The sequence below is a fragment of the Dermacentor variabilis genome, chromosome 8, assembly GCF_050947875.1.
Source record: "Dermacentor variabilis isolate Ectoservices chromosome 8, ASM5094787v1, whole genome shotgun sequence".
NCBI lineage: Eukaryota > Metazoa > Arthropoda > Arachnida > Ixodida > Ixodidae > Dermacentor > Dermacentor variabilis.
Window position 1 is genome coordinate 117,526,701 of NC_134575.1, and position 144,179 is coordinate 117,670,879.

A 144,179-nucleotide genomic window follows, 5' to 3' on the forward strand; every position below is an offset into this window, starting at 1 on the left:
GCTGTCCCGTAAAGGCCGAGCTGTCCGGCCTCCTGTGTCCCTCAGGTTGGAAGCACTCTCAGAAAAATCAGGGTTCCCTTTTTTGGAGAATGTCCTAATGGCTCCTACTCGGCTCCCACCGCCTTGGGAGTGGCAAACCATCCAATGTGACATCTCTTTCTTAGAAAAATTGAAACGAGCACCTGAGGCTCACATACAATTACATTATCTTGAATTTAAAAAGAAGTATTCCTTTGGAGAAATGTACACAGATGCTTCGATGTCTCCCACTGGTGTTGCTTATGCAGCTCTAGGACCCTCATTTGCAACATCTGGGGCTCTAATACCACACACCAGTACCTTTACAGCAGATGCATACGGTATACCCTCGGCTATTTAAAACATATGGCTCACAGATGTCGCTAAGGATATTGTCTTCACAAGTTCGTTAAGTGTCGCGAGAGCCCTAATTAATTTACGAAAACATAAGAATTTCGTTCTGAATGAGCTATATAGGTTATTGCGCTCCGCATATATGTGCAATCAAGCGATAATCTTAGGCTGGGTACCTGGCCATAAGAGTATAAAAGGCGACGTAGCTGCTGACAAAAAGGCTACGTTAGTGAGTTTTAGCGACACAGATGGTAATCTCCCCATCCTTGCCATAGACATAAAGTCTTTCCTACGCCGTAAACTGAGAAGTCATTGGCAAGGAGTGTGGGATACACAAGCATTGAATAAGCTATTCACATGATAAAACCAAAACTAGGGAATTGGGTAAGTGAGAAAAAAGCATGGTACAAGGAAGCACTTCTTTGCCGAATAACAATATAACACACTTACGCTACTCTTACCTCTTGACTGAGCGCGATCATCCGACTTGTAGTAAGTGCGGCAATAGTTTGACAGTCCTCCTTGTTCTTATTCATTGCCCTGTAATAGAAACAGAGGAAAAAGCATTTCCATCCTGCATATTGCAAAAATGTACCTCTTCAACCTGCATTTTTTTTCTTAGCGATGAACCGGTTTTAATCTGCAAATAGTCTTAGACTTCTTAGCCTTAATCGACACCCTGAACATAAGTTGGCCAGGTAATTTTAACACATGATTACCCGTCCTTGTATCCGAAGGTCCTCTTGAAGCTCTAGTGTCACTGTTGTTTCGATGTCGTACGTTTTTACCAAAACACAATTGCCATCGCTCACGTTTCTAACTAATCAGTGTCATTATTTTAATACATCTATATTGTCACGTTGTGGTGATGTTGAAGAACACAGTAGCAATACTGTGAAAGACAAAACTAACCTTTATTGGGCGAACCTGTGCCCACAACAACAGGCTACACTTATAGCACAACAATAGCGGCGAACACGGTAGGCGATCGTCGAAAATCTGATCAGCGGGTCAGGCGCGTCGGCTTTTATAGATCAGTCATCGAATGTTCCAGATTAACCACTGGGACGCGCGTCTCTTCCACAAAGTTCTACAGTATTTGCGTCGCGCATATATGCAATCAGATTACGCAAGTTGCAGTGAAAGACAGTGGACGGAACCATAGATAACATTCGAGAAACTTCTTTTACATGCAGGCACGTCCTGCGCTGTCCAATCACATTTGTTAGGCGGCGAAACGTGGTCGCCCGATAAAGCTAAGTACAGCTGGCATTACCGCCCCCCCCATCTTAAGAAGCATCGACCCGACGCTGCAAACAAACGAAAGTAATAAACAAAAGCACTCGTAGCAACGAAAACAACAAAAATAAGGAAGTTCGTCAGCGTCCGTAAAAGGGTTTAAGCGCACCACGTGGACCACTTCAGATCGTACGCGGCACCACTGTGAATGCGAAATGCCGTCTGCCACGACCTCATAGTCCAGAGCCCCAATACGTCGGATGACCTTGTGAGGTCCGAAATAGCGTCGGAGTACTTTCTCACTGAGCCCTCGTCGGCGTATCGGTGTTCATACCCAAACACAGTCGCTCGGCTGGTAATCGACGAAGCGTCGTCGGAGGTTGTAGTGTCGGCTGTCTGTCCTCTGCTGGTTCTTGATCCGCAGGCGGGCGAGCTGTCGAGCTTCTTCGGCGCGCTTGAGATAGTTAGCGACGTCAAGATTTTCCTCGCCAGTGACGTGCGGCAGCATGGCGTCGAGCATCGTCGTCGAGTTCCTGCCGTAAACCAGATTAATTTGCGTGATCTGTGTTGTTTCTTGCACCGCCGTGTTGTAAGCGAAGGTTACATACGGCAGGACCGCGTCCCACGTCTTGTGCTCAACGTCGACGTACATCGCTAGCATGTCGGCGAGGGTCTTGGTCAGGTGCTCCGTGAGATCATTCGTTTACGGATGGTAGGAAGTTGTGCTCCTTTGGCTTGTCTGGCTATATTTCAGAATGGCTTGGGTGAGGTCTGCTGTAAAAGCCGTTCCTCCGTAGGTGATGAGGACTTCTGGGGCACCATGTCGCAGCAGGATGTTTTCGACGAAAAATTTCGCCACTTCGGCTTCGCTGCCTTTTGGTAGAGCTTTAGTTGCAGCGAAGCGCGTGAGATAGTCCGTCGCCATGACGATCCACTTATTCCCGGATGTTGACGTCGGAAACGGCCCCTACAAATCTATCCCAATCTGCTGGAATGGTTGACGAGGAGGTTCGATCGGCTGTTGTAACCCTGCTGGCCTTGTCGGTGGTGTCTTGCGTCGTTGACAGTCTCGGCATGTCTTGACGTAACGGGCGACGTCGGTGGTCAGACGCGGCCAGTAATACCTTTCCTTTATTCTCGACAGCGTTCGGGAGAATCCGAGATGCCCAGCGATTAGATCGTCGTGTAAGGCATGCAGTACTTCTGCACGCAGCGCCGACGGAACAACAAGAAGGTAGTTGGCGCGGACTGGTGATAAGTTCTTCTTCATGAGTAGGTAGTTTTGAAGCGTGAACGAAGATAATCCATGCCTAAATGCCCTAGGGACAACGTCGGTGTGCCCTTCCAACAACGTCGGTGTGACCTTCCAAATACTCGGCTAGGGCTTTCAGCTCCGGGTCCCCTCGTTGTTGTTCGGCGAAGTCTTCCGCGCTTATTATGGAAGGAAGGCGTCGTCATCCTCGTCATCTTGCGGCGGCGGGTCAATGGGTGCGCGTGATAGGCAATCGGCAACTGAGTGTTTTCATCCGGACTTGTATGTTAAAGTGATGTCGTGTTCTTGTAATCTGAGGCTCCACCGTGCCAGCCGTCCTGAAGGGTCCTTTAAGTTATCTAGCCAACACAACGCGTGATGGTCGCTGACCACGTTGAATGGCCTGCCGTAGAGGTAAGGGCGAAATTTCGCTGTAGCCCAAACGATGGCTAGGCATTCCATTTCGATCGTAGAATAGTTGCCTTCCGCTTTTAACAGCGACCGGCTAGCGTAAGCTATCACCTGTTCGACTCCGTTTCTCCTCTGGACTAGGACGGCACCGAGGCCCAGGCTACTGGCGTCAGTGTGTATTTCGGTATTGGCGTGCTCGTCGAAGTGCGCAAGTACGGGAGGCCACTGCATGCCTCGTTTGAGTTCTTCAAATGCGTCAGCCTGCGGCGTTTCCCACTTGAACTCGACGTCACATTTAGTTAGCTTGGTCAGCGGCTCAGCGATGCGTGAAAAGTCCTTGACAAATCGCCTGTAGTAGGCACACATGCCAAGAAATCTACGCACTGCCTTCTTGTCGATGGGCTGCGGGAAAAATGCAATGGCAGCTGTCTTCTGCAGGTCGGGGCAGACTCCAGACTTGCTGATGGCGTGGCCTAGGAACAGAAGCTCATCGTAAGCGAAGCGGCACTTTTCTGGTTTCAGAGTGAGCCCTGATGACTTGATGGCCTCTAGTACTGTTTCAAGCCGCCTAAGGTTATCGTCGAAATTTCCAGCGAAGACAACGACGTCATCCAAGTAAACGAGACAGGTCTGCCACTTTAATCCTGCTAAAACCGCATCCATCTCGCGTTGGAACGTTGCAGGCGCCGAGCATAGTCCAAATGGCATCACCTTGAACTCGTAGACGCCGTCTGGGGTGATGGCGGTCTTTTCGCGATCTCTTTCGCCAGACTTGAGGTCCATCGACGAGAAGTATTTAGCGTTGCAGAGCCGATCCAATGCGTCGTCTATGCGTGGGAGGGGGTATACGTCCTTCTTCGCGATCTTGTTCAGACGACGATAATCGACGCAGAAACGTAGGGTTCCATCCTTTTTCTTCCCCAGGACAACAGGAGATGCCATTGGGCTTTTCAACAGCTGGATGATGCCCTCGCGCAGCATTTCGTCGACTTGTTCTCTTTTAACTTCACGTTCTCGCGACGAAATTCGGTAAGGGCTCTGGCGGAGTGGTCGAGCGCACTCCTCGGTGATGATGCGATGCTTGGCGACTGGTGTTACTCGAATCCTCGATGACGTCGAAAAGCAGCCTTTGTATCATCGGGGCAGACTTCTGAGCTACTGTTGCTTAATCACGGGGAGACTTGGATTAATGTCGTAGTCTCATGGTCGTCGGGGTAGATGCGGCGGAATCCGATAGGACAAACGCGTTACTGGTTTCCAGAATTTCCTCGATGTACGCTATCGTCGTGCCCTTGTTGATGTGCTTGAACTCCCGGCTGAAGTTTGTCAGCAACACTTCAGTTTTCCCTCCATGCAGTCGAGCGATCCCTCTTGCGACGCAAATTTCACGGTCTAGCAGTAGACGTTGGTCGCCTTCGATGATGACTTCTACGTCAGCGGGTGTTTCGGTGCCGACCGAAATAACAATGCTGGAGCGAGGCGGGATGCTCACTTGATCTTTGAGCACATTCAAGGCGTGGTGACTACGAGGGCTCTCCGGCGGCATCGCTTTATCTTCCGACAGCGTAATTGACTTCGACTTCATGTCGATGATTGCGCTGTGTTGGTCCAGGAAGTCCATACCGAGAATGATGTCTCGTGAACACTGTTGGAGAATAACGAAGGTGGCAGGGTAAGTCCGGTCATGAATGGTTATTCTTGCTGTGCAGATTCGAGTAGGCGGGATGAGGTGTCCTCCAGCGATCCGAATTTGAGGGCCTTTCCATGTAGTCATAACTATCTTCAACTGGGCGGCGATGTGTCCACCCATGACGGAGTAATCAGCCCCTGTGTCCACTAAGGCGGTAACTGCGTGGCCGTCCAGAAGCACCTCGAGGTTGGTGGTTCTTTGTCTGGCGTTGCATTTAGGTCTTGGCGTCGGATCACGGCTGCGTCGTGTTGAACTGAAGTTGGAACGTCGCGTCGTCAAGTCGTCTTTCGTCGGTGTAGTCTTGGCTTCCTGATTTCGTCGGGACGACGGCGTGTCGTTATTATGTCGTCTAGATGGTCTCTTCGTCGTCTTCGTCGGCGGCGGATGATCTTCGTCAGTTCGACGAACAGCAAGCGCACCTCCATCGGTTGCTGCTTTTAGTTTTCCGGATATGGGCTCGCAGAGCGGCTCCGTGCTGGGCCAGTGTATGGTCGGCGCTGCGGCGACAGGTAGCGGCCTGGTGACGGCGAAAGGGACGGTCGTGGAGCGCTCCACTGAATGGTCGCGAGGTAGTCGGCGATATTGCGAGGTCGTTCGCCAATCTGTGGTCGTGGCTCGTTAAGGGCGAACCCTCGGAGACCCATCTCCCGGTATGGGCATCGGCGGTAGATGTGCCCGGCTTCTCTGACGGTGGTCGGACGGACGGTGGTCGTGGGCGTGCCAAACGTCGGTCTTCCTTGGAATGCCGCGTGGAGTGACGGGTTGGCGTGCTGGCGGTGGGGGTGGTGGTGGACGACGGGACTGTGCCGTCACTGGGCCCTGCCGTCGGCGCGGAGGGGGAACGTGACGGCGGGCTACAGCGGCGTGTGTTATCGCTTGCGGCCGAGGCGATTCAGGGGCTACGCCGAGTTGTTGTTCGAGGCCACTTGAGGCTGTGATGACGGGAACAGCTTATGTAGCTCCCCCCACACGACCGCTCGGATAGTCTCGCACAGGTCGTCAGTGGCCACTGACTGAACTCCGGCGTACCTTGTCGAATTTGTGCACCGGTTGAATTGCCGGTTCCGCATTTCCAGTGTCTTCTGTATGCTAGTGGCCTCGCGAAGAAACTCATCGACAGTCTTCGGTGGGCTTCGCACCATACCGGCGAAAAGCTCCTCCTTTACACCACGCATCAGTAGCCGGACTTTCTTTTCCTCGGACATTTCCGGGTCGGCGTGGCAGAATGGGCGGCTCATTTCTTCTGTAAAGATCGCGGTGGTCTCATTAGGCAGCTGCACTCGGGTTTCTAGTAGTGCTTGGGCTCGTTTTCGGCGTACGACCCTTCTGAATGTCTGCAGGAAGCCGCTGCAGACATTCAGACGCCATTTACAGCGAGAGTTTGTAGGCCCTTTTGCAGCCATGCCACATATACCGTGATGAATTCCCTGTCCACGCCATTCTCCATACATCGTTAAAATGACCATTTGTCATGACGCTATTTGGCCATACCTGGCCCTTGCGCCATTAAACACCACATATCACATGAATATGCTCCAACTTTCCGTGTGGGGATGTGGAATAGAATAACTTTCTCCTTTTATACTGAACGTGTTCAGCCGAAAAAAAAATTGACAGCTACCCCGTTTTGTATGTTTGCCTTCGAGTCTTGTAAATAATGGTGTGAGCAGCGTGGGGTGTGTCTGAATTCTAGTTTGTGCATAATCAACGCCTGATAAATGCTATGTTGTGTTGGATACGGACCCTTTACCTGGCATCACTCAAGTTCCCAGACCACGTCCAATCGCCATCGCATTCCAATTATGGCGTGCTGGGGCACACCTACCACGTTACCGGAACCATCAGACAGGTTGGCAACCCCCACCTCATGCGCCGCAAGTCGACCTATTGTCTCCGCCCCCCCCCCCCCCCTGCTTGACTCTTCCAGAAAGTGCAACGGGAGGCTGGCAAGGTTCCAGGTAGTTGATATTGGTCCCTAGCAAAGGTGTTTTGCGGCTCTGGAAGGTCGTTCGAGAACAATCTGTCTCCTCCAGCTGAGCGCTTCCAGGCGAGGAGGCGACGCCGGAGGCAAGTCAACCGTCGGATAATGGGGCCCCTGGAAGGTCCCCATTGGCCGAATGTAACGACACTTGCACGGGCGCCTACTATTGGAGGAAAATGACGACACCTGAGCTGGCTCGAACATTGGCCGAAAATAGCGTGACCCCAATAGAACGACGGGGTTCAAAGCGAGAGAAAGGGGAACATTGCAGTGTTAACCAATGTGTTCGTGTATATCGAGTGATTGCAGGTGTGACACAAGATTTTGTGAGGAGAGTACGAATGCAAAGGTATGGTTGTAATATCAAGGTTCCTTTGCCTCTTCCCTCATACCTTTTCGGCAGCTGCTTAGCCGAATGGAAAATCTGCCTTATGCGGTATGCACAAATGGGCATGTGCCCATTCTTGGCTAATCTCCTAGCATGGGTATGTGTCACTGCTACACAAGTATACAAGCCTTATATGTAGTATTAAGAGAAGTGTCGTACATCTCTCTGCATACACCTCGTCTCAACATTCTCAGCTCAACAAGCACAGATTACCTTCATCCTCACTGCACATACAACAGCTTCAGGCGGCGGGATGGCTTCCTTACATAACATGCCTACAACATCTGCTACTGCTAGCTCGCCAAGGCAAACACGCTTTGCTTCTATTGGATTGCAAGAATACATTAGTTATGCGTGTTTAATAGATTCTGATAAACCGCTTTACATAGATTCTGTCATGTTTGTTGGATCTGCATTTATTTCTATTTGTACTCCAGTGAAGAAACATTACAGCCTAAAGGTAGTAGAATGTTGCGTAGTGTCCATGTATTAGGTTTTACTATGAGGAGGCTTGGAAATGTGAGGGAATCCCGAAGGTGGTTCAGTGTAACAAAGCACCTCAAAGTCCTGCCACAAAGAAAGAATGGGAGAGACTGGCATTCTCTCATTTTGACTAGAAACTTGTATACGCGCACATACTCCGACAGACATTATGCACCGTAATACATGGGCCCCTATTCCATAGATCCGGCTACGCATTGGCGAGCGAGAAGTATGTCAACGACAGTGGTCAAATGGTTAGAGCTTTGGGTTCTTATGCTGGGAGACAGGTTCGGACTCACTGTAACACATATATTTGTTTTCAATGCATAAGACTGAAACGAGTCGGGACATAAAATCGCCTACTAGAAAGTGCTTGCTGCGAAGACCGAATTATTTGCATTAAAAATGCCCAAATCTAGCCCATACAAGATTTACTAAGTATGTGAATTGCCTTGTGGTGCAGCACATTCCAACTGCGGCGTCTTTGACACATGGTTCACATGTATAACAGTAAAGAGCACCGCAACAACGGCGGCTTTTCCACATAGCCAAGGTGCAATTTGGTGCAGCAGATGGCAGCAGCTGTGGCTTCCACACAAAGCGAATATGCATAATGCTGCAGCACGATGGACCAATGTTCTGACCGACACAACGTAGGGGCTGATTGAATGCACTTCAGTGATATTATGAGCAGTTAAAGTGGTTGTGCAGGTTCCGAGCAGGATGTTTTTACTTTTCAGACTGCAGGATTTGAGAAGGAAAAAACCACTTACTTGCCCTAGTAGATTGTAGAAATGGGCAATTTCTACAATCTACTAGGGCAAATAAGTGGTTTTTTTCCTTCTCAAATCCTTTTAAGCAGTGCGGTGTAGTTGTGACCACAGTGTATTAGAGAAAATATGAAAAAATAGTGTAATGTAACTCAATAACTGCACTCAATTAGTGTTTTTTCTAGGATCACTAACATTCGTGTCAAGAAGCTTGAAGAACTGTCGCCTACTGAGTGCACATAAAAATAATTTCCAAATGGTGGGCACAAAATGCTGAAACTTCAGTCACAGGATGCATTCTTAGTGTTGACTAAAACAGGGGTCATGAACCTGAGACAGCCTGTATCAGATTCAGCTTGTAGTTGTGAAGTTACTTGGGAAGTTCACAATTAGACGTGAAATTATTTTAAAGTACAGGCTGCAGTTTGTACCCGCAGTTGCGCCTGATCATAGCACAACTGGCGCTGTATAGCATACTTGTGATAAAAACAGTTCCCAAAGAGAAATGCACTCCTTTCTGTGCAACTTCCGTGACTGTCTATTAGGTATAATACACAGTCACGAGATCACGAAAACGATCGGAGTCTCTTAAGGCCAATTTCCTTGAGACAAGGACCTCAAGTGTAGCATTGAGTCAGTTTGGTCACCAGGTAGAGTTATACCTATTTACACATGCTTATTTGTATTTTGCATTTAGCTTCAGGTAAATTATTGCCGTCATGAAAGCCGTCACGTAATATGGTAGCATCAGTTTTTGTATCAATCATACGAATATTGAAATCAAAAAGCTTGCAGCAGAGTGAAAGATCAAAAGACAAGGAGAAAGGACAGAGGCATCGCGTTTTAATATTTTATATTTTTACTGGGTTGCAGTGTAACGGAAATTGGCAAGCATTAATTGAGCGACGAGGCCACTAAACACAGTAAAAGCAGATTTAGTTGAAACATAGCAGCTTGTAAGAAAGAGAGGGGACAATAGTTCTTTGCGATGTTTAGTCTGCATAACTGTTTTATATAGCATCGGTGATCCCAAGCATGCCGGAGTTGAAGCATATGCTACACCTCATTTTGCATTGCCTGTGCAATTATGTTACTAAAAACATTTGTAAAAAAAGGATGCCTACAATAATTCAGAATTGAGCGCCATCTGTGTCCAAACGCATCGCACATCACAGCGACAAGAATATTTACTCACCACAAGACGTAACCTCAACAATGAAGACACATCCATAGCGGCTTAACTTTGGAAGGAAGATATACTGAGCTGTCACATTGAAGGCAACTCAACCAGAAATTCGCGCACCCTCAAAAGAACAAGCGAAAGGCACTCACTGTACCCATTACAGTATTGCAATGCCCAAGGCATAATTAATGCTATGCTTTGTTTGATACTTCAAAATTGTGTTTTAAACTTGAGAAACACATGTGCCTATAGTCATGTCTTTTCTATGACCGAGCGAGTTCTCTGTTGTGGATAGCTTAGTAAACTAATGACTATGTAGCCACATTGACAGGGAAGAACAAAGGATCTGAATGAAGTCAATTGTTGGTACTCGTGTTCACTCTGCTTGGCCTGTGACGAAGGCCCTTTTGTAAATCTTTATTCTTGGCATAAATCACGCTTACAGCTAAATTAGTACTCACATTTGGTGGGGGTACTGGTTGTTCTTTTCAACTTGGAACTCTGTATGCTGTCTCTAACTCCAGCCTGAGCTATGCCTGATGATAAGAGATAGCAAGATGCTGCCTCACTCTCAGATGTCAGCTATTATGGCGTGTCAAAGCAGCGACACTGCATTGTTTTAGCAGCACTGAAACCATCATGTAGAGGAATGGCTTTGCCCCAATGTACAACACATGTCACATCAGCAGAACAATAATAAGGAAATGCGCCACCCAAGTGCACGGTACTAAATTAGACGCAAGACCGACTGACTGCAAAAGAGAGAATGAGGGAGAATGAATAAGCTTCACTGTCATTCTTGAGCATGTGCTTACAACTGGTTTTATGAACAGATCATAGAAGCTGTGATTGAGGTAATGCCTAGCACCACATGAAATGCCAAGCACAATATGTCAACATATAGAAACCATGATTACTGCATGCACAATGCCTCTCGGAACCATATACAACACTTGCTTTATGTTGCATATCAGCTGAAACACGCGAATCTCAAACTCTGTGTCACATAAGATCTGAAAGCATTAGCTGCTACGAGAGAATCAGTGACATTAATCTGGCGCGCTGTGCATGCATCTGTATCCTAATGTGTAAAGAATTGGGCTGCTGCACTAGGGACCCAGATTCAAGGCCCACCATCAGTCACGACACTGGTTATTATTGAGGGTACCTAGACACATGTACGAAAAAACTAGTGGATGCATCTTGATAATTCTTTAAATTAAGAGACAACGGAGCGGAACGCACATTTTCTGCCTTGCGCTTGCGATGCTCTACCAAGTAAGCTAAAGTGGCAGCTGTCCCAGTGTCCATTTTCTTGGATAGCTGAACATGTGTACTGAACATGATCCTAAGAGTGCTAGGAAGCATCACTGACAGTCACGATGGCAGATGTGAAGTATCCTTCAAAATATCTAAGTTACATAGCACATGATCTCACAGCAGACAACTGGCCACTAAACGTTCGTTCTCTACCATGAGGCACCAAGGCTGCCAAAGTCGAGACATTTGTGTTTGATGAGCGAGCAAAATGAGGGGAATCACGGGGCTCTCTTTTTTGTTCATAACAAGCACGTGGTGGCAACAGACAAGAAAGCAACAGTAGCTGTGTATAAAAATGGGCTAGAGCTGACGACAATCATTGGCAGCTCACAATCATTTCTCTAGAATTTATTGTCTCAAGACATCTGAAAGCAAATTTTCTGCATTCTTCGTCTTTTATGTCTTTTTGCGACTGCAAATTTAGATGTGTGTAACACTTTGTGGCAACTTAGAACATTTATATATTAGACATTCAAATGGTTAATCATCTTCATGCAAATGCTCCTCATGCACAGACAGCAATTAATGCAGACATGGTATTTGCTGTTTTTACTATGTCGAAAACAGATGCAAAGCTGCGCACAAGATCTTTGCATCATTGCAACCGATGATCGGTGAGCCGATTTATATACTCGTAAATTTATGTTTTATTTTGAAAGTTACCTTAAAAGGACTCCACGGCTCACAAAAGAGCTGCTAAGCAGCTTCAGGTCAGGGAAATATGCTTTCGTTATCGGTCGGTAACGAATGAAAGCACCTGGCGCCCCTACCGCGGTCAGTGCAAGCAGTGAGAAAGGTAATTAAACACATGTGTTGTATAGGTAAAAAAGAGGCGCATAGCGTAATCATTCTATAGAGATGGAGAAAAAAAGACCTACGCACGAGATAAATATCACGGTACGACATCCACATTAGTTCAGTGCATATACTCCTGCCGCGTGAAAGCTGCCGCCGTCCCTTTTACATCGGTGCAACTAGTACGAACTGCAGCAGTAATTGTTGAAGACAGCAAGGAATAAATTGTCCTGCGATCACTGCGACACTTGCGACAACCGTTTCGTGTTCCTTCGAATTTCGAGATCACACCTGCCACAGCTCGAATGCGCAGCCGGTTTTACAAGTGTCGGCAAGAGAACGGGTAATCGCACGACACTAACCTTTGCTCCAAGTTTGTCCTGTTAGCACCAGGCATCTGGGCAAGAAATGTCATCAAGCCCTGTCCCCCCACCGCAGTATCCGCCACTTTAATCTTTGAAACGTGCGCAAAAAACAAAAAAACAAAAGGAAAGCCACACGATCATTCATAGCGTGCGCACGCGAACGAGACGCGAGCTATGTCCCCTTAGTTCGAGAGTAGTTATTTGAAAAAAAAAACGAACAACGATGTGACGTCACATTTGGTGAAGCGAAATTGTTCTCCTTTCTCCCTTTCTCTCAGCTGACTCGTGCGGAGCAACCAAGGAGCCCTCGGAGGTGATGTTCAGGTCCCGCTAAATTATGGGGTTTTAGGTGCCAAAACCACTTTCTGATTATGAGGTACGCCGTAGTGGAGGACTCCGGAAATTTCGGCCGCCTGGGGTTCTTCAACGTGAACCTGCTCAAGTCCTGCTACCATGGGCGTCGTTCTTCGCTTCAAAAGCGTTGCCTGAAACATGGAGAAAGACTGGAGAGCCAAACCCACGGCGACATATTTTTCAAAGCATCATTTGCGCTTATCACCGCAGTTAGTCGGCGCTCTCACCTCGAAAACCGTGCAGAGCATGCCGGCCCGACCGTGGTCTATTCCTTCGTCAAATCAGCTGTTGTGTACCTGAAACTTCGGTGCGTATTTTCTTGCAAATTTTTGTTCCGCTCCCTAGCACCTATATAGGATGAGACAAGATCTAGCGCCGGATGGTTATTTGTCGCGTGCTTGCTGAGGAAAAGGCTCTGATGTGCGTCTGCCGTTGTAAAAGAAATAAATAGCATTACCCTGCACTCCAAACGCCGAAGTTGTTACTTTTCCTTGGGGTTTACGTGCACTATTTTGTAAGATTGTCTGGTGTGACGTCCTTGCACTGTGGGAGGGGGGGGGGGTGACATGCCTATTGAGTCCTCGCCCATCCGCTGAGAGGCAGAAAGCATTGAGGAGAACGGCAGCTTTGTCTGGGACCATGTGCCATAACAGTGGGCCAGCACGTCCTCAAATATGGTCGCTGTCTGGGCTCGCCCGTCCATCGCTAGGCACAAGATGGGACAAATTTTTTTCGCACGGGAAAGCAGTCGCTGTAGACCCTGGACGCTCGCTTGATCAGCTGCTGATGTTTGCAGGGGCGACAGACATAATATTGTTCCTCATAAAATGCCCCCAAACGCGGCGAATCACCGTCGGAAGGGCGGCTTGGTTGCCTTCACACGTTTGCAGGACGAGAGGCTTCCACGTTTCTATGAAACCACTCCAAAATGTGACCAGTCTTTCCTGAGGTGATCATGCCGATGCCTTTGTTCGCTACTGCATTGGCGCCTATCTACGGCTTGCTTAACCCATTAAAGACCAGCGTGACCATATGGTCACGTTAGTCTACAAAGTGGATTTCAATTAATTAAGATTAACAAAACGGCACCAAAATTGCATTTGACGTGCCGTTTGACAGATTAGTGTTCCCTTTAGGGATACCAGTTGGAGCAGCTGTCAGTCGTTTTGTGAGAGCCCCTCGCAAAGGCGGGAATAAGTGTTGCTCTGTGAGTAGCGTTGCCATGCATTGCTCCAAGGGGTGAGTGTGTTTTTTTTTCACTATTTGTTTAAGCAATAGTAAGATATATTTACCTCCGTATTGCTCTTCGAATATGTGACCTCCGATGAGCATTTGTGAAAGATTAATGTTTGATTTATGCATGAACGAACGTGTTATTGTACGCGTTGCCATATGGTCACGCTGGGCCTATAGGCTACCTAACTTTATATTGTTTTAACTGCATTTTCATCTCTGGCGCGTCTGCTGGCGCGATCTCGCAATGGTTATTCCTTATTTTATTTTCTGAATAGGTTGAAGTTGGATGAAATAGCGAAGATAGTCGTAGAGGAAGTTGACGACGTTTAAGGGATTTATATCGATCCGCCAGAGGCTAGCACCTATTCGGATGAAGACTCGGCCAATGAAGGCTCAGGTGGGCTCATTGACAATCTAAGCAGGTGGCAGCTATGAGCCGGCGCTGAAATGCGGAAAGCCTATCCGCTTCGGGTATAAAGTATGGTGCCTAACTGCCAAGAACAGATACCTTGTAAACGCTAAAGTGTATCAAGGCAAGCAGGAGATCCCGGAACATCTGAAGAATATGAAAAGTATTTCAGAAAAGCAGCGGTGCCACTTCTTCAAATGGTGGAAGAAGTCGCAGCAAAGACGCACGACCTTCCTTTCTTTTTCTATTTCGATAATTTATTCACAAGCATGCAGCTACTCAGGTATCTCAAGGCACAGGGCTACGAAGGCACGGGCACAGTGAAGCAGAACCGTGTTCCCAAAGAGTGCCATATCGCTCGACCAGAATTCGTCAAGCGCCAACCTCGCGGGCACGAAGATACCGTGCTGAGCGACAATGGTATAATTCCTGTCCGCTGGATGGACAATTCTGTACTAACGATTGTAAGCACCATTCACGGCGTAGAGCAAATGTCATCTGCAGACAGGTACTCTCGTGTTGAGAAGAAGCGAATCAAGCTGACCCGTACAAACACTGTTGCTCAGTATAAGTTTTGTAGGAGGTGCGAACCAGACGGATGCAAATGTAGGCTCCTATAAGATTGCAATCTGTTGCAAAAAGTGTTGGTGGCCGATTTTCACTTGACTTTGTGATGTATCTATCAGCAACGCTTGGGCGCTAATGCGTAGCGCAGGGTTCAACGTCACACAGGTGGAATTCCGCAGGCAAATTGCACTAAGCTACCTGATGCGATGGGACAATAAGCCTAGATGGCCTGGTCAACGCAGAATCCCAGAGACTGGTGATGTCCTGAATGGTACACGGTATGACCAAGTAGCCCACTTTGTTGCACCAATACCTAATGGCAAGAGGTGCAGGTGTGCGTGAGATAATTGTAACAGCGCGGTGCACGCACAATGTACAAAGTATGACGTCGGCATGTGTATTCCACGATTTAAACTATATCACACTAAATAAGTGCTCGACTATTCGCTATGTATGTTTTCTGTGGTGTTTCATGGCTTGAAATAAATGTTTTTAAGTTCGCGTATTTTGCTGTAGCGTAAGGGCCCAGTGTGACCATATGGTCACGAGCTATATTTCAAAAACTAATTAGGCAACAGTAATAAATTCTTGCATGTGAATTATTAGTATAAAAGTAAGCTAATAAATTAGATTTATTTCAAGATAGCAAGAAAAAAATGAAACCGGTCCCTAATTGGTTAAGCGTCGAGCCGCGCGGTGGTTTGGTGATTTAATTGACTGGCATAACACAGACTCGACTGTCTCCCCCCCCCCCCACACACTTGAATTTCTTCACTGAACATCGGCTTGCGTTTGCCACGTCGACTATGCGCACATATTTCAAAACCCCCGCAACAGACGTAACCAAAGCGAGCCGACTAAAACTACTGCTTGCCTATCACGTGAGGGCCTATTTCCCATCATCCCATTCCTCTAAACTTTTTATGACTATCTTTAAAGATTGTCATGCGACGCTCTCGCCTAGTATTTCCCTTCCCCCATGGCTACAGCGCTAAAGGGCGCCGCTCTAGCTTTGGTGCGAGTACACTTCACCAAACGCAGACCACCGAGGTCGCTTCGCAGGAAAGCGTGCTTCACTCACTGAAGCATTTTCCGGCTGGTCTTGTTTACGGCTTCCGAACAGCCTGCTTAGGCAATATGCTTGAACAGAAGCAAGCTTCTCAGCCCATAAACGACTTCGCATTTCTTTTCTTCTAAGTGATGAGGGTAAATGAACAAAGATATTTTTGGCGCGCTCTTTATTTCGCAGGGGCCATTTTATTTTACTTCCGCAGCTCTTCGTGCAGTGCATCACCCAGCAGGCTCGGCTTTCATGATTCGGGTTATCACGTCTTGACTTCAGCGCGCCCTTTAGTGCATCTCCTGATACTATAAGGAAATTTGTGAATTGACTTAAGGAAATGGCCGACGCCTGACATAAATTATACAGAAGAATAGAGACGCATTGTTCAATCGTGCAAAAACACTTGATCATGTTTGTCGTCGATTATACCATTAAGGAGGGCAAAAGAGAGTACTTCAGCACTAACAAAAGAGTGACCTTCCGCTGTTCCATGGCTCTCTTATTGCCGTGTTAAGGTATACGTCCTCACTTGCGGAAATAAGCACGCGCATATCGGCGCACTTAAAAACAAGCGCCTTGAAAGGCGCTTTCGCGGCAAGAATCCTCTAGAATAACCGCTTGGACTTCTTGGTTTTGCATCCTGGTGTTAACAGTGCAAAACCTAGACGGACATGAGACGAGAAGACGACACCAGAAGCGCTGCCGAAATAACACGCCGCCTTGCGCACGCGTATTTCCGCAAGTATGGACGTACCTTTATTGTCGCTCGTAACTGCACGTGGATCTATTTAAGTGATGAAGGAAACTGCTCCATCTGGCATAGCAACTCATTTGGGAGTATTTTTACGCGCCATTTTGGTCTTTCTAGGTCCTATAAAAACATACAACTCTTTTTTTGTCAGATTTTATGTAATATCGCCGAAGCTGTGCCGGCAATTTTCGCATACGCGCGAAGTCACATTCTGATTTAGAGTAATCGTTGATCAATCCTTTGATAACATCGATAAACTGATATAACATAGGTGGCGCGGACGTTTTTACTTTATTTTTTTTATCCCTGCAGTCAATCCACGCAAAATGAGAATGGTATTTCTGTCCATTTTGATTCGGTGTCGAAAGTTGACAATCAATAATTGGCGTGTCTATTTTCTCGCCTACATTACCACTTGCCGGCTTATTAAGTGTTTTCTTTTTTTGGTTCCAGTTCAATTCGCCATTTCCTTTGAAAAGGTCGCATGGATATTTTCAGTAAAATTTAATAATTTGTGAATTGTGGGGTATACGTCCGGAAGCGACCCATAGTTTGGGGCTTTATGCCATAAATATAGGCAGCAAATAAATTTGGTCTGAAAAACTGATTTATACTATTTTTCTCTTCGTTTCCTTTTTTTAGCGGAAGGGGGAGGCTTGGGCTGTGTGAGTAAAGGCACTTCCTCACTTGCGGAAATAAGTGCACGCAAGGCGGCGTGCTTTAAAACGCGCGCCGCGAAAGGCCCCTTCGCGTCAAGAAATCTCTGCCGCGCGAGGATGGGTCCCGAACCCATTTCTTCTGCGGCGCCAAGTTTCCGCAAACCCGCGCGAGACAATCACAGGCGCCGAAGTCGTCACGTGGGCAGTGAGGTCAAGCTCTCGCCGGCGAGCCCGACTGGCGCGCGCGCCATGTCGCATCAGCCAGGGAGGAACAACGACAGAATTATCGTGGGCTCCCGAGGCATCTCGAGAGAGGGCGAGAACTCTCGCCTGCCCGCCGGTCTCCGCGACCGCGCAATGGTGAGGCCTTCCGAACGCGTCCCCAAGTGAGGACGTAACTTAGGACCTAAATAAGAATACCGGCGAGGGAACGCTGGCCACGGACAAGACATGCTGTTTCCATTACGTCGTGCCTCGGGAAGGTCGCAGAACATGCCATCCACAATAGGATTGGAGAGCAAGAAAACGGCCTATTCCGCCACAATCTCATAGGCTTCAGAAAATCACTATCCACACAAGATGCCATGCTACTCATCAGGAACGCCGTCATAGACCACAAATCCAGGGATGTAAAAGGCATCCTGGCGCTAGACCTAACGAAGGCCTTCGACACAGTCAGGCACGAGCACATCCTCAACGAAATCTCCACATTAGAACTCGGAGTAAATTTCAACAATTTCGTAAGATCGTTTTTGGATAACCGAACGGCCACCATAAACGTCGGACAAATCAGAAGCAGAAAGCACATGCTAAGTAACATCGGTACCCCGCAAGGGTCAGTGCTTGCGCCGCTTTGTTTCAACATCGCAATGCAAGATCTCGCAAACAACTCTCGAAAGTCCCGGGGTAGGGCACGCGATTTACGCCGACGACATCCCCAATTGGTCCACGAGCGGCCCGATAGGCACTCTGGAGCAGAACCTACAGCAAGCGCTGTACACCACGGAAGCTTTTCTTGCAAACACGGGACTGAAGCTGTCCCCCAGCAAATCGGAGCTCCTTCTGTGCAAACAAGGCCCCAGGCTGAGACAGCCCCTTAGCTCCCTCCCCGTTCACCTACACACCAGGGACGGAGGAAACATCCCCAGGTGTAACAAAATCAAGGTACAGGGCATGGTCATTGGGGCTTACAGCAATGACAACGCGGAGGCACTAAAACGCATCACAAAGAGCACCCTCAACTTCACCAGGGTGTTATCACGGGTCGCCAGCAAAAAGGACGGACTGAAAGAGGACAACCTCATGAAAGCATTTCACGCCTTCCTCATCAGCCACGTAACCTACGCCGCCCCCTTCCTCAACTGGAAGAAGACGGAGCTGAATAAAATTGATACAATAATCAGAACGGGATTGAAAAAGGTCCTAAGCCACCCTAGAAACACTAGCACGGAACGACTCCTCCAATTGGGGCTACACAACACGGCAACCGAACTCTTTGAGGCACAGCGAAACTCCCAAATTAGTCGGCCCTCACTCACAAAGGCGGGCAACGAGATCTTACTAGAAGCAGGCATACAGCCCCTCTTCATGCCACCAGAGAAGTCGCAACTACGCAAAAACGCCAAGAGATCAATAACCGTTGATCCCATCCCACGAAACATACACCCGAGAGCGAACGCAATCCTTCACAACATCATACGTAACGAAACGCAAGTCCTCTTTGTTGACGAGGGCAAATATTGGAATCGAGGCGCCTACGCGGTCACTGTGGTGGACGCCCATGGCTCATTCGTCAAAGCAGCCACGGTAGTTACCAACTTCACCCACGAAGTAGAAGAAATGGCCATTGCGGTGGCCCTTCGAAGCTGCAAAGGATCGTCAGTCATTTACTCGGACTCAAGAACAGCTATCAGAAGCATCTCGTCAGCCCTCGTCTCTGGGAAAGCAGCTACGGTTATCAGCACCATCTTCTTCCAAGAAACGGGAGGAGACAACCTCACGTCCCCACACATCACATGGTTCCCGTCTCACATGGGCAACATTTCGGGACCTCCTGACTGTAATCCGAACGAGCGGGCACACCAACTGGCGCGAGAGCTTACTTTCCGCGTCTGCGGTCCGCCCTCTCGCTTCAACCTAGCCTGGAGGGACCTAGACAACAAATATCCGCTCGTATCATACCACGAAATCACTTCAAATTATAGGTTATCACGAAGAATTTTTCCTCCTCCTCACCCAAAGCTCGAAAAAGCACAGGCCGTCACTTACAGGCAGTTGCAGACCAGGACATACATCACACCAACAACTCTAAGCATGATCAATCCTGACCTTCCTACAGAATGCCCACACTACGGCCACGAATACAACTTCGAACACATGCTCTGGCTGTGCCCTGCCAACGCGAGCACGGACTTTCCCGACCAGTCTACCTGGGACTCAGCGCTAAGAAGCACAGATCTCATCGCTCAGCTCAAGGCTATCCAGAGGGCCCGGGCCGTCGCCGAAGGACTCTGTCTACCAGCCGCGACCTGGCTTGAGCCGCCGGATTGATTTGCCCTCAGGACCTAAATAAAGTACTAACTCACTCACTCACTTCCATCGTGGGGAAGTCGCCGGTATGCGTGTCCGTGGGATGCGGCCACGCTGATTTAACAGGCGATCGTGACGCATGTCCGGCATCATCTGCCGAGCACGTGCCGTTGGTCTGCAAACGGGCTGGTTATTTGCGAAATGCCATCCCAGTCCAACGGAATGGCTGATGTTGGGCCGTCTATCTTTCTACAGGCCATGGGCGTCGGTCCGGTCTACCGCCGAACTCATTTTTTTTTGCTTAAGTCATGCTACCTTCGGTTAGCTTACAATGCTGATACACTTCTGCCAACTTAGCCACGTCTTTTAGTCAACGCAGAAATGTTTAACGCGACCGCGTTAAATGTTGCAGAAAATCCACGACCGTCCCTCAATGTCGGCGTCGCTGTGCGTATGAGAAAAATGACTCCGAACCACGCAAGTCTTCCGCCTGTAGCATAGGCGTTACTCAACTAATTGAACTTGAAATTCAATTGGAAACTAATTCAAAATTTGTCATGTTCGACCTACACACAGGCTTTGCACATGATAGCGTCGGATTGTAATTTGAATATATGAGAAAATATTTGTTGCGCCGAAACTCGAACACAAACCCCTTTCCTGGCTGTCGTTTGATGTCTTATGGCGAATTCGACAAATCGCACCAGTGCGCAACGGGTTGCCCTGCGGCGACGATGGTTGGATGAAACGACGGATTGGGGCGTCCCGGTGTGCAGCGGTGTGGTTTGATGAATTTGCCATTAGTGGCAACGGTGCGCTTGATTCCTTGCAGCACCGACCGAATGGCGCTCGCAACCGTGGCTGCGGCGGCGCCCGCCATGCGGCGGAAAGAAAAAAAATCGTCTTCGTGCATAGCGTTAGCCGCCAGCGTTCGGAGGTGCACATAAGCTACAGTTGCCGGGTAGCGTGAGAAGCGGACAGGGATTTTTGAATGCTATCGGGTTTCATTCTTAAAGGCGAGGCGTCCTCCCACTTTTTTTTTCGTGCTTACATTGGAGATTCATGAGATTCATTTCGGTAGGTTTGCCCTCTGCAGCGATTCGCTGGAACTTCAGTGTCCGGGGCCAAACAAAAAGGGTTCTGTGTGCAAGCTTAATGTCTCACGGACGTTTTGTTACGACGGGTTGCGCAAAAAGGGATTAGCGTGGCCGAATGCGAAAATGTACGTACAAATAAAACTGCAAATTAAAGTGGCTATATTTGGCCACAGATCTTTTTTGCTCTTTTTTGTCTTTGGCTACATTTGGGCTACAATTTCTACAGCTTTGGGCTACGCCACCTTGTCCGACCTGGCAACACTGGCGCTCGCCACCATGGCAGTTGGCCGTCGAGTTTCCCTGACGACGCTTTCGCAAGGGATTTCGTAGGTTTCGGCTGTTTCGTGGCTAACCGCGCCATTGAAGAACTCAGTTTTTTTGTTTTGTGTCATGTCAGGAATTGATTTGAAGAGTACTGGAGGTGCAAACGCGTACGAACGGAGCTTTTGCCTTTGTTGACGGCATACGGAGCCCAGACATGGGTAAGCTTACGCAAAGGTGCTATGCTCGGCGCTCATTCAGATTTGTTTTCCTGATGGCGGCATCGTCAACAGGTGTATGAAGCTGTGGAGTGTGTAGGCTGTCTTCTGTCATATATCGTGCTAGAAACGTAACACGTGTTATAGTTATAGTACTGAGAGTGCGTAGCTTTGTCAGTCCATGCTTCTGTTAGGCGCTGCAAATATATTTTGCAAGGACAAGCGTTTCACTAACAGTGCAAATGATATTGCCTCTTGTGGGTAGGCTTTCTCCGCATCATAAAGTGGTGCACCAGATTTTTGGCTCACATTGACTTAGAACTGCGTAAAGAAAAGGGGAAATTTAGTGCTCATTGCTGGAAAACATTTCTATGTGCAACTTTCGTCCTTGCATACGCTTTGCTCCCAAATGAGGTACAGGTTCCACTGGGATGTTTGCGCTTGAGAGCCAACGGACCAGTTTCACTGCATAAAAAGTTGCCAGCGTTATGACGAAACGACGAGAATAGCTGAGATGCTCCGCGTTGATCGCGCACGTTTCGACATGACGCTCTCGTTCGGTCATCATGGTACTAAGTTGGTTAAATTATGCGGCTGGTGCAAGCGGGACACACGGACATCGATTGGGTGCGCGCAAGTACGCACCTACCCACTTAGAGCACCTCAAACGCATCCGTGTTGTTGAATCGGCAGCTACATAGTGTTGCACACACGCAAGCGCATCGCCGTTGGCGTCCACCAGCGAAACGTTCATCACAGTCCATTCACGCCGGGCAAGTGTCTTCAGAAAGCCAGATAAAGAATCTGATCAATGGATGGATAGATGAAAAACTTTATTAGGGTCCTTTAGGGCGCGCCCTAGCGCGCACCGGGCCGCTCTCACGTCGGGACAGAGAGGCCGAGCCACTCCGCTGCGTCGCAGGCCCGTTGGACAGCCCAGACCTGTTCTTCGAAGTTGATGCTGTGTTGGACAGCATCCCAGCGTGAAGAAGTGTTACTTTCATCGCGCGTAACGCGGGGCATCGCCAGAGCATGTGAGGTAAGTTCGCTAAGTCATTGCATAGTGCACATGCATTTGTCGTCTGAATTTCGGGGTACATGTTGTGAAGAAGTAGGGGGTTTGGGTATGCCCCCGTCTGTAGAAGCCTTAGTGTGAAAGCCTGAGGTCTATTGAGTTTGCAATGTGGGAGGGAGTAGATCGTCCGAGCCACGTAAAAGTGCTTAGTAATTTCGGTGTACGAGGAAGGAGAGTCCCGATTGTCAGTACCCCCGGCATCACGCTGCCCGGTAGCTGCGCGGTTCATGATCCCTCGCGCACCTCCGTGTGCCGACTCATTGAGGTTGGGCGGGGCACCCTCGATCTGTCCCATGTGGACTGGAAACCAGATTAATGTGTGTGGCTTGATCTTTTTGCTTCCTAATATCCCTAGGGCACGCTCGGATATGGTTCCTTTGGCAAATGCCCTAACAGCTGCTATCGAGTCACTGTAGGTTGATGTCCTCTTGTCGTCCAATAAGGCCATCGCTATTGCAGCCTGCTCTGCGATTTTAGAGGACGTCGTCCGAATCGAGATTGCGTCCGTTATTTGCCTTTCATGATTTACGATAACTACAACCAAGGCCTGTCCGTCGGCGTAGCGCGCTGCGTCTACGAAACTGTTCTCCGAAGCCCGTTCACGAGCCTTTTCCAGGAGAGCCTTCGCGCGCGCCCGACGTCTTCCCACGTTTTGTTCTGGATGGACGTTTCATGGGATCGGGGCGACAGTGATGCGGTCCAACTGCTCTCGAGGGATGCTGCAGAACTTTGTTTTGATTACTCTGGAAGGAACGCCCAGCTCCTGTAAGATGCGTCTTCCTGCTTGTGTGGTCGATAGCCTGCTGATCTGGACCCTCTCCTGTGCTTGCTCTATTTCCTCTAGCATGTTATGCGTGCCAAGTTGAAGTAAGCGTTCCGTGGGAGTGTATATGGGGAGGCCGAGAGCTCTCTTGATTGCCTTCGTGATTAATGCATTGAGCTTATCCCTCTCCGATCTTTGCCAGTTGTGCGTGGCCGCGACGTAAGTGAAATGACACATTACGAACGCATGTACCAACACACGAGGTTGAGTCCTTGCTGCCGGTTGGCCACTCTTCTGATTAGTCTGATGGCATTGTCCGTCTTCTTAGTGAGTCGCAGCACTAACTGGTTGTTTGAACCACTCGACTCTACCATCATGCCGAGAATCCGGATAGCATCCACCCTCGGAATATAGCCTCCGTCTCTTGTGCGCAGTTTTATGTCGCATTCGGCGAGTGGCTTCCATCCCTTTGGTTTCGGGCCTCTGTGCTTGGCTCGATAAATAGCAGTTCCGACTTGTGCGATGAGCACCGAAGGCCCGTGGACTCAAGGTATCTCTCGGTAGCATCAATCGCCTCTTGCAGGACCGTCTCTACCTGTCCGTCGCTACCTCCCGTACACCAGATGGTAACGTCGTTTGCGTATATGGTATGACTGATACCGTCAATAGCAGAGAGTTTCCGGGATAGACCAATCATGACGACGTTAAAGAGGGTTGGGGATATTACTGACCCTTGTGGCGTCCCCTTAGACCCCAGCTTGATCATGTCTGAAGTCAGGTCCCCGATCTTAAGGGTGGCTTCTCTGTCTGACAGGAAAGATCTCGTGTAAGAATGAAAGTGCTTCCCCAGGTTGTGTTTCAATCCTCTAGATTGTGTTTAGAACGCACGAGTGAAGAGTGTTATCAAATGCCTTTTCCAGATCTGGACCTAGTATGGCTCTCGTGTCCCGCGTATTACAGTCAATATAGTGATGCTTGATTAGCTTCATCGCGTCCTGCGTCGAGAGTCCGACCCTGAAGCCGATCATGTTGTGTGGGTAAATGTCGTGGTCCTCCAGGTAGCGTGAAAGCCTGTTTAGGATTACGTGCTCAGCAACTTTCCCCACGCACGGTGTGAGCGAAATTGGGCGGAGGTTATCGAGGCTGGGTGGCTTGCCTGGCTTGAGGATGAGAATGGTGTTGGCCGATTTCCACATTTCCGGGACTTTACCACTGCTCCATGCTTGGCTAATGATGTGCGTTAGGTATTCTATGGACTTCTCGTCCAGATTCCGTAGCAAAAACAAAAATAAATGGTGGGGAAAAACCTGTACCTGCAGAAATGCATACCAGGTTTACAGCCAATTAAAAATAAATGAAAAGGGGTGTGAATTAGAACCCAAAGCGCATGTTTTTGTGACGAAAAGCCAATTGGAAAAATAAAATTGTGGGCTAATGGTAACGCGTTTGTGTCCTGAGGCGTCTCAGCGAGCTCAGAAGCCCTCGCGTCGGGCTTTTAATGATGATGAAAGAAAGAGGCAGAGACGAGGTGGCATTGACATGCCGTAAAAGAAGGTGAGAAGATCCCCCCCTTTCCCAGCAGAGTAAGAGTGAAATGGTCGAAGGGAAAAGAAAAGAAGAAAGGGGGAGGAAAGTACAGACAATATGGAAAAATACAGTCATGAAAGGAAAAGAAAGAGGCAAGAAAGAAGAAGGAAAAGAGAACGGAACACATAAGCGGCAGGCGTCCCTAAGGACAAGTGTCGTAACCAGTCTCGCTCGGTGCCACGGGTCGGCGCTCATGGCCAACAGCAGCCACAGTCCTCACAGCCGTCAATATCTACTGAAAGACATGACGCGTACACGGCTCTCCCGTAGGCACCCGACAGGCGTACGCGAGCGAACGGGAAGTGAGAGGAAATAAAATAAAAGAAAGAGAAGCGGAAGGGGAGATTAAAATAAATATCGCAGGCGACACTGTGTCCTTCGGAAATCAAGCGCTTCGGGGAGATTAACGCCATCGCAATGTGATGGACGGCCGCAGGATGCACGACCGGGCCAGGAGCCGCGTACATCTGCTGGTGAGACAGTCCGTATGGCTCTACTGGTCGGCTAGGTCAAGTCTCGCATCCATGAGGCCGAGGGGAGGCAGACACGTAATGGGTGGAACAGAAAAACAGAAGTAAACAGGAAAGCGTTAAAGAAAACACAGGGAGTACAAAACACCGACAAGAAAGAAAATGAAAAGAAATCGAAATAAGAAGAAATAAAGATAAAAATAAAAGGAAACACAGGTGCACGAGACGCATTGTGCGTGCAGAGCGTTCAAAATAGGAAGAAAGAAAGAGAAAAAATAAAAGGAAACACAGTTGCACGAGACGCATCGTGCGTGCAGAGCGTTCTCGCCTAAGGCGCACATATGTCTATGAGGCGTGTGGAATGTTCGGCGACACGCACCGCACACACGTCACAGCTTTATTTGTGACCTAGTCCGGACCCGGAGCCGACGTGCCGTTGAGGGCTTGGAGCACCTGCCTGATCTCCTCAATCCCGAATTCTGCGTCGAGCTCAGGGTTCTCGGAGCCCTCGTAGTCAGGGGAAGGTGGTGTAGGGCACGATGCGACTGATAGGTACTTCTGTAAGAGTTTCGATCAAATTTCCTTGCTCGCATATTCTCCCTTGGCTGTGTGTAGAGTGCACGCCAGTGTGTTGCGTTGCTTGGTTTTAGTGTTCGTCTCGTCGAGGAGATGCTTTAGGAGGTTCCAGGTGCCGCCGTGGCGCATCTGCCCGTCGATCGAGTTGCACCCCTCATCCCATTGCTGTTTACAGAGGGCTCGGCAGTGTTCCTCTATAGTTCTGTTGATTTCCGATATCTTTTTTCTGAGCCTGCGGTTGAGCCGTTGTCCTTTCCACCTGGCGAAGAGGGATTGCTTGGCCTCCAACAGGTGAGCGAGACGGCTGTCCATCTTTTCCACCGGGAGGTTGGTACAAACCTCTTTGGTGGTAGCTTTGATGTCGTGTCCAACCTGTGCAACCCATTGTTCGAGGCTAGGCTTGTCCTCACTCTCCGTTCGCTCTTCCCTAATTTTGCGAAATTTGTCCCAGTCTGTGTACTGGAACATGCGCTGTCTCTTCTGGTCGACTTGGAGGTGCGTGGCTAAGATATAATGATCGCTACCAAAGTCTACCCCGAGGTTCGTCCACTTGACCACTCCAATGTTCCTGACAAAGGTGAGATCCGGTGTCGTGTCACGACTCGACGATGTTCCGCATCTGGTGGGGAACGCTGGGTCCGTGACTAGCATCAAGTTTACGTTTAGAGCCTCACGCCAGAGGTCCTCCCCTTTTTAGTGATATGGGTAGCCCCAGCTGTGGTACGGCGCGTTGAAGTCACCAGCTATGATCAAAGTGGAGTCGCGCGCTAGTTGCGTGGCCTTGTTGATTAGGGCTTTGGAGCGTTGTCTGAGCTTTCGGACTACTGTAGGCATTCAGGATGAATATACTTTCGCGGTTCGTTGGGCTAGGGATGATCTCTATCATCATGTATTCGACTTTATTTGCGGTCATCTTAAGGTCGTGTGTGATGTGGGTCAGCTTGTTGCTAACCAGCACGGCGATCCCCCGTCCTTCTTCGTGCTTTGCTACGGGTCTGTAGCCAGACAGCGTGACGTTAGATGTTAATGTTTCTTGTAAAATGATAACATTTGGCTGCTCTGCGATCGAGCGAATATATTGTTGCAGGGGAGCCCTCTTGGGAAGGAAATTCTGCAATTCCATTGCCACATCTTGAATGAGCTAGTTTGAATGGCCATCGTATTGCTCTTGAGTTGCTGTGCTAACCATCGGAGAGCCGATCGCCCCCGGGCTGTTACTAGTCGATGCTGTTGGTGGGGGTGTAGGAGCTTTAGGTACCAGCACAGGTGCTACAACATTTTCTAAGAAGGATTCAATTTTGCTGATCCGCTGATTAGTGCGCTCCTCCATGGAAGCCATGTTGCTTTGCAAGAGTGAGAACTTTTCATTTATCTGCTTAATGCTGTCACTAAGAGCGGAGAGCAACTCGCGAATCTCCGATTTGGCCCTGCCTGGTGCTCTTTCTTGCTCGTTAGCGATTGCCCTCTTTTTAGTGGGTCTCTCTGTATCGATCTTCTCAACCATGGGGACTTCCATTGGCTGGGGAGCGGCCGGTTGCTTATCCGTATCGCTCTTCTCAACCATGGGGATTTCCATTAGCTGGGGAGTGGCTGGCTGCTTGCCAGCCGTGACGGGTTGACCGCCCTTCTTAATCTCGGCAATTTCTGTCATCAGTCGAGCTATTGTGTTCTTCATCATCTCGTTTTCGCGCTCAAGTTGTGCTAGTCTGTTGTTACCTCTATCATGCTCTGGCGGTGAGCCCCGCTTTACCTTTTCTGGCGTTCCTCGAACTCGGTCGGCCAAGGTCGGGTAGCACTCGGGTCTGCGACCCCTGGAGCAGGTCCTCGAGCAGGACTTGAACCGGACTTGACTGCCTCGGCGCCGGGATCCGGAGCGACCCTTGGAGCGTGATCTGGTCCTGGTTCTGGAACAAGAGCGCCCTCTGGATTGAGAGCTAGTCCGGGGGCTCCCTTTGGAGCGAGAGCGTCCCCTGGATCGGGAGCGCCCCCTAGGCTCTTGCGGTGGAGGTTGCTGGAAGTGTTTCTTGCTGTCGCTGCTATGTGGTGTTGACGAAGCCCCATTTGTCGAAGCTTCCACCGTCGCACTCTCCCATCGTCTCCTTCTGACGACGTACGGGATCTGGAATCTCTCCTTGCACGTTTTGTCCGCCGTAGGGTGTGGGCCCCCGCACAACCCACACTTTGGCGTGCACTGGTGTTGATCATCCGGCTTGACTGCCCTACATCCTCTGCAGGTGGACTCTTCGGGAGTCGGGCAAACGTCGGCACGATGGGCGAGTTTGCCGCACGCGTAGCAAATATCGACTTGTTTGCGATAAAGGAAGCATTTCACAAAGACTGGGCCATAGCGTACGAAGTTCGGAACCTTGAGTCCGTCGAAAGCAATGATGATTGTGCCTTTGTTCTTAATTCTCTTGAGCGCCAACGCCAGCGGGTTTCTCTCGTTGACGATGTCACGTTCCAGGTCCGATGGACTGTCGTTGAGGTCGATGTGTCTCATTAACCCTTTACACGTGGTGTGGGGGGCGGCCTCGTATGCACTGACTTCAGACATCCTTCCATCCACATGAATTGCTCTGATTCTTGTGTATTTTGAAGCGTTGTCTCGGTTAGGCGTGCTGGCCACCAGAATGTTTTGTTGTATGTTAGGACAAATGATGTCCGAGCTTATCTGTGTAGGGGTAAGACCCGCTGCTTCCACTATCGCCTTACCCATCACGGTCGGCCCTGTCTTGGCAATATTCAGCCCTCCGTGGGGTCGTATGATAATTTTGGCGTGTGCCTTGGGCATGGGAGGCATCCGTGATGCCCTGATGATTTTGCTCTTGAGCTTATTTCCATTTTCCTGAGTGCTGAATGAGGCGCCGGCGTTGGGCTTATTCCCCCATATGCCGCCGCTAGGGCGCTTGGCAGAGTCCGCCTTGGCGGACATACGCTTCGGAACTGCTGACTGCCATCCAAATTCTGCTGAAAATTCTTTAGGAGGAAGATCCTCCCCTCAACCGTGATCTGCATAGTCACTGAGATCTCAGAATTGTTGGTCCAGCTACACTTGATGGCGCCGATCGGCGCTACGCCGGGCTAGGCTTGTCGTTAGGGCCAGAAAGACGGCGGTGTGGTCCGAGCACAAAAACTTTCATAAAATGGAAAAGAGGCCAGCCACCGGAAAAAGTCCGATATCGATGTGATCCTCTTCCATTTAGACGTGCGTTGGTGGTGATTAGAGGCGAAAATCTTGCCGAAATCATTCAAGAGAGCAGGAGCCGAGATGGAACCCTAGCGCTTCCGTCCGTCGTCTTCTTCTTCCCCAATCATTCTGATCAATGCCAAAAAATAAAGAGCGAAGCGGGTAGATCTGTGAAACTCGCGACAGTGTTCTTGCCTATGAGTACAATGCATGGTCATGGACAACATAACACTAAAAAAAATATCTGGCATGCATATAAACACCGTGTATATTAGTATTCATTATTCGTGAGGAGAGTAATTCTGATTTTTGTACAAGTACTCGACACTAAAAGAAATTTGTCCAACTCACTAGCGTCAAAAGTTTTCTTTTACTGGAAGCAGGCAGCCAACCCAAAGCCACAAAACAAGCGTGCAGTTGCGCGCCGAAAAAGCACAAAAACATCTCCTTCTGCCAGTTTTATAGCGTTCCATAATCGTTCCTAGCACAGCACGCAATAATCAAGCCTTGAATACGGTAAAAATTCATGCGCGAACAGCCAACAACAATTTTAGTGTCTGCCCTCGTGTAACTCTATTGCCGGCTTCCGAGCGAATGACCAAACTGCGAGGGCGAGCTATGAGAGACAGCGCGAGCTACGATATGGCCAAGAGAAGGTGAGGCTGGTTGAGGAGGAATGTCGCCACCTTTAAGTTTTTAGACCTAAGCTTTTTGACCTAAGCTAAGACCTTTTTAGGTTTTAAACCTAAGCTGGCAGATGTCATCGGCGCCGTCCATCAGGCGAGCGGGAAAGCAAATCCGCTTCCCTACCACGGGCTCCTTGATCGGCGCACGCGATCAAGGTGGCAGTGCCCTTTCGCCCATCCTGTTAACTCCTCTCCCCTCGGCCTCCCTCACAACTCCCTCGTAACTCCCTGACCTTCGACTGTCTGCGTCAGCACCCGCCGCCATGACGGCACCGCAGGCCCCCCCGGGCCTCCGTTAGCCCGCTGCATGAAGTTTTACTTTCATTATCTGCTGTTATAGCGAAGCTTGCGCTGCGTTCGTTGACCGACGAGGGCAGTTTCACCATTTTTGTGGTCCTAGATAGTTGTGTGCTTTTGTTCCGCCATGGTTCACCCGTTTCACGACTCGCAACGCTAGTGCATGGTGGAATGGGGAACGAATACCTCAAAAAAAGCCCTCCAAGGTTCTCCCGGGTGCCTAAAGACAGCAGGGTGTGCGCAGACCCAAGGACATAAGAAGGCGCATGTACACGAACACGGTGCTATGCATGTGTGTGTTCCATGAGTCTCCGGACGTCGTTGGCCCTTGTTTGTGCTACACTTTGCTCTTACCAGTAGACAAAGCTGACAAATAGACGTTCGTCCTCATTGTCACGTGGTATATGAATTGTGGTTTTCTTTGCCAAGTCTCATTCTGCAACTTGAGTAACTCGACCAGCTTTCCATTCTGCCGTCAGCGCTTTTTCTGGGTGTCACCGTTCTACAAATGTACTAAAAGCTTAAAAATTACTGTACGTGGTTATGTATTATCTTAGTAATTGCCTATGGGAAAACCGCGCGAACAGTTAATCTTCATGTGTAGTCACGATGCGCTTTTTAGTTTTCTGGAAAGCATGACAATTGCAACTGTCCTATATGCAGATTCTTGTTGTTAAGGCAATAAAGTGGAGGGCCGTGGAGTAGGGGTGATAGTCTCTCAAGAGCCCATAATAATGCCAGACAATCAGCTCGCGCAACTGTCGCGGCGTCAAGCTACCATGACTTCACGACAATTTGACTGACATCCGTGTGCAAAATGATTCTTGTGAACTTATCGCAAATAAAACGTACTAGTGGCTGCACCAAAATGTCCGTAAAATCAGCAAATGCAGCTGGCTGCTGGGTCGACAAACCCCCTCAGCGGTTCTTTTCGACAAGGCTGTAAGAGGTGCACTCCGCCAAGCAAGGTCTTATGGAAAGTGGCGGGAATACGAGTGGTGGCCCAAAAAGAAACGTTTGAATTTCTTTGGCGTAAAGGTGTATTGTAAGCCGTTAAAGTCCGTAGCTTTCTGCGATCAGATCGTCGAAAGTGTCAACAATCCCGATGATGCCAACATGACAAACAACCGTGCTGGTGCAGTTCATGTGTTCCGAAACTTTGTACATAAGGCGTTTTGGCCTACTGGAGCGTTTGGAGCCCAAACGGCAAACTGCTTAAATATTCAAGACCATCGGAAGTATCGAAGGTGCTCCTGAAGATGCTCTCAAGCTGCTTTGTTAGCTTCGAAGTCTCTGTTCCATATTATAGCGCCAATGGAATGCAACCTTTGCCAACTTTAAGTGTAAACTTGGCAGTAAGTACTAGTGTATAAAAATTGCAATTAGCCTTTACTTATCAACGCTTAATAGTGAAATCGCCTCACGAGCAACACGCGTCTTTGAACAATCTATTAGTTCAATATGCTTGCTTGTAGCATGTTATTTATCCCAATCAAATAACTAAGAATTTAGTACAATTCCCACGTTAGTGTAGGTCACGATGCTGATTCAAGAGTACTTCTGGCGATGGAACAAGAGCGTGAGAGTGACATGATACCACTAGGAATTCGTGGATTAGGAATGCATGTAACTAAGGAATAAGGTAACCAGCTTCTCCTAGCCATTGTAGAAATATCAGGCCGTCAATTTAGTACCACACAATCACTTTGTTGTCATTCAGTCATTATCATGCCCCAGCTGCCACTGGTTAATAATCGCTACACTTCAGCTTTGCCTTTCCATTCTTGTTATGCCGTTGTCGTCACACAATCGTGTTTAAACATTCACCATCAGTCAATGACAGCTTGTCATCACGACAGCTTGTGCGTAATCCAACAGAAACCACTTCAACTATATCCCTGTTCTTAGTGTACATCAAAGCTGAGGGTAAAGAACTTCTAGGCTCTGCGCATTTGCGCAGATTGTTCCGCTCTGCTCTTCGCATATGAGTGGGCAACCCAGTTTGTTAATGTTGTTGCAGATGAAGGTGAGTGAGGGCAGCGCAGCTGCTGACACATGCTGAAAAAAAAACACGAACGCTTTTCTTTGGCTATTTCATTGTTTCAACGGGCGTCTGTGGGTGCGCTTCTTTTACAAAAACAGTACTCTTTTACAGTGAAGCCGTTAGGCTTAGTTGGTCAGCGTTTTTGTACCCGCGTCCGCTAGCAGAAATGTAGGCCGATTCAGAGGGTAGTGCAATACCGGACCGACCCACGACGGAGGTGAGGAAGGCTTCAAGCACCCAGCAATGTGAAGCGAAAAATGCCTATATTCTTCAAATCGTGTCTACAACATACAGAAAGCACTCGTTTCAATGAAAATCAAGCACAAAGTGACCAACGGAACCATACAATCGATGAGAAGGCGTTCCTAATAATAACGCGGAACACGTAGCACTGCCCGCATTCTTTCCCGGTAAATATTACTGTTCCGCTAGGTGCCGCAGCGACGGCAGGTTGCGACGTGGGGATTGCCGTCACTAGCCTTTCGCATAATTAAGAGCCAACGTAGCCGCTCACTTCCTTGTTGTTTCAGCACCGCTAAAGGTAGGGAACGCATAGTTAGGACTCCCGAGGATAAGCAAAGGGAAAAAGAAGCGGCAATAGGACCAACGGCGACGTGCTTTCAGAATTACCATTGCTCCCATTACTCTAAAGTACCATCATTACCATTAGTATAAAGCAATAACTCATTGCCTTAGCAGTTGTAGTGGTGAATTTCCGCAGCTTCGCTGCCCATTTACTTTACAAGCCAAGACGACTGAGTTTTTTTGGCTTTACTTCACCATTTAATATCTTTTTCAGGTTTTTATGGCAATAGAAATTATTCGATGAGGCATGTTCCTGCCGTTTGTACCACCAACCTGCTCTCATGGCATGAACACGTGGGCGTGCCATCACGCTATGCTCAAAACCTGCCATGGATCCAAACCAGGTGTTTACCCTCCGTTGCTGGAGTGAGTGTTGGACGCTCAAATACTAGCGTTCCCTTTGAGCTGTGGTGTGCACGTCACACCATGGTGCATCAACTGGTCAGGATGCAGGGGAGCGCAGAGTAAAGTCACCTAGTGTGACAGTTTTGTTTGTGGGTCACAAGCGCACGACTGCCGTGAAAAACCTGCCAAGCTGTTGGCGACCTGATAATCGGGCAAGCTTTATGAGGCGCCAAATTTCTACCACGATGATGTGGCTGCTGCGCAGCAGCTGTGTCGCGTGCTGCACCAGTTCCGACATGTCAAGTTGCGTATTCTGAAGAAACCTTCTGTAGAGCTTGAGCGCTAAACAAAATCGTGTTATGGCTTTCAGTGCTTCGCCTTCCTGGCAAAGGAAAGCAATTTTGCTCTTCGCGTTAATGTACAGTTGCACTTTGATCATGTTAGAAAATGGTCTCGCGAACAGGAGTGCGTTGTTGATGCTTTGTACTTTACCTAGAGAGGACTCTGAGGTTTCTCTGTGGCGGCGAATGTTGATTTAATGAGGCAGTAGATGCAGCGGCACGGGTGGGTCACGGATGAGTCCCAAAAAGTTGTTCGCCAAACTGTTTTCACAATTGAGGGGTTTGGCTGAAAAGGGTCCTTTTCGGCTCAGTTAATCGCTAATCAAATCTCAAGCTCTACAACCGCAGTTGAGAATCCACAGAACCAGTCAAACGTGTGTTGGCGAACACCGGAGCACGCTGATCGCCAAAATAGGTGAGCAGCGAAGGGTAGCGAAGGGCGTGAGAGAATGCCGACGCGCGCACGTTGCCGATTGGTCTTATCTGCTGAAATCCGGGCCTACTCACAGTAAAAAATTGAGGTGGGTGCTTTATAGTCCTTTATGCTACATAATTGCTGATAAAATTACCGTGCTAATCTTTCACTGAATACATCTTACCCTGTCTTATGCCAAGTTTGCTTCTCGATGATTTTTATGGTATTTTTCGTGTCAATACCACGATCTGATTATGATGCACGCCCTAGTTCGGGACTTCAGAATAATTTACGCCACCTGGGCTCCTTTGATGTGCACCTGGAAATGCGGCCACCATGGCTGGGATTCGATCCCGCGACCTCGTGCTTATCAGCCCAACACCATAGCCACTTAGCAACCACAGCAAGCCCAGGCTGATTTCATGCTGCAGTGATATTTCACTGCTTACTCAATCTTTCCGGCTGTACTATTTTGAATATCGCTTTCTTCTTTTTATTTATAAGCTTTAATGGTTGAGCAAATTTTACGTGAGTTTTTCTCTTGAATAAACCTCTTGAGATAGACACTTGAATATCTTGTCGTTTTTGATTAGGTCCTTTGTTACTTGCGAGAGCTTACCTTCTGTTTCCCTTGATGCCTTACTTGTCACTCCCATTGCTGCGTCTGAAATCAGCCTAGTTATGGTTTCACTCATTACATCTCTGTTACGGAAGGGGTTACATGGGAAGGAAGAGGAATCAAGGATGCAAAAATTAGGTGAGATGATGAAATTTGGAAATTTCCAGCTGCAAGTTGGAATCAGCTAACGCATAACAGAGGTAATAGGAGATCGCTCAGAGAGGCCTTCGTCTTGCAGTGGACATAAACATAGCGTGATGATAAGGATGATGATACTTAATCACCATGTCAAAAGCCAGTTGAGTACAGGAGGAGGCTGAGTGGTAGCATACGAAAGAAAGAGACGCCATGCATTCTGCGCCTTAAAACTTTCATTTTGTCTCGGTCAATCAAACTGCCTACTTTTTACTTTCTCTTCTAGAGTGCCATTCGTGCTGCAGGAAGCGCTCTTGGGTGTTTGAATAATGGTAATATCGAGCAGACTGGCCTATTGTGCTCCTGCTTTTATGGCTGGTATTAAGGTAAGCAAACACACCATAGCAGTGTAGACATTTGATCGAGTTTGGAAGGATCCATAGCGAAATGGGGGAGCGAAGCAATCAACGCATACCAAGCCGAAGAAGAGCGCTCCTGTTGCCCTTTTCTTCAGCTTTGTATGTGATGATTGCACTCCAGTATTTGACCATGGCAAGCAAAGCTACAAAAATAGGCGTCTGCACTGCTAGCTAGTTCCCAACGACAGACTTCAAGCAAGAGATTCAGTCTTTCCGTAAAATGTCTTTTGAAAGTAGAATGAATGAGAATAAAACTTAAATTTGTCTGGATAGGCTCATACCATCCTTGGAAGGCGCAAAGTGTATTTATGACAGGTTGCAAAGGCAAATAATGCATCGACTTTAGGGAAACGACCCAAAAGTCTTGTTTTTTTTTGTGAGGTGGGCAAGCCGAGCCGACCGAAAAAAAGTCTGCTCCTGTCCAATCGGCAACGCAGTGAATCGGGCAAAGCGTGCTCACCTCGTGTGCCCTGTAGTATACACATCACATAATAGTGTGCGAACTTCCTTTCAACGAGTCGGGCGTTCCTCTGCGGCATTCCTTCGTGCTCAGTAGTTCCTGGCTTCCAGCAAATGCAAATGAAAAGAGCACCGCTGTATCAGAGTGCAGCGCTGTGTATGGTAGCGCGGACGTTCTTGCGTTTGATATATTCGTAGCTGAAATGACCATATTGTGCAAAGGATGATATATTGCAGCTTTCTAACCACTATAAGTATATTGAAAGTAGGACTCATACCAATGTGTTCATCTTGTTTCTGTACAAGATATAACCAATAAAACTAGTTAATAAGAATGTCATGTTTATTCGAGTGAGATGCTTTCCTCACGACGTTCTCATGGGTTTCCAAAAGTGCGACTTTTAATTAGTTAATGATAACCGTGCTTCTCTTGTGCACTGAATTAAGAAACCCGAGGGCAAACATTTGCCATCACTTCCGCAGAGTCCTAACTGACACATGCGTTCTTTCCCTTCTATCATTTTCCTGGCTGCTTCGGGGCTCGTGTTCTGAAAGTAAAAATTCAATAGATTTTAATTTTTGATGATCCGATATTATAGAACTGTTAATAAACTGTCAGAAATAGATGATTGATGAAAGCACGTTGCCCTTCACAAAGCATTGAAGCAAAGTATTAGGAAACTGGTCAAAAAAGAACGTTTACTGCAAAAATATTTCCCCCACATTTGTAACATGAGTCATTCAGTAAGTATACACTCTAGAGTTCCACATCAAAATGCAATGCATGAAGTAAAAGGTGCGTCTTTGCAAAACACTCAGGAATGAGTTTGACAACATACGTGTGTGGCTTCTGAACGTTATTACGTAAGGCTACTAAGGGAAAGCGGTCACAAAATGCCAAACGCTTGGCAATTTTTCAGAAAGCTGTAGAGAAATAGCCACCACGGTTGCTAAGCCACGATCACATAGGTAGAATTTTTTCCTGTCCCGTTACGTAGCTCCTTCCCAGTCGCCCGACTAAATCAATGACCGGAAAATTGACGTCGCACGATGATAAGAAAAACCTGCACCGATCGGTCTGAAACCGTGAAAAAGGTACCACTTCTCGCAAGGCAACACAACCGCGGAGTTTTGCTTTGATGACCCATAAAACCATGCCTTACCGATTCCAACAGTGTGTCGGATCTTCATCAATATTGTGGTACACACATAACGAATACTCCTACTTTAACCATGAATTCAGGTTGAGCCTTCAAGAAGTGACCTGGCGAGCTCTAGTGCAAGCAAACTGCACCTCGTGACAGTTGGCGGGTGGCACGGAAGATTGCGTCGCTCACGGCGAGAGCTCCGACGTGAATGCGTTCATAAAAATGTTGTCCTGCGACATTGCAGAAATTAGAGACGGGCCACCGTCATGTGCTTACCCATGTGAAAAACACAAAGCTGACATTTTAATAAATTTCTATCTGATAAAGCTTTATGTTTAGCTTTGCATACAAGTGTACAACAAAGGCCCCTTGGTTGTGAGTGGGTTGCGGTTGCGACGCAGTCTTGTTCGTTTCAAGTTCGGCATTTCTGCTTAGTTATGAGATCGTCTCCATGCCATCGTCGTCGCGGCATCCTCGTCATACTTCATCGTCATTCCATTTTCGTGACGCAGTCGTGATATGATGATAAATTTAAAACGTTCCCATATTCTTGCCAAGCGGTCGTCATGAGACTGTATTCTTCGTCCCATCGACATCGTTCTTTGTAAGAAAATTTATTCAATCGTTTTATCATTATTCTATCGCAATTATGCCCCGTAGCATTGCCATCGTCGTAGTACAGTCATGGCTGAGAATTCGTGGACATACTTCCGTCATGAAGCCGATTTGCATGTTCCTTCGCTGTCATTTGTGCAACGTTATCTGATTCTAGCCATGCCGCCGTCGCCGCACGGTCGTTTTTGCACCATATTCGTCATACAGTCGTAATCAGGCCATATTCGTCATACACTCATCGTCATATAGTCGCCGTTACATAGTTGTGTTCATACAGTCGTTGTCATCCCATTATCGCCATGCGTTCATCATCACGCTGTCATCGTTATACCTTCATTTCAGAATCCTCATCCTATTGCCCTCATGGCGCGGGTGCCACACCGCCTTCGTCGTTCCGTCGGCATCATTCCGTCTTCGTCAGTCTACTGTAGCCGTCACTGCGTCGTACTCATGGCGAACCGTGCAGAGAAAGAACCACAGCAACGTAGTCTTATTCTGGAGAGAATGTACTTCAATTATAGCCAACGCAATAGACAACTTCGAATGACCACTACAGACCCTAAATAAAGGCGTCTTTGGCACCACAACATGTCGATACGTTGCTTCAAAGCGAACAGCATTAAAGTGAACAGCCATCGTGATATCGGTTCTGCCAGATTCTTTATACGTTTTTTACAAAACGTCATTTTAGCGCAATGTCTACACTACTGCTATTTTGGTCATTTTAATGCAATAGGTCCCTGAAAAATAGAGACTTCGACTAATCGATAGTTGCAAAACAAAGGAGTTATGAGCCTGGATGCAACGTGGCGATCATGGAGCTTCTATTGCCATTATTGCGATAAAATTACTTGTGAAAATGTTGGCTGGAGGCTAAACTCGATTCAATCACAGATTGTTTAGCCCCTTGGTGCTTCTCGTGGCAGCGTTTTTCCATCCTTAACCAGTGCCAACAAACCAATTTCGTTATGCACCACCGTATAGATCGCATCCAAAATAGCTATAGTGCAACAAATATGCCATTTTTCAAGCGTTGAATACATGTCGGTATTCCTTGTAAACATTTAAAAACTCATGTTAGCCGCTGAATGACTTATGAAAAAGAACTCCGCGAAACTGGCTTGAAGTGACATGAGTGCAGCATAGAACACTGTCAGAAATAGATTCGATTGCTGGTTGTTTGCGTTCTGCATAATATGGATGATAACTCCGGTGCGGCACTTTATGTATTATATAAAAAGAAAATGTGTATAACGTAAAATGCTTTTGAGCATAGACGCCTTGAAATCTAACCGAGCATGGCATAAATTAACTCAGTCATAGTTTGCGACGGAAAGTACAGCCTGGGAGGGGGGGGGGGGGGCGATTTCAAATGAAGGGCTCAAAGTACCAATAAACACCATCGGGTTACTTTGATGTCAGTGACGTCTGCTTGCGCTATGTAGCTTTTAATCCTGACCAATTTGGCCACACCCGGGCAGACATACTTGAAACTTCTTTCTAATTTAAAAGAGAATCCAAGCAATAAGAGCATGCGTCAACACATTGTGCATTGAGGAAATAAACAGAAATATCTCATATGGGAACAAACCTGTAATGGCTGATAAATATGAGATTGAAAGGAAAATGACTGCTTTATCCAAAATGCATGGGATAACTGTGTCGCTAAGCTTTCAGTTAGGCGGAATCAGGCTATCTATAAGCACAATTTCCCTGCTTCGGTTTTCCTGCATTATCCTCTAAGTAGCAGAATAAACGGTCATTTCTCAGTAAGTGCTCGTGCTGTAGACTTCGTTTACTCGTCTTTCCACTTTGGCGCTCCTTTGTTTATCATGCATTACCAAACCACCCAGCAGTCTATCATCATAAAGACGGCCAAAAATAATACTCATGGCATGCTAACGAAATGCTGCGGCTAAAAATTTCGCTAAACGACAGATTTCAGAAGTTCCACCAAAATGCAAAAGTTGCTTAGCGGACAGCAGGCACTTTTTCTATTGTACTACGTTTGTCCAACGGGTATGTTGAAGGAAATTTGTTTTCTCACATATTCACCTTATTAACTGTTACCAAGAACAGATAAGATATACTACGCGTTATTATATTCAAATTTATGCAATGGATGGAAAGCCTGTGCAAATGGACAGAAATGGCTAGGATAAAAAAAATACGTTGCACTCACAATGCACTCTGTGCCCGCGGCAAATCTCGAAGGATTTGAGGTGCTCGTACATTCCATCACGCAGCCAATCGGCTTCTGTTAGAAGAGAAACACTTTGTAAGGCTCTCCGCCGCGCTTCAAATGGAAAAGTGTTTCAGAAACCGCGCCCTTGAAGCGCGGTTCCACATTTCCGAACGCAACTATTTTGGCCAATTCTGTAGACTGGTGCTCAAGAAAAAGCAACGCACATTGAGCTTCAGGCACATTGAATGCCTTGCACACTCAACGTGATATGATTTCAGCATAATTTGCTGCTAGTTCTCACAGACGACCGCTATACATAAAGTATTACCATGTTGGACGTGACGTTCGACGCGTCGCGTTCCGGCACTAATTTGGAAAGAATAATGCTCCTTTTCTCCTAACGAATGCTCCCAAAAATTGCATATTTATAAGTACGTCGAACCAGACATGTAACTCTTTTGTTATTATCATCATCAACATCGCCACCATAATCATTATCATCGTCATCAACAACTTATTATTTGTCCATTGTGGGACGAAGGCATCTCCCTGGGATCTCTAATTACCCCTGTCCTGCGCCAACCAATTACAACTAGCGCCCGCGAATTTCCTAATTTCACCGCCCTGCCTGGTCTTCTGCCGTCCTCAACTGCACTTCCCTTCTCTTGGCATCCTTTTTGTAGCCCTAATGGTCCGCTGGTTATCTAACCTGTGCATTACATGACCTGACAAGCAAAATTTTTTTCTCCTGATGTCAATTATAATGACAGCTGTACCCGTTTGCTTTCTGATGCAAAGCGCTGCCTTTCGTTCTCTTAACGTTGTGCCTAGCATTCTTCGTTCCATGGCTGTTTGCGCGGTCCATCACTGGTTCTCAAGCTTCTTTGTCAGTCTTCAAGTTTCTCACCTTATGTAAGCAGCGGTACAGTGCACTGATTGTACAATTTCCTTTTAAATGGCAAATGGTAAGCTTCCAGTCCGGAGCCGACAATGCAGAAAGACAATTACATTGATTGCAGAAAATTGTATATTTTAACTACTTTCTAGGTATGACGTAGTAGTTCTGCAGAAACCCGCAAGGTGGAGAGAAGTAATGAGTAAAGGGAAAATCAGACTTCCACCCGTTCGTAGAAATTGCTACAAAGGAAACCTATACGGGTTCCTCGAAAGAAAGCCTCATAGTTGAAGAAAAACTCCTCATAATTAGTGCCAGACCAGGACGAATGAAGCATCAAAAATGAACGAAGCAACATTCAGCGACTTTTTCTTTAATGCAATGGAGTGTCGAACGACGTGGAAGACAAATGTGTGCATTTTGCTCATTTAGAAGCAGTTCACTTCATTTGACGCCTTAAGGGATCAAAGGAGTATTGAACAAAAGCATAAAAAAATAAAGCCGTATAAATCGCTATAAGGAAACACTAGGTTTTCTATACACAATAGCATTATAACCTACTTTATATATATGGCTGTATTTTCGAAGGTTATTAACCGCATGCTGACCGAAAGTCAGCGTGCGTTGAACTGTAGGAGAACAGGCATGACGTCAAGACTACGTGGCTATGGCATGCAGAATTGACAGCCAGCGTATGGCATATCTTGGCTTATCTTCCCAGCCTTTATGCTAAAAAAGAAATTATGGGGTTTTACGTACCAAAACCACGATCTGATTATGAGGCATGCCGTAGCGAGGGACTCCGGATTAATTTTGACCAATTGGAGTTCTTTAGGGCGCACCTAAATCTAAGTACTCGGGTGTTTTTTTGCATTTCGCTCCCATCGAAATGCGACTGCCGTGGCCGAGATTTGGTCCCGCGACCTTGTGCTTAGCAGCGCAACATCAAAGCCACTAAGGAACCACGGCGGGTCCAACCTTTATGCTGTACCTAATGGGCGCCTATAGCATAAGTTTAATGAGTGCTAACAAAAGTAACTACCCGAGTGGTGATTGTGATTTTTTATGTGAGTAGCATGCATGCGGCACAATTAATCTGGCGACCGATCAAGCGAGTGACTTCTATGGATAAATGCATACGAGCGATTTCCACGTTCTGAGAGGATGTAACATCAGGTCTGATTGCGGAGGAACAACAAACTGCCTGGATATCACCGCTCAAATAGCGTGCCACGTTGCCGGTCACATAGCAGGCACACGTGTTCCTCGCCAGCCAAGCCTTTCGGCTCTACCTGTCACAACGATATGCAAGTAGGCTGCAATTTGTTTCTGATAGAATATAATAGTGGCATAATAAGGCTATGTCGAATGTACTGTGGTTCTCCAAAACAGCACATGGCACCAAAGCTCTGGCAAGAACGGGTGGAACGATCGGTAGACGTTTCCTAAGCGGGCACTGTACAACGACCGTCACAGCGAGCCGTATGGCTTAGGTTGCCCTTGCTGGTGAAGCAGCGCACTGACACGGACACAGTGAAGACAAACAGGAAAAGACGACACTCGTTGCTGATGTTGGGCCAGTTGGTGATGATCACTCACCAACTAGCCCAATTTTCAACTTTACTGGGCTTAGGTTGCACTTGAGCTTCAGGCACTGACCGCATAACGAGAACCTAGAGAACCGAGAAATTCATTTACGCGCTACATACTTCTAAAAGCGCTAGGCGTGTTGGCAAGACAAAGTGCAATATGACGAGCTAAATCTCGATCGAAACTCCTGTCTGCCGAAGCTGTAGGTGGCTGCGTCATCTAGCGAGCTAGGCCTCCTAGCCCAAGCGTTGGTTGCCTGCAAGGTCGCCTGTTCATGATGCTTTTTTGGGCATTCTGTTTTGCCTCAAGGAGGCATGCTTTTTAAGGCGAAAGCCTTAAACGGCTTATGGCACGAAAGATGCGATGCCCGGCGGTGCAATGCCCGGAGTTACGCCGTCCGCCGCTATAGCACCGAAGTTCAGTGGCGCCAAAATTTGATAGTGCCACCCACGACCATTGGTGGGACTGCAACTCGCAACTTTTGCTGGGAGGCAAACCCATGTCGTTTGGTGTTAGTTAAGGCACTCGAACCCACGACCTTTGGTGGCAGTCAATCCCTCCACCTTTACAAGGACCAAAATTGGTAGGCACCAAAATTAATGTTGCCACTATGAATGGTCAAACCCACTACCATCGATGGGAGTCGAACCCGGGATATTGGTTTAATTAAGGCAAAATTATTTAAGGCGCAGTTAATTAAGATGAGGTAATTAAGACACTCGAACACACGATATTTGGTGGGATTCGAACTCTCTACATTTGGTGAGACCAATATTTAATGGCGCCAAAATTGATGTTGCCACTTTTGATAGTTGAACCCACAACCATTGACCAGAGTCGAACACGCGACCTTAGGTGTTAATTAGGGCAACGTTATTTAAGTACCGTAACCTAAGATCGATATATTTAGGCATTCCAACCCACGACCTAAGGTGGGAGAAAAGAAGCAATATAAAGTAATAACGCATTAGAATGAAACTATCAAGTAACTCAGCTAATGTCTCGTGAGCGGGCTGGGTTTCTCCTTCATTCTTTTGAGCGTATGCTCAAGTGGCTGTCAACTTCATTGGAATGTTGCTGCAAACTAAAGCAAGTCGTTGCAAGAATACTTTGTATTTTTAGGCGAGGATATGAACTTGTCCTACTCTCTAAGAAAAAAGAGAGTAAAAAGTAAGTCACGGCAACTTGACTCTCTTTTTTCTTCCGAACACCCACTTTTGCGCAAGTAGAGTCACAAAACAAAAGTCAACATTTGCGCATGGGTCGTTTGACTCTCAATAGCACGCGAAGACTCGTCGTGGAAGATCGAGTCTCCTCTGATATTCGAGATGAGTCTGGCGAGAGAAAGATTATAATGCAAGAGAATAAATACCAGATAAGGTCTTCTGTGTTAGGCAGGCCCTCAGGTTCCTGTCCTGGTTGTAATGCAGTGTATCATTCTTTCATCCTTGTCATGTTCTGCAATTACTTCGAACTCTATATATTGATTTTCCTTCACCATGTTTGTTAATACCTCACACGCTTAAGCGATAGCTGGTTTCATATGCTAAGGAAGACCCGAATTGTCACACTGGATTCTGACCATAAGTAAATCTAAAGAAAAGTATTGGCTACTAAGAGAGCACAGCAACGAGATAACAAGTTCAGTAAGCGCACTCAACCGTTTCGCTTGTAAGTATAATTCCGCGGCGTAAAATTAAATTTTGAAGATTTCAGTTCCAAAATCAAGATCTTGTTATGAGGCTCAGGGTAATGCAAAACTGCAGGTTTGTTTTCAGCAGCTCGGGTTATTTAACGTGTACGGAATGCACGGTATACGCGCGTTTTCGCATTCTGCCCCCGTTGGAATGCGACTGCCGTGGTTGTGATTGGACCCGTCACCTCGAGCTCAGCCGCGCAACACCAAAGCCACTGGGCTACCGCAGTGCGTTGCGTTCCTCGACCAGAAACAAACATTAGCGTACGCAGGACTGCTTTTGAAGCCCCTAGAAATATAAAAACAAAAATGTAGCAGTTTAACCCCAATGCTGCATGAACCACAGCACAAACAATTGCACGAACCAAGGTTCGTAGTTTCGTTGGCTGAATAAACTGCAGTAAATATTCGCTTACTCTTTTAATTAGCGAGCACTGGGTCACGCGTGTACGTGCAAACATGCACAGATCTCACTCAATGACAGCGAACACTCGCTGTCACAGCGTTGGCGTGATGAAGGGCGCTAGCAGAGCGGACCGAACGCTTGTGCTGCCTCTTCCTTCAAAGCGTCTTTGAAACTTGAAGTTGCGCTATCTTAGCGCTCCCCAGCTTTGCATCCATCGGAAATTATCGCCAAGACAGAGCGAGAGTGGCGCAAGACTGGGCTAGAGCAACGGCCAGAGGAGGAGAAGCGCGCTAAAATAGCGCCTCCCTCCCCCGGCTTGCGCGCATTTTATCACGTGACCTCCTATAGATACTTGACTTGGGGCACCCATGCAGCCCGGCGCAGCCTCGAACACTTCCTTTAAAGGAGACTAAAGTTAAGTTAAAGTGGTAGAGCAATGTTCTAGAACGTCTAAGGCGTCAATATAATCGCGAACAGAGCTTTAGTAACCGAGAAATTGATGTAAATGCATGACACGATTTGAGACCCCCCAGCGACATTCCGGTACTAGCCCGATGACGAAAGCACTCCTCATAATTTGTCTTACTAATACTCAACTACTCGTATTGGAAATATCTTTTCATTCGATTATAAGACGGAAGAAAATGCTACTTGTCTACGTCTATTTGATTCTAAGAAAAAATAACATTTTGACGTTACTTTTTTGTAGTATGGGTGGTCGAAAGGTTTCGTCTTCGCTGGACTCTGCGCGTTCGACTCTGCGCCGGGCACGCTTTGGAGTTTCAGTAGTTTCGTTATCGCTTCGTGCTGTACGGGATCTGCTGGCTCGCGAAACTTTCATTTCGAACAAGCAGTGAAAATGCCACGTCCTTGTGATGTTGTGGGAAGCCCTCGCTGCTTTCCCGCTCCGGAGAGCCGGTGTCGAGGCCGCCGTCGTAGTACGCAACGACGCCGGCAGCGCGAGCCCTCAGCAGCAGATCGCGCTCCTCAGTGCTCAAATCGCTGAAGTTGAGCCCAGCATCGCGAGCCAATCTGTCGAGTCAGGGTCCATTGCGACGAGCGTCGAAGTTTGCGTCACAGAATAAAGTACCAGCTTATGGTCGCACGTTTCTCATTCCGCTAGCCACCATACTCCCGCTTTCGCTCTGCTGTCGGCTCTGTCTTGGCTCTGTTTCCGGCCGCGCGTTTGCGTTTTGCGCAGAAAAGCCGTAGCGCCGTCTGCGGACGCCGTTCTACTCACCGATGGCGCAACGTCACTATGAGACCATGATGTCAGTACTCCTCGATCGGAGGGCGGGCGATTTGAACTGCGCTAGAGGTACGCGGACGCTTCAGAACGCATTTTCTCTTAAAATAAGTCTCTCCTTGGCACGAAACAAGCGTTTCGAGGTTTCTGGGATGGTATTTCAACAGTCCACGTTCCCTTAATAGTAACCTTTAGTGTCCCTTTAACGCGCACAGCCAACGGCGCGGGATAGGATCTTCTCGCACTTCACTTTATGCGTAAGCTCACGGTAACACCGACAGATATATTTCGATTGCAGTGTCCATACAACTGATATCGCAAAATTCGCAATAAACAGAAAATTTTACTAAAGACCAACAACGCTGCTTCTTCACGTCATGATACAGCGGTGAATGATATTTCTTGAAAATGTGTTCCTAAATCTCCGCCAAATGACTACGCTCGCATTTGGTGACAGCGGAACACAGTCGCAAGAACTTGTGGAGGAAATACAGGAGTTCTGGCAGCTTGAGGTGCACTAGAATATTCAGCAACATCGGCGGCTTTATAGTTCTGCCTTACATCAGAACAAGCTGCACTCGACAGAGATACAGGGCAGCCGCACCGTTATAGCTAAGCAAATTAAGCACAATTACGCCGCGTCTTCAAACTTCGAGCACGCTCCGACAGCCCAACGATAGATATTTGAAGCGTAACCACACTCGGACAAGCAAATATTGCTTCTGCGAAGTGAACGCAGCGGGTATTTCAAGACGCTTGTTAAATTCATGGCTGTTTCATTCGTGAACATTACTTACGTGATTCAAAACTATCAGTGAGCAAAACAGTTTTTATTTCAACGCGAGGAAAGGAAACCGAAACTAACGCAACCCTTTTGCTAAGTTGTGCGGATACAAATGATCCAAAGCCGAAGCCGTCAATAGCATTACGCCATTTTGCAGTTGTTTTGCATCTCGCGTGAGTACGTTGTCGTTGAGGAGTTCTGAAAGCGCTGCGTTAGGGGCGACTGCAACCAGGCATTGCGGCGAGTTACGGTGAGAACTTCTGTCCGTGCTGTGTGATTGCGACGAGGAGGACCGCCGCCAGCTTCAGCGTGCCGCCGATTTCGTTTTTGCCGACATCGAGCAAGTGCAGCTCGCCGGACCGTGACAAGTACCCGAAGTGATGCTGTTTGCACTGCATCTTTTATTGTGATATGGGAGATCGCAACGCACGGAGACGACAAGATGCATACGAAAGACTACCAGCTGGGAGTGACCTGTGCCATATTTCTCTTAACGTCTCAGGTAAGCATATCACTTTTGTTCCGAGTTTACAAACGGCGCGTACTCGGCCCTTCCGGTATGGCTACATTTTGCGCCACGTTTCGCTTGGTAGTTCACAGACATTTCTTAAACATGCGTGCGCGTATGTATGCAAAGTACTGCTGGCAGACGGAAGCCTCAGGAGAGCATCTGAAATTATAGCAAAGCTGTACTGCCAGGGGAAACACCATTCTTAACGACTCTAGTGAACAGTGGCCTGTCGCACCGAAAAATCGGTAGAATATCAAGTACTGCGTAACTTGAAGTGTAGTTACCATGCTAGCATCAGTGTAACCTTCGCTGGCGAAGACAGGTCGTCGAAAACAGTGAAGACAGCTTGTGTATTCTGAAGATTTACTAGCGCTTTAGGTATATTACCGCGAATAATAAAAACGCTACAATGCTGTATGAAGTGTCAGGCGATGTGGCAGCACGGATATTTTCCTAGCAATAAGGCGGCTGCATATACAAGCGAGCCGACACAGCGCTTTAAAAGCGCTGAAACAGAACAAATTTAATGTGAATTTGGCTGAAAGTCGAAACATATTAGGTCACAATCTGAGCCGATATGTAATGGATTATTTTTTACGTAATCTGTATTTTCAGTGTTGTAAATATTTAAAGGCATGAATTTTCTGTACCTTTATATAGTAAATGCTACTAGGCTTACTAAACCTGGGTGTGTTATGCGGTGAATTTGTGATATTGCTTCTGGATTTTCTATTTTGAGCCCTGCGTTTTATGAGAAGAAGGGTCCTTTTATTTGTAGTTGTATATTAGTGCGTATATGTGGCAAGCATAAATGACTTGATTGCAAAGGTATACCTCCTTGTGAGCTGCATGTGAACCCAAGTTTATCGTGCCTTGGCTTTTGCAATGTGCATATAACAATTTTAAGTATATACAGCTGCAGCTGACTTAGTCGCTGTAGCGTATTTTGTAAATGTAGAACGCTATGTATTATTTTACTGCTTTTATCCAGAAATACCTTTTTTTCGTGTACTAAGAAATGCTGACCGCATTGAATGAAATGAAGTGTGGTGTATTTTTCTACTAATTTAATAAAGGAAATTTTGTTTGCCGTGTATCAGAGATGAGTTTACCTTCTTGTACTAAACAATGCGTTAACTCCTCTGCTACTGCTGTGGTCCTGTGTATTTTTGTAATTTCAAAATATATTTTATTTTAGGTATTCAAGAAATGGCAACAGCAAGAAGTCGCCACCTTACCAGCACGTTATTGGTGAGACAAATTGTAGCAGGTACTTTTGCGTATCTCATTAGCATATGATGCTATTTATTGTAATTTTTGTGTCCACTTTCCTGGACTTTATTCATTTTACTATTATCGTGCGAAGGGTAATACTTTTACATCGACACAGAGTAATTGCCCAAAGGCGAGACATGGCAGGAGGAGGCAACACACACAAGCCTCCTTTGACTTTATCTCAATGTTGCGCAGTTACTCTGTCGTTATCTACCAACTAGCTCATGTTCCTCTTCAGCTAGATTTACTAATTCTCCGTTATTAGAATTTCATTGACACAACATTGAAAGTACAGAGACTTGAAATGACGCAGAGCCGAAGAACGAGGAGCATCGCTGGAGTTAATGTTTCGAAAAGTGAAGGAGATAAGTTTTCTTGTAAAAACGTTGGCTCCAGTGAAATTTCTTGTTCTATCACTATTTACGGTTAAAAGAAAGCATTATTGCTCTTGCTGAAGTATTATGCATTATGGAATAAAAATTAGCAGGGTGAAATGTCAGGAATGTCAAAATTCTTGTGTATTCTAATGCTACAGCGAAAGCCAGAAAAACAAGATGTAGAGAACCACATTGTTATTTTTCACTGCCCAGTTTGGCCAGCTTAATTCCGAGCTTGCAGTTTGTTGCATTAACGACCACTGCTATTCGTTAATTGAATTAGCTTGGTTATTTACTTATGTTAAGAGATGTTGAATTTGTATTAATGGAGCTTAAGATATTTCATGTAAATAAATATACAATGACATTTTAGATGTCACGCTTGCAGTTGACTAGCAGATCACTTGATGGTATGAGCTCAGGTTTCAACCGAGCTTCCATGCACAAATCGGTTGCACATTCTTTTTTGTGACTTCTTGGGTTTTCATAAATACCGATTCTTTTTTTCGGGGTTCTAGTTGTGTTGTGGGACCTAACTGTTTACATTTATTTGTATTGGAAGCCATGTTACACAGACAACTGAATTTTTCTTGGAAATTGTGACATGGTAGTACTAAGAACACTTGTGCAAATCTGCTGCAGGTACACTCTGGCAGCTCCCGGCCCTCATTTCCTACCACCACCGTGTCCCGACTACTGCCAGTAGATAGATAGATAGATAGATAGAACAACTTTACTGAAGAATAAAACGCTCAATGGTTGGAGCCCCTAGACAAGGGCCCCACTGGCTTCCGCACGCTGTTTCGCTTGTCGGATGATGGCCCTTTGGACCTCTTCCTGTGAGCTGGACAGCGCCGCCTCCCATTGTGTATGATCCGTAATTTCTGTGTTTGTCTTTTGTGTATATGCCGTGCATGCCCATGAGATGTGGTCTAAGGTTGGCGTGGCTCCACACCATGGGCATGTGTCCGCATATCTTTCAGGGTGGATTTTATGGAGAATGTGCAGGTTGTTATATGTATACGTTTGCAGCTTTCTCCATATAACCTGTTCTTCCTTACTGAGGTTTTTATCTGGGGGTGGTAGTTTCATTCTATTTCCTCTGTGGTAGTTTAAAATTGCAGAGTAGTTCTGGTCAATCGGGATCAGGTCTTCAGAGGTGTCCTGTGAGCACCCGTGGTGTGTAGCATGCGCACGAGCTACTCTGTCAGCCTCTTCGTTTCCCTTGATTCCCTCATGACTGGGTACCCATATAAGGTGAAATCTGGCTCGGGGTTTTATATCTCGTAGAATCCTATAGGCTGCGGTGCATACTCGTCCCCTGAGGTAGCTTCTGCATGCCGCTTGAGAGTCTGATAGGATGGTTATTTGTTGTTGGATTGGTTCCGTCGCTTTGATAGCAAGGGCTATTGCGATTTCTTCTGCTTCCACGATAGTGGTGTTGCGAGTGGAGGCGCTAATGATTTCTCTGCCAGTAGAGAGTTCCAAGCCTTAGTGATGATGCCAAGCAGGCTGGCAGCCGGCAGGAAGATTAAGGTAAATACATGTAATTCAGCGGCGTCTCTTTGAGTGAAGTGGCTTGTAGCCACTCAGCAATGAAAGAATTTACTTCGAAGCAGTTTAGACTCCCTGCTATCGGTGCAGGAATGCTCAAGACCATGCATTTTGTCTTAGATGCCAAGAGCCTATGTGGATAAGACGAAACGCAATGCAAATTTTGGAACTTGTGGGAGACCACTTGTACAATTTTTTTCTTGCTTAACACAAAAACTACTTTGATAAAGCTTTACCAATTTAAAAACGATACAGTGTACTCTCGCACATGGTAATTGGCATAAATTTACTGTGGCTGCCTCAATAGTAAGTACGCCAATAAACATACACCAAAATTGACTTTTTTTCAAGTTCATCGTTATCTTTGTGCACTGCTACATAATTTATCTTTCTGAAACCAGTTTTTGCACACAGCACACGTCCTAAACACGTGAATTACATAAATTTACAGCTTTTGCTGTAAGCCAGTTTTGTGAAAATAAAGTTAATAAGCCATCTTGTCCATTTTTAATGACCCATAATAAACTGAGCAGTGGCTACTAAGCAGTTCAATTTTTGGTGTAAGGCCTCTCTTCATTGTCCTGAAAAATTTGGCCCTCTTAATGACGGAACCAATTTTTTGGCTATGCCTTTTAAGATTTATTTATTTATTTAGTCATACTATTAACCCTCACTTGAGGGTCGCTACAGGGAGGGTCAGTAATTGAATTCTACATAGAACAAACATTGAAGATCATTTGTAGGAGAACATTTGTAATACAGAGAACATTTGTTACATGCAAGGAATAAATAATAAGCTATACAGTTTGAGCGAAATACTTATCAAGACCAACCTCAAAATGAGTCACAGTATTTTTTGTACCACATCATATGGTAACTCACCCCAAAGTTTATTAGCGTCGGGAAAGAAAGAAAAGCAGGATAGCTCTGTTAAAACTATTACTGGTTGCACGAATGTGCTGCTTGTTCGTGGGAACCTTTTGTGAAAGTGCGTTAGATAATCTTCCTTGTTTATTTTCACCTCTGCGTGTATTATTTGGAAAAGCAGTTTCAATCACTGCTTCTGCCTTGATTACGGTGGTTCCAAGTAACATATTTTAAACATGTCAGTTACCAAGTCAGGTTGTCGATATTTAGAGCAGATAAGTGAACTGACATTCTCTCAATTCGTTCTAGTTTATGTTTTAAAACCTTTTGAGGGGGGCTCCACACAGCAGCAGCGTATTCCAGGCTCGGACAGATATATGTCTTGAATGCAATTAGCTGGACTTTCTTCATCGCCTGGCGCAATTTCCTTTGCAGAAAGCACAACTTCTGATATGTTGATTCACAAATATTTTCAACATGGGGACGCCAGTTCAATTTATCTGTTATAATTATACCCAAATATTTGAAACTACATACGTTTACCAGTATATTATCAGCAATATTATATGTGAACGAGATCACTTCTTTTCTTTTTGATGTGTGTGTGTAAGTGGTTTTTTAATTAATTTCCCTAACACATTTTTGACACCACGAGCTTAAGTTTTGAAGGCACTGGTTGATTTTAAATTGATTTTCCCTGCATGTTACCAGACAATAAGTTAGGCAATTATCTGCGAAAAGCTAAATTTTTACAGGTGACTGGACAACCGCTGAGATATTATTAATGTATAGCAGAAAAAGTAGTGGCCCTAGTACGGACCCTGTGGCACGCCCGAACACACCTCACGATTTCCGCACATAATATCTGCCACTCTGACTGCTTGTTGGCGATCATTTAAATACGCTCCTATCCAATTGAGAACATCAGCACTAAGACCGATATTGCGAAGCTTGAAAATCAGTTTACGGTGTGAGACTTTGTCAGAAGCCTTCGCAAGATCTATGCATATAACATCGACTTGCACATAGGCATATATAGCAACACAGAAAAAATGAATGTTTTAGTCAACTGCGTTACAGTTGAAAGGTCACTGTGGAATCCATGCTGAAATGGACATAAGTCATTTTGTTCCAAATTTGTCTGTTTTTGCCACTATATGCTCAAATATTTTACAACACACCGACGTGAGAGACACAGGCCTATAATTGCTCAACATATTTCTATTGCTGCCTTTAAAAATTGGGACAACAATTGCTCAACCCCAATCTTGAGGTAGCGAGTGGCATGCATAGATTGGTGCTTTACACAAAATCTCACTTAGTGCTTGTGACAGTAAAAACATTTTTTGCCTTAAGTATTTCGTGAAATTAACGTTTGACCTATATTGAAGGGCCTCCAGTTTCTCAAAAAGAAATTTCAAGTGATCGCGTGCCAGGTTGGGCAGCTGGCATGGACTAGCCTGCTTACATAAATAGAGAGGGCCTTGTACACTCTACTTTATGTTAAGATACTATTATTGATCTACAAAAGACAAAATGAAGCATTCCATCCTATAAGCAGCTCTTCACATTCATTTACACTTTTGCACATTTATACACACTGAGTCTGATGACTTGTGTCTGTTTTCATTATCTGCTATGTGCAGATGGTAAAGTTCAGGTTTGCTCTATGGTGAAAAATATTTTGGTGCTTATAGATATGGATTTGTGTTTTTCAGGTTGCCTTGAAATTTTGCGCTAGCCATGCCCCACATTCAGGCCAGGCCTCCTGCAAATGACGTTTAACCAGGGTCAACGCATCAGTGTCGAGTGAGTCCGGAAATCAAGAAAACCTGCTTTGCAACCAGCGTGCAACCTTTGGTGACCCCTCTGCATGTTCCGCCTATTTCACAACATTACCTGAGTCCCCATCTATTCAAACAGCATCACCAGCTGTGGTCACTTATCGAACCATGGATGAATGTTGGGGCGGACTGATTTGAAAAGACATTCTATTCCTCTCTACAAATTCTTACGAAATACTTCTGTTATTTTATTTCATATCTGTCTTTATTACCTAGTCTTTAATAGTTGCTTTCTCAGAATTCTTACCATCGACTCCTGCTATCATAATGTATATTTATATTTATTTATTTACATATACTGTCATCTTGCATAGCAAGATACTGCAGGAGTGAGTGCATACATATGTCAATCGATTGAAGAATACATTTTAGTAGCAAAAAGAAAACAAACAGTAGAAAAAACAATATCAGGAATAGCTATTTGAAAAATGAACATGGTTACGTAATATGTTGGCAAATACATCACTTGGTAACTCGTGCAAGGACCCCTCAAGGCCATTCCAAATCACAATTGTATGCGGAAAAAAGGAAAACTTAAAACAATCAATCGTTGCATTCAAAGGAACAATGTTAAAATGATAACTTCTTCTGGTGGGCCGAGAAGAAGGGTTAGTGAAAACAATAGGTGCATTGGCATAAGTTTTCCCATGAACAATTTTATGTAGCAGATTAACACGGTCACAAGAACGTCTATGGGCCAGTGGCTTTAGTAGTAGCTTACTCGCATGTGATGTCGACGAGAAATGGCGGGCATAACGACTATATATAAACCTTATGGCCTTTTTCTGAATAGACTCAAGCATGTCTATGTCTTTGGAATGATGTGGCGACCACACTACCTACGCGTATTCAAGTAGCGGCCTTATTAGTGATCTGTATGCCGTTAATTTACATTCTTTACTTGCATCTCGTAAGTTTCTTTTAAGAAAACCCAGTTTTCTCAACGCCTTGTTGGTTATACAGTTAATGTGAGCATGCCACTTTAGATCAGGGGAGAAAGTAACACCAAGGTATTTGAAAGTGTGGGCGCTTGCAAGCTTGTGCGCTTCATTAAAATATGTAAATTGATTGATCATGATTGCTACTTATAGTAGAATAAAAGACGCAGTCATCAGCATATAGTCTTATTTTACAGAAGTGGCCGCGGTTACTTCAACGACATCATTTACACAGACTACAAACAGCAAAGGACCCAAGACAGACCCCTGTGGTACACCGGATGTAACATTGACACGAGATGAGTGAACATGGTTAAATGCAGCAAACTGGGTTCTTGTACTTAGGTAGTCCTGTATCCAACCTAGTAATTTATAATCATGAATTATTGCCCTGAGTTTAATCAGAAGCTTTTTATGGCACACTGTGTCAAAAATGGCATCAAGTTGTCCTCTAAGGTGAAGTGTGCATACAATATAATGGGAGAATTCTACAAGTTGTGTTACCGTGGAGAATCCGGAACAGAAGCCATGTTGAGCATGCGAAAGAACATTATGTTCAGATAAGTACTCAATGATATATTTATGAATAATGTGTTCCAATAGTTTGGAAGATGTTGATATTAAAGAAATAGGTCTGTAGTTAGATATTTCCTGCTTATTACAGTCTTTGTGAATGGGAACAACCTTAGCACATTTCCAGAATATTGAAACAGTGGATGATTCTACAGATTTCGAAAAAATTAGGCATACGTACCGAGAGCCCCATTCAGAATATCGCCGTAAAAACATATCTGGTATATTATGTGGCGCAGCACTTTTCATAGTATCGATCTTGAGTATAATATGTACACCAGCTAAAGTGATTGCTATACTAGGAAAAGGTGATGACGAAAGAGTAGTGCAAAACGTGGGGGTACGTCCATCATCAAAGGTGAACACTGATTTAAAGTAATTATTAAAGGCTTCAGTAATGCTAACATTATCTAAGCATTGTTGATTAGCAATTATGAATGAAGGAGAGCTCTGACTTGGTGGACTGATGGTTCGCCAGAACTTTGATGGTTTCTTTTTAATAAAGTATGACAAGGTGCTATTAAAATAGAAACTTTTCGCATTTGACATAGCAGATTTTAAGTTGTTTTTAAGTGTGGTCAATACTGAAGCTTTCGTTGGATTGTTTGCATAGGGTTGTTTGCGCAGACGCCTGATACGACGAATTAGGCGTATAATTTCACCTGTGTACCAAGGGTGCTTGGGATCGCGCTTTTACACTTGGTAGGAATGTAATCAGTTATACATTGATTGACAATTGAGCAAGAACGCTTCACTAATACGTTAACAGAGGAGTGGTTCACGCAGCTCGAAAACTCATCAAAAGAGCATGCGAGTAACACAGTTATGGAGTTGTCGTCAGCCCGTTCAAAGTTCAATACTGTCTGATGTAAAGGGCGCTTAGGCATAGTTTCTAAATTCAAATAAACAATGACCCCCTTATGGTCCGAGAGGCCTTCAACAATAGTACAATCGTAACCATTTTGTCTAAGCTGCTCATTTATGACAACAAGATCTAAAATTGAGCTTTGTCGGGTTGCGGAATTCACAATTTGCGTCACATCGAAAGAAATATACATGTTAATCAAGTAATTACAAATGGCTTTGTGACGGCCACTAGCAGATAGCGTTGACCAATCTATGCCAGGGGTGTTGGAATCACCAGCAAGTAACATTTTACAACAGTTAAGTTTATGTTTGGTTATATAATCGGTAAGATCGGAAAAGACACTGAGATCCGTGTCAGGGGGTCGATAAACAGCTCCTACAGCCAAAATGAATCCACAAAGCCTTATTTTGCACCATACTGATTCGCAGTTAGGAACGTCAGGCAATGCTGTAAACTCAATGTCTTGGGTTACGAAGAGTGGCACACCGCCACCGCGCCGGTCACTTCTATCTTTCCTGAGGACGGTGTAACCTGGTGGTAAAATTTCAGAATCTAAGATGTGTTCACCAAGCCACGTTTCAGTCACGCAAATCACAGAAGGATGATAAAATTCAACGAGGTGATGAAAGTCTTGAATTTTGTTAAGAAGACTGCGGGCATTAACGTTTACCAGCGAGAAATTAACATCGGAATGCAGTCGTTTCATGTACTGCAGAGGTTTGTTTTTGGTCTTAATCATTGAATCACCTGATTCATTCAGCACATAGCGTACATTGTCTATCAGCAACTAATCATATAGCAGACGAACGGTAGATGCATTTTTCCTTTGATTAACAGAAAGTCTCCAAAGAGCTTTGCGTATCTTTCGAACCCGTTCAGAGAAGTCCTCATGTATATATATATATATATATATATATATATATATATATATATATATATATATATATATATATATATATATATATATATATATATATATATATATCTGTACCTTTAAGCTTTCGGGCATTTTTTAATATTGCAATCTTTGACCTGTAGTCCAAAAATTTGAAGATAGCAGGACGTGGTTTATCATCGCTACGCACCCCAAGCCTGTGCCAACGTTCAATGTCTGCACACTGAAAGCCAAGTTTACCAGATATCAAGTTTGTCAACGCATCAAGTAGTTGCGCGGAGGGCTCAGAATGGGGTTCAGGTAATCCATAGACAACAAGGTTATTTCTGTGGGACCTGTTTTCAAGATCGTGAGACTGACTTTCCAGCTTCAATACGACGTAAGTAAGATGAGCGACAGTTTTTTCAAGTTCCTGAACTCGCGGAATCACTTCCACGACTGGTAGTACTGACGTCTCAAGCCTATTTAGCCTTTCTTCAATGGAAGCAAACTTGGCTGTCCAAGAAGATATTTCGGAACGAATTTTTTCCTGCCCTGCGAGCGATTGCAATAGCGATTCTTGTAATTTATCCGGACCAGAATTGGTCTCGAGGTCACCAGATAACATCAACAACATTCTATGGACAGAAAAAACCAGAAAACGCTCTCATCAGTGGGCCAGGCAGCAGCGCTACACATCGATCATCGCTTCTATAACAAGGAAAATTGTACTTCGGGCATACCTGAAAGACAGTGCAGACAAGTTTGAACCAAGTGCTCATCGTGCCGCTGCAAGACCCACTGAAGAGCATAGCGTCCTTCCTCGGCTTTATAGCGCAGTGTTAACTACCAGGTGACGCTGTGGTAGTACCCCATGCGTAGAAGGGCTCGCCAAAGGTCAAGCCACGCAGGTCCGGTGCTTCAATCCAACGATGATGCGATGGTTGTATCACATCCTCCGATATGGCGGTCCCGAGTAACGTTTCGGAGGATGGGCCAAAGGGATCATGCGCAGAGGTAGCACATTCCTGAAGACATCTGGATTTGGTGCAAGCGGCAATCTGAAAGACAGTGCAGACAAGTTTGAACCAAGTGCTCATCGTGCCGCTGCAAGACCCACTGAAGAGCATAGCGTCCGTCCTCGGCTTTATAGCGCAGTGTAAGCGACCAGGTGCCGGTGTGGTAGTACTCCATGCGCAGAAGGGCTCGCCAAAGGTCAAGCCACGCAGGTCCGGTGCTTCAATCCAACGATGATGCGATGGTTGTATCACATCCTCCGATATGGCGGTCCCGAGTAACGTTTCGGAGGATGGGCCAAAGGGATCATGCGCAGAGGTAGCACATTCCTGAAGACATCTGGATTTGGTGCAAGCGGCAATCTGAAAGACAGTGCAGACAAGTTTGAACCAAGTGCTCATCGTGCCGCTGCAAGACCCACTGAAGAGCATAGCGTCCGTCCTCGGCTTTATAGCGCAGTGTAAGCGACCAGGTGCCGGTGTGGTAGTACTCCATGCGCAGAAGGGCTCGCCAAAGGTCAAGCCACGCAGGTCCGGTGCTTCAATCCAACGATGATGCGATGGTTGTATCACATCCTCCGATATGGCGGTCCCGAGTAACGTTTCGGAGGATGGGCCAAAGGGATCATGCGCAGAGGTAGCACATTCCTGAAGACATCTGGATTTGGTACAAGCGGCAATCTGAAAGACAGTGCAGACAAGTTTGAACCAAGTGCTCATCGTGCCGCTGCAAGACCCACTGAAGAGCATAGCGTCCGTCCTCGGCTTTATAGCGCAGTGTAAGCGACCAGGTGCCGGTGTGGTAGTACTCCAGGCGCAGAAGGGCTCGCCAAAGGTCAAGCCACGCAGGTCCGGTGCTTCAATCCAACGATGATGCGATGGTTGTATCACATCCTCCGATATGGCGGTCCCGAGTAACGTTTCGGAGGATGGGCCAAAGGGATCATGCGCAGAGGTAGCACATTCCTGAAGACATCTGGATTTGGTACAAGCGGCAATCTGAAAGACAGTGCAGACAAGTTTGAACCAAGTGCTCATCGTGCCGCTGCAAGACCCACTGAAGAGCATAGCGTCCGTCCTCGGCTTTATAGCGCAGTGTAAGCGACCAGGTGCCGGTGTGGTAGTACTCCATGCGCAGAAGGGCTCGCCAAAGGTCAAGCCACGCAGGTCCGGTGCTTCAATCCAACGATGATGCGATGGTTGTATCACATCCTCCGATATGGCGGTCCCGAGTAACGTTTCGGAGGATGGGCCAAAGGGATCATGCGCAGAGGTAGCACATTCCTGAAGACATCTGGATTTGGTGCAAGCGGCAATCTGAAAGACAGTGCAGACAAGTTTGAACCAAGTGCTCATCGTGCCGCTGCAAGACCCACTGAAGAGCATAGCGTCCGTCCTCGGCTTTATAGCGCAGTGTAAGCGACCAGGTGCCGGTGTGGTAGTACTCCATGCGCAGAAGGGCTCGCCAAAGGTCAAGCCACGCAGGTCCGGTGCTTCAATCCAACGATGATGCGATGGTTGTATCACATCCTCCGATATGGCGGTCCCGAGTAACGTTTCGAAGGATGGGCCAAAGGGATCATGCACAGAGGTAGCACATTCCTGAAGACATCTGCATTTGGTGCATCCATTTGGTGCAAGCGGCAATCTGAAAGACAGTGCAGACAAGTTTGAACCAAGTGCTCAACGTGCCGCTGCAAGACCCATATGTCTTTATGCTCAGTTTTTAATAGTTTGTATTTGTGTATGTAATTGATAGGTTCATAATTTTTATTATAGCAACTTATGGCATTTTTTTTTGCTCCTTTGATAATCTACAGCACTGCAAAGTGTTCAAGAAATGTAACCTAACACGGGCTCTGGTGCAAGATAAATTTAGGAGCGAGATAGAGTACTTATTTCAAACACCCATTATTTTTGAAAAAGTCATAAATATAGGAGCACAAAAAAGAAAATTAAACTAGAGAAACATGGGTTTCCCACATAAGCCTGGTAATAATGTGACTTTATTTCACTGCAACGATGCTGGTACTCGCATACAAGGCTTGAGACATGAAAGCTATGATACCCGTGGCATTTCTCAGTGCCTATTTGCTACACTGACGAACGTCAAGAGCATCTTAGGTTTCATGCACAGATTGGTTGTGTTACACCTTTGGAGTATCGCATTTCTCAAACACAAAGGTTTACAGCAGTGCTTTAAGTGGCAAATGTATTTCCTAATTTTGAGGATTTATTAGTGCGAGCGTAATGGTACAGATCTTGTAAAAATAATTTTAGAGACTATATATCCATGGATGCATGCTTGTGATGACATAGCAGTGACATGTGATCGTGGGTTGAATACCTTTATGCCTTTCAGATAGAAATATTGGCTTCCAGGTCTGGATTAGTCTCCTACACTGAGTATTCTAGGTCAGAGGCTATAGTAAGGTGAATTAAACTAGGAATTATAAACATCAAAAGATCTTGTTCGGGACACTAATGTGACAATCAGCAAGGTTCTTTGTGTATTCATTTCCAAATTCATGAAGATATATTTTATGGCTGCTTTCATTAATTCCAGAACAAACATTTGTTAATTGTAACACTAGAAATACCTGCCCTTATTTGTATACAACCCCTTCAGGCTGAAAATTCTGTGTTTTAATAGCCTGTTTTTGGTTTTGCGCAGTCAATGTGAAGGGATGCAAACGGTGACGTACAACAGAGTGCAAGAATGACTAAGAAATGCCAGCAGGGCGTGGGGCTTTTTGGGCAGAGGCGTGCCTGTGCTATATATAAAACTCCCTATCGTATGCCTGAAGGCATTTTCTAACACCTTGTTACAATGCACTGACATCCCCTTACTAAGGGGAAATGCTCCTCGAAACAACTTTTTTTAATTATTTATACTGGAGATTTGAATATACTGTCATTCATAGTGCTTTATGTAGATTTGAATTGTCATTGATTTTTGTGTAGCTGCTGTTCTTTAGTTATGTCCTATGCAGTGTCAAAATATTTTGTGGGCACTTTCCTTTGCATAAAATTTTCAAATAGCTTCATGCTGTATCTTATTTAGCTAATTGTACACCGCAAAGTGGCGATACCTATCCAGACAGCTTGTACGATTACTGGCACTATGCAAAAAAGTGTTAGGCCACCTTAAATAATTTTACAGATCGCAATGTCAATTAGACATCAGCGGTTTGCATATCTTGAAGAGTATGCATGCCAAATTTTGTTAGTATAGGACCATTATAAGTGCACAAGGTTATTCTCGTGCTATTGAGGAAAAAATTATTGAAGTATACTCAATAATTATTTTTCGCAATACCATGAGAAGTATGCAAGATTAGTAGGCAGGCCTGCCTGCCTGCCTGCCTGCTTATCTTGCATAGGTCTAGTAACTTTACATGCTAATTGACTAGATACCGGCAATTTGTCGTCTACAAAGAGCTGAGTTAGCTACAGCACACTGCTTTTTGTGAAAATTTAGTACACAAGAAAGTGCCCGCAAGGATCACTGTATTTACCCGTAGTGTAGGACATAACTCAAGAAGCAGCTAAACAAAAGCTAATGGAATATGTGAAATCTGCATGAAGAACTCTACAATTCGCTCTCATTTCAAACCTCTAGTACAAATAATAAGAATATTTTGAGTAATATTCAATTAGCAAAACGTGCCCCTTGCTATAGTCACCTACAACATAGCGACGCAAAGTTGAAGGCAAGTACTCTTGTCGAAGCGACTGTGGGCTGTCTTCTGAGGGGATGCTGCTAAACACTGAATTTTCCTGCATTTGCCAGAAGTGCAGTACTAAAACGCTTGTGAATGTGCAATTAGTATTGGCACACTAACAGAAAAAGAAGCCGTTCTGTGAAATACAAAATCGACTATAACTTTGTTCAACATGTCCTTTTTGACCCCACATCTTTGTTTTCTGTTTTGTACTGAGTGTTTCAGTGGTGACTGCCGCTAATTATTGAACATAACTGCTCATGAGAATGCGACCATTTTCGCTAACAGAAATTTATAGCAGTGGCAGGCATTTGAATTACAGTACTCAATAACGTCTACTTTGTAAGAACTCGGACTAGCACCAGTTCTGAGATAGAAAACCCCAAAAAGCAATCAAATAGGCTGCTCTTCCACACATAATTGTCCCACAAGGCTTACAAAAGGCTTTGTGGCAAAGTAATATCTGAAATAGAAAAGCATGTTCTATCAAGTATGGTAACAAATATTTCAGAGCTGTCAGTCTGAGGACTCCTAGAAACTAACAATACATTCAGCAGTGACTAGCTTCAATAATGGGATTTCAGCCATCTTGATGAAATTATTAAAACTTCAAATATTGTGATCTTGTTTAGGAAGACATTTGCAATTATGATGCAGTTCTAATCTCTGTCACTTTTGTAAATATTTTCTAATTATTTTTTCAGGCTACAATTTTTGGTAATAGAGGTATTGCAGGAAGAGCTAGTACATGACATTTAATAATAAAGGCACTGGTCATTGTAGATTTTCTGTCTTCAGCATTTTTTCTGTTAAACAGCTGTTTCTTGAAATCTGAAACGATGTACCCACCTCCTTATGTTAGCAATAAACAGGGAAATCTGTCAGTATGTTTTGTTTAAAATACAGCTGATCAACCCGATAGTTAGGCTATTTGCTAATTATAAATCATAAAGATAATAGTTCAGGACCACAAAGACAGATTGGTGCTGACTCACAACTGTGCCCAGCTACATCCACGCAGCAGTGCCATACAATGTGCATGTGTTAAGAAGAGCCAAATGCCCCAGAGAGAAAGCAACAGTAACTCATTGTTTGTCATCTTGTAAAAGCAGATCATGTGCCATATGTAATTTATGCTCAGTAAATACATAAAGCAGTCATGCGAGGTGTCTTACTTTAGGTTGCAAGTTCGAAGTTCTTGTAATCTTTCTTGTTATTTTGTTTTCTTTGTGAGCCTAAGTTGCCTTGGCACATATTGTCAAAACTGTTTCTTCATCACTGGGAGTTACGAAAGTTTATTTACACATAAAATTCCCAGTTACTAATGTGGTAAGCTTCGAGCTTAATTCTTTCATATGTTTATCTATCAAGTAGTTTTGTCATTCATTGAAACATATCTACGTAATGCACAGTGGGCACCCTAATTATGAGTATCTGTTCTTGCTTTCTACCCTGCTCTGGATTTTTCATAACCTAGCATTGGGGCAATGGCCTATCTATACCTGCAAAAAGTACTGAAGCGGCTAAAGTTAAAGGTCAACAACGTAATAAACATACAAAGCAACAGTGTAAGTTCGCAATTCTCCCCCATAAACATAGTTTCGCTTAGAATTTGAAAAAAAATTGACATCCTGCTATGCTGTGAGAGTTGCTTTGGGCACTAAGTGAACTGCGTAGCACCTTGCTAGAGTACACAACAAAGCAAAAAATCACGCCAGATTGGAGCGGCAGTGGAAAGCTAAGCAAAGATGCTTTATTTCACGCACCAATAATGTGGCTTATCATCTGCTCCTGTTTTGTGGGAACGCATAAATTCAGAAGGCAATCCTTTGCGCCAATGTTACCTTAGCACGACACCAAAGAAAGGTAGAAATCAAGAACAGGTATTCACATTTGGTTGCCCACAGTTTATTACCTGGATGTGCCTCAGTGCACAAAAGACTACTGTGGTAGATAATCATAAAAACAAAGACAAAATAATTAAAAGAGGTATGTGTCAGTCATCCGTCCTTGACCTCCAGTGTTTATAGAAACGCTGCTTTCTGTATGTGTGCCAAGCCATAGGGATGCTTTCCGTAACTCAGTCATGCTTGTTAAGTTAAAAATTGGAGTAAGGAAAATTACAAGAACATTGCATGAGTGGTTTCTTAATGTAGCACCTAATGCAACTTATTCATGTATGTGCTGAGGGTAGATTACAGCCAGTGCATAATGGGCTCTTACAGGATAAACTGTGATGAGTAAAAGAAGCCTTCCTCGCATCTTCTTCTGTTTATTGTCGATCTTTGTGCATCATGGGGGGTGTATTCTTACAGCTGCGTGCATGCGGCTGGGTATAGTTTGTTTATGTGTTCTGCTTCCTCCCTTATCCTCATCATTCATGCGCTATCTTTGCTGTAACAAAATACAGCTACCTGTGCTACTTAGTTTGTCAGCATGTTTGCATTATGGCGAGTTTTGTATTAGTGGTTATTTCAATCTGTGAAGTTGTCTGTGTCAACTACTATACATAGTCTTGCAAAGGTATATGTTTGTCAACATAAATAAATTATCAGTATAAATGTTGCTGTATGTATTTTTGTTATATTATCAGCTATTAAGTTTTTTACACTGTTGCATGTTGTATGACAAAATAAATTGACGAACTTCAGATCAATTTTGAACTCATGCTAACACGCACAAGTTGTGTGGAAAAAGTGCCAACAAGTGTACCATAAGGTAAGACAGGTTTTCTTACTGTTAGATTGGATTATCAATTGGCAACCAGTTGTTTTCAGCAAGCATAGTGTAGTGCATAGATTAGGTAATCTAAGTTGTAATATTGTTTTTATTGCACTTATCTGGGTCTCCTTTGTACATAAGTGCAGCATTTTTTGTTTATTATGTGTAGCTTACTTGCTTAGGATGTTAAATCAAAAGTTCTAAATAAAAATATGTCTCTGAGAACAGTGAAATGGGTTTTACTTATAAATCTTTTGACATATTATAAGAGACCTGTGGGGTTGTGCATTGAGCTTCTACATGAGTTACAGAATATCTTGGGGTTTCATGGTTGTGAGTGGCATTGCAGTGTCGTGCATATGCAGCTGCAGGCTACATATTGGATATTTTTTTAAGAGGAAGCTTTAGCTCGAGTGCTCCTATCTAAATACATGTAAAAGGATAATACGCTTTTCTCGGCAACCACTGCACCAAATTTGACGAGGTTTGTTGAATTTAAAAGAAAAACTTAAAATCTAGTGACTGTTGGTTTCGAATTTTTGAGTTAGGTTGTCAATCTTTTATTAAAAATTGGCGAAAATCAAAAATTTTCAAAAAACGAAACTATCAAGTTTACAACTCTGTAACTCAACCACTAAAGATTATAATACAATTCTGTGAATTGCATCTAAAAGTACATCCATAGCGGACAAAATTGATATGTTACACATGAATATAAAAAAATTTAATCATAGGGAAATACAACTTTTGTAAAACCGTTGTAACCAACGTAAAAAATTCATGTAAGATGTAAAATGACATATTGAATTTGTCCGCTTTGAATGATCTAATGGATGCCGTTTACAGAACCGCGATATCAGTTCTTGATGCATAGCTATAAAATTTGTAAACTTCGTCCTTCTATTTTTTTCAAACGATCAAATATTTGAAAATCGTTTTAGGAAAATTCAAGCCCTAAATCGAAATTACGCTTCCAACAGTCACTAGAATTTAGCTTTCTCTTTCAAATGCAACAAATTTCATCAAAATCGGTACAGGGGTTATATCATAAAAACGTTTTTGCGTTTTACATGTATTTGAATAGGCCGCGTCGGAGTTGGGCCCGAGCTAAAGCTTCCTCTTAAGACTGTTTTGCTTGGTTGGCCATTGATTCCCGTTTAATAGTAATGAGAACTGTCTTGCTTTCATGGCGATTCTGGGCTGACTGATACATTTGAATTTTCCAGAAGACAATAACAAAGAGTGATGAAATATTAACTTTTTCTTGCTAATCTGCCATGTGCTTTCTGGTAAGTTTGCTATGGATTCTTTATTATCCTATGTTCTCTTTTCACAGTAGTCATCTTGACAACTAGCCGTAGTGTGTACTTACAGCAGAAGTTGTTGACATATATTGAAAAGCGGCTCGACACTGCCATCCAAGAGTCAAAGCACTTACATAAATTAGTTAATTTAGTCTATTTGCAACAAACCTGCACCACGCACTAAGGGTAACTTGACACACGCTGCTGGAATCATCAGACTCATCTATAATAGCCAACGGACTCCCTCAGCACTAGTAACCCTTTTGAAAGGGTTTTGGGGACTACTAAAACAGAGTGTGCGTGATTATTGTGTGCGGAGTCACGTAACCACCTTGTATCAAGCACAGGTAGTCTATGGACTCTCTGCGGAAAGAGAGTTCGGGTGTCTCCCACAAGGTGTGGCGTATACGTGACGAGTCCAGACACTTCGAAAAGAGTAAGGGATACCCTTTTTTTCTTAGTGTGTAGCGTATTTGCTCGAACACCGGATCTGAAGCCCACGTGTGCGTCGAGAATCGTCGTGTGCCTGGAGCAGGTGCCTAGACAGCCGTACTACAGAATGCACTGCGGAATGTGGCGTATGTTCCGCGCTCTAGAGATTACTCCAAAGCGCACGCAGAAAATACAGCCGTCGGCATGAGAACCCACCTTCCACGGCGTCAAACTGCAGGGTGGACGAGAAGCCCCCCCCCCCCACATTAAATCAAATTTTGAAGGCATCCATGTTGGTCGAGATAGTTTTGCAGCGCGAATACATGATATTCCAATAGCCATGATGGGGACACTGCAGACGAACTTCTGGAGTCTTCGTCAGCATCGCAGTCATCGTCGAGCTAACATTCCCTGAATGGTTCCGCTGAGATAGCGCGCTGGTCAGGCGACTTATGATGTGCGTGCGAGTTAAATTGTGTGAGAGTGAGCCGAGAAGCACTCTATAAGGCATAGGCAAAGGCGGAAGGCGGGAAGAGTAAATACAGGTATCTGAAGTACGTGGTGCACGTGTCACTTTCCTTGCACGATGCGATAATTTGTTGTCATTCCGATCGAAACTGGGCGGTGACAAATACTCACCTACCTTTCTTGACATAAGCAAGTCCAGCTACATGCAGCATGCAACTGATACATGTCCGGACACCTGGTATGCAATACATGTTTTTACATACTGACATTTGTAATTAATGGACGCCGCATCGAGTAATTTAGAACAAGGGTTGTGAATGTGCTATCTGCCATAGGCAGTGTTTGCGAAAACTGGTGCAGCTCAAGAAACCTCCCTGTATACGAGTAGGTTGCTGGTGCGGACAAACATGGTCGCCCGAACACTACCTTTATTCTTCGTCTTCTTCTCGTATAAGGGACAGTTCCGTGGGTACTACGTTACCCTTCACCCGACAACACACGACATTGTAGAGTGCTTGAAGGAGAGAGTGATAAAACGAAAAGTTATAAGATGCACAGATAGTCCAACGCCCCTAGATATATTTTAATGGACTAACAAGGTAACGAAACAAGGCATGCAGTCCGGTGACGTCGAGCATAGCTCAGGTGGACGAGCCTGAGTGTCGCTTTCCGGATGACATTCACTTCAACTCGTGACCATTGATGGCAGTGCACGTTTATCTCTTGACACAACTGAGTAAACTTGAAGCACCTTGAAGCAGCAGGAGAAGCTGTTGCTCTTGAAGGTAGTGCGGACGGAAGGTGGTACGTTGCGAACTTTCATTCGGTTACTGCGCTCACATGCAATGTACCGCTGGCGAATGATTCATCTCATTCCTGATGGCTGGAGATGCGCCTTTTCTGAAATGACTGCTCGATGGTGGAGTTAGCTGAGGCCAGAAAATGGTACCATACCGTTCCCCCGCTGCATGCGGTATTGTTGCAGTTGTCTCTGCAATAGGCGCTGTCTTGACTGGTGGTGTTGAAAGGTCCATGGTTACGTTATTTTCTTGGAACAGGGCGTACTGGGGTTCGCTATCGGTTTAGTTAGCTGGGCTGTTCACGAATTTTTTGTTGATGCATTTGTGATTCCGACGATGCTCTTCATCATCGTCAGTGTCGCAATCGTCGTCGGAGTTTCTGTGGTTCTTCGCGGAGTTCATGTTAATGTTTATGTTTACTGTGGCGAAAGCTGCTGAGGCAGTATTGCTATCAGAATTGGCCATTGATTTGTTTTGCGAGTTAACGTTGTAATCTGTGGGTTCATGGTACATTTCTCGCTCTTATGATACTTGTATTGTGGCAAAATCAATGTACAAGGCTTCAAAGGAGGCTCTTTGGAAGCTGTTGCGACGCAAAATTGAGTGGGCGCTATTGTCATGCGACAGGGCGCGGTGATTGGTGGCTGCGACGCTTCTAGAGAGGCAGCGCACGTTGGCGGTGCCTTCATTTTGTTGTCCGTAAGGGAAGCAGTCTGCTTCCTCTCACCGTTGGCAGTAATAGCGGCGCTCTTTCCTTGAGCGATGACAATAGTACCGTAGCCGATGTAAATGGAGCTTAGTATTGTGGAGCCTTGATAATTGGATAATCCCGCAGTTGACAAGGCTTGACCATTTGCTTCCAGTGATAGGTCTGTCTCGTGAAGGTTTAAAGTTCCATACCCGAACGAAGCAGTTTTAGAGGCACGGGCTGCGGAATGAGCTTCATTGAAGAATCGGGTGATTGGAATCTAGGCGGCGGGTCGCGCGTAGAAGAAGCAGTTAACGCGTTCGCTGCTTCAACGACGACAGGTGTCCAATGGCGTAATCAAGGCGCCCATAATGACAATTTTTGTAGGGAGGAGTAACCTGGTGGAAGGGAAGCTCTCAAAGCAATGCAACCTGGATGTCACTCAGCGAACGGAAGCTTCATTTTGTCTACACAGGCATATGTGCCGGTGCACTATTTAGTGACCTTACTAATGCCTTTCATTCTATCAGTCATAAATTCTTGCAACTAAACTAGTTGGCCCTGCACTAGCTCTCAAAATAATTTACTTATCGGATATACCACAGGCTGTTTATCTATCTGGAGTATCTTGTAACTTGAAAAACACCGCAAATTACGTACACAACGCTTCAATATTACACCGCTTCTGTTCGTGATTTACATCAAAAATGCGTCTACTGCCTTTATATACTCATACGATCAGCCCACGCATAAACAAATACGCTCGCTGGGCGACTCATGCGAGAGGTAGGAAGACAGGAACGTAAATACACACTGCTTTCTATGGTAGATGTCACTGCGTTTTAGAAGCAAATATTGCACATCGCAACTACTTCCAATTTCTTTAGGACACACGCCTGGTTCTGCTAAGCCAGAAAAAATATATTCGCTGCTAAGAGAGTGCAAGCTGTAAATTGCTAGCAAAGTCTGTTCTCAGGAAAAACGTGACATGGACATACAGTTCGTACTAAAGTTCAGCAATGAAGAAACAATACCATGTGCAATATAGGCCCGAATCGCCTGCAGCTGGGTTTGGTGACGCTGACTTTGTTCTAAAAAGTGTGGATAGACGAAAAGAAATCTTCCCACTTCACTACAACGTAATGAATGCCCTCAAACTGCATTTAGCCTAAGGTCTTCGAATGCTTCAGGACCGAATGAAAAAACAATAAGAACCACAACAACGGTAACAACAAAAACAAACAATAAGTTTGCGAAGTAGCCTATTGTCCTAAGAGGCATCAATAACGAAGCTCTTAGGGACATAAAGTTCCGGTAACAAAAAAAGAGGGTCCCAAGAAATGAGAAACAGGACGGAGAGAATAAGACAGTCAGGGTAGATGTATATGAATAAATGACTGATGGCAAGTGGTATTTTGTAAGTATTGCTTCCGTTCCAAATATAATCTGTACAGTGTAGATTCTAACTGCAGCCAAGGTAACTTTTTTGTTCTTAATCGAAGCACGATTGTTTTTTTAGAAATACAACTTGTCATTTTAGAGGCAAGGTTCCCATTTCCCTTCATCAAACTTTGCAAGCATGTAGGAGGTCATCGTAGTCCTCGCCACGATTTTCATTGTAGGAATATCACGTGGTGCTTTGTTGAATGTGTGGGTGCCGTCCCGTCTGGTTGTCGTGGTTAGACTGTAGCGCTAGGCTACCCACGCTTTAAAAATAACGCGCGTTGGGGATCCGGAACCACATTAGAAACAATTTCTTTCATGACACAAGGCAACTGTATATGATAAAGCGGAAAGGGAATCATGAAGTGAAAAGGGAAGGCAAGTTAAATTGGTGCGTGCGCACTGTGCACAACGTAAGATGACAGAGCCGGCAGATAACCCATATGCCACCTATATCTGCCCATATATGCCACATGTCCTGCATATGCCACCTAGACACTACATGTTAAAATTAAATTCTGGGGTTTCACATGTGACTCTTGTATTGTTTCTTCCTATATCTAAATAAATTGAATTGAATTGAGAACTATGATATGATAATGAGGCGCGCCGTGGCGGGGCGCTACGGAAATTTCGACAACCTGGACATCGTTAACGTGCCTCCAATTCTGGGGACGCGAACGTTATAACTTTTCACCCCCAGCGAAATGCGGCGGACGCAACCGTAATTTGCTCCCGCGACCGCGCGTTTAGCGGCACGACACCATAGCCGCTAAGCCACCACAGCGGTTTAGACACTACACCGACCTTAGCAAATGGTGTTGAACACCTTGATCATTATACGCAAGCCGATAATTTAAGATAGAGTGATATAAAATGCTCCTTGTTCCCGAAATATTTTGACCTATATTTTAGGAATTTGCGTGTAAAGATTCATAAGACACTACTATTCTGTGGTGTTTGAACGCGTAACACCCAAGATATTTTTCCTAACTCTTGTTAAACTCGTTGCCTTTATCTCATTTGCATCTCTTTCTCTCTCTCTCTCTAATTAGAGGCCTTAGTTTGCGTGAACCCCGACAATTACATTAAACTAGAGTATTTACGTGTACTTTTATCAATATAGAAAAAGAAACAGGAGAATAAATTATTGTTAAACGAAAATATTATTCCTAAAGTTGGCACTAATCTTTTTAGGAACAATGAAATATCCACGTACCATTCCTTCTGCCGTCTGCAGATAACGTGTTTTGCACACATTTACAGGCATTTCTATAAATAAAAAAAATTCCAATGTAGCACGCACTTTATTATAAAGCATGTGTTAGTCATGAGTGCATGGGACGCAATGCACCTTTTCAAGAATTGACATTGACCAAACATGTTCAGAGGCCCTAAAACAACTTGGATACCTACGTCGCACTATGCAAAAGGCTCCGAAGGCAACTAAACGGTTAATGTATCAAACTCTTGTTCACCCTATTATCTGTTATGCCGCTACAGTCTGGTCACCCCATAACAAAAACAAGATAGTCAAACTAGGAGCAGTTAAAAAAATGCCGTTCTTTTGATTTTCCGGCCGTATGACCGCAGTTTTTCACGCTTCATCTGTCCTCCCTACGTTGAAGCTAACATTACTTTCAGTACGTCGTGATGTGGAATCATTAAAATTTTGCACATAATTTACAAGTCATATCATACTTCAAACGCAGCTTGCATATGTTTCACCAAGCCTTCTTGTACGCGTAACTTCCACGAGCTTAATCTAAACCATTTCTATGCCCGCACAAATACTTTCAAGTACAGCTTCTTTCTCCGCACCATAGAAGTATGGAATTCCTTAACTGGCTGCCTTCGTTCCCTACCGATAAGCGAATTCGAAAGTGCTGTCTATGAAAAACAGTATGTGCAACTATTTAAATTAGGTTTAGTTTATACTTTATGTGTATGCATTTCGCTGTTTCGTTGCTTTTTAGAATCGATGAAAACAATTTTCCAGTTCTTTGACTGTCGTACAAATGTTGTAAGAGTCATTGTTGATTTCACTTTATTTTTGTTCCCCACTGTTTTGCCCATTCCTGCAATAGCCCTCCTATGGGGCTGCATCATCTTCAAATAAATAAATAAATAAATAAATAAATAAATAGAGGAGTTGTAGGTATTAAAATGCACATGCAGTGTTTAAAACGTGAATGCGTCCATTATCAGTTCTATCGTGGTCATTACTTGGCAGCGCATCAAAATATTTTAAACCAGTTTCTAATTGCTAACGCTCCGTAACATGAATAGCACTATAATAAAAGACAATAAAGGGCACACGCTGCTCAGTGCATAATGTGTCTCGAAAATTCAATTTCATATTTTTTTGTTTTGGTTTCATAGTTCGTTATGATATGTGCGTATGTATTGCATGGTGTATTGATTGATTCTGAGTCATCAGGCTGCATATTTTCAGTCAGCATTGTCTTAAAAGCAAGGATACCGCAATGATTTCACACATTCACAAAAATATTTTGCTCTTCACGTAAGTTCGTTTATTTCAATAATACATTAAATGCCTGCTTATTACAGCTTGAAAAATGATTTTATGCAAATAAGTAGCGCTAAAAAGAGCATATCTTATTTTATCTCGAAATGAAATCGTGCGAATTCGTCCTTAGCCCAAAGTTTCAAGAGGTCGCATTAGAGCACATGATTTTTTTTTTTAGACAAGGCATTCTTCGACAATGGCACACTGGCTTGGCGTACGTAAGACCTGGGAAACTGTTTGGCCACTTGGTAAAAAACACACCTTCGCGCCTCGAGAGTGTCGTAGCAAGTCGCTAAATGTAAAAGCTAGAAGTAGTCGCAGCGTATAGGAAGTGAACGGCATGTCCAAAATATCCCCCCCCCCCAAATATGCTCAACAATTACCCAATTGCACCATATACTGCACAATCTCCCTGAAGTGCCACCTGGCCTCTTGGTGAAAAAAGGCCTGTCAGAAAAAGTCAACGCCAAATGAGGTCGACACACATACGCACAAAAAAGCGAATTAGAAATTTTGCATGAATGAATGAAAACAGGGCCTCCGGTAAAAATGTACGGTATGACGCTACAAGAAAAAGATACAGCAATTATTGCGAAAACATTATGCAGATATACAACACTTATTCACATTTATTACGCCAATTTGAGTATAGATAAACACATATACCATCTATTTCGACTTCGTCGCCTTTCGCGTTGACTTTGGTTGGCCCACCTTTTAAGTTGCACAGTTTCAAGAAAGCATGACTTGGAATACACAGGTAAACAAACATGACTGAGAGGTCCCTAAGCCACCTGGTTTATTCTTAAATTGTAGCATTTAATGCTGTTGCAATTAAAGGTGTCCTATATTTTGCCCATATCCACTCTTCTTTTTGTACATTGTTCGCAGGCGTAACAACCACTACAACTTGAAAAACATATGTAAGTAACGCAAAACGTTCCTATGAATTTTGATAACTGGTGTGGCGAAAAAAATATTTCGTATTTAGTGCACCGCGTAAGAACGTAGTTTGACCAAGCAAGCAAATTATTAATAAATTAAGCGGCTGGCTTGCGTATTATACACGCGTTAGAACCAGCACATCCAATTTTCGCGCAGGGCGCGACGCGTGGATATCAATATGCGCACGTGAAAATTAAGAAAGGTATTTGAAGGTGGCTGATCTTGTACCCAGGGTAAACGAATGTGTGATTGCACGTATTAAGTTCAACGTTCGATAATTAATTTAAATCGTAAAGATTAACACTTTCATTGCATGAGTCATTACCATTTTTAGGAAGATTGCATTGATGAGTGTATATTGCATATTCTATTTTTAGTATTGATACATTTTAACGTATTTGAGAAGCTTTGTATAATGTCAGCATCATTTCAAAACAATCAGGGGTGCAAATGATATTTTATTTCGTATGCTCAGAGAATTTACCATTATCGCTTCTGTGAAAATGGCGCATAAGTTGTGTACACGTGCGATAGGGCGTACAGTCAAACAGCTGCAAACAGTCAGTAAACAGGCTGGCTGCTTTCCCTATCAAATGCACATTATGAAGCCGTATCTTAGTGAACTGGACAATACGTACGTGCTGATAATTTTTTCTGCTTAATTTGCGTGTACCACTTCTTCGAAGAAAGTAATGAAGCAACTTGTTGAGACTTTAGCAACGTGTTTAAAGGTTGGCAGCGTTTTTGAAATAACCTCCCTTCTGGCTTAAACATTTAAAAATTATGTAAAATGCACTTATACGCCTTTGTGAAACGCTCAACCACTTTTGTGCTTTGGACAGAACAGATTCTGCATCAGTTTAATAGGCCGCTTTCTAAACGAAATTAGTCGACTGGAAACCGCCTGTGCATTTTTATTACTCTAATTAAATAGAGAAAGTACTCGTGTATTATTGAGTGACCAATATATTGATAGTTTGAAAGACTGTCTTGATGTCTAAAATTCTACCTAGCTATCCAATTTATACGTTCGAACACAACTCATTCTCTGTTGATCTCAGATCCATGGACGCATTATCTCATTCAACTCAAGCCGAAGCGTTGCTCCCGCACAGTAAATTGTGTGTCGAAAACACTGTGGCTCATTGCTACCGTAAGTGGGGGAATCACAATAGATGATTCGTAAAAACAAATATAGACGGATACTTCATCATCACCATCAGCAGCAGCCTATTTTGTGTTCACTGCAGGACGAAGGTCTCTCCCTGTGATCTCCAATTACCCCTGTTCTGCGTCAACCAATTCCAACTAACGCCTGCAAATTCCCTAATTTCGTCACCTCACCTAGTCTTTTGCCGTCTTCCAGAAGACTGTGCTTCCCTTCTATTAGCACCCATTCTGTAACCCTAATGGTCCACCGGTAACCACACAACGCATTACACGACCTGCCCCGCTCCATATTTTTCTCTTAATAATAATTAGAATATCGGCTATACCAGTTTGCTCTCTGATCCTAACTGTTTTATTTCTGTGTTTAACGTTGTGCCTAACATTGTTCGTTGCGTCGCTCTTTCCGCGTTCCTTAACGCAAGCTTCTTTATCAGTCTCCAAGTTCCTGCCTCATATCAGCACCGGTAAAATGCACTGATTGTACACGTTACTTTTCAATGATAATGACAAGTTTTCAGTCAGGAGGTGACAATGTCTGCCATATGTGCTCCAACCTATTATTATTTTCCTGTAAATTTTCTTCTCATGATCAGGGTTCCCTGTGAGCATTTGACCTAGGCCTACGTACTCCTCTACAGACTCTAGAGGTGGACTGGCGATTCTGAACTCTTGTTCCCTTGCCCGGCTAGTCATCATTATCTTGGTTTTCTAGAGATTCATCTTCAAATCCACTCTTACCCTCTCTCTGTTAAGGTCATTTATCATTTGTTTTAGCTCGTCTTCATTGTTGCTGAACCGGACGTGATCTGCAAGCCGAAGGTTACTTAATAGCTTGAATATTTCTTCCAAGCACGCAGTGAATATCATTGGAGAGATTGCGTCCCCTTGTCTGACACCTTTCTTTATAGGTATCTTTTTACTTTTCTTGTGGAGAATTATGCCAGCCGTGAAACCTGAAGACATTTTCCTAGGTATTTACGTTAACCGCCTGCTCTCCTTGATTGCGTAATGAATATGATTGCTGGTATCTCTACACAATCAAATGCATTTTGGTAATTTAAAAAAACCCATATATAGAGGTTGATTGGCTTACTTGAAAAGAGGTTTCCTTGGTTGACTGAAGTCCAGTGTTGGCCTTATTCTATTGGAAATTACCTTGGTGAATATTTTGTATTACATTGGGAGTAAGCTAACGGGCCTATAATTTTTGTTTCTCTAGCGTCTCCCTTTTGGTGGATTAGTATAATGTTTGCATTCTTCGAGCTCTCTGGGGACTTTGAAGTCAATAGCCACTTTATATAGAGCCTCCGTTTTTTAGTCACTACGACTCCTTTATCTTTGATTAAATAGATTGTTATTCCATCTTTTCCTGTAGCCTTTTCTTGTTTCATGGCTTGGATGGCTCTTCTAACCTTCTCGCTAGTTGAAGAATGAGTCTCTGCAATCTGTCCGTTACTTCTTCGAATTAGGGTATATGTCTCTTATGGGCAGTGTACAGGTCAGTATAGAATTCTTCCACTGTGTTTACTATACGTTTGAGATTGCTGATGATATCACCCGGGTTATCTTACAATGCGTGCATCTTGGTTTGTCCTATGCCTAGTATCCTTCTCACTGATTATATAATGCGTCCATTTATACAGCTTCCTGAGTATTTCTCACGTTTTAATTTCTAAAATCCTATTTTCTCCTTGTTGATCACATTTGACAGTCCCCCAAATTCTATCTTATCTCTTGAATTCGACATGTTCATTCTTTGTCATTTTTGATTACGAACTTTGTTATTTCGAGAGCTTGCCTACTGATTGGCTTGGTACCTTACCTCCGACTTCAATTCATGCCTCTGAAGCCAGCCCAGTTACGGTCTCGTTCATTGCTTCAATGTCATCTTCATCACTTTGTTCTAAGGCTGCATAGTTTGTTTGCAAGTAGTAGACTTAATTGGTCTGCTTTTACCCTCACTGAATCTAGGTTGACCTGCTTCTTTCTGACCAAATTTACTCCTTCTCTCTTCAAATTGAGAGAAATCCTACACGTCACCAACCTATGAACACGGCACTTTACTGCAGCCAACACTCAGTATCCTGTCCTATGCTGGGATTGGCAGAAAGTATGAAATCTATTTCATTTCTTGTTTAACCAATGGGGTTGTTCTAGGTCCACTTTCTGCTGCTACACATTCTGAAGGAAGTGTTCTTTATTGGAAGCTTCCCGGAAAGGCGGTGTTCGTTGGTTCAAGTTCGGGACGAGTTTTTCTTCAACTGTGAGGCTTTTTTTTCGAGGGACCCGCATGTTTCCTTTGTAGCAACTGCTACGATTGTGTGGATGCCTCTTTTTCTAATAATTACTGCTCTCCACCTTGTGTATTTCCGCAGAACTATTACGTGAAGACCATGTATTGTTGAAAATATTTCCTTTTATAGCAGATGTGCTGCAAGTGATGCTCTTGTAGCGTGTTTCGTCTTTGTATTGTTCCCACCATTACGGTCGTGGTCCTTTGTGTTTCGAGTTTCAAACGTATTACTTGACCAGAAGATGGCGCGATCGTTCAGCAAATAGAGCAGAAAGAGAACTTTCAAATGTAATCGGTCTTCTGAACAAATGCCTTCATGGACGAACACGAACACCAATGAGTCACTAAACCAACTCATCTGGGTCTGCTGCCCCATGACAACATTTGTCCGTGCTTACACATTGTAGACAGTCACTAACGATACTGTAGCCTACTACAATGAAGGTAATTCTGCACGAAAATTTGTTCTGCGGACACTTGGAATTGTTCCATGTGAGTTTTGTAATATTGCCCTTGACAGGATGGAGAAATCGCATGTTGACAGGGTACAATTCAATGACCCTGCCGAGAGATAGAAAGCAAGGACGACGGATAAATAGGAACACTAAGCGGTGTTTCGGAGACAGCTACAAGAAAGTCAGTAGTGAAATGCATTCTCCTGAGGCATTTTGAGCATCCACAAGCAGTATGCGAACATAAAACTTCATTTTTCTAAAGTACAGTTGCTGTACAGTGAGACGTTGTACACATGTACAGCAACCCCTCATAAATGTTTTAAATAAAAAAGGATATCTGGTGATATGAATTATAACACTGGAAAATATTAAACTGCGAGAAAGCCCCCTTGTGGCATTGTGCATGCAGTGATATTAGTTTTTCGGTACAAAATACAAAGAGGATATCATATCCATTTGGTTCATATATAACCTATGGGTATTCAGAATAACACTCTATAGTGTCATCACATTTCTCTGCGTGGTTGCAGAGAAAAAGTTCATTAAATAATTTACAGACCTGAAATTTTGGGAATGGGCCACAGGAAAGGCAGACCATCTGGACACAAACAAAGCGTCTCCTCTTGTACCCAAGGGTATCCTATGTAAGCGCGCAAAATTCGATGCGAATATCTGCGGGTATTTATAAAATATTACGTTAAAATAATACATGTGCCATTTACCCTACATGCCTTCTTATTAAAGGCGCTTTAGTGCGGATTGTATTTTCACTCCCTCCAACAAAATAATCCGCCTGCACTCATAGGTACATTATTTCCGGTTCCCCATAATCGTACGCCTTATTTGGAATGTTATTATTCAGACCTTTTGATGTGTGTCAGTCCCATCATGATTCTTCCACGAATCAAAATGTTTTTCTTTATACTAAATCCCGCGACCTTTGCTTTGAAAACCTCTATGCAAAAGAAGAGGCTGTTTCGTGCCGTGTTCGCCAAACTGCCGTTTGTGACCAGATGCTGGAACGACTGACTAAAATATCACGTACACCCCTCTCGTGCCAGCACCAACTAGCTGTTTGCGATGACCACCACGTGTTGTTGATTATGATTCGCAGTCTATGGAACATACCCACAACGGAGGTTGGGGACAAATTGAGTGGTACGTATCGTGCCAATTCAAAATAGGTATGTATTATGATTGCTCCTTGTTGATGATGATTGCAATTTCCATCATGTGACACAAACCCACAACGGCGGGCAGGCCAATTACCACGCCTACCAACGCCAAGTAGCTCTACGAGATAGTCGCCACACCTTGACGATTATTGCAATTTTCCTTAATTGGGGGACACCCATAACGGAGGATTGACCACGGAACGTGTCCGCGTGTTCAATATGATGATCATTTCCACAAGATGGCATATAACCAGAACCTCGGGATTGGCCAAGAAACGGGTGACGCATATCGCACCAAGACCAACGAGGTCTTTGGGATGATTGGCGCGTGTTCATGATGAATACGGTTTCCATACCATGGCATATACAGAGAACCGTGTACTGGGCAATAAGTGCACCGTGTATCTAAAACAAATGAGAACAGCGCAGTAATTACAAGCCTACATAGGATTTGTCACATTGCGTACCACAGGTGCGTGAGACAACCTGCGCCCACCTGTATTCTGTATGCCGCAGATACAGGAATGAAATTGCCCCCCCCCCCCGCGCAATTTAAAATATTTCAATGCTCGCTTCACGAAAGCACCCTTTCACATAGATTCCAATACGCGCGTTGGGCCTGCATAATGCTTTTGTTTATGTATGGATGGAAGTGAACGGAAAAGAAAGGAAGAAAGCTTCGGATAACAAACCTGCGCTCCAATAACTACTGCCGTACTAATATTACAAATGTGCTACAAGTATGCTACTAATACTATGCTTATATAATGGAGATGAATTTGCGCTTAATTTGGGACACATTAGGAAAGAATTCATTGCTAACAGCTGTAGTGGCTTCAAAAAATGCGTAGCACAATCTACTCCTTAAAGTACCTTGTTTAATAAAGGACTGGGTTATGCTCTGCCTTAATCGACACGGAAAATATGAACTGACATTTCTAAGCGCGCATCATAATATTAAAACACAATCGCAGCAGAAATGCGACATAGATGCATTGTTGGTGAGCAGCTCACTATTAGAGGCATCCATATAAATAGCAACATGACATCTTTCAAGATTCGGACCAAATACGTAGCCTAGTGGAGAAATTTCGAAAATGAAGGACAATGAGCGCTACATCAGTGCAGTCACAAGAGTAAACAGGCAGATAAACCATTTCAGATAAAAACTAAAGTAATTGCCGTTATAACACACTTCAGGAAATGTAGTTTAAAGTTTGCAAGCAGGGATAAGGTGCCTCAGAAAGGCTGGCGAACGTTTCCGTAGGAGGACCTATCTTCGTCAAAGGCGGCCTCGTCATCGTCGGCATGTTAGCTTTAAAGGGTTAGCGCAGTGACGTCACGTGCGTTTGTCGTCGGTGGCTGTTGGTTATAAAGAGAGAGACTTCAGAGAACGCTGTAGCGCTTTCTGCCACCCCCTGCTACGCTTCCCTTCCCAAGGGAAGGGAAGCGTAGCAGGGGGCGGCAGAAAGTTAGGTGGGCGGATGAGATTAAGAAGTTTGCAGGGACGGCATGGACACAATTAGTACATGACCGGGGTTGTTGGAGAAGTATGGGAGAGGCCTTTGCCCTGCAGTGGGCGTAACCAGGCTGATGATGATGATGATGATGTAGCGTGACGTCAGTGAGCGTCGTTCTCAAGACGACGGCACAAGAGAGGGAGAGTGGGAAGGCGGGGAGAAAAGAAAGAAAAGGTGGGAGAAGAAACGGGGGGACACCAAGCTGGAAAAAAAGGGGGGGGAGAATAACAGGAAAAAAGGAAGGGGGGCATGGAAGAGCGTTGGCGAAGCGAGAGGTTACGGAGCATTCAGATTAAAACTTTTTGTGCGCAAACAAACAGGGACGAAGAATAGGGGCAACACAATGACGAGCGCTTTCGTCCCTGTTTGTTTGCCCACAAAAAGTTTTAATATGAATTTGTTCCAACTAGGCCGACTCACAGTTATGCTTCAGAGCATTCAGAGGTGTCGTTGGCGGCATGTTTCTGTGGCATTAGAAGAGCCGGTCAGGCGGTCAGTGCGCGAGTAAGACAAAAGGCAAAAAAAAACCTGAGTTGAAAGGGGGACTTGTGTAGCATAGTAGTTAAGATGGCGACAAGGAGTCAGGGATGCAATGTATGGCGTATGTGGAAGGCAGCGGCATGGTCTTTCAAGGGACGTTAGCCCCTGTAGCTCAACCTAGGTGTCGTTACGGTGGCATACAGAAATGGCGATACCCTGCGTGGCTGAGGAGCCGAGAAAGGTATAATGGCATCTGGAACTTTGGAATGTGTTGGTGAGGGTGTTTCGAAAACAAATAATGAAAACAGACAAAAAAAGAAATGAGAGGGGGATAACCGAAGCCGGAATAACAGATAGGAGGGTGACGTGCGCAGAAGCGAGCGGGGGCTGGTGTACATGACAAAAGGGGGTTGGATAGTTGATATAAACGTAAAAATATGAAAGAACATGTTAAATTGAGTAGCAGGCAGGAAAATATTTTGGAAACAGAAGAAAAGGTAAGCTTACAAATTAAGGTTAGCTGGTGGCATAATGTGTTTTGTGTCTTGGTTGATGATATGAGAATTTCAGATTTAAGTTACCGCTTTTAAAGATTCTAAGTTGCCCTGTGCCAAATTAATTCCCGTCGGGTGTAGGCAGTTAAACTTGTGTATGAGGTATGATTCCGTATATTTCCTTTTGCGGGGTTAACGGAAATTTGTTTGTAGTATATGGAGCCTTGCTGTGTCAAATATATGACCATGTTCATTAATGTGGCTGGCTACTGCTTTAGGTAAATTGTGTTTTGTGTCCGCGCGCTGATCGTTGAGTCTTGTATGAATTTGTTGTCCAGTCTCACCTATGTATTGTTTGCTACATATGGTACATTATAGACAGTAGACTACGTTACATCATGTGCAGGTGAAAACCGAATTTGCCTTGTGTGCGTAATTTGACGCTGTACTTTTTACTGTAGTAGTAAATTGAACATGTATGCACGTAGACCAGCTGGGGATGCCACAGGAACCGGTTCCCAACTTCGTCTTTCTTCTTAGTGTGGCATGCACAAGAATATTGCCGCCAGCAATGCGAACAAAAGCCGACCGCCACATCCCAACTGCGTTTAAAAAAGCCGCCACACCACAATCGTCAAGAAAAGCACCGCTAGGCAACGCTGGGCCGGTGCTGACAAACCGGCAGCTCGTGTGCGAGGATCCGACTGGCACGCGACAGGAGGCGACAAAGAGGAGAACGACGTTTAAAGAAGCGAAGCTCGAGGAACGTTCTTGTTGAGGGCAAAGTCAGTTTTTGTTGACGGGCACAGGTTCACGCTGAATAATTTAGTTTTCATAGAAAAAGCTGTCGTAACTGTTGATTACGACAGCTTTTATGCGACAGCTGTCGTTTACGACAGCGTATGGTGCGGAGTATGGCTCCAAGCCCCATACGCGTCATGGAAGGTAGTCCGGATCCCCATTGTTTGGAGCCAACGGAATTTGCGACTGTTCGCCAACGCACGAGCTGCCGCATACGAGGTGAGGCCCACGAGTTTGGTCCTCTCGCCGATTCACCAAGGGCAGTGGCGGCAGTCAGCCTAGGTACCAGGGCGATGGCTACTCAAGTAACCCCTCCTCGCGTCCTCCTTCATTCACCCCGGACAGCAGAACCCTTTCACGGAGACACACTCGAGGATGCCGAGGACTGGCTCGAAAACTTCGAGCGTGTCGCCAGATGTAATGGTTGGCACGAAACAAAGAAACTCTGGTATGTATACTTCGGGCTGGAGGAATCTGCACACACGTGGTTTCAAAACCATGAAGCGTCGTTATTATAGGGGAACGACTTCAGACGAGAGATGCTTGCTAAGTCCCCGAGCACGGATCACAGAGAGAGGGCAGAAGCCGCTCTTCAGGCGAAACACCAGCGGAACAACGAAAGCGGGGCCATGTACATTGAAGGCATGACCCACCTCTTCCCTCCGAGGCGATCCAAACATGCATGAGGACGAGAAATTGCGGCACCTAATGCGCGGTGGGAAACAGGAGCTCTTTGCTGGCCGGGTTCGTAATCCGCCCCGCACTGTAGCCGAATTTCGATCAGAGGCGACGACGATGGAGAAGACGCTGCAGCGGCGAGTGAGGCAGTACAACAGAGATGTAAGCGTCGCATCATTTGTCGTTATGTCAGAAGCCCTCCCCAACAACACGGACATCCTATGCGAAATGGTGAGGGCCGTCGTAAGGAAAAAGCTGCAGAAACTGCAGCTAGCCCAAAACCCTCCTACGGCGTCCGCACTTGCCGATGTCATACACAGAGAAGTCCGGCAAGCAATTTGTGAGCCAGAGCCTCAGGTACGGCCCCGCGCACAACCAGAGCGTCAGCCGCGGATATTGTACCTCCAAGTTTTACGTCAGGACTTAGAACGCACTGACTTTGGACGAACGGCCACAATACCCCAGGTGCCTCCTCGTAATGTGCCACCCATGGCACAAGGAAGACCCCGTAAAAGCCATGTATGGCGCACTGCAGACCGCCGTCCCCTCTGCTACAACTGTGGAGAGGCTGGTCACCTATACCGGGAATGCAGTATTGCCGAGTAGGACTGCGTGGCTTCTCAGTGAATGCGCCTTGCCCTCGAAACGGTGAGCGCTCTGATGAAATATAAGCATTTTTGTCTACGCGCAAAACTATTCGGAACCCCCAGCAACATGAACCTCGATGGGCAGCGCCTATGCTTTATAGGTCGCCCAGTCCACGTCCCTTTTCCATTTTACCTAGGCGTCGCTCACAAAGTCCGCCACGGGAAAACTAGACCCACCGACCTGTGGAGGCAAGGCCGCTGACGCCCGGAACACCGAATGCCCTCCATCGCCAATCCGACAAGAGGACGGCAGTCACGAAACGACGAACAAGTGCAGTGATGGCCCCGTTACTTCTGAGTTGCGCGTCATCATCGACGACTTCGAAGTGACTGCGTTGATAGACACTGGTCTGGACTATTCAGTTATTAGCAGTGTACTCGCCAGAAAATTGAAAAAATATTGACCCATTGGACCGGACCTCAAATACGTACAGTAGGGGGACACTTAGTCGACACCGTAGGAATGTGCACACCAAGGATCGGAATTAGAGGCTTTACATACATCAGCAGCTTTATTGTTCTCCCTGAGTGTTCCCGTGAGCTGATACTGGGCATGGGCTTTTTGCAAACGAATGGCGCAATTATGGACTTGCAAAAATCACGCGTGTTGTTTTCTACAGAAAATGATGTTACCATTTCAGATACAGAACAGCCACGTATTTCCTCTCTCCGTATTGTGGATGAACACGTGACGGTGCCTTCACGGTGCAGTGCGACTGTCGTTGTAAGGTGCGACGTATTTCTTGACTATGAGGGACTTGCAGACGTAAATATCGGACTGCTACTGGAAAAGCAAATATGCGTGGCAAGAGGCCTAGTTCACCTGCGTAACGGATGTACGGATGTCCTCTTGACTAACTCTGGCAATGAGGCACAACACGTAGCGAAGGGAACAGCCATAGTGTCTCTTCATGACTATGCACAACTTGCGGATGTGTCAACCCTCCATGCATCATCACCAGCTTCTGTCACTTTAGACAGTGTCCTTACCTTCATCGACATTGACTGAGAGCTGTCATCACCCCATAGAGATAAGATTGTGAGCTTGGTCACAGAGTTTGCTGAATGCTTTTCGACTTTATCGAAAGTCCGTCGTACTCCCGTCGCGAAACACCGCACTGTGGCCGAAGAACCTGCAAGACCAGCGCGCCAACACCCGTACCGAGTGGGTCCAAAAGAAAGAGAAGCGATAAGAAGCCAAGTACAGGAAATGCTCAAAGACGATGTAATAGAGCCATCCAATAGCCCATGGGCATCTCCGGTAGTCCTGGTCCAAAAGAAGTATAACACTCTACCATTTTGTGTTGATTACAGGAAACTCAACCTCGTCACAAAGCGAAATGTTTATCCACTCCCACGCATCGACGACACCTTGGAAAAACTACGCAATGCTTACTTCTTCTCTTCTCTGGATCTCAAAAGCCGATACTGGCAGATAGAAGTGGACGAGCGAGGTCGCGAAAAAACGGCATTTGTGACACCGGAGGTGCTTCCATTTGCTCTGTGTTCTGCACCCGCCATCTTCCAGCGGATGGTGGACACTGTTCCCTCCGTACTGAAATGGCAGTCGTGCCTCGTCTGCCTTGATGATCTGGTGGTCTTCTCCACTACATTCGAGCAGTGCATGCAGCGATGGAGAGCTGTTCTGAATGCTATTCGTACGGCGAGATTGACCATAAAACCCAAAATATGCCACTTCGGCATTCGTGAGCTCCACTTTCTCGGACACATTGTCGGTGCTGAAGGCGTCCGCCCCGATCCTGAGAAGATCACTGCAGTAGAAATGTTTCCGAAGCCAAGGGACAAAAAAAGCTATTAGAAGTTTCCTGGGACTGTGTGCCTACCACAGGCGTTTCGTAGAAAATTTTTCTAAAATTGCCGAAACTCACGCGACCGTCAAAAGAAGATGTACATTTTGTGTGGGATAAAGAACAATATGACGCCTTCGCTGAGCTACGACGGCATTTGCAGTGTCCTCCTATACTTGCCCATTTTAATGAAAATGCTGAAACGGACATCCACACCGACGCGGGCAAAGTTGGTCTCAGTGCCATATATATTCAGTGGCAGATTGGAGAAGAAAAAGTTATTACATACGGAAGCGGTACTTTATCCAAAGCCGAGACAAATTACTCAGGCACAGAAAAGGAATGCCTGGCGGTAATATGGCCCATCAGTAAGTTCTGGCCAAACTTATGTGGCAGACCATTTCAAGTCATCAGCGACCATCATTCATTGTGCTGGCTGGCGAACCTCAAGGACCCTTCGTGAAAACTCAATAGATGGAGTTTGCGTCTACAGGAGTATGACATCACGGTCGTTAACAAGTCCGGTCTCAAGCACAATGACGCTGATTGCTTATCACGCGCACGGATCGAAGCTACGTCACCTGAATACGAGCCAGATTTCCAATTTCTTGGGGTTGTGAATACGACGAAAATGGCTCATCATCAGCGTACTGATGCGGAATTACTCCTGCTCATCGAGTACCTGGAGGGTGGACAAGTGAAAGCGCCTCCAGTTTTCGTCCGCGGATTGCGTTCGTATGTCCTCCGGAACAACGTCCTCTATACAAACGAAACTTCGAGCACAGTGGTGAGACGTTTCTACTTCTCGTACCATCATGGCTGCGAGCTGAGATCTTAGAAGCTTGCCATGATGATCCTGCAGCTGGCCACTTAGGCGTTAGTAGGACTCTAGCGAGAATCCACCAGAAGTATTACTGGCCGAAGTTGATGAATTCAGTGCAGCACTATGTCAAATCATGCCGAGATTGTCAAAGACGCAAAACACCGCAACTCAAACCAGCAGGTTTTCGGCAACCGATACAGCCACCAGCAGCACCATTTGATCAAATAGGAGTGGATTTACTTGGACCATTTTCCGTATCAACCTCAAGAAAGCGGTGGATTGTGGTAGCAACCGATTATCTGACTCGGTATGCGGAGACATCTTCTCTTACAAAAGGAACCACCACTGAAGTGGCTGAGTTTTTTTGTCACACACATGGTATTACAACATGGTGCACCTAACGTACTCATAACGGACAAAGGAACAGCTTTTGTGGCCCGTTTAATGCAGTCTGTTATGAAACTAACACATGCTGCTCATAGAAAATGCACAGCGTACCAGCCGCAAACCAACGGTCTGGCTGAACGGCTCAATAGAACGCTCGCTGACATGACCTCAATGTACGTGGACATCGAGCATCGGACACGGGACAGTATTCTACCATATGCTACCTTTGCGCATAATACTGCAGTACAAGAGACGACACATTTCACGCCATTTGAACTTGTTTACGGTCGGACAGTAACAACGACACTAGACGCGATGTTACCTGTAAACAACAGAAGCGAAGACGACCCTATAGTTAGTACATAGAAAGGGCAGAAGAAGCACGGCAGTTGGCAAGGCACCGTATTGTACAACAGCAGTACCTTGACGCAAACCGGTACAACCTAGGGCGAAGAGAGCTACAGTACAACCCCGGAGACAAAGTGTGGGTATGGACGCCTATACGTACGCCCGGTTTTTCGGAGAAGTTACTGCGCCGTTACTTTGGCCCCTACAGAGTACTTCGACGGCTAAATCCCTTAAATTACGAGGTAACTCCTGAAGGCCAAGTCTGCTCCTCACGACGCAGGACTCGCCCAGAGGTCGTTTACGTAGTACGAATGAAGCCTTACCATGAAAGGCACAGACTAACATAATTTGCACGTACGATCAAGCCTAGCACCGGCCATCCTCTGACCACTGTCGTTTTAAAGCAGTTGGCCTCTCATAGACCTTTTCTACGCATCGGGACGATGCTTCTTCCGAGGGGGCTAATGCTGCCAGCATTGTGAACAAGAGATGACCACCACATCACAATTGCGTTTAAAAGAGCCGCCACACCGCTAGGCAACGCTGGACCGGTGCTGACAAACCGGTGGCTCGTGCGCGAGAACCGGACTGGCACGCGACAGGAGGCGACAAAGAGGAGAACGACGTTCGAAGAAGCGAAGCTCGAGGGACGCTTTTGTTGAGGGCGCAGTCGGTTTTTGTTGACGGGCAGAGGTTCGCCCCGAATAAATTATTTTTGATAGAAAGGGCTGTCATAACTTTTGGCTACAATATCTTTAAAGTTAGTGTTGTGTCTGTAGGCTACTGTAGGCGGGTAGGGAAAAATCTTATTAAGTTTCTAATTGTTGTTGAGAATAGGTGAGTATTTACTAAGGATTTTATTCACGTTTGGGAGTGCGTTTGTGACTTTAGTAGTAAGAAGAGACGTTGTTGTTCTTGTGATCCTCGGGCAGGGCTTTAAGACCTCGGCTCGATCAAGTTCGGTTGCAGCGGTGTAAGCTCTTTGAAGGTCGCTGTTTTGGTGGTTCCGGTTAGGGTTTCTTTAAGGTGATCGAGTCTATCCATCTAGTCTTGGTTTTCTAGGCAAATGCGATGTAGTCATGTGGCTTGGCCTTTAAAGGTGCCTTCTTTGCAATGCCTGGGATGGTGGCTCATATATTGTAGGTACTGTTGTTTATCGAAAGGTTCCACATAAAGCGTTGTATTTAGCGCCCCATTGTCAATGTATATTGTTGTAACCAGAAAGTTTCGGCTTTCAGTTGAGGATCCTGATGTGAATTTTATCGCTGGATGAAAAGAGTTTAGAAATGCTACATATTTATCTAGGCTGTCATGACCATGTCCCCATATTATGAATATGTCGTCCATATCTATATATCGTAGGTATGTGCGGGGCTTCTCAGTGCAGCGCGATAGGAAATCTGTTTCTAGAATCCCCATATATATGTTCGCGTAGGTTGGTGCAAAAGGCGTACCCATGCTTGTACCGTGTATCTGTAGGTAGTAACTCTCTTCAACTTCGAAGTAGTTATGTGTTAGAATTAATTCAAGGAGAGACAAGTAGACTTCAGTAGAGTGTTGTGCATTGTGTTTGGACACCGTTTGTTTTATTGAAAATAAACTATCAGGGATTAGAATGTTCTGGCCATGAATTAGGCAAATAGCAAGAAACTTACGGGGCGTATTCCCAGACATGGTGGTCCAACCTGAAAACAGTCATTTCAGACATTTAAGCGTGTTTTTATTGTGCTTTACCGTTGTGGCGGCTTTGGCCATGCACAAACACAGACATACATAGCACAGAGGACACTTCTCCAAACATTCAGCGGCGATTTAGCGGTAAAAGTGAGAGACGTGCCTTAGCGTTACGTTCCACCTCTTCGAGGCCCTGGATCTATGATTTCAACCATATTCACGGCATTGCAAAGTGTTCGGGAGGAGCTCACTCGACACACGTTCTGCCTCTACGAGCGCGAAGTATAATTGACGGTGGCCTGCTCCAGACCACCGTCAGTTGCACTAGGTGCATGTATACTTCCACCGGATAAAGATACAGGACCTTACCGAACGCACGGTCGCAGAAGCACCCGCCATAGAAAGCATGGTATGATGATAATTATATTCAAAAGAAAACGATGAGATGCGCACAAACGCTTAGAATGTACACAATAACCCACAGACAGACATATACAGGGTGTTCAACATAAGGATTTACGGATTTCTTAAAATCAGGCACTGGGAGGCATGCAAAGACAACCTGTGCAAAATAGTTTTGCGGCCAGGGGGATATAATATGAGATGATAATTGTAGCTGTCAGCAGCCTAATTAGTTGTAATTGAATAATTAACTGCACGTTGAGTAAGATGGTGTGTTTGTATTGAAAAACTAAGAGGTAGTCGTGTTTCTACACAGTATTAGTTGGAAGAATGCATCTAGTGTGTCTTTGCTTCGAGATATCCGACTACAAATTTTACTTGTCGTTCGTATGATTACGCATGCAAGAGAGTTAGGATTGGCGCAAAGCTCCTCCCGATGTGACGCGGTTGTTGCGTGTGGCGTTTAGTCTAACAACAGGGCGGAAGCATTGGCAGAGGTGATAACTGTCCTTCTTCCCTTCTCGGCTGGCGAAATAAAACTCGAAGAACCCGGCACCGATGTCGTAATACGCAACCGCGCAGCTGTATCGATGGCCGCAGTGGCCATGCCGAGATAATGGAGCGAGCGGAGAAGCCGGAGGGCCATGCGCGTGCGTAGTAGTGACTAGGGGAGCGAGCGTGGTACTTGCCTGGGCTAGGCAAATAGACTGGTAATTTCGACCTACTGTAAGTTTTAAGGCGCAAGCCTTTATTAGCTCATTGTCAAGGTCATCTGCCATTAGCGAAAAGTGTCATAGCTTTCCGGCCTACTGATTGGTCTCCTCTGCGTCGTGACGTCACGGTCGCTGGGCACAGGTGTGCGCCTCCTGATTGGCTCGCGTGCGTGACGTTCCTGTCGTCAAGTGAGTGTGTCGGGGTGGTTCGGTGCCGAGCGAGATGACTTATCACATCGCCATGCGTGGCGGCCGTGTGTTCGACGGTGCGCCCTGACGTCACTGCCGTCAGGCGCTTGATGTCGCCTCCCGATTGGGCGCTGTGTCACCTGACGCCATTGTCGCGTGGCGGGCGTTGCAACCGCCTGCTTGGGTGTGGTGTGGCGGCGGCGGTGGCGGCAGTTTACTTTGTGGTATCGTCTGCAAAGGATGCCTCGTCTCGCCAAACCAGTGTTTCCCAATACGCGACGTGCGGCAGCCGCTAAACGCAAGCGGTGCTAAGAGAGGCTGAGCGTATGCGTCGCATGCATCAGGGCGGCGAGGCGTGTCCGACACCACAGAGTCCAAGGACGCAACGGGCCAACGCAAGAGAGGCAATGCGTTTGAAACGACTCGCTGCATCTTCGGGTACCAAGGCAAATGAAGCTCAGAAGCACTGTGACTGCCATCTTGCCGCGGCAAGCCGAGCAAGTACAAGTGAATTAAGCGCAGTGGATGATGAGGATGGCCAACTACACCCCGGCTCCACCATGGAAGACGCGTCTCCTCCCGATCCACAAACGGCGCTGCAACAGTTCAGCGCTGTGAAGCAGCCATACTGGATGTCGACCCATTAAGGCACAAGGCGTTCACTGGCCATGAGTTGCAATTCGACATCCTCCAGGTGTCGGCTTTGAAATGATGGACTCAAAAGACATCAAAACGACAGACATAGGCGTAAACGACATTGCAGGCATTTAATAAACAAACAAACATTCACATAAAGGTGTACGAGTTGTGTTCATCCGTGGTGTTTCCGACGCAACAAATCGCCATTGGCAATGGTGTCAGGCTTCCGCCGTTTGACAGTTTAGTCTCGAAAAAGTGTCCTCCGTTTTTCTTTATTGAAATCAAGAGCGACAACTGCGCTCCACACCACGCTGTCATATCTTGATTTCGTGAGCCGCTATGGGAGGGAGAACAGTTATTATTGCAGTATTGTGTAAATAAATAAGTAATCTTTGCCTATGCCTCCGCTCTGTCGTCAGACTAAACGCCGCATGCAACAGCCGCGTCACACCAGGGAGGAACTTTGCGCCGATCTTAAGTCTCTTTCATGCGCAATCATGCGGACGACAAATAAAATGTGCAGTCGGATATCTCACAGCACAGACACACTAGAATAATTCTTGCAAGTTTCACTGTGTAGAAACATGACTGCTTATAGCTTTTGAATACAAACATACACAGTTACTGCCATCAACAAAAAGGTAATTATTCAATTTTAGGTAATTGGGCAGCGGCAAGAAATACTTATCATCGCAGTTTGTGTCCCCCTGGCCACATAACTGATTGGCACAGGCGGCGTTCGAGCGCCTCCTCCCAATGCTTAACTTTAGTAAATCCATAAAGCTTAATTTTGAATACCCGGTATACATATATATATATATATATATATATATATATATATATATATATATATATAATATATATATATATATATATATATATTGTTACGGTTAATGTTAAACCGGCTTTATTCAAGGGACGAGATGGATGGTAAAGTCAAGATGGCGTCCTGCGGCTGCACCAGCTCACTCCTTCTTCCTCTTCTCCTCGCCCGGCTCATGCCGTAGCAATACCCGGTTGCCAGACGAAGCCCGTTGGGCAAGTCCAAATCACTCGGAAAGCGTAGGGTGAAACCGCTTAAGACGGGCAACATGTACTAACTGGGTCCGGCTAGACCGACGACCAGTCGACGTCAAGCGTGCCACTACGTACGTCAAGTCACTCAAGCGATCTACAATGACGAATGGGCCCGTGTACTGGGGTAAAAACTTTTCGCATAAGCCACGTTTACGTTGCGGAGTCCACAACCACACAAAGTCTCCTTTGGCGTACGAGACAGACTGGTGTCGGCTGTCATAGCGCTCTTTCGATCGGTCTTGCTATGCCACAGTACGAAGACGAGCGATACGCCGGGCTTCTTCGGCAAGACAAAGCGTCTTGGCAACAGAGTACTCGCTGTGAAAGTCAAACGGTAGTATAGTGTCAATGCAGCTTAGCGGTGAACGTGCGTAAAGGAGATAAAAAGGACTGTAATCGGTCGTCTCATGCTTTGCAGTATTATACGCATAGGTGATGAAGGGGAGTACGTCATCCCAGTCCTTGTGATCGGAAGATACGTACATGGCCAGCATGTTAGTTAGAGTTCTGTTCGTACGTTCTACAAGCCCATTTGTCTGAGGGTGATAAGGCGTTGAATGACGGAATTGCGAACTGCAGAGACGAAGCAGTTCTTCTACGGCGTCCGCAACGAACTGACAACCGCGATCGCTAATGATCACACGGGGGGGACCATGGCGAAGAATAATGAATCGAAGCAAAAACGTTGCAACCGACGCAGCTGTTGAAGATGGCACGGCCGCCGTTTCCGCGTAACGGGTCAGGTGGTCGACACATACGATCGCCCATCGGTTGTCGTTAGATGATCGGGGAAATATGCCCATAAGATCGATACCCACTTGTTCAAATGGCAGGCGAGGCGGTTGCAGAGGTTGGAGAAGACCTGGCGGAGCGGTCGTAGGGCGCTTGTAGCGTTGCCATTGTTCGCAACTGGAGACGTAGTGCTTGACCGTGTCCCGCATTCTGGGCCAGTAAAAACGCTCCTGTGTCCGGTTCAAAGTTCTTATGAATCCTAGATGGCCAGAGGTCACATCGTTGTGCATGGCTCTCAGTATGTCCGTTCGCAGACTCTGCGGCACCACCAGAAGGAAGCGTGTGCCTTTAACCAAATAATTGGTCTTGTAAAGCAGGCCGTCACGGACACAAAATCGACCGGTGGCTCCAGGACGCGATGCGGCCACAAATAGAGGTTCCAAACCAATATCATTTTCCTGCTCTGCTTTGAAAGTCATCGAGTCTGGGAATGTAGAAGAAATGGGAGCAAAACAGTCATCAAAATTGTCTTCGTCACACACCGTCGTTGTCAGAGGAAGGCGGGAGAGACAGTCCGAATCTGCGTGGCGACGCCCGGACTTGTAGGAAATGACGAAGTCGTACTCCTGCAGTCGAAGAGCCCAACGTGCCAGTCGTCCACTCGGGTCACGGAGATTCACCAACCAGCACAACGCGTGGTGGTCAGTAATGATAGTGAACGGGCGTCCGTAGATATAAGGTCGAAATTTGTGGACAGCGAAAACAGCTGCCAAGCATTCTTGCTCGGTGACAGTGTAATTGCGTTCCGCCTTAGGCAAAGAGCGACTAGCATAAGCCACAACGTGTTCAGCTCCTTGATGACGTTGCACAAGTACGGCGCCGATGCCGATGCCACTGGCATCAGCGTACACTTCCGTAGGTGTACGCTGATGTGACGCAATATGGGCCCTGATGTTAGTAGAAATTTTAGCTGACGGAACGCGTCGTCGCAAGCCGATGTCCAGTTGAAAGGGACGGCTTTTTGGAGAAGACGTGTTAGGGGGTACACCACGTCGGCGAATCTTGGGACGAAGCGCCGAAAATACGAGCACAGGCCAAAGAAACTCCTCAACTCCCGCACTGACTTCGGTGCTTCGAAGGAGCTGACTGCCTCAATCTTCCGTGGATCTGGCCTCACACCGTTTTTGTCGACCAGATGCCCAAGTACTAACGTCTCGGTTTCTCCAAAACGACATTTCTTGGAATTTAGGATCAAGCCGGCTTGTTTGACACAATCCAGAACAAGATTGAGACGGCTGTTATGTTCACTCAATGTGCTGCCAAAAATCACCACATCATCGAGGCAGCACAAACAAATTTCGCATTTAAGTCCTCGGAGGATAGTATCCATGAATCGTTCGAATGTTGCTGGCGCGTTACAAAGGCCGAACGGCATAACGTTAAATTCATAAAGACCGTCTGGTGTCACGAATACCGTTTTCTCCTTATCGTCTGGGTGCATGGGTATCTGCCAATAACCCGATCGCAAATCCAGTGATGAAAAGTAGGCAGCGGAATGTAGACAGTCGATGTCATCATCAATTCTAGGAAGCGGATACACATCCTTTTTGGTGACCGCATTCAGTTTCCTGTAATCAACGCAAAACCGCCACGATCCATCCTTCTTCTTTACTAAGATTACTGGTGCTGCCCACGGACTAGAAGACTCTTGGACAACACTTTTCCGCAGCATGTCTTTCAGCTGTTCAGCAATAACTGTCCTCTCTGCTGAAGAAACGCGGTAAGGCTTTTGCCGAATGGGGTGCGCAGATCCGGTGTCAATTCTGTGGCGAGTACGAGAACGCGGGAGTGAAGCCTGCTTGTCGCCTTGTGTGAAATCGAACACAGAAAGATGTGCCCACAAAACTTGTGCGAGAGCGCGGCGCTCATGTGAGGGCAGTGCCTTGTTGATCATTCGTAGGATCTGCTCTTCAGAAATGCTTCTTTGGGGATCGCTACTATGAGACTGCTCCTCCTCGCTTAGAACTGTAATGGAGCTGTAAGTAATCTCGTCAAATTCAGCAAGCTTTATATCACGCGGGAGAACGGCAGGGACGCAAGAACAATTGAAAGCCCACAAATTGGAGGCGCCATTCGCTACTCTCACGACAGAGCGTGGTACAAGTACATCTTTCTTTGCGCAGCTCGACGTAAGTGGCTGGACTTGCGCGTCAAACGATGAAAGGTCGGCAGCAGCGAAATTGACAGGGATACGTGACAGCGACCAAGGCGGTAGCAGCAAATCGTTCGAAACAACACAATAGTTTTTCACTGGTAAGGATGTGTCGGCAAGGGTGGCGAGAAGCGCGCTATTCAAAGTAGTTTCGCCTGTGCCACAGTTAACGGATGCACCACAATCCTGAAGGAAGTCAATCCCGAGAATCACATCATGAGTGCATCGCGGTAGTACGAGAAATTCTGTTTTAAGATCTTCTCCTCCGAATAAAACACTTGGAACACAAATACCAAGGGGAACTAGGCACTCTCCGCTGACACCACGAAACGTCACACCATCATTCCACGGGAACATAACTTTCCTACCCAGCCTCTCTTTGAAAGTCACACTCATGACGGAAACGGTAGCACCAGTATCCACTAATTCTGTTGCAGGTATACTATCAATTAACACACGCACTTTGTTCTTCACCATCATAATAGGCAGAGGAGTATTTCGCAGATACACAGACTGTCCGGCGACCTTACCTCCATCGGCCGCGCCGGCTAGTTTCCCGACGGCGGTGGAGACGTAGCACGTCGCCGTGGTGACGGTGAACGGCGTTGGCGACTGGTTGGGGGCGTCAGGCTGCGGTCAGAAGCTGGCGAGCCACTCCTACTATACTGACGGAAGGTATTCCGAGGTGGCGCGCCTGTGGTGTTTGCAGGGTCTATCGGCCAGCGGTCGTCATAACTATCACGTCCAAAATTAGGCCAAGTTGGTGGTGGGCCATATGTTGTTGTCTGTCGGCGCCGGCGACAAAAACGAGCAATGTGTCCTGAGGCGCCACAGCTCTAACATACAGGAGATGCGCGACCGACGTTGTATGCCTCGGAGTCAACCCAGGGACGCTGCGAATAATAAACGCGATCTTCCGAATTCCGATTCGTGGTGGTAGCTCGACGAGTTCGTTGATCGTGCGTCATGTCGTCGGGAAAGGTACGTCGGTGCTGTCGCAGCTGATCAACTCGACAGTCTGCAACGCCTGTCATGGCAGACAATGCTGACACAGCAGATGCATGTTCTTGAGGTTGGTTGGAAGCGCAACCAAGCTGTTCGACATCCGCCCCTTTGGTGTGTCGTTCAAGTTCTTCGCGGACAATTTGCCTTATAGTTGCCGCAAGGTCAAATTGAAAGCTGTAGTTGTCGTTTTCGTCAACGCTTGCCACCGTTGTGACATTTGCTAGCCTGCCAAACTTTGGCGTGATACGGCGCAGCTTCAAGGCCTCAAATGAGCGGCAATGCTTGATGAGGTCGGCGACCGAGGCGAGACTATCCTTTCCGATTAAATAATTGTAAACATCCTCGGCTATGCCTTTGAGAAGGTGTCCAACCTTGTCCTCTTCGGACATTCGAGGACTGACAGTCTTGCAAAGCTTCAGGATCGCCTCTATGTACGTAGTACAGGTCTCACCTGGGACTTGAGCGCGCTGAAGCAATGTCTGCTCCGCCCGCTTCCGTTTCGTGGTGGAATCGCCAAAGCACTCTGTAAGGTGAGTAACGAAGCTGTCCCACGTTGTGAACCTATCTTCATGGTTCTCGAACCACACTAGCGCCGTGTCTGTGAGGAACAGAACCACATTGTCGAGCTGAGTCGTGGAGTTCCAGCCGTTGTACTTGCTCACACGCTTGTAGTGGATGAGCCATTCCTCCACGTCCTCGCCGAATTTTCCAGAGAAAGGGCGGGGCTCCATCTGATGCATCCAGGCGCCGGTTGTTCGCACTGGAGCTGCCAGAGAAGGCTGTTCGTCGCTGCTGTGGGACATCGGGATCTCAAGCGGTGTTGGAGGCAGTCGAGCGAGGCTTCGGCTCCGGTCTGGCACTTGCTGCAGCAGCTCCGTCGTCTTGGTCGAAGTACCCAGCACCTCCACCACAAAACTGTTACGGTTAATGTTAAACCGGCTTTATTCAAGGGACGAGATGGATGGTAAAGTCAAGATGGCGTCCTGAGGCTGCACCAGCTCACTTCTTCTTCCTCTTCTCCTCGCCCGGCTCATGCCGTAGCAATATATATATATATATATATATATATATATATATATATATATATATATATATATATAGAGAGAGAGAGAGAGAGAGAGAGAGAGAGAGAGAGAGAGAGAGACAGAGAGAGAGAGAGAGACTATTTACACTCTATTTACACTGTAACCAGACCAACGGGCCGAAGGTGCTCGTGCCATGTGCCCAAACATTGCATCGACTTTCTCGAGAGAGAGAGAGAGAAACAACTTTATTTGCCACTAGAGGTTTGCAAGTTAAGGCAGGTAGACCTAGTGTGGCTCCCAGGTGGGGCCGACGTCTTGGGCCCACGAGGCGAGTGCCAGTTGTGTTTTCTTGTCTGCTCCTGTCAGCAGCTGTTTCCAACCCTCCTCGGGGGGAGCTGGCAGTAATGATGGTAGGGGAGGGTTACCCTCGCATCCCCAGAGAATGTGTACCCGAGTGGCGAACACTCCGTGATCGCACTTAGCACAGACGGGGTTGTAATCCCCGCCAGTGAATAAGTAAAGCCTATAATGACTGAGGAAGTAGTGAGTCTGCAGTCTGCGAAGCATGGTGGCTTGCGCTCGGAGGAGGCCGTGGTGAGTAGGCGGGTACACGCGTCTCGTCTCCCTATAGAAATTAGTAATTCCAGCGTAGCATTTGGGAGCCTCTGCGAGAGCATCCGGGTTCAATGGGCGGCCGCCTGGCTAGTTAGGCCTCGGGCTAAACGGTCGACCCCTTCGTTCCCATACTTGCCGCGTGAGCAGGTACCCACACTACGCTTAGAGTTCTGTCGAGAGCGCAACGGCGGAGGATGTGTGCGGCGGGCAGACAAAGTGAGTTTTTCGACATATTTGGGATGGCTTTTTTAGAGTCACTGAGAACCGTGCGTGTGGGGGGAACCGCGATGGCTAGCGCGATCGCGACCTCTTCACCAGCGCTGGAGGAGTGCGTGCGCACTGTGGCGGCGCTGATGAGAGTGGTGGTAGGCGTGGCTACGCAGGCCACGTATGTGTTAGAGTCGCATTTCGATGCGTCCACGTACATGGCATTTTCGTCGGCGGAGTGGGCATGCCTAAGGCTTGTGCCTTCAGTTAGTGTCGCCTATCGTGGCAGCCGGATAACATAGTATTGGCCATTGGTTTCATGACCAGCCGACTTCAGACTCCACTTGGGAGGGGAGCAGTGGGGTGGATGTCACCTCTAGGGTTGATGATAAGACGGTTAAGAATATAACGACCTTGTTTTGTACGAGAAAAATGGTGTATCTGTGCAGTCTTGTGTGCCCCTATCAGGTCTGTGAGGCTGTTGTATGCTCCAAGCTGTAGGAGACGCTGTGTGCTGGCGGAATGGGGCAGTCCCATTGCTGCCTTGTACGCCGACCGGATAATGTTATTTACCGCCTCTTCGTCTTTGCGGTGGAGGTGGTAATAAGGGTATGTGTAGACATTCCTGCTAATGATGTAGGCTTGTGTGAGGCGGCACACGTCGGTCTCCCGGACTCCCCTGCGGCGCGTGGCGATGCTGCGGATTATGCCGTTGATTTGGCGGGCTTTAGTTCGGAGGCGTTGGATGGATTGCTAGTTCTGCGTGTTGTTGTGCACCAGCATGACTAACACGCGGGTGGTCTGTACGGGGGGTATAGGGTGGGTGACGATGTGGAGCGCGATCGGCTTTCAAGGGCTGGGGATGGGTCGGCGAACATGTCCGTCTCGTATAACAGTTCAGATTTGGTGGGCGAACAAACGAAACCATTTGCCTGCCCGTCAGTGTGGACGACGTCGATTGCCTGTTGAAGCGCGTCTTTTATCTCCCCGTCCGAACGAGAGTTTTTCCAGAGGGTGATATCGTCGGCGCATATTGAGTGCTTAATGTGGGTTATGGTGTCCACAAGCGAGGGAAGGCCTGGCATAGTAATGTTCAATAGGAATGGGGAGAGAACAGTTCCGTGGAGTGTTCCCCGGGTGCCCATGGTGACTTTGTCTCTGCAGAGGAATCCAATGTAGAGTTAAGCAGTGCGGTTGTGGAGAAAGCTGGCAGTATAGCTGTAGGGGCAACTGCTCGCATTCATATGCGAGAGGTTGGTCAGTATAGAAACGTGCGACACGTTGTCGAACGCTTCACTGACATTGAGGCCGAGAATGGTGCTTGTCGGATGGATGGGACACGGGTCAAGCATGTTTTGTTGTATCTGCCACGTGATGCTCTGTGTAGAGAATCTAACCCAGAATCCAAAGATGGTGGGGGGGTGGACATCCTCCTTGTCTGCGTGAGTGTGGAGTCTGTTTAGAACTACGTGTTCCATAACCTTCCCCAGGCAAGACGTGAGAGAGATGAGCATGAGGTTGCCCAGATCGAGTCGTACGCCTGGCATGGGTATGAAGATTACCTTGGCATGCTTCCAGGAATCTGGAAGGTGAATATCATGCCAGTGGTGGTTGGAAAGGTCCGCGAGTGCTGCGATCAACTGGTCGTCGAGGTTGTGGAGCATTTTGTTGGTGATACGGTCGTCGCCGGCGGCGGCGGTAGTTTTGATGCGGTTGAGAACGGCGTGGACTACTGACGCCATGATGTCTCATGTCTGGGTGCTGGGAGCCTTTCTATTCCAAGGGGGTGGGAATGTCGCTGAAGTTGTTGATGTACTTGTCTTTCAGGGTAACGAGGAGTTCCTCGTTCGTGCCTGGAAACGCGTGTATAACGCGGTTGAGATTCTTGTGAAATGCAGATTTCGTGTAGGCTGAATCAAGCAAGTGCTTGAGGAGAAACCACGTGTTCTTGCATCCCAACTGCCCGTTGAGTCGGTCGCAAGTCTGATGTCATTGTTGCTGACTAAGTTTGGAAGAGTAAGCTTGGATCTCTCGTTCGAGGCGCGCGAGACGAAACTTGAGAGGGGGGTTGTGTTTGCGTCGGAGCCAGCGAGAGTGGAGGCTGCGCTAGGCCTCCCATATACGCATGAGTTTAGCATCTGTGGTGGGGCCACGCTACTCCTGGGTGACTCTGGAGGTGGCGTTGACTGCGTCTTGGAGCAGAGTACCTGTCCATGTGTCGAGATTGTCTATGGGGCTCTGTGGACGCTGAGCTCGTACGTACCGGAAAGCGTCCCAGTTGGTGTGTTTGAATGTGCGGCGGGGTCCTTTGCTATGTGTGGCAGTAAAGGTAGTGCTTAAAACATAGTGGTCGCTACATATGCTCATACCGAGATCTTCCCAGCGTGCATCTGGGGTGTTGCGGCGAAAGTGAGGTCGGGGCAGCTGTCGTTCGTAATGCTGTTACCGAAGCTGGTCGGCCGTTCGGGGTTGAGGAAGAGCGTCAGAACCAGTGTCAGGGCAGTGTACCATACCTTCACTTCTTTGCGACCGAAGGCTTTGCGGGGGTAGCCCCACTCGGTGTTTGCTGCGTTAAGGTCACCCACTATAAGTAGCATCTCGTTCCGCGCGGTCACGAACGCCTTGCGTAGGAGAGTGGCTACAATACAAGTGACAGTACTCAAGTGACAAGTACTCTTGCAACTTGGGGGCTCAACACATTTATGATGATGAGTGGGGATTCGGTTCGGCGGTTTGTAAGCACCTGCACGAAGATGTGCGAGACTTCGGGGTAGTCGAGGTCGAGTTGATTGGCGGTGGTAACTTTGGAAGTTAATCAACAAGCGTAACATAGCTGACACAAGGAAGTATAACAAGGATGGAATTGAACATGCTCTCAGAAACGGAGGAAGCCTAAAAGCAGTGAAAAATAAACTAGGAATAGGCAAGAATCAGATGTATGCGCTAAGAGATAAAGCCGGCAATATCATTACTAATATGGATGAGATCGTTCAAGTGGCTGAGATGTTCTATAGAGATTTTTGCAGTACCCGTGGCACCCGCGACATAACCGAAGAGAGAATAATCTAGAGGAATGTGAAATCTCACAAGTAACGCCGGAAGAAGTAAAGAAAGCTTTGGGAGCTATGCTAAGGGGGAAGGCAGCCGGGGAGGATCAGGTAAAAGCAGATTTGTTGATGGATGGTGGGCAGATTGTTCTAGAAAAACTGGCCACCCTGTATACGCAATGTCTCATGACTTCGAGCGTACCGGAATCTTGGAAAAACGCTAACATAATGCTAATTCATAAGAAAGGGGACGCCAAAGACTTGAAAAATTATAGACCGATCAGCTTACTGTCCGTTGCCTACAAAGTATTTACTAAGCTAATTGCAAATAGAATCAGGAATACCTTAGACTTCCGTCAGCCAAAGGACCAGGCAGGATTCCGTAAAGGCTACTAAACAATAGACCATATTCACGCTATCAATCAGGTGATAGAGAAATGTGAGGAATATAAGCAACCCTTATATATAGCTTTTATTGATTACGAGAAAGCGTTTGATTCACTGGAAACCTCAGCAGTAATGGAGGCATTGCGGAATCAGGGTTTAGACGAGCCGTATGTAAAAATACTGGAAAATATCTATAGTGGCTCCACAGCCACCGTAGTCCTCCATGAAGAAACCAACAAAATCCCAAACCAGAAAGGCGTCAGGCAGGGAGATACGATCTCTCCAATGCTATTCACAGCGCGTTTACAGGAGGTATTAAGAGACCTGAATTGGTATGAATTGGGGATAAGAGTTAATGGAGAATACCTTAGTAACTTGCGATTCGCTGAAAATATTGCCTTGCTTAGTTACTCAGGAGACCAACTGCAATGCAGGCTCATTGACCTGGAGAGGCAAAGCCGGAAGGTGGGTCTAAAAATTAATCTGCAGAAAACTAAAGTAATGTTTAACAGCCTCGGAAGAGAACAGCAGTTTACGATAAGTAGCGAGGCACTGGGAGTGGTAAGGGAATACATCTACTTAGGATAGGTAGTGACTGCGGATCCGGATCATGAGACTAAAATAATCAGAAGAATAAGAATGGGCTCGGGTGCGTATGGCAGGCATTTTCACATCATGAACAGCAGGTTGTCATTATCCCTCAAAAGAAAAGTATATAACAGCTGTATCTTACCAGTACTCACGTACGATGCAGAAACCTGGAGGCTTACGGAAAGGGTTCTACTGAAATTGAGAACGACGCAACGAGCTATGGAAAGAAGAATGATAGGTGTAACGGTAAGGGATAAGAAAAGAGCAGATTGGGTGAGGGAGGAAACACGAGGTAATTATATCTTAGTTGAAATCAAGAAAAAGAAATGGGCATCGGCTGGACATGTGATGAGGAGGGAAGATAACCGATGGTCATTAAGGGTAACGGACTGGATTCCAAGGGAACGGAAGCGTAGTAGAGGGCGGCAGAAAGCTAGATGGGCTAGCCCATCTAAGTTTCACGATAGTGGCTAGCCGAGCTTATTGGTACGAACACATTTTTTAGCAAACAGCTCGGGTAACGCGACACAGAAAAGGGGCACGGAAGTATATGTCACCTTGAAGAATACAAGTCCACTTGTCAAAATGTTGCCTCCTGCTTTCACCTTGTTCTCGTTTTGCTCATCGTTTATAGCATGTCTGGTCATACAAAGAGAAGCGGGGTGAACACTCAGCGGTGCATGCTTCTCGTGTTCTTCAAGAAGCGTAGACACGTTAACATTGTGCGTCGCACCGCCGGGTGTCCATTTACTGCTTATATTATTTTTCAATTTATATTCAGTTCACCAATCCCTGTAAACGTAATCTGCAGCACACTATAGACATGCACAGTGATATAAGAACATTACAAAGCCGCAAACAACTCACCGCATATAGTGAAAACGGCTACTATTTTTGCTGCAGTCATGTTTCATGAAGCGTTGCTCTCACCTAGATTAGATAGTGAGATCTGAAAGCAGTGCCTAAATAAATGATCGGGGGGGGGGGGGAAGGTTTGAGCCCCAGAAAGGAGCTGTGAAAGGTCAATGTATGAAAATGTCAGTACCTTTAGGTTGATTAGTGCTGAACTTTCCTGCAAAACATCGCATGCGTCAAACTTATTAGCATCTCATCTATTAAGTGTTTCACGTTAAAGTCATTTGTAATGAAAAAAAAAAGCTAAGGCAAGGTGCGCTAGTTAATAAAAAAATGAATTCCAGAACAAAAACAATAAATTCTATCGAGCCACTGCGACCCCCAAGGATATCCTCCATACATGTACATTGCCTCCCAAAATTAAATACTGAACGTCTACTTCAGCATTAGAAATGTCAGGGCATAGAAAGTTTTTCTTTTTATTAATCTAAACCATGTACGGCTCTGGCTCATGTGGCGTGGAGCGGTTCCGTATTTCTTCAAGAAATCGAAGCACACTCTCAAATAATAAAAACATGAGCAAATAGCGTTCCAAATAATACTTCCAAATTTACCCCACATAGCGCAGCTTACCACTAGTAGGTGGTGAGTTTGCAAGTCGTATCTGCTTGGAAAGAATTTCTACGATGAGACCAGTTTTGAGGATGCGCCATCAAACTCGCCGTACAAATGCACTGTCGTTCCACTTAGCACAATGCCTTGGCGGGCTAGTTGGTGCGAATCCATGAATACTTTGTTCAGCGCAAAACGACCGGCACAAGAAAGACGACTGGACAAGGCGCCTTGTCCTGTCGTTTTTCTTGTGCCTGTCGTTTTGCGCTGAACAAGGTATTCATGCGTTCGACTTAGCTTTGAACAAAGCGGTCTTTTCTGCATTGAAGCACAAAAGTAACTGGAACGTCCATGTAATTCATCCCACAAATTTAGAAATGTGATCTCAACGCTGGTGTGATCCTGGAGATTTCATTCAATTTGATACCGCTCGCAGACTTACCGGCTGCATTTTGTAGCGTGCAATATGCACCGTAAGGTAAGCATTTTAAAAGATATTATTAACATTTGTTTGGCAGTTGAATACGTATTTCTATTTATTGCGCAAGGAATGTCCGCCACTTTGAATAATCGAGTTGAAGCACAACAAAAATGCTATCTGTCACGGGTGAATCCTAAAAATTACGGCAAATTTAAGAAATTATTATCACATATGCATCCCGACAATATCTACCTGACAAGTTATATAAGCCACCCGAGATGCTTACCTGTGGCCTGAAGAGTCCTATTTAACCATTTATTGCACTGGACAACCGGCCTTTATTCTTACGTTTCAGTTCAACATATTTCTATGTCACCAAGTGATGTAAATAATTACTTGGAATAAATTAGATTTCTCAGTATATCTTTTATTTATTGATTACTTTGTTTACTCCGAAGTACGCACTGTAATTACGTGTAAGCAGTTAGAATTTTCAGCATAGAGTACCTAAAGTTTGGCAGGAATTGTACAGTACTTCGAGTGATGAAAACATGTTCATTGGAGATTTTGCCGGTTTCATGACGATATGCGCGAGCCAAGTCTAAAGTGGAAACAAAAGGCCATGCCATTGGAACATGAGAAAACTATCGTGAAGGCTGTCACGTCAGGCGATATATATTCGTGGGTTGCACATGACCGAGAGCCTGTGCTGTTTTATTATAATTTCCTTCCTTTGGCGGCCCTAGTCTTCTTTGCGTGTTTAAAGTTGTCAGCACCACTGCATATATACAGCAGTAAGATGGAATGGCTGATATAATGAAGTGATTTAGGCTTCCACTTCGGCTTCGCTATACCGTGATTAGAGTGTAGTCGACCAAGTCCAAACGACTAGCCATTCAAGTGTTTTGGGAGGAAATCGTCTACATGTTTGCCGGCAACATGAACTGGCGCTTATGTGGCTCGACAGTGAGGGTTTCTTCGGACGTTTATGCCAGCCAATCATTTATGAACGATATTTTCACTGCCGCAATCCCGAGTGCCTACCCACAGCCTGAGCAGCAATGAAGCGCTGCCCTTCACTGAGGACCCAGACCGAGAGAATCGCAGCACTGAGTAACCACAAGCTTGTGGCGGTGTTGTTATTGATTGGCTGTAGCAAGTGGCCGGTGTGGCGTGGCGATCAATGTTATCCGCCTGGGCGTCTCTTGCAACGTTATCGTGGTATGTCACCACATTTTCATCAAACCAGCCTCGGTTACGAATGCAAAAAGAATACTTGAAGCCTTTTGTGGGCTATAATTGACTCTACTGGGAACGCTAGCTATTGCAGGCATGCATGCGGGAAGTCATTCTTTTTCTGGTTTTAAAGAGGAAAGTTCCTTTCACATCGCTGTTTTCTGCAGGAATACAGAGTATTTAATGTATCCGGTCTTTCTTGTGGCATGCAGTATAATCTGGAGAATTGTAACGCGCAGTTCTAGATAAATAAGCTGCTGTACCAGCAGATCCCATAATGTAAGCAAAGTTTTCGAATGTTACAACACAGCTTCTATTTTATAGAGCGCGTACGGATCGAGTTTTCAATGTCGTTGCAGATGTGTTCGCAAGAAAACGATGGAACATTGTGGAAGAAAAATTTAAAAAAGCCGATTTTGGTTAAAATAAGTCACATATGAAAACTGCAGAGGAAGCATAGAACGAGCCATTTGAGCTTATGCTATTTAATTAAATACTTTATTTATTGATTTCTACAAAGTGCAATCCAATGAGCACTATAGCATGGGTGGGTTAACAAAGAAAAATGATCTGCCAGGCAATCCGTACAGATGGTTAACTGCGAAGCTGAAACGTGCGGCCCCGGTGTTTATCACTGGGTTAATCCCTTCGGTTTATTAAGCCACGGCTTGGTAGGCTGCTAGATATTCTGTACGCTGTTGCTGCTTGCGCTCGGCTGCACCAGCCTGTTCTTGGGCCGGGGCTGTAGCATCGCCGCGGTGTAGACGAGCTCGTTCCCGGTTCTGCCAGGGGCGTTGCTGATCGAAATATTTGCTCCCCAGGAGTACGTATGACGCGTGGCCCTCAAATTTCGGACCTAAAGAAAAACTGCAGCGCGCGCACTCGGCTCAGACGAAGGGCAACGACGTCACTACTGGCGCAGCCAATCGCGCGCCTGTCTTTCTTATCTTTTTTTTCTGCGCTTGCGCATAAGGTTGCGCCGGCGAAGTTCGGCGAAGGGCGTACGGATCGGCTAGCCATATGCAGCTTCGCCATAACATACTGACACGTGTACTTGTTTATTTTTCTATGATGACCGCTTTTCAGAGAGACTAACAATTGATTTGAAAATTATAACAGTGCTAACACATGCAGCCACAAAAGAACAAGGACAAGACTCAAGCGCTTGTGTCTTGTCCTTCTTTTTTGTCGTTGCATGTGTTAGCGCTGTTGCAATTTTCAAATCAAGTATGCACCAACTCGCCCACAGAGAAGTTATAATATAGGCTAATAAAACTTGAGCATTATCCTTCCCCAAAACACGCACGTGCATGATTTGGAACTTACGCGAATGATATCCTTGATATTATCGGTTGTGTTTGTCCTCACTTACCTCTGTATACCTGACAGGAATTGTGTAGTCGTTTCTGGAAACCGCGTGGGCACCAGCAAAGGCACTGGAACCTTTTACGAGTAATATTAAAAAGCGGACGCGTTTGATCTACTGATCAAATTTGCACCATTAGCGAATGTGTTCACCGCCATCTTTGTGCTTCGAGTGCAATTTGCTTTGGTGGGCCAAGGTTCAGCCAATAAAACAAAGTTTCATCATTCACAGTTTCACTGCTGTGTTCTTCACTGTTACTACTGATAGCCATTTCGTGGAGTAGGTTTTGAGTTCATGTAACACACGCCCCAGCAAAGCCGCGATCCAAGTCCGAAAACCAAAGAAAACATGATCCTAGCCCCCGATCATCGAGCTAGCCTCAGGCTGAAAACCCTGCCACGGGAACACGGAGTCCTACCTGAGATGACGAGGAAGACGCCACGATAACGGACGCAGTATCCCCTGCACCCATCATACTGAAGCAGCCCCGGGAGCCGCCTACCTACCATGGAGCTTCGTCGGACGGCCCGCAAACCAGGCTCCATACATTCGATATGATCTCATCCATGAACACTGAACCACTGAGGATAGGTTGCGCCATGTGTACCACACTCTGAAAGATGCAGCGAGGACATGGCTCTAGAATCGGGAGTTCCCCCTTGCGACGGGGAACCTGTCTTATTATAACTTCCTTAGCAGCTTCACGAACGTTGTGCGAAAAGAAAGGACCATAGTTCTCGGTGCCCGAGTGCAGCTACCTCACGAGTACCTTGTCAGCCTTACGGAAGGAGTGAACTGTCTTCTCACTCATGCCACCCCGCAAATATCCGAGGAGAAGAAAATTTGTCTGCTCATGCGTGGTACGAAGCAAGAACTTGTCGCCAGAATGATACGAAACTCACCGGACTTCATTGAAGAGTTTCTTTGCGATGCAATTAACATGGAGAAAGCACTAGAAATGTGTAACAGGCAGTTCAACAGCTGTACGAAGTACGCCAAAGTTCAAAAACTGGACACCGGCAACCTGAGCGAAACCACCAGAGCGCTTGTGCGGGAGGAGCTTCGGAGGATGCTCCCAAGATTGCAGCCTCGGGTTTACTCGATCACTGTTGTTGTGCTAGAAGAATTGCAGTGGTCACCGGGAGTTCCCGACATGCAGCCGGTATTGCCAAAGCCTAAAGCGATGACATACGCCACCGTTGGCCGCCATCGAAATCCCCCTCCGAGCCCGCGCCAAGGCCCCTAATGGGGCAGTTCCATTGTCCGCCGCCGCCGCCGCCGCCGCCACCGGCAGTTCTCGCGGTCGTCGCCAAGCACAACTACGCAAGGAAGACAGACGTCTGGCGTGCTCCTGACCACCACGTGCTGTGCTAACAGTGCCAGGGAGCGGGCCTTCTATATCGCCGATGCCCATATAATAAAATGGGACTACGAGGCTTCGCAGTTAACGCGTTGCGACCACATCTTCACGAACATAGCTGACTACCTCACCGCCTCACTGTTGACTACACAGGCAAAGACCGCGGTTGGTCCGCAAGCCAATATCCGGAAAACTAAATGCAGAAACCGATGCAAGTGCGGTTGCTGTGCCTGGAAATACCAAAAATTCATCGCTGATGACGTCGACACTTCCACATCCTGCAACATCCTATCCGACTAGCGCTCGTCCTGTGGACTTCTAGTCTTCGCCTGTCTATTTGTGGTACAAACCAACAATACGCTAAACAACATAGCAAATACATGTTGTCATCAAGAAGAAGACTGGAAGACAAGGCTACGCCGATGAAAGACCTTGCGACACGACGTACTAACTACAGGTCGACCCGACATAGCCGCTATCCGAGGCAAAGACCTAACTGCAACGCGACACAATGAACCACCAATATCGACGTTTTTCACTTTGCCTACGCACGCACCGTTTTAGTCGACACAGGAGTGGGCTACTCCCTCATAAGAAGACACTTCCCCGTCCATTTGAAGAAAGTTAGGAGTAAATTTGAGGGTTCTCAAATTCAGACCGCTGGAGGACACATGATAACGCCGACTGGAATCTGCACTGCTTGAATTACCGTCCATGACCGAGCCTACGCTGCCATCTTCATCATCCTCCAGCAGTGTTAGAGAGAGGTGATTCTCGGCATGGACTTCGTGAACCAATATGGCGCAAACACCGACTTGAAATCCAAGTTGAGAGCGCTATCCGAAGATCAAGTGATACAGCTGGAGAGTTCTCGGAGTCACCATGCTTTGAGGGTGCTCGTATATCCCGTCAGCATCCAGCCTCGTATCAGCATCGTCACTTCCATCGGCATTGAAACACCCGGAGATGAAGGAATCATCGAGGGCAATACACGTCTGGTGCTCAATTGTGAAATTGATTGTGATTGATTGTGAAATTAATTGTGAGGGATCGTTAAACTACATGGAAGAAAAACGGAAGTGATGCTGAGAAATTCGAGCCAGCAGATCAAACACCTCAACGTGGACCGGACGACCGCTTACATCGAGGAAATTCTGGAAAGAAGCAATGAGTTTGTAATATTTGGGATTCCGTCGGATTTACCTCAGCGGTTATACTTCGAGAACAAGTCTTCGACACAAATCCAAGTCTCTCCAAGAATAAGCAGACACAGCTGAAAAGTTTCCCGACAATTCAAAAACTGCTTTTCGACGTCATCCAGGATTCGAGAAGTACCATTTGCAAATTATCGCATAATAAAATAATCCGCATAACCTCTCCGCCAGAGCCCTTACCGAGTTTCGGCGTGAGAACGAGAAGCTATAAGGAAGCAAGCTGACGAAATGCTGCACGACGACCTCACCCAACCATCGAAAAGCCAATGGGCGTTTCCTATGGTCTTAGTGAAGAAGGATGAAACTCTGCGCTTCTGCACCGATTATCGCCGCTTGATCAAAGTCAAGAAAAAGGCCGTATACCCCTTCCCAAAGATAGAGGACGCATAAGGCCGGCTCTGCAATTCTTAGTACTTTTCGCCGATGCATCTGAATACTTGTTATTGGCAAATTGAATACAACGAAAGGTATCGAGAGAAGAGCGCGTTTATCACGCACTCGGCGTTTATCACGCCGAGTGCGTGGTCATGCCATTCGGACTTTGTACCTTCAATGTTCCAGCGCATGATGAACAGTCTTGGCAAGACTGAAGTGGCAGCCTTGTCTACTTGGAGGACGTTGCATCCTTTGTCCCAAATTTTGACGCCCACCTGAGGAGGCTTGTGAAAGTATTAGAGGCGGTCAAGCCATCTGGACTCAGCCTGAAGCAGGAAAGTATTGTTGTGCTTATCATCAGCAAGCCTAGAGTTCGTCCCGGCCCTCCTAAGATAGCTTCCATCCCTATGTTCCCGTGGCCCATCGACAAGAAGGCAGTGTGCCAATTCCTTGTCCTGTTTGCCTCATACAACAACTTTGTAATAGACTTTTCAAGCATTGCGGAGCCATTAAACCATTTCCCGAAATCAGACGTCGACTTTAAATGGGAAACACGGCTCATTTGAGCACCTGAAACGACGACTGCGGTCACCACCGGTGATTTCAAAGTTTGAAAAGAGGCCGAGTCTGAAATGAACGCCCACGCAAGTAGCGTAGGGATCAGTTCCATGCTAGTTCAAGGGAAGAACGAATTTGAATGCTGTAGTAGGCCACGCTAACCGGTCACAATCGACAGCAAAACCGAGTTATTCTACGACGGAGAATGAGTGCCTTGCGATAGCTTGGGCTCCAGCCCAAGTTCGGCCTTACATATTCTCCAGGCACTTCAAAGTGGTATTCGACCACCACGTCTTGCGTTGGCTGGCAAATTTCAAGGATCCATCCTGTCGCCTACCGCAATTTAGTCTGAGATTCCAGGAATTCGAACTCACCGTGGTTTATTAGGCGGGACAGAAGCATTCTGATACCGACGGCCTGTCGCGCGCCCCTATCGACCCGACAACGCACGGCGAACTGAATGATGACACATTCCTAGGGACAATAACCACAGACGACTTCCCCGAGCAGCCGCGAGCGTACCCGGAGATAGGAAGTCTTGCTGAGTATTTAGAAGGCAAGATTGATTTTGTCCCGAGGTTATTTAGTGGGGATTGCCGTTGTTTTCCTTGCGAAACAACGTGCTTGTGAACAACTTATCTCCAGCCCACACAAACTATGCCCTCGTTGTTCCCACCGCACACTGGCACGAAATCCTCCACGCCTTGTACGACGATCAGACAACCGAGCACCTTGGTTTTTCCAGAGAACTCTTAGTAATACAAGAGAAGTGTTAATCACCATGCCTGACAACCGATGTCGCCCGTTGCATCAAGACATGCCGTGACTGCCCGGCACAGAAGACACCACCGACAATGCCCGCAGGATTACTACAGCCAATTGAGCCTCCTTGTCGACCATTATAGCAGATCGGCATGGGTTTCTTGAGAGTATTTCTGACGACATCTGGAAATAAGTCAATCGTCGTGGAGAAAGACTTCTTTACCCGCGTCGCTGACAGAAAAGCTGTCGGGATGTAGTGCAGCCAAAGTGGCAAAATTCTTCGTCGAGAATATCCTGCTGCGATATGGTGCCCCAGAAGTCCTCATCATAGGCAGAGGGACGGCCTTTACTGCAGAGCTCATTAAAACCATTTTGAAATACCGCCAGACAAGCCACATAGACAACTGCCTACCACCCGCAGGGTCCTGAAAAGTGACTGAACAAGATCCTCGCAGACATGCTTCCAATGCACGTCGACGTTAAACACAAGACATGGAATGCTGTCCTGCCGTACGTAACCTTCATTTACAACACGTCAGTGCTAGAAAAAACCCAGATAACACCGTTTAAGCTGGTTTACTGAAGGAATCCGACAACAACCCTTGACGTCTTGCTACCACACGTGACCGACGAAGAGAACCTCGACGTCGCCGCCCATCTCCATCACGCCGAAGAAGCCCAACAGCTCGCCTACCTGCCGCTAAGAACTAGCAGAGGACCGACAGCTGATGTTACAATCTTCTTAATGCTATAGATGTGAAGTGACGCTTAGCCACCGTGTTTGTGCTTCAACGCCAGCACGCCGACGACAACTTAGTTGGGAAACTGTTGTAACACTATTTCGGAACCTAGAAGATCATCAGATGTGTCGGCGCACGGTACTATGAGGTCGTGCCAGACGGCATTTCGCAATCACAGCTGCGCCGCGCACGACCTGAAGTCGTCCACGTGGTGCGTCTTAAAGGGAAGCTGAAGAGTCTGTCGAATTCAATAAGACGCTCATATACGGATGCGGGAACCTTATAAACCATGTAGGTAAAATTTGGGTTTTTTTTTTCAATTAGGAGCGACGTAATCGTCGGTTAAAATTGCGCTGTAGCTCCGCCCCCCGTCGAATGCCGCGCGCTCCTGCTGACGCTGACGATGCGAGCGGAGACCGGAAACCGCGGTGTTGTGACGTCAACGACAGTGTTTTGCACTTCGCAGCCTGCGCGACCGTGCCTGACCGGGCTTGTTTCTGCGCGCGTGCCATCGTAATCTGCTTCGATCGACCCTGCATTCCTTTGTTGGTGCGTCTGCGTGTATGTAGAGTGGTAGTATACGGCCAGCCCTGCAATTCGGCCTGCGCAGTTGCTGTATATGGCCACAGAATGAGAGAGGACTACTTGCCACTAGCAGGCTTTCTAAACGCAGCGCGAAAAGATCGGAGCAACGAAAACAAAGACGGCACGAGTGCGGTGCGGACTGACTGATGATAACTGATGTTGGAAGGCCTTATGAATACAAGAACTCGCCCAAACCTGGATTTTGATTTACTGCGAGCTCCTTCGTGTCAGCACGCTGAACGGAAGGTGCATGTTTATCTCCCGCCCTTGACGCAGGTTTCGTCGCAAAGCATCGCGAATTTCCTATTTGCACGTGTGTTGAAAAACAGCCTGCATGCAGCTACCATAACGCAGTGCAAATGTAGAGTTTGCATGTGCTGGAAAGCCGGCGCACGCCAGGCGCTACGCTCCCCCCTTCTCTCGCGCACAGCGAGAAACCGACCGTCTCACGTAGCCGACGGAATTCGCCGCCTTTACGACTTCGGTTACGAGTAGTGTGCGGATGGCGCACAGATGAAGGTCACTACACGTACTGCATGAACCGGGAAGCTTTTCACGCGTTTAAACCGTCTTTGTAGATTGCCGACAGCTTTGGACAGCGCACAAATGCCGACGGTCGCATCCCCGCTTACGTTCCACGAGGAGGCATGCAGGAACACAACACTACAGTTGTTTGACCGGAAACGAACTCACTAGATCGTCGAAAGATCGGAGAGACCACTGGATCGCTTTGCAAAAAGTATACTCACCAAAGAGCATTTCCAACACGAGGATATCCCAAGACTTCGCTTTCGTTCGCGTCGAAAGCACTGCTCGCACCAGCATCGTTTGCTTCTTCGAGAGGCCGGCTCTTCGCAATCGCCTCGTACATGTAGGAAGTAACGCCGAACTCCTCAGAAAAACGCAGTCTCTCTAAATTTTCCATTACCTCTTAATTTTCCATTACAGCACCAAGCTACCTGGCACCGCGCTTCATGTGTAGTGGCAGCGGTCGGTCACTAGAGTTGACGTCACGAGGCGCCCGACCAATCACAGGCGGAAACGAGACGCGCGAGCTGGGCGTGTCCGCTGCTGCACTTTTCGTCGCAATAAAATATATTTGCTCTTTCTTTCGCTGAATTTCGATACGATATTCGAATTCGGAGGGTTTAAAACCATTATGTACACATGTTCACTCATTTTTTCTGGAAAACCTTTCAGCTTCCCTTTAAGCCTTCCTACGTCCACTGAAGAACTTGGGGACTTTGTTACTTTTTTTTCGGGTACTTTTGCTTCGCCCTCTTCTGCTTGGATGAAGTATCGGGATGATGCTGTTTGAGAGTGGGTATTGACACGTGTAATTGTTGATCTTTCTCCGGTGGCCACTGTTCAGCGCATGAAAATTATGCTGCACGTTATCGCTATAAGCAAAAGGAGCACGCATGATGCGGAACTTACGCGAACGTTAATCGCCGATTTGATCTGTTGTGTATGTCGTCACTGAACCTCGTGTAATCGGACTGCACAGAAATTGTGTGGTAATTTTTGGAAACTACTCGGCTGCAGCGTTTGCACGGGAACCTTCGACGAGACAGGTATAAAGGCCGACGCGCTTCAACCGCGGATCAGATTCCGGCAATCGCTGACTTTGTTTGCCGCTATCGTTTTGCTTTGAGTGTAAGTTCTTGTTGTGGGCACAGATTCCCATAATAAAAGCAAGCGAGTTTCGTCGTTAGACAGTTTACGTGCGCAGAAGATTTGCGCACGTGAACGTGAGAGTTCTGCCATCGCTACGCGCTGCATCCATGGGACGCTTATAGTTTCGCGTACGCAAGAGTCGGCTGGTGTGGGTAGGCCGGGCAAGCGCTCACGCGTGGTCTACTCGCACCTTCTGGGAGAACGCCACCAGCGGCGGAGCAGAGCGGACGCACCTCACATCGGCTTCGTGAATTTTTCACCGAGATGGCGGATATTTCACCATAAATATCCTGAAATTGGTCCCCAAAGGAGCGCAGGTGCCGGGCATCCGGCTTCGGCTTTTTTCGGAACTTTCCGACTGGATCTTGTGCGCGAGAGGCGCTTTTCTATCTCACGCGGCGGCCGCCGTGCTATAGGCCTCCTTTACGCCTAACGCAACGAGCGTCTCGCCACGACAGTCGGTTAGGTATTGGCCTACCGGCGTTTGTTCCGACCCCGCTCAGCGCCATGGAGCCGTCCTTGGAGATGGCTTACTGTGTCGAGGGAGAAAATATCACATCAGAGGAGTTCGCAAGTGACCCAAGGTGGCAGAGGGACTTTGAAGCCCGGATAGCTGCTTACCCCAAGCTCCAACACCTGGCGCCGAGACCGCTCCCGGAGCCATCGGCAGTGCTTCTAGTTCAACCACCCCGCCGACGGCTCCACTGACTTCCGCCAGAGCCAAAAAGGCAGGCTCCTCGAACCAACCTACCCAAAACGGGCCTCAAGGTCCTATTCCGACTAGGCGGGGGATTGTGCGTGCGACAGTGCAACGGCGGACTGCTTCTACCACTCGTGTGCGCGACTGCCGGCATTGGCTATAACACCGCCCGGCAGCAGGACAAACTGCGCCTGAACCTATTGAACAAGTCGTTCACGGTCAGTACCCCTGCCGAAGACTGAGCGAAGAGGTATGTATGTGGCTGTGGACTCTTTGATACTAGACACCGTGCAATATCCGCTCCGCGCTTACGTGGCCGCCCCTGACGACATGGTACGTGGATTCGTTTACAATGCGCTCTACAATCAAACTCCAGAAGAAATCATCCAAGATTAGATAGCTATGAATAAGAGCTCCCAGTACACGATTTCTGATGCAAGAAATCTGAGCAAAACCAAGTCTACTTTAATCACCTTCATCAATGTGCAAGCATTCCCGAAGCAGCTGAACTTCTATGGGAGTCTATACGCCTGCCACCATTTGAAGGCCAAAGTGGAGGCCTGCCACAACTGCTAGAGGGCAGGGCACGGAGTGGACATGTGTATGCACCCCAAGAGCAACCACTGCCCGCGATGCGGAGTAGAGCATCAACTCCTCGAACCGCCCACCTGTAACGCCAAGTGCATCCTCTGTGGAGAGGCGCTCTTCACGGGGTGCAAAAAGTTCAAGGTGGGGTTTAACCGCAAGAGCAAGACGAAGCCTCCACCCGCCACCCGCAAGGTGGCCTTGTTCGTGAAAAAGGCTACCCTCGAATCCACCCAACAACGCAGCTCCGGCAGTCGCACGAGGCTGCCCTCGGACCCCCAGAAGCAGTCGGCCAGGGCCTCTCGCTCCAGCATGCAGTCCAGGAATAAGAGCTCCCAGTACACGATTTCTGATGCAAGAAATCTGAGCAAAACCAAGTCTACTTTAATCACCTTCATCAATGTGCAAGCATTCCCGAAGCAGCTGAACTTCTATGGGAGTCTATACGCCTGCCACCATTTCAAGGCCAAAGTGGAGGCATGCCACAACTGCTAGAGGGCAGGGCACGGAGTGGACATGTGTATGCACCCCAAGAGCAACCACTGCCCGCGATGCGGAGTAGAGCATCAACTCGTCGAACCGCCCACCTGTAACGCCAAGTGCATCCTCTGGGGAGAGGCGCACTTCACGGGGTGCAAAAAGTTCAAGGTGGGGTTTGACCGCAAGAGCAAGACGAAGCCTCCACCCGCCACCCGCAAGGTGGCCTTGTTCGAGAAAAAGGCTACCCCCGAATCCACCCAACAACGCAGCTCCGGCAGTCGCACGAGGCTGCCCTCGGACCCCCAGAAGCAGTCGGCCAGGGCCTCTCGCTCCAGCATGCAGTCCAGGACGAGGTCCTGGTCCCGGTCCTCCACCGGGCGTGGCTGGACCCGGAGTCGCTCCACCTCCTACCCTCTTCTACTTCAGGCGGAGATTCAGACCACGAAACACGTCTGTTGGTGGTCGCGGTCTCCGTCTCTCTAACGGGAGAATAAGGAACTCAGGGCCCAGCTTCGGAAACAAAGTGCAGAAATCACCGAACTACGTGAACAAATTCAATCACTGCTTAAGCGCGACATGCATACGCGAAGAACCGACTTTCCTAATCCACCACCCGCCGCTAGGGCTCCCTCTGTCAGACCCCCCTGTGCGCCGCAGGCATCTAACCCTCCGTCACAAGCAACGTCCTCCACCAGGAATCCCCCCCCCCCCCCCGGAAGCGCCGTGCGCAGATTGATGGCAGCGGAGAAAATTCCCAAAATGGGACCATTTCCATGACACACTTTGCACACGCTATCCAAAGCATGCAACAAAGCCTTATGGACATGCAGAAAGACAAAGCTGCTTGGATGGCAAATATAGCTATTAGACTCACGGAGCTCGCAAAACGGCAGGGCACCCAGGAAGCAACCGTGTCTCGGATACAAACTGAGCTCAATGGGCAGCTAGCTTCAAATTCTAAAACCTCGGGCTCTGTAGCCGAGTCCCTCCACAGACATCACCAAGGCAGCACAGCCTAACGGGGCAGTGGTATGGTAATGGAACTGCTGGAGCTACAGGGTTAAGCGCAGCAGCTTCCAACTCCACCTACAGTCCCTGCCCACAGATCAAACGCCCACAATCATAGCACTTCAAGAAACACAGGGGCACGCAATGCTCCTTAACTGCACACATTTCGAGATAGCCAAGGCGACTTCAAGCAGGGTGGCCACATTTATACACCGAAATTATGCAGCTACGCTCCATCCACTTAATATTCCGGACATTGATGGAGTGCTCATAGAACTCCTGCCCTAACACAGACACGACACCAGTCTGCGCTGAACATCTACAGCCCCCCCCCCCCAAGTGCCCTGCATCCCCGCTAGTAACGGCGATACGTAAAACCTTAGACATTTGTTGAAGGAACCCATTAGTAATAGTGGGCGACTTCAACGCAAATCACACTGCCTGGGGATACAGAAAGAACTGCTGAAAAGGTACAACGCTATGGACGCTCGCTCACAATGGGGGGCTATCGCTCCTCGACGATCTCGAGAATGAATGAATAGAATTTATTGATAGGAAAGACAGAGAGGTCGACCTGAGCTAGTGCGCTCTAGTCTGCTACTCTGCACTGGGGAAGAGGGAAGGGGAGTGAAAGTATTGGAATGGATGATGATGATAAGAGAAGTGGTGAGTGCTTATGTACATGAGACAGTTGCCTCGCTAGAGCCGCTCGTCGAGCTTGGTGTCCTGCAGAAACTCCAACAATACTTTTGTTGCACGCATTGAAATTGCAGTGTCAGGCCATGGGCCGAGGATAGCTTCCTCCGACAGTAGTTGCCTGCCAACACTGGCTAAGAAACTGTCTAACGTCCTTCGCTCCAGCATATATGCTGGGCAGTCGCACAGTACGTGTTGCAGTGTTTCGGGCATCTGGCAGTGTACACAATCAGGGCTGTTCGATTGGCCGATGAGGTGTGCGTAGCGACGGGTGAAAGCAACGCCGAGCCGAATCCTGTGTAACAATGATGTTTTGCTCCGTGTAAGCTTCGGGGGCAAACAGAATTTACCGTCTGGGTCAATTATATGTAGACGTCTGTGAATGTTATCAGAGTGGGCTCTGTAAGCCTTTGTAAGGTCCTGCATGAGTGCCTTGATCATGGAGTTGGTGTCAGGTCGCGAGTAGGCAATCCGTACTTCATCAGAGGAAGAGGAGGCCGATCTTGCCTCACTGTCAGCGAGTTCATTACCAAAAACACCACAATGGCTAGGCACCCATTGAAAGGTGATCACGTGGCCACTTAACTCGGCACTGTGATAAAGTTCGACGATTTCCAGCACGAGCAGATAGTATGGTCCTTTGTTTAAAAAGTATTTTAGCGCCTGTAGCGCTGATTTGGCATCGCACAATATTGTCCATTTATGGGGTGTCTGCGTTCTCATCTCAATTTTCCCACAAGGATCGGCAACAGTGTCCAACATAACACAAACCCGGACCTTACTCTCACTAAGCACATACCCAATGTTACATGGCTCAATACGCTAAACTCATTGGGCAGTGACCACTTCATCCTTAGCACCTACATCCCTACCCGCACGCTCTCCAAGACACAACGCCGCCAAGTCACCATCACTGACTGGGATAGGTTTCGAAGGATTAGAGCAGCCGCACCTGAAACCATCGATAACCTGGACACCTGGGTGCAGCAAATAACGGCAGATGCCACAAGGGCCACATCCTAGGTACCAACCGCGTCCCAGTTAGAACTCGCCGACAGTAGGCTATTACACATGTGGGAAGCACACACCAGTTTACAGAAACGCTGGCTAGCCAATAAGCACAATGGCAAACTGAAAATCCGAATCGCGGCCCTTGTAGAGGAATAGAAGTGCACGCAACACTACTAACACCCCAACAGTGAGGTCAGCTCTGCGACCGCATGAGTGCGAACTTGGGCCTAAAGGTCACGTAGTCATTCCTGCGATGCCAGCTAAACCCCGAAAATAACAAGACCCATCAGCACAAGAGTCTTTCACAGTGGCTGCACAGTGACCCAACGGAATACAAAGCACTACTGGACTCTCTGCACACCCTATATCTGGCGGACAGCACAAGGGTCCCCTTACCTCCTTACACCGGCCAGGACAATCCAGAACTAGATGCAGACATCACTGCTAGGGAAGACCGCGCAACCTTACATAAGCTCCGAAGCACATCCACTCCAGGGGAGGATAACATCACGAACAAAGCCCTTCGAAGCCTTGATGACAGATCGATACAGGCGATAACCCAACTATAACTCATACTGGGCCGCAGGAACCCTCCCACCACACTGGACCTATGCAAAGATAACTTTTATTCCCAAGCCAGGCAAGCCGCTAGATCTAAAACCTACGTCCGATTTCACTAATTTCATGTCTAGGTAAGCTTTTCGAACATGTCATACTAGAAAGACTCCAACAGCACATACAAACGCATAATCTCTTCCCTCACACAATGATTGGCTTCCGCGGGCATCTATCCACGCAAGACGTCATGCTTAAGCTCTCTGAAGAAGTCCTGCACCCCCGACATGCCAAACGCACAAGAGTCATACTAGCACTAGACCTCACCAAAGCCTTTGACAATGTGGAACATACCCCAGTGCTGAACGCTTTATTCGATCTACAAGTAGGCGGGAGAACTCACGCTTATGCCACAGCCTTCCCACAGGCCAGGACTACGGTCCTTACTGTGGGAGACTGACAACAGACAAGCTCCAACTGGGTAGCAGAGGCACACCGCAAGGGTCAGTGCTCTCACCACACCTCTTCAACGTTACTCTCATTCCAATGGCCAGAGACCGGGCAAATATTCCCAACCTCTCGCACTCCCTGTATGGAGATTATATTACCTTGTGGACCACTACAGGTAGCATAGGCGACATGGAGGCGACCTTACAAGCAGGGGCCGATGTGGTGGTGGAGCGGGCTACGGCAATAGGCCTCGTGTGCTCCCCCACCAAATAGGAACTTCTTGTTCTTCACCCCCCAAGAGTCGCACAGACCCAACTCCCCCCCTCCCCCAGCATCCGTATCCACATGAGGACGTACTCCATTCCAGAGGCCACACAGCTACGAATGCTTCGCATGGCCCTACCGAACAACGTCATGCACAAGGCGACCATGGACAAACTCAACACCACAGTACATCACACTATGCGCCTGATTAAGCGGATAGCCAATAGACACAATAGGATGAGATCATAACTTGAGAAAGTTAGTGCAGGCCTTTGTCATAAGCAGAGTAGTATACTCGCTCCCATACCTACATCTCTACCGGGCGGAAACAGACAAAGTGGATGTCCTTATACGTCAAGCGTATAGGAAAGCACTTAACCTCCCGAGGCCAACGCCAAATGAGCACCTCCTTCGCGTGGGGGTACATAACACATTTGATGAGCTCACGGAAGCCCATCGCACAGCCCGAATTGAGAGGCTGTCCTCTGCCACCACATGTCGGCACATCCTGGAGAAACTAGGACTAATCCCGACTGCCAAGGCGAACTAGACATGTTCCTTAACATCGGACATACGAAACTGCATCACTATTCTTTCCCGGCCTAAAAACATTCCCCCCAGGCATCACGAGGCACGTAGGCAGATCAGGGCAAATGCCCTCTATAAACAAAACCAGGACGACCACCTCACTGTGTGTGTCGACGCCGCTAGCTACGCACAAGAACTGGCTCATGCCGTAAGTGCAGTGTCACATCAACTTTGTTACATCATAGCTGCCACAGTACAGGCGCGCATGTCCATAGAGGCGGAGGAGGCTACCATAGCGCTGGCCATCTCAAGCCCCGCTACCGAGGTTATCCTTAGCGACTCCAAACCTGCAATCCGCAACTACTCTAAAGGCCGAGTTCATGAACCGGCACCGAAAATTCTCAATCATCAGACCCCGCCAGACCAATTTAGCTCATCTGGGTGCCTGCGCACGCAGGCAATCCAGGCAGTGAGATACCCATTCTATCGCTCGAGTAGCCGTCAACCGAGCGACGCCGTCCGATGACCTGGATAATGCCAGAGACCGAATGGTAGAATATCAAGAGATCCCCCTCCGTAACCACGAAATGCGGTTGAGATATCTTCCCCCAGATAAATCCTTAAGGAAATTCTAACAAAGGACCTGGCACCAGCTTCAGACGCAAACTTTCCTTGCTCCAGCTTTTTTTCGCCCGGGTTCATCCTGGCCTATATCGACAGGCATGTACGCCCTATGGCGCGCCTAGAGCCAAGTTCCATCACACAATGTTCTTACGCCCTGAGCTCGGCACCCTCTAAATGGCAACTCACCGACGTCGAGGGAGGGGAAACCGCGATTTCTAGCTCCAACCCAGCCGACCAAATACGGCTGGTGGACTGGGCTCTGAGGGTCGCCGAGGGCCACAAACTCCCGGACACCTTACGTGCTCCTGAGCCCCCTCGCAAGTAATGTTGTAAAAAGGCTCAAGTAATAAATGGTTACAACCCACAACACGCACCTTCTGCTGGCATATGGAAATGCTAATCTCGCCAAGTTTGTTCAAGACGAGCCGTAATCGGAGCCATCGCGTGTTTCTCGCACTTCGCGAACAGCGCTTCCGTGCTAGCTTGTGCTGCCTTCTCTGCCCGGTAGCGCGCAAATCGCGTGACGTATGCGTGGGACGCGCTAAGCAAGGGCACAGAATTCACGTGCGTACGTGAGACGCAACGGGCTTCCCCGCGTTCGGCGCATGCGCATTTAGAACTCCGCAAGATCTTCGCGCACGTAGCGCTTCTACGTACAAGGTAAAAATGTATGTTCAAAGTTTCGCTACTGCGTTGTGCACTATCACTACTACGCCACTATACACAGGAAAATACCACACAATGATAAGGATATTTTTCTAAGACCATACATCTTGGTTGGAGGATGCATACTTTGGGATGGGCATAAGCGAATAGACGGAGGCAGGAAATTCGTCTTCTATGGAATGAGGGAAAGAGCTGAATGGAAACATATTAGTGCGTGTAAAGTAGGGCACCTCGTTTATGTGGTAATATCGTCTCGTCTGTATGTCTGGCAGAGTTCAGCATAGTTATTCTCCGAAAGTCTAGCTGACGAGTTGCCGATGGTGTAGAAGAAACCTGATGATAGTATGCAACGACGTGAATAGAACGAAGTTAAATTCAAGGAACGAAGTGCGCAAGGAAGTGAAAAGTCACCATCACAAAGTAAATCTTGCAGCGTTTTCTGAATTACTTCGAGCCTGTATTTGGCACACTGCTTATGATGGTTTCGAACGACAGATGCGTAGTCAGCAAAATGACGTATTAGCTATTTACATAACAATAGCTTAGTATTTTTTGGAGATTCAGATCGTGTATGATGTAAGCAACCTAACTTTTTATTGCTTTGTTACATATGTAATCAGTCTGCTTAGACGATGACGATGTTACGCGTAAAAATGGCACCTAGACATATATACTCAGATACCCTATGCCGAGATTGAATATTGCAGGACCAATGAAAACGGACAAGATTTATCACAGAAGGACATCGGGTTGATTCTATCAAAATGAATTTTCATAGGCCACGTATTGCCCCAACTTGGTCCCCTAGATTATGAATCCTTGAGGCCCTAGCGACAATTAGAACAGTTAATCACATCATATAAAACACAATCATCGCCATAAAGACGAATGTTAGATTTCAACAGGCTAATAATATATGCAGATTAAGAAAATCAGTGTCCCAAGAACGTATTCTTGGAGCACTCCAGATGATACACCAGTAGCAGTAGTGTCGGTCAGGCTGTAAGACAAACTTGGAGCGAAGTGAAAGATAGCTTGAAATACAATTAACTAGTTGATTATTTATATCGTGGTGTTAAGTTTAGCAAGTAGGTGGGAATGTAATACTGGGTCGTATGTTTTCGGGAATTCTGTAGAAATGGTGTCAACCAGATTGTAATCATCAAGGTTAAGGGAAATGTGATGCGTAAACTCATATAGCTACATTGTCCTGATATAAACGCACATACGCCCATGTTTTATGTTATATACTAGATTATGTTATTTCAGAAAAAAATTCGCGGGGCCGCAACATTCAAGTGGGGATGGATTACCTGTGAAGCTGTTTAGGTGACACACATGCGCTGCACACTTTATGAAATAGAAGATTTGCCCAAACTGTACCACACAATGCCGACACAAGTGCCGCCATTGTCACCGCTCCTCCCATGCATACGCCGCAACCGCTGTTGCAGCCGCATCCAGCACCTCCGACCCGCGTGACGCTGTAACCAGAGAAGCCCAGGCCACGTTTCCACACACTTTCCCCCTCTCATTATTCTTCCAACAAACAAAACAAATTAGGCGCATTCAGGCCAACACACTACACTAGGTGCACCTTCTATATATATGTATATATATATATATATATATATATATATATATATATATATATATATATATATATATATACTGAGAAATAACGGTAAGACCACAGGAGGAGGAAGTAACTTTATTGAGGCCTGAGGAACCTCTACCCACGCACTCTTGGTGTAGTGGTCGGCAGGGGTGGCGGGCCGCACCCACGTTGGGCAGGGCAGCCCGTGAGCCTCCGCCTTTTCCTGAGCCCTCTGGAAGACCACCGATGTTCTCTTTTATTTCAGCGAGCAAGCCACTGACTCTAACCACTCCCTAGTGGGTATGGTGAGTATGTTCCATTAACGATGGCATTCGAAGCCAGTGTTATAATTTCCTCATTGCAAGGTGGAACCAGACAATTGGCAGCCCTGACGAAACGCAGGGTAGTGTGCAGCGAGTTCAGAGGAACATTCACTGTCTCTCTGATTATTTACGCGTTGACGGCAAAAGATCAAAGCTGAAGCGGACGAGAGAAACTGCTATACTAAAATGCGTTAATGAGTGCTGGAGGACAAGACGAGACAATGAATATGCGACGTATGAAAACATGCGTGTGCAAATTCCGGAGCGCAGACCGAGGGCGGCATTAGCACAACGAAGGGGTGAGCCATTGTAGGGTGACAACTTTTCACGGACGGGAACACAAATAGGCATTTATGAATGAAAGCGAAGTGCCGGTGTCAGTCAAAGCCTTCAAAACCAGGCGAATACTCTCGGACATTTCGAGCTTTTGTCTAGCTCTGCAAACTACTCACACACATTCGAGAAACATAGATAGCGAAAAGTGAGCGACTGAACCGCAAATGTAGTGGAACTGAACCGCACAACCATCCTTTCAGCATTAGTGAGTTCACGGCTTCTGTGAACTGCTGTTTATTATCTGCACCAGGAGCTGATAGTCATATACATAGTGGTAAAACACCTTCACCCTGACACACAGATGGCTATTTTGTCTATTGTAAACATTATCTGGTCAAACAGAGACATTCCATTAACATGGAAAGAGGCCATTGTAGTCGCTGTCTTGAAACACGGCAAAGATCCGTCCTCTGTGGCAAGTTATCGGCCCGCAGCACTCACAAGTTCTCTATTTAAACTTGCTGTCAGGATACACGATTCTAACGCAGGCGGGAGATGCATACGGGACAATAAGAAACAGCTTCGCTTTCGCAAGCATGTTGCCTTAATGAATAATCTGTTCAAAAAGGTTTGCATTACTGTGATGTCAATAAGATCGGTTTGTAATTCGACAGTGTGCTTATCACTAAATTTCCCCATTGAAAAAATTGGTATAAGAGCTGTACGACAAATGAGCGAGATGTATGCGCATGCTATATATACCGATATGATATGCATATTTAACTAGTTATCCTAGAAAATGTGCGAGATTTGTGTGATGTGCGCGGCGGACTTTACGAAGTGCACGAGATCTATGCGATGTGCCATTAGAATGCGTAAAATATTGTCACGTGGTAGTGACGGTGAAGAAAGAAGCAATATGGTAGATTACAAAAGTAGCTTTTATTGGGCGAACCTGTGCCCACAAAAACAGGCTACACTTATAGCACAACGATAGCGGCGAACACGGTCGGCGATCGTCGGAAAACTGATCAGCGGGTCAAGCGCGTCGGCTTTTATAGATCAGTCGTCGAATGTTCCAGATTAACTGATGGGACCCGCGCGTCTTCCACAAAGTTCTACACCATTCGTATCACGCGATGAAATCTGATAACACAAGGTTCGGCGACAACAGACACGCGGATAGAAGCGTCGATAACTTTCCAGAAACGTCGGATACATGCAGGCGCGTCCCTCGCTGTGGGATTACAGTTGTTAAGCGGCGAAACGTAGTTGCCCTATAAAGATAAGTACACGTGTCATTACCCCCCTCTTAAAAAGCATCGACCCGATGCTGTAAACAAACGAAAGTAACAAAGGAAAGCGCTCGTAGCAAAGATAAGAACAAAATAAAGGAAGTTCATCAGCGTCCGTAAAATGGTTTAAGGCGCACCAAGTGGACCACTTCAGATCGTGCGCGGCGCCGCTGTGAGTGCGAAATGCCGTCTGGCACGACCTCATAGTCTAGTGCGCCAATACGTCGGATGACCTTGTAGGGTCCGAAATAGCGTCGCAGCAGCTTCTCACTGAGTCCTCGCCGGCGTATCGGGGTCCATACCCAAACACGGTCGCCGGGCTGGTACTCGACGAAGCGTCGTCGGAGGTTGTAGTGTCGGCTGTCGGTACGCTGCTGGGTCTTGCTCCGTAGGCGGCCGAGCTGTCGGGCTTCTTCGGCGCGCTGGAGATAGGTAGCGACGTCAAGATTCTCCTCGTCAGTGACGTGCGGCAGCATGGCGTCGAGCGTCGTCGTCGGGTTCCTGCCGTAAACCAACTTGAATGGCGTGATCTGTGTTGTTTCTTGCACCGCCGTGTTGTAGGCGAAGGTGACATACGGCAGGACCGCGTCCCACGTCTTGTGCTCGATGTCGACGTACATTGCTAGCATGTCGGCGAGGGTCTTGTTCAGGCGCTCCGTGAGGCCATTCGTCTGCGGATGGTAGGCAGTTGTCCTCCTGTGGCTCGTCTGGCTGTACTGCAGAATGGCTTGGGTGAGCTCTGCTGTAAAAGCCGTTCCTCTGTCGGCGATGAGGACTTCTGGCGCACCATGTCGCAGCAGGATGTTCTCGACGAAAAATTTCGCCACTTCGGCTGCGCTGCCTTTTGGTAGAGCTTTGGTTTCAGCAAAGCGGGTGAGATAGCCCGTCGCCACAATGATCCACTTATTCCTGGATGTTGACATCGGAAACGGCCCCAACAAATCCATCCCAATCTGCTGGAATGGTCGACGAGGAGGTTCGATCGGCTGTAGTAATCCTGCTGGCCTTGTCGGTGGTGTCTTGCGTCGTTGACAGTCTCTGCATGTCTTGACGTAACGGGCGACGTCGGCGGTCAGACGCGGCCAGTAATACTTTTCCTGTATCCTCGACAGCGTCCGGGAGAATCCGAGGTGCCCAGCGGTTGGATCGTCGTGTAGGGCATGCAGTATTTCTGGACGGAGCGCTGACGGCACCACAAGAAGGTAGCTGGCGTGGACTGGTGAGAAGTTCTTCTTCACGAGCAGGTTGTTTCGTAGTGTGAACGAAGACAACACGCGCTTAAATGCCCTAGGGACAACGTCGGTGTTCCCTTTCAAATACTCGACGAGGCCTTTTAGCTCCGGGTCTGCTCGTTGCTGTTTAGTGAAGTCTTCCGCGCTTATTATCCCAAGGAAGGCGTCGTCGTCCACGTCGTCTTGCCGCGGGGGATCGATTGGGGCGCGTGATAAGCAGTCGGCGTCGGAGTGTTTTCTTCCGGACTTGTATATTACCGTTACGTCATATTCTTGTAGTCTGAGGCTCCACCGCGCCAGCCGTCCTGAAGGGTCCTTTAACTTAGCTAGCCAACACAACGCGTGGTGGTCGCTGACGACTTTGAATGGCCTGCCATAGAGGTAAGGGCGGAATTTAGCTGTAGCCCAAATGATGGCGAGGCATTCCTTTTCAGTCGTAGAATAATTGCTTTCCGCTTTTGACAGCGACCGGCTAGCATACGATATCACCCGTTCAAGTCCTTCTTTCCTCTGGACTAGGACGGCACCGAGGCCTAGGCTACTGGCGTCAGTGTGGATTTCAGTATCGGCGTCCTCGTCGAAGTGTGCAAGTACCGGCGGCGACTGCATGCGTCATTTGAGTTCTTGAAATGCGTCGGCCTGCGGCGTTTCCCAATTGAACTCGACATCAGAATTCGTTAGATGTATTAGCGGCTCCGCGATGCGCGAAAAGTCCTTGACAAAGCGCCTATAGTAGGCACACATGCCAAGGAATCTGCGCACTGCCTTCTTGTCGATTGGCTGCGGGAACTTTGCGATGGCAGCTGTCTTCTGCGGGTCGGGGCGGACTCCAGATTTGCTGATGACATGGCCTAGGAATAGAAGCTCATCGTAAGCAAAGCGACACTTTTCCGGCTTCAGGGTGAGCCCTGATGACTTGATGGCCTCTAAAACTGTCGCAAGCCGCTTAAGGTGATCGTCGAAATTTCCGGCGAAGACGACGACGTCATCCAAGTAAACAAGACAGGTCTGCCACTTCAATCCTGCTAAAACCGTGTCCATCACGCGCTGGAACGTTGCAGGCGCCGAGCACAGTCCAAATGGCATAACCTTGAATTCATAGAGGCCGTCTGGCGCGATGAAGGCGGTCTTCTTGCGATCCCTTTCGTCGACTTCTATTTGCCAGTAGCCAGACTTGAGGTCCATCGATGAGAAGTATTTAGCATTGCAGAGCCGATCTAATGCGTCGTCTATCCGTGGGAGGGGGTATACGTCTTTCTTCGTGATTTTGTTCAGTCGACGATAATCGACGCAGAAACGTAAAGTTCCGTCCTTTTTCTTCACTAAAACAACTGGAGACGCCCACGGGGTTTTCGACGGCTGGATGATGTCGTCGCGCAGCATTTCGTCGACTTGTTGTCTTATAGCTTCGCGTTCTCGCGTCGAAACTCGGTAAGGGCTCTGGCGTAGTGGTCGGGCGCTCTCTTCGGTGATTATACGATGGTTTGCGACTGGTGTTTGTCGAATCCTTGATGACGTCGAAAAGCAGTCTTTGTATCGTCGAAGCAGACTTCTGAGCTGTTGCTGCTTAATCATGGGGAGACTTGGATTTATGTTGAAGTCTGGCTCGGGAACTACGGTCGTCGGGGTAGATGCAACAGAATCCGAGAGGACAAAGGCATCGCTGGTTTCCTGTATTTCCTCGATGAATGCGATCGTCGTGCCCTTGTTGATGTGCTTGAACTCCTGGCTGAAGTTTGTCAGCAACACTCTCGTGTTTCCTCCGTGCAGTCGAGCGATCCCTCTTGCGACGCAAATTTCACGGTCGAGTAGTAGACGTTGGTCGCCTTCGATGACGCCTTCTACGTCAGCGGGTGTTTCGGTGCCGACCGAAATAACGATGCTGGAGTGAGGCGGGATGCTCACTTGATTTTCGAGCACACTCAAGGCGTGGTGACTACAAGGGCTCTCCGATGGTATCGCTTGATCTTCCGACAGCGTTATTGACTGCGACTTCAGGTCGATGATTGCGCCGTGTTGGTTCAGGAAGTACATGCCGAGAATGACGTCTCGTGAACACTGTTGCAGGATAACGAAAGTGGCAGGGTAAGTCCGGTGATGAATGGTAATTCTTGCCGTGCAGATTCCAGTCGACGTAATGAGGTGCCCTCCAGCGGTCCGAATTTGGGGGCCCTCCCATGCAGTCTTAACGTTCTTCAACTGGGCGGCGATGTGTCCACTCATTACGGAATAATCGGCCCCTGTGTCGACTAAAGCAGTGACTGCGTGGCCGTCGAGAAGCACGTCAAGGTCGGTGGTTCTTTGTCTGGCGTTGCAGTTAGGTCGTGGCGTCGGATCACGGCTGCGTCGTGTTGAATTGAAGCTGGAACGTCGCTTCTTCAAGTCGTCTTTCGTCGGTGTAGTCTTGGCTTCCTGACTTCGTCGGGACGGCGGCGTGTCCTCATTAGGTCGTCGAGATGGTTTCTTCGTCGTCTTCGTCGGCGGCGGAGGATCTTCGTCAGTTCGACGAACAGCAACCGCACCTCCATCGGTTGCTGCTTTTAGTTTTCTGGATATGGGCTCGCAGAGCGGCCCCGGGCTGGGCCGGTGTATGGTCGGTGCTGCGGCGACAGGTAGCGGCCTGGTGACGGCGAACGGGACGGTCGTCGAGGGCTCCACTGAGTAGCGGCGAGGTAGTCGGCGATGTCACGGGGGCGTTCACCTTCCCTCAGGCGCTGTGCGTTCATGGCGAAGCCTCGCAATCCCTGGTCGCGGTATGGGCATCGGCGGTACACGTGGCCGGCTTCGCCGCAGTGGTAGCAGAGCAGGCGGTGGTCGCGGGTGCGCCAAATGTCCGTCTTCCTCGCGTAGGTGCGCTGGGCGACGGGTGGGCGTGCTGGCGGCGGCGGCGGTGGACGACGGAATTGCGGCGTTACAGGGCCCTGGCGTTGTCGCGGAGGGGGCGTTTGCCGGCGTGCGACGGCGGCGTAAGTCATCGCTTCTGGCTGGGGCTGCGGTAATTGTGGTTGCACATCAGGAACTCCTAGCGATCGGTGCACCTCTTCTTTCACGACGTCGGCGATCGAGGCCACTTGAGGCTGCGACGATGGCAAGACCTTGCGCAGTTCTTCGCGCACGATGGCCCTGATGGTCTCGCATAAATCGTCCTTGGCCAGTGATTGAATTCCGGAGTAGCTTGTTGGCTTGGTGCGTCGGTCAAATTGCCGGTTCCGCAATTCCAGTGTCTTCTCGATGCTCGTCGCCTCACGAAGAAACTCGTCGACGGTCTTCGGTGGGCTTCTTACCATACCGGCGAAAAGTTCCTCCTTGAAACCACGCATCAGTAGACGTACTTTCTTCTCCTCGGACATTTCTGGGTCGGCGTGGCGCAACAGACGGCTCATTTCCTCAGTGAAAATCGCGATCGTCTCATTCGGCAGCTGCGCTCTTGTCTCCAGTAGAGCTTGGGCTCGCTCTTTTCGCAGGACGCTTTGAAATGTTTGCAGGAAGCCGCTTCGGAAGAGGTCCCACGTCGTCAAGGTGGCTTCTCGGTTCTCGAACCACGTCTTGGCGGCGTCCTCCAGTGCGAAATAGACATGGCGTAGCTTGTCGTCGCTTACCCAGTTGTTAAACGTAGCAACCCTCTCATACGTTTCCAGCCAGGTTTCCGGGTCCTCAAATGTGGAACAGCGGAACGTCGATGGTTCCCTCGGCTGCTGCAGCACGATGGGGGACGCTGGGGCTGCCATTGCGGTTGCCTTGGCCACAATCTTCTTGGTCTTCTCAGGTAAATGTCCGTGCTCCGGGGGCAGCTGTTGAAGACGGCGGCTTGCTCGGTGGTCCGGGACTACGTTGGTGTTCTGTTTGCGGTCTGGGCTGGGATCACGGCTTGTCGGGGGCGTCCTGTACATGGACGAAAAGCACCTCCACCAGATGTCACGTGGTAGTGACGGTGAAGAAAGAAGCAATACGGTAGAATACAAAACTAGCTTTTATTGGGCGAAACTGTGCCCACAAAAACAGGCTACACTTATAGCACAACGATAGCGGCGAACACGGTCGGCGATCGTCGGAAAACTGATCAGCGGGTCAAGCGCGTCGGCTTTTATAGATCAGTCGTCGAATGTTCCAGATTAACTGATGGGACCCGCGTGTCTTCCACAAAGTTCTACACCCTTCGTGTCACGCGATGAAATCTGATAACACAAGGTTCGGCGACAACAGACACGCGGATAGAAGCGTCGATAACTTTCCAGAAACGTCGGATACATGCAGGCGCGTCCCTCGCTGTGGGATTACAGTTGTTAAGCGGCGAAACGTAGTTGCCCGATAAAGATAAGTACACGTGTCAATATGTACGTCACCTGTGCAATGTGAAGCGCAGACCTAGAGACATTATATACGAGGTGGGTGGGATAGCGCGTGATGCGCACGTGCGGTAGTCGTATGAGCAACGCTTTGCTTGAGAATGACTTTGAACTGCATACCAAGTACGTCAGCCTTAGGTGTAATACATACAGACGCTCATAAATTACGACATTTTATAATGAGTTGTTTGTAGCCCATGCAACAGCATAATCAATGTGGTGCATGATGACGTCGAATCATTGTGACATAAATACCAGCATAAATTAGAGAGGGATTCAGAGCTGTAGTGTTCAATTTCTGGAATTTCCTGCATTGAACACACACATCCCCAGCAAAGGTGCTGTCGGTACTAATGATGCAGTGATTTTCATGTGGAGACGTAGTCTCAGACGATCACTTTTGGCGATGCTACACCTTCGCGTGGTGCACTGCTCAACTAGCCAACATGCACGAACTGACATTGATATTGCTGAAAGCTATCGTCCGACTACAGGTGTCTTTTTGAAAGTTGATCAGTAAAAGATTTTAATACAGTATACAAGTAGGGTACCTTCATATTCTCAGAATAAAATGCAGACGCTTGTTTGTATGCAGAATAAAGGAAGCTGACAATGTGAGTATAGTTTCGTTGGAAGCACATTCAACAAGGTCAAGTTGGCAAAAGAGTTTATTGCATGCAATTTAATATGGTAACAGTAGACGCGTCCGCTTTGTCACACCGTACTCATATTGCTTCCATCGAAGATGTAAGTCACAGAACAGAACGCACGAATTTCACGCCGTACGTTGTGCAGTCCAATGTGTCAACCAAATGACTGTCAGCTACAAATCTGCTAGTTACTTTTTATTAACCATATTAAGGGCGTGTGTGCGAGTGCTTCTGTGAACTCGTAGCAGGCAGGCATGAAATTGTCAATACACGCCCGCATGTAAAAATAAAAAGCACAACCACAAAACACAGTGTAAGTAAATCAGTGACTTGATAGCCGAAATAGCGGTCACGATATAACGCACTTTTTCATAAATGAATAAAATTTTTAAAATTACATGACCATCAATCACTAAAACTGTCATACGATCAATGTACAACTACTGCTATGAAGAAAAAATATCTGCACCAAGTCTTTCACAACTTGTGCCCTCGATGCTGAGAGAGCTTGACACAGTAAAAAAAAAAAGCCTCATGTGTACTCATAGTGGTAAAGCGCGAGATTAGTGTGGAAACTTGGAAACCACTATCTTTGTAGATAGTACACAAAACTTAATTTGAAATTAAAGGAGAACTAACAAAGTAGCACGCGTGCCGGTGATGGTTCCGTGCAAGGAAACGATTTGCGATGTGTAGAAAGCTGACCTCAAAACAACCAAAATGTCAATGTTTTTACATTGAAGCAGGGCCTTTAAACGACAAACATGGGGCATATCCTGGCGTTCGCACATGCCGTAAAGAAAGGAAACTTTTGCAAAGCGCTGACACAATAACGACACATATCAGACGCAAACGCACACACAAGCACACACGCAGAACGCGAGCAGTTTCAGAAAGCACTCGTGACAGACAGTACAGACGCTCTTGCGCGTCCACAAAACAGCAAATCGGAACAAAGCGTGTCGATCATACCATTCGACACCAATGCGTCGTCGATTACGCCACTGAAAAAGACGAACACCTTGTAACATTCACAAACCAAACGACGATGTGCTGCAAATTTCGAACCAATTTCACGGCCCTGACCGGTTGATACGGCTGCTCCGCAGGTTGCTGCCCTCGCTGTTGTAACACGCCCCGTAATTCGCATAACATGGAAATACTACGGGGGCACCACCTATGCGGTAGAGACGGCGGTGTAAACAACACTGTAGCCATGACGAATATCCAGTTTCCACAAGCCCTTCAGGTGCCTCTATAATAAGGAGATGACGTCATTTTTCCGTCTTCGTGTGCCAGTGCTTGAGCGCTGCATTGCGGACGGTGGCGGTGATAGCTTTATCATAGTTGTACTGTGACGAGAGAAAATATTGTCCTTCTTTGTGCATTAACGATCAATAAGTCCCTGGACCTGTGAAACTTTATTATATCGCTGTATCTTTCGTGATGTGCTCCGTTCTTGATTAACCGAGTACTGTCCGTTCGCGTTTTCTTTCTTCCCGGCTTAAGAGAAGCATCTGGGAACATCACCGCTCTGGCAGCAGGTCACAGTGCAACGCAAGAATATGTTGAAAGTTGCGCTATAGTGTGCTGTAATTCATCTAAAATGCAACAGTGTTTACGCCGAAACAGCCGTTGGTGCAGTCGATGCCGCGGGACTTGACACTAAGGAGCGTTGGTCTACTACGCCTGGAAAAGTAAGTCCAGCGCTTGATGCATTCTAATGGTTCATGTAGTGTGCCTTGTTATGCGGAGCACAATATGTTTAGTACAGAGACAAAAAACAAGAAAGTGTTTCCCTAATGTTCGTTGTTCATGTCCTACTGCACATTTAGCGAAAATTTTCATGAAAATTACATTGAATTGTTTATTAGCGTTTCGTTTTGAAGTATGCTAGCGCCGCGGACCGCTTGCGCAAAGATCAAGCATGGGATATCGCTGCTACTGTACGTAATTGCTTAGCAAGAAATCGTATAGACATTTCTAGAAGTACACTGATGTGTTGTTTTCACAGCTAACGCTTGAGGGAGACGGCACCCGATTGCTCGTCCTGACTCGTGAGCACATTTTAGCTGGTATCAAGATTTCTAATACAACCTGTATTTCTTGTGTTGAGTGTTCTGCGTGTTTTCTTGCACTTCACGCGTTAAGTAACTGCCCGTGATGTAAGAATAAGATATTTGTACAACCATATGCTGCTTCATATAGCATTTCATGAGGCCCTTTAATATTGTAACGGGATGTTGGTAAACCACATGTTTGCATTTTCAGCAGTGAATAAAATATCTGACAATAAACTGACCAATTTTTATTGCACAGGGATGTCGCAATTTCCTGAGGCGGAGGCATCTCTATACCACATAGGAGCCTGCGGTATTAATGCAGCCTGAACAGCACGACCAATAATCTGATCTCCTTGCTTTAACAACGTGTATACAAAACGCTCACTGCCAATCAGAGTTCTAGGTTCTGCTGGTATAGTTCGCACCTGCCAACTGTCTTGAATGTTTCGAGAAATTTACAAATTTTCCCTCATTTTTCATACACTAGTGTTGCATTAAGTTATGACAGTCATGTTCAATTGGTGAAGATGTTTCAAAGCTCTTGAGAGATGGGTTGGCATGAGATTGCGAACATTCATGTAAAAATGTCTAGTGATGGCACTTGTTCTGCCTTCTTATTAGCAATGCGAAACCGCGGACGAGTATACGAGAGGGCCACTTGCTTTAGGCAACTTTATTCAGTTAAGCTTCTGATACAGGCTATATAGGCAGCAGCGAAAGCACTAAATTATCTGGTAGATCGAAAAACTGTTCTCAGTTTCTGCTGTTCCACGCGTGCTGCTTGTGTGCTGCGTCCGAAAGTAAACAATGTTTAATAATGTGTTTATTGATTAATGCGGAACCGCCGTGCTCAGTGGCTATGGCGTTAGCGCTGCTGAGCATGAGGTCGCGGGATTGAATCCCGGCCACGGCGGCCGCATTTCGATGGAGGTGAAATGCGAAAACACCCGCGTACTTAGATTTAGGTGGACGTTAAAGAACCTCAGGTGGTCAAAATTTCCAGAGTCGTCCATTACGGCGTGCCTAATAATCAGAAAGTGATTTTGGCACGTAAAACCCTATATTTTTTTAATTAAAGTGGGTGCTGAAAAAAAGCTTTACAGAAATGCTTGTTGTCTTTCCCACGCAGGATTTCTGTCTAGGATTTTTGCAAGACAAAGTTCACAGGCTGGTAGGTTTCGCATTATGTACAACACTGTTGCTTTTGATGCCATATTCAAAATTTCCTGATTCAATGTGCGATTCAAGTACTGCTTGCATGGTATATTTTGAAATCTGGTCTACCTTCAACTAGGCGAATACTTGGAGGTTCTGCGTCGGTTTTAGCCATCAGAACAAGATTACAAAAAAGGACGTGTAACCTCTTCCGCGTATCGATGATGCGCGGGATTGCTTACACGGTTCTAGCTTTTTTTGTCTATGATAGATTTACGGTAGGGGTCCAAGGGAATTGCCGTCGATGAAAAGAATCGCGTGAAAACAGCATTAGTCGCCCCAGATGGCCTCTACCAATATAAAGCCATGCCTTTCGGAGTATGTAATGCCCCTGCTACATTCCAACACATCATATACCCTATTTTACAAGGTTATAGATGGTCCACATGCCTTTGTTACTTTACGACGTAATTAGTTTTCTGCCGACATTCGAGAGCCATCTTCATCTGCGCTCGGTCGTTCTAGAAATGTTTCGACGGGCGGGGCTATAGCTCAGTTCTACCACATGCCCTTTAGGCTGTCATCAAATACGAGTACTTGAACACTTGGTCGATGCTACCGGTATACAGACTAACCATGATAAAATACACGCCGCCAGTGAATTTCCACCTCCTCTTTCGTCCGCTGAGGACCTAAGTTTCCTTGCGCTGTGTTCATACTTTTGACGCTTCACTAACTTAATCAAAATCGCTCGTCTTCTCACTAATCTCCCCAACAATGTTTCTCTAGGAGACAAGAACAAGCTGAGTTATCTGGAAAGCTTACTGCTCACTTCGTACATACACTCGTTTTGGTCCATTTTGATCCATCTGCCTAATGAAAGTGCGCATTGATACAAGTGTCTACGGCAACGGCGCTATCGTGTTCCAAAGTTAACGGAACACAAATCGCGTAATCGCTTGCGTTCCCCGCCTTTTTTCAGTCTAAGAGTGGAATTACTCAATATCCGAACATGATTGCCTTACTCCATTTGGGCCATTTCTAAGTTACGAACTTACCTATTCGGCCGTCCTTTTTTGTCGTCACAGATCACCACACCTCATGTTGGCTGTCCTCACTGAAAGACCTAAGAAGTTTTCCTGGACGTTGGGCTTACCTAACGCTTTGAAGAGCACACATTATCTGTGTCCTATAGCTCTAAGCGGCTACATCAGGATGCCTACTGGCTCTTGCGCTATGTTGTCGATTCGCCCGGCGCCACATAACTTGAAGCTTATACTCTGTTTTGCCGATTACCGAATTCTTTAACGTCACCATCTAGCTGCGCTGCCAGCCGTCTTTACAATCCTTTCTCGAGTGCATCACCTCGAAAAGACTACAGTTCCCTCCGACTATTCCTACTACAAGATGACACCTTATACTGGCTTAACATGCAAACAGATGGAACTAAACTACTCTTTGTTGTTCTCCGTCATATACTCTGTACTGTTCTCGCCCACTTTCACGTTGCCTCAGCCGTTGGCCATTTGACTGCCTCCTGCACTTGCATGAGGGAGGGTCACTTCCAGTAAGTAGGTAAAAATGGGTGCCTAATGTACCGCCTATTCTTAATCGAGAAACGAGCACTTCCTTGTATCGTGCTGTTTTAGCGGACATGCAATGTCATAACTTGGGTTGAAAGGCCGCTTGTGAATAATAAAGTATTTCCGTAAAAGCGTAAACGCATACGCAACAAAATTCCTACTCTCATTTCTGAGTAATCGGTCAATACATATGCAGCACCTGTATACTGCCTTGTTGTAGTAGTGTCAAGGACAGGACAGTCCCAAAAGACTGAATCATGAATCCAATTCAATATAAGGTTTCCTTGAGCTGGGCACGAGAAGTAACACTCAAACCGAACGATGGCTGTGACTACACTTGACCAAGCCAAATGATTTCAAAAATAATAACTTCATCTAATGTACTTTCTGCATTCAGTTTCCCTGAACTGGACGAGGACATGTGCGACATGTCGTTGTCCTCAGGACATGCGTAGCGTCCCAATCTGATCTACGGATTGAGGCATCGGTGCGTCAGATTTGAGTGCTCCTACGTTTAAGTGCACACGCTGGCGCTCGCTTTTGATTGAGCGTGAACGCCTGTATTCGCTTCAAGAGGGCAATACGATTATATAACCTTTAGCTAATAAATCTGTGACAATAATCTGGATATCTGAAATACGTTCTGGCAGGTCTTCAACCATGCGATAACTCTGACACAGTGATTAGATGTTAAATAAAGCCAATGCAAAAAAAAAGAAAAAGGAAACGAATTGCCGTACTGTTGCTTTAAATATTAGTGGAAACATGGTGCGCTTGGTAGAAGGGCCCCCGAGACGGCACAGCAGCACCGACACATCGAAAGTTTAAAAGCTGAACCCTTTTCTATTACTCGCATTTAATAAACGAACGTTTCGTGTTTCAATATAGCCGTGCAATCTAGAGGCCACTTCTTCAGCGGGCACTTTGTCGCAGCTGATTTTTCACATGACAGTAGTCATGTCAACATTGAGTGTCACAATATCGTGGCATTTTCTTCTCTAGTTCCTAATATTTCTCAGCCGAAATTTTAGCCGCAAGGAGCTCATCCTTAAATATCTTTACATTTCGTTTTAAATAACATGTCCGCAAACGCAGGTCTTTTTTATCAAATTATCAACTACCTTCTCTTGCGCTGCTGTTTTTGTTGCTGATGGAGCTCAGAAACCAATCTTGACACCACCACCGCTCAGAATTGTAATGGGTAGCGCATACAATGTTCTCCAACGCCTTGTTTGAGGTACCTAGCGCTGAGGCGCCTCATGTATAATGCAGGAGAGTTCATTTTAGAAGCAGGAGTACACATTTGGCAAATCCGTTTAGTCTAATGAACGTCATTGGCACCAAGAAAACGTGTTCAACCGTTCGCACCTGCTTTATCAGATACGTATTATATTGACACGTGTACTTGTCTTCATCGGGCGACACGTTTCACCGCCTAACAAATGCTATCGCATAGCGCAGGACGCGCTAGCATGTGTCGGAAATTTCTGGAATGATATCGAAGCTTCCATCCGCTGTCTCTGACCGAACCTTGTGTAATCTGATCGCATGTGTGCGTGACGAGAATGATGTAGAACTTTGTGGAAGGAACACGGGTCAGCGATAACTCTATTCGACGACTGATGTATAAAAGCCCACGCACTTGACCCGCTGATCAGATTTCGACCATGTGTCGACGATCGCCGATCGTGTTCGCCGCTGCCGCTGTTCTTTGAGTGTAGCCTGTTTTTGAGGGCACAAGTTCGCCCAATAAAACGCTCGCTTTATTAATCACCGTTTTGCTGCCTTCTTAAACGTCACTACCACGTGACATCTGGTGAACGTGCTAGTGCGTTCATGTACCGGACGCCCCCGCAAAACCGCTATTCAAGCACGAAGCTCGAAGACAAAACCAACATCGCCCAAGACCAGCGTGCTAGCCGCAGACTGCAAAGACTGCCCCCAGAGCACGGACTTCTACCTAAAACGACAAAGAGGATCGTGGTCCAAACAACCCCAATGGCTGCTGCAGCGTCCCCCGTTATCCTACAACAACCTCGGGACCCACCGACCTTCCATGAAGCACCTATTGAAGACCTGGAATCCTGGCTGGAGACCTACGAATGAATCGCAACTTTCAAAACTGGGACTCCGACGACCAGCTGCGGCATCTATACTTCGCCTTAGAAAACGCCGCCAGAACGTGGTTGGAGAACCGGGAGTCGACCTTGACAACATATGACCTATTCCGTAGCTGCTTCCTGCGCACCTTTACGAGCATCGTGCGCAAGGAAAGTGCCGAAGCCATGCTGGACCCCCGAGTGCAGCTACCTAATGAGAACGTTGCCATATTCACGGAAGAAATGAACCGTCTGTTCCGCGACACCGACCCGGATATGCCCGAAGAGAAGAAAGTCCGCCTTCTCATACAAGGTGTGAAGGAAGAACTTTTCGGCGCAATGATACGAAGCCTACCGAAGACCGTGAAAGAGTTTCTTCGCGAGGCCACCAGCATCGAGAAGACACTCTAAATGCGGAACCGCCAATTCAATCGCCGCACGAACTCTACCAACTACACAGGTATTCAGTCGCTGGCCACCGACAATCTGCGCAAGACTATCAGATCGGTCGTACGTGAAGAGCTGCGGCAGTTGTACCCTAGGTCGCAGCCTCAAGTAGCCTCAATCACCGAAATCGTCAAAGAGTAACTTGAGCGATCCCTTGGAGTTCCTGAGGTGCAACCAGAATCACCGCAGCCCCAATCGCAAGCCATGACCTACGCCGCCGTCGCCCGCCGCCAAGACGCCCGTGCACGACCGCGCCAGGGACCTTTAACGCCAGAATTCCGTCGTCCACTACCGCCGCCGCCAGCACGCCCGCCCGCCGCCCAGCGCCGCTAAACGAGGAAGACGGACATTTGGTGCGCTCCTGACCACCGCCCACTCTGCAACCACTTCCGAGAAGCGGGTCACGTCCACCGCCCATGCCCATACCGGGAAATGGGACTTCGAGGGTTCGCCGTTAGCGCGCCGCGACCACAGCTTGGCAAACGACCTCGCGATATCGACGATTACCTCGCCGCCACTCAGTGGAGCTCTCGATGACCGTCACCTTCGCCGTCACCAGGCTGCTACCTGTCGCCGCAGCGCCGACCATACACTGGCCTAGCCTGGGGCCGCTCTACGAGCCCATATCCGGAAGACTAAAAACAGCAACCGATGAACGTGCGGTTGCTGTTCGTCGAACTGACGAAGATCCGCCGACGAAGACGTCGAAGAGACCAACCCGAAGACATAATAACGACACGCCGCCGTCCGTCCGACCAATAGTCCCCTTCCGCCCTGAAGTTAAAAGTGCGTCGATCTTTCAGTGGAATGCTAGGAGTCTAAGGACCCGCATAGCAGACTTTCGCCAATTCTTTTTTACAAATCGCTTTCCCATACTGGTCATTTGCGAACCAAATACATCAACTCCACTCAGACTGTCCGGTTACGAATCTTTCGTCTCGTCCATATGCGGTGCGAGCCCGAAAGTAATCATCTACATTCGCACGGACTTTACATATGTCGCTAACGCGGTAGAGCCTCACGACGACAACCAATATGTCTGCCTGAATATCCAAAAGAAAGATGTGTCATTTACACTAATTGGAGCCTACATATCCCCAGCGGGTCACTTTGACGGCGAACGACTCAAGAAAATATTACTGATGAGCAATGGCCCCTGGGTTATCACAGGTGACTTCAACGCGCATCACCAGCTATAGGGAAGCACTTAAATTGATTCCAAAGGGAGGAGTCTCGCCTCCTTTGCGGCCGACCATGATTTGTGCTGTGTGAATGACGGCAGCCCTACGTTTTTGCGAGGCACCACCTATAGTAGCAGCTTGGACTTAACTTTGGTGTCACGGCGCTTTGCCTCGAGCGTCCACTGGTTTACGGACATTCAAACACATGGAAGTGACCATATTCCAACATACATAAAGATTAGAGGAGTTGAGCAACGCTCCTCTACTGTCTTGCGTACAGTTGATTGGGCAAAGTTTCAGAAGGATATGGATGACGCATGTCGAGAAGGCCTTTCACACATTATCGAAGATGCAATCGCAGAGACATTGAAAACATCCATCTGCTCGCTCACAAGGTCAGCAAGGCGAACAGACTTGGATATGGAACTAGAGAGGCTTCGTGCGGAACGCTGACGGGCGGAGAGGAGGTATCGGCGCACGAAGTCCGTCTTGGATCTGAGGGCTTCACGACGCATACAGAAGAAAGTACAGCGTCGTATAGATAAACTGGATGACAAGCGATGGAACAGTTTCTGTCAGTCGCTTGATCCCCGAAAATCACTCTCGCACATATGGAGAACTGTTAGCGGACTTCGCTCATCTCCGCATCAAAGGAAGCCCTTTGCTGCTCTGGCCCTATACCAACTCCGCTCGGAACATCAAGTGGCTGAAGAGTTCTGTGCACGGGTTGCTGGGTCAGCGGCCACCATTACTGACGCAGCATTGAATGACATCCCTGAGGCACGTGTACCAGAAATGAACGTGCTCTTTTCACTTGAAGAGCTCGATGCTGCGTTGGCGACCTGCAGGCGTTCGTCGTCACCAGGGCCTGATGGAATCACGTATGCTGCCCTATGCCACCTTGGACATGACGCACGAGATGAGCTGCTCAGCTACTACAATGAGTCTTGGCAGAATGGCGCCGTTCCTAGACAATGGAAATCGAGCCGCTTGATCCCCATTCTGAAACCTGGAAAGTCTCCGCTTGAGCTCTCATCATACCGTCCGATTGCGCTTTCGAGCTGCGTCGGTAAAGGGATGGAAAGAATGGTTCTTGCTCGCTTGGAATGGTTCCTAGAGCGATTCAACATCTATCCGGACGCCATGACGGGCTTTCGTCGAGGTCGCTCGTCCATCGACAACATCATTGACATCGTAACCTGGGTCCGAAATAAAAAAAAGCCTCAAGCGCCTATCAGTGGCACTTCTTCTAGATATTGCTACGGCACAGTATGTGCGATCACGCAAGGCGAGCAGTGTGAAGACGACGACGACGATTAGAAGCTAGCGCGGGCTGTTGCCTCTTGGCCAAGCGCAGCGTATTGCCTTGTAGCCTTGTAAATATACTTGTAAATAGCTTTTCGTCGGTGTCCTCCTACGTAACATATCTGGTGGAGGTTGACGTTCCCTGTACCTCGTCACGGAGCTTCGCAGTGGACGGTACGTCGTGCCTTCCTTCATGGCTCCCGGCGACGACAACCCGACTCCGCCGGCTCCGACACCTGCTGCCACTTCGACGACCTACATCACTCTCCCCGCTCCCCGTGATCCTGGCGTATTCTCAGGCAAAGATGGGGAAGACGTCGATGACTGGATCAGCCTGTATGAACACGTCAGCCGACAGGAGCATACGACAACGTCGCCCATGAGGCTATACTGAACTCACTTGAGGCTGTTGGAGTTGATGGCCGGATGTATCAATGGATTCGGGACTATTTAACTGAGAGGTGCTTTTTCTTACAGACTGAAGACGGCCCAACTTCGGAACATTACATCAGGCGTGGTGTGCCGCAGGGTGGAGTGTTGAGCCCCATTCTGTTCAACCTCGTCTTGGTAGGACTAGCGGAGTACCTACCGCGGTCAGTTCACGTCTCAATATACGCCGACGACATTTGCATCTGGGCTTCTGCGGTGACTCGCCCTCAGGTACGAGCCAGGCTTCAGCGGGCGGCAACCATGACGGCGTCTTATCTACGAGAACAAGGCCTCAGCGTGTCTACTGAAAAGTGCGCATTCGTTGGCTTTACGCGCAAACAAATGTCATCGTATCATGTTTCAATCAATGGCCAAGCGGTCTCCTATTTTAAGACACATCGCTTTCTGGGTGTAATCATTGACTGCAACCTCTCGAGGAGCCCTCACTGCGTCTATCTAAAGAAGAAATTGGTTGCCATTGCTCAGGTCTTTAAATTTCTCTGCGGCAAAAACTTGGGTACACCAGTCGGTTCTATGACGCAGCTCTACAGGGTACTGTTTCTCGCACTCCTATGTTACAGTCAACCAGTGTTGTCAAATTCATGCAAGACGAACTTTCGCGCCTTGGAGAGCATACAAGGTCAAGCCCTACGCACGTGTTTAGGGCTGCCTCGAATGTGCACGTCAACAGCAGCAACAATTGCCATTGCTGGGGACCATATGATCCAGACACACGTAGCTGTCGACTCTCTCAGAGCGCACATTCGCCATCTGTCAAGGATCCCCGACCATCATTTGGCCTCCCTACCAGCTGAAAGACCTCAAGCGACCTTTTCACGAGTGATTAGCGCTCATCAAGAGTGCATACCGTCATCTTTTACACCGGCGACAAAGCCTTCATCTCCCCTGTGGTGCCTACGACAGCCTCAAATGGATTTTGATTTTCCTCGGACCGTGGCAACACCCGTCACTGGCACGAAAATGGAATCGCGCATTACTGCAATACTTGAGGCACACCGGTTTAAGAGACCGTTTATAGTGTCCCTGTGCATAGTGTCCCGCCCACACGTACTCAGTGCACTGTTGCAGCTGGAAGAAGCGCACTGGTCCAAACACCCTTCTCGATTGATGGCAGCCTTTGGCGAATAGAACGCCCGTATGGGAATAGGTTATATCTCGAAGACGTCGTGATATAGTTAGAAGTCTGTTAACGAGGACTCTCACAACTGCTGCACCGGTTCCATCAGTTACTGCATGGACACTCCGGAACCGAGAGTCAGCTTATAATTTAGCGGGAGCTGTTCTTGCAACGCCTCCCACAGTCCGTATGCATGGTACTGGCGGGTTCCGATGAGACAACTCACGATCTGCTAGCGGCGATCGCTGACAGCGTGTGTGACTGTTCGTCTGCGGCACAGCTCCCTATCACCGCCGCGAAAGCCTCACAGACAGGAGACCGACTCACGCGTCTTGAGGAAACAGTTACAACTACCTTACCAGTGCACTGGAGAAGCTTACGACCTGTGAAAACACTGGCTACCTAGTTCGGCACAGTTCGGCCTTCACAATCTGGCAGCGCATATAAAGACTCGCCGCCGCAGTGGTGCACGTGCCGCCGTCGCTTTCGCGAACAGGCAAGTCGCTGAACTCGGCCCTGTTTGTGTACGGGAAACGCACTGGCTAGTCGCTAACAGCGACATGCGACATCGGCCTTCGAGCAAGCCGCCTATTCTTCATAGTCAACTGTATGATTCGCACCCGCCTACTCGTCGACACCGCAGTGGAGCTGCCTATCGTTACCGCCACAGCCGCAGATCTCCAAGACGGCAAGTCCACACCCACGCTCCGCGCAGTGAAGAACAGCGCAATCGCGTCGTGGGGCTTCAGTCAATAACGATAGACATCAGACTTCGGCGATCCCACAGATGAGTGTTTGTGATCGCCGACCTCACTTTTGCAATACTGGGAGCAGACTTCCTCAGCCCTTTCAACCTAGATGCGAGCGTTCGCGATCGGCGCCTAAAAAATAAGGTCGCATCGCTCCATGTACTTGGCCTGCGCTCCAACGTCTCCTCATCTGGCATCCGTAAGTTCCGGCCAGTCTCAAGGCACGTAAAGATATTTGCTGAGTACCCACAACTCACTAAGCCCCGAAATGGTGCGCTTGCCTCGAAACACAAGGTGACGCATCATATCAGTACCTGTCTCCAACTGCCCACGGAGACACAATGGATGGATCTTGGAAGTCGCCTGCCGTGAGTTCGAACACATGCTTCAGCTCGGCGTTATTCCGCCCTTCGTTCACCAATTGGTTGTCACCTCTCCATCGTGCTCTGAAACAGGACAGTGGCGACTGGCGACCTCATGGTGTTTGCCGAGCTTTGAACGCCGTCACTACTGCGGATCAATGCCCCCTTCCCCACATGCCACGCTTCGGCGCCCGTCTCGGAAGACCCAAAATATACAGGAAGATGCATTTCAACCGCGTAGAAGCACATTCCTGGCAAACCCTCGAATCATCCAAAGACAGCAGTCACTAGATCATTTGGCCTATTTGAGTTTGTCCATATACCTTACGGTCTGAAGAATGCGGCGCAAACTTTTCAAAGGTTCACGGGCGAGGTTACGCACGGACTCCCGTTCATTTTCGTCTACATTGATGAAATTCTCGTTGCAATTCACACAGACGAAGAACACCTCAGCCTTCTAGTTGAGCGACTGGATGAACACTGCCGGTCCTAAAGCCCCGCAAACGCATGTTCAGAGTTGCAGTCCTGGATTTTCTCGGCCTTCCCATTTCGCTCCAAGACACCAAGCTACTAGAATCACGTGTGCGGGTAACCGAGTAATTGCCCTCTCGAAACATCTTCCGAAAAATGTGCTAGTTTCTCGGCCTCATAAATTTTCACAGGGTCTTCATACCGTCCTGTGCCCAAGTTCTTCAGCCGCTTACCGACCTGCTTCGTCGCGACTCCAAAAAACCGCGCATATTCCGCTGGCCCTCGGGGCACGAACACTACTTCGAGGATGCCAAAACACGGTTGGCAACGGCAGCTTTGATAATTTATGCATAGCCCAACACCCTAACTCGCCTTATTGTAGTGGCGTCAACCTTGTCATTGGAGGCAGTTTCGCACCAGCACGATGGCATAGAACAGAGGCCGCTGGGCGTCTTTTGAAACTTCCTGGAGCCTACAGAAGCTTTATACAGCACCTTTCGAAGGGAGATGTTGGCCACGTATTGCGCTGATAAGCAATTTCGTTATTTTTTTCTTGAAAGCTGTTCCTTTTACATTGTGACCGCCCACAAGCAGTTAACCTTCGTTTTCAGGAACAGCAGTTCCTCGTACTCACAACGTGAGCATCGGCAACTTTCCTTTATCTGCGAGTTTTTGACGGACGTCCGCCATATCTCTTTACCGAATTCCAGGCAGCTGATGCACTGCCGCGGATATGCGCTGTGCCTGCTGGCCCTGTGGATTTCCAAGCTCTAGCCTACGCCCTGTAAAACGACCCCGAGTAGCGCCAATTGCGCGAAAAAGACTGAAAGCTCCGACTTGGAGAGGTGTCGCTTCCCTAAGGAGCAACTTTGGTCACGTCTAACGCATTCCAGGCAGCTCCTTGTTCGTCGGAATACGCGGGCGGTGTGGGCGCGCTCGCTCCGAGGTCGGCGAGATGCTGAGTGCGCTCAGTGACAGTGTCAAGCAGCTAACGGAGTCAATAGCCGGCATGCAAACCAATATCACTCGTCTGCAAACAAATGTAGCCAACGTACACGTTAACGTGAACAGTCTCCAAACCAACATGGCGGCTATGGAAGAAAGATGCAACCAAGGCTGCAAAAAGATTTAGGCGTTCCTAGACAATGTGGTAGCCCTTGCACTAGGACCCCGGGTGACTAGCTTCTCTCTAATGGCGACCAGTCAACCAACGGGCCGAGTAATGCGAGGTAGTCACGCCAGGATTCATAGAACTCCTCATGATGGCAGGACACACTAGCGACTTCATAGTATGGCAGTGGAACTGTCGAGGACTGTGTGGCCAGGCACAAACACTACAGCAGTACCTCAGTACACACGAAATGAAACCTAGCATAATCCTGCTACAGGAGACGCTTACCGAGCACATTAAATCCAGGACTATCGTACCCTGGCCAAGCTATACGACATAGGCTGGCGCCATTCTGGTATGCAACAAGCTCACTTACGTACAGCACGACATCCACATGCCGTCTCATAACATCGAATATCCGGTTTTCAATATAGCAGGCAAGGGGATACGTAGCAAGCCACCGTTTATCTTCAACGCATTCAGCAGCCCAACAAGCACAGGCAGTGGTTTCGGGCTTTCTTGACCAAGGCCACGCACTTGGCAGGCAGTGGCCCTCTGCTCATGTCGGGAGAATTTACTGTCCCACATCCGACGTGGAGATACGTGCAGAGTACACCTAAGGGCAAATATCTATGGGAAGAGAGCATCGAGGTAGGCCTTGAGCTCATAACACACCCGACAGCGCCAATAAGACGGGGAACTTCCACCAGCAGGGACGCCATGCCAGACCTAGCCTTCACGAAGAACATTACTGGAGTGTCGTGGTCTAATACATGGGTAGATCTGGGCAGCGACCACTACAGCATAGCGATAAGGGTGGGCTCGCACAAGACCGTGGAAAATATATTCAAGCTAGTGGACTGGGACAGGTTCTGAGAGCTGAGGACCGGTAGGTCCGCGGAGGACGCGGACACGTCCCTACACGGGTGGATGCCGCAACTCCAGACTGTTCTCGAGGCAGCAATGTGAACGGTCACCACCAAGGTGGAAACTGATAAGATGGACAGTAGTCTCGCCCACACGCTAGAAGCCAAGCAATTCTTGCTGCAAAGATGGAAAAGGCAACGCCTGAACCATCGGCTGCAGAAGAAGATTGCGGAGCTAAAGCGGCGCATCGAGCAGCACTACTCAACATTAGCTAGGCAGCAATGGAAGGACATCTACAACATGACTGACGGGTAGGTATGCAAAGGCGGCTCTTGGGACTTTCTAAAACACCTCTTGGACGGCGTGAACACCAAGGCCTCACAGCGGGACGTGATGAGCAAGTTGCTTTGCCAGGCCTGCAAGACTTAAACGCCTGACGAGCTCATAGCAAGACCTCTCCGTGGTAAATGCGGCAGCTCCCGACAACGCCACCTCCCAATACTGGGTTCGACCTAACACGGAGCTTGATGCCGACTTCACCACGGAAGAGATTATAGAAGCAGTCAGAGGTCTCAACAGCCGATCCGCACCGGGGCCGGATAACATCACCAACAAGGCCCTCCACAATCTGGATGAGGGTGGTGCGGAACCGCTCACTGCGATAGTTAATGAGACGTGGCGTTCAGGCAAAGTTCCCATAGAATGGAGGATGTCCAAAACGGTCTTATTACCGAAACCTGGCAAATTTCTCAGCATGGACAATCTGCGTCCAATCTCGCTTACGCCTTGCGTGGGTAAGACCATAGAGCGTGCGGTGCTTAACCGTATGAAGCCTTACCTGCAAGACAATGAGGTATATCCTCA

General features: G+C 47.1%; 1 long non-coding RNA gene across 1 annotated transcript; it reads right to left on the reverse strand.

Moving 5' to 3' along the window:
- Positions 1-35,731: 35,731 nt before the first annotated feature.
- Positions 35,732-86,479, reverse strand: LOC142591246 (uncharacterized). The gene is made up of 4 exons (XR_012830415.1): positions 86,449-86,479; positions 69,459-69,511; positions 39,342-39,416; positions 35,732-35,944 (listed from the first exon to the last, which is right to left on the reverse strand). It is a non-coding gene; the product is annotated as an uncharacterized LOC142591246 (long non-coding RNA).
- Positions 86,480-144,179: the final 57,700 nt, after the last annotated feature.